This window comes from Annulohypoxylon maeteangense, assembly GCF_022496945.1.
Source record: "Annulohypoxylon maeteangense strain CBS 123835 unplaced genomic scaffold GGS22scaffold_25, whole genome shotgun sequence".
Taxonomy (NCBI): Eukaryota; Fungi; Ascomycota; class Sordariomycetes; order Xylariales; family Hypoxylaceae; genus Annulohypoxylon; species Annulohypoxylon maeteangense.
Window position 1 is genome coordinate 1 of NW_025953272.1, and position 134,294 is coordinate 134,294.

Here is a 134,294-nt window from a genome sequence, read left to right on the forward strand (position 1 = left end):
ATAAATTAAATAAATTAAATAAATTAAATAAATTAAATAAATTAAATAAATTAAATAAATTAAATAAAAAATATTATTTAATTAATTTAACTTAAATATATTATAAAAAGAAAAAAAAGTATACGTGTATATATTTATTAATTTAAAAAAAAAAAAACTTTTAAATTTTTTATTTTATAATTATAATTATTAATTAAATTATAATTATTAAATTATAAAACTTTAATAATATTTTTTATTATAATAATAATTAACACTTATTTTTATTTATCGTTTTTAATTCGAATTTAAAAAACGATTATATAAAGTTAAAAACGATTATTTAAGGTTAATAATCGTTTTCTTCTTTTAATAACGGTTATTTCGCGGCAAATAACCGTTATTTGAAACCACCTATTGCCGGTATGGTACACATAGCACATACATTAATACATGTATGTTCCTACCTACCTACTAGGTAGTACTAGTATAATATTGACGTATATAGGTAATTCCGATGTCCGAAGTCGCAAGTGATTCTAAGTTGAAGCTCTTCGTCCTTTCACCCTCATACAGCATTTGAACCATGAGACTTGGGCATTTTCCTCGGCCGAATGGGTGATAGTAGGTACGGCTAAGGCAAGTATCTATGGACGCAAATCAATGATGAATACACTTGTAGTATGAATGTGTACTACCTACCTACCTACCTACCTACCTACCTACTACTCGCAGCTCGACTGAATTATTATCAATCTTTTTCTCTAATTAAACCTCGAAATGGTATCTGATACCGCCGATTTATCAAATGGAGGTGTCTCATTTCAGCGGTCCCCGGACGACTCGGATTCAGATTCGGATTTGAATTCTTTATTCGGGGAGATTTCCGACCTAGTCACGCTTGATGATGAACGTCTGAGGTCTACGACATCAACTTCTAGAGAAGCTGTGCTTGTCCAACAAACTGATCCAGTATATGGTCTTCAATGGACTAACGGAAATGGCAATTTTTCTCTCACACCTCGATGGACCGTCGAGCCAACAATTGGTGCTATCATCCTGACGCTGCGGAATGTCATCGATCTACATAAGAGATATACTGTTGAGCACCTCTGGGACGGAACATTCAATAAGATTTATTCGGTTTCATATGATCAAACGCACCTTATCATGCGTATCTCTCTTCCCGTATGCCCAAGAACCAAGACGGAAAGTGAGGCGGCAACAGTACGTTGGATCTATGACAATACCAACCTACCAGTTCCCAAGATCCAATCTTACGACTCTTCGCGCGACAACCCCATAGGCTTCGAATGGATATTGATGGACCGGATCGACGGAATACCCCTTTCTCAGTGTTGGAGTTCCGTTACTCAGGATGCTAAAGAGCGCATAGTAAAGCAAATCGCTAGATATGCCGCTACCGCCTTTAGGGCGCAATTCAAAGGCGTCGGTAACCTATACCCTCCACGATCGTATTCGTCGGGTTCTCAGCCTCGGGTAGGTGAAATGGTATCACCGGTGCTCTTCTAGGGCGAGCGTGCCGGCCGACGTCATCATACGACCCCTTTCCGCACCGCATTCAAGTGGACGCAATGTCGTCTCCGACTTGTTTTAGCCGACCTTCGCTTAAAGACACTAGAGATATCCGATAAAGGTCATCGCGAAATTGCCACCAGAATGATAATACTCATTAACCATCTTCGAGGCATAGAGGATAAGTTTTTCCCAACCCCCGAGATCGGTTCCAACGAGAACCTCGTTTGTGATGACGATGAGTCGATTGACAAGGACGAGGACGAGGATGATGAGGATGTCGTTGACAAAGGAGAACGGCCTGACGAACCTACTATGCTTTGGCATGATAACATCTCCCTTGATAACATTCTAGTCGATAAGAACGGAATTCTCTGTGGCGTCATTGGCTGGGAATGTGTCTCTTGTCTCCCCCTTTACGAGGCCTGTCAATTTCCTGCATTTCTTCAACAACCACAGGACCGCCCTGTCGAGCCATCAACGCCCTTTAGAGTTACGCGAAAACAGCCAAACAATGATCGGGAGATCGCAAGTTATGACAGGAAATTGCGACAGCATCACATTACCCTACTGCGTCGGTCATTCATCACCGAGATGCTTCACCTATGTCCTGAATGGGTTGCTATTTTTGATGGTAGGAGATACTTGAGGGACTACGAGGCTGCGGTGCAGAATTGCGACAACGAATCTGCTTACGAGATAGTCGAGAAATGGGTAGATGCTGTGGAGAGGGTAGAAAATTCCGATAGGACCCCCTGGCCTCTTCACGAACGTCTGATGGGGTGATGTGAATCTGCAAGGGTTCGGCGTAGAGACATTAGAATATTTCGAAGGCACATCGGTTTGGCAATATCACGCTGTTGATAACTTTATTATTAAATTTCAATCCCAGTCCCTTACTCAAACTATAAGCCACCTATTTATACATACTAAAGCACGACCAGAACCTTTCTACCGCCGTCTTCTTTCTCTCTGGCTCATTGGGCTCGCTAGGCTCACTCTCCTTAGTGGCGATGAGGAAGTCGATAACATCGTCTGTCATCTCCATCTCGCCGAATCTGTCGTGGACGGGGCTAAATGTGCTGCGAAAAGCTTCGACGGCTCCTGTATAAGGGAGAATGCTCATATTACGTTGCTTCTCCTTTTCCGTCGTACAAGTCTCGGTGGTGTATTCTGCTACGTTGGCACTTACCTCTGCGTTGCTCATACTGCCGTGGGTGGTGTGTTGGGTATCTTTTTCGATATTACTCTGCAAGTCGTCTTCGACATTAGCCTTACCTTCGTGCTCTCCATAGCTCTCCAAATTCTTATCAATATCGACGTCTTCGTAAATATCGTAATCATCATCAAGCTCAACATCCACGAACTCATCTCCGTCGTCCTCGTCACCTATTACAAATAGCTCATCCTCTAGAGAGTCGCCCTTGATATCCCCATTGTATTCCTCCTGTTCATCTTGCAGACTAGAACCTACCTTCGTGTCTTCGCTGCTACGGTTAGCTTCATCCCCGACTTTGGAATGCCCCCATAATTCTTGCCCAACCTTCTCGACATCAGCTTCTTCCGTACTGGAATTGATACTAAAAGGGGGTGCTTCTTTCGAAGGAGAGTCATCTGATTCCGCCGCATGCCTTCGTCGATAATGGCTATAAAACTCCCCATCCGGAGTCAGCGACCCAGTCCAGGGTGATACTAAAGCGGTAATGTCTTCCTTGGTACATTCTGGGAGAACCATGAGTTCTTGGAGCTTGTCTGCCGTGTCTACTTCCCTGACAAATTCCTTCTTTGCCTTGTCTTCAACTTTACATGCTTCAGACCGCCCCTGCTGCGATCCACAAGCAAACGGAAGACCCCCAACAACAAGATTTGATGCCTCATGCTGGCAGTTAGGCGTGGTGCAAAAGTAGACCAGATCTTTATTTGACTTGCAGCCGCAAGAATGATAAAACGTGATTGCTTGACAGGCGCTCATCGTATCTCAGAATTTCTTGGAAGTATCACCTGATTGTGACAATGTTGAAAATGGCGCAGTCGATATTTTCTTTCCTCTTTTTTTCTTTTTGGCACTTGGCAAGCCTGCTTGCTCCGTAAATTGTGTTGTATCGAGATGTATATGGCCTGGCCTAAACTATTTCTTCGGTTGCTAGGACTGCTCGGCGACCTAAAATAGCTGGGACGGCTTATTCTTGACTATGACAAGTTGCATCGAACCTGTTGAAATGGACGATGAACACGCATTTTATCCTTCCGAGCGGGCTTGTTTTCAATGAGATTGTTCTGTAATATACACAATGCTGATTGTTAGAAGAACAAAGTTACTATTTGTTAGTTTCCATTGGATTAAAGTCTCCTTTGTTACATCCTTTGACACTGGATTTCTCAATACACCTATTATCCATTATACCTTTCATTTCATTGAACGACGATCTAACCTCGGTGGCATCTATTTCTAACAGCTACCTGGAGGATGAGACTGAGCTTCTGGTTAAGTTGACTGTTCTAATCTAAACAGAGGAACGGATGAGTGCTGGCGTTGGCCTATGAATACTTACCTATATTCGTGGCGCCATCTGCATCTACGTTCATGCAGAGTAGAAACTAAATATGCGTGGATAGAGTGGGCAATAAGAAATATGAAATTATAGCGCTAGACTTCTCGTACTTTACTTCTTAACAGAACGCTACTACATAAGAATAACATGAAAAGCTCGCTAGGCCCGTGATAGTTCCATCAGTTCCCGGATTAGCAATCGAAACCAACTTACAGAGGAGGCTTTCACAATGGTATATCTCCCTAAGTCGTCCTATTTCTCTCTGTAAGTTTGGCAACGTAATCATCCCAGAAGGGAATATCATCTTCTAGGTCCAAGACTAAGAGCATCCATTTCCAACTATCCAGCCAAGGGTCCATTGTTTCTCTTTGGAAAGTTCGGTCTTGTATATGTTCTTTCCATTTGGACTTCATGAGCCGATACTCGACTGCAATTAGATGAAGTTTTTCTCTGTACTCGGATACCGGCCTTGAAGCTGCCCTAACAAAGGCTGCTGAAATTCGAACCCACTTCCAAGCGAGATTCTCGTCCGTTGTACTCTGGAAATGACGAAACTCTATTGTACTTTGATCATTCTCTCGGTTGTAGACAGCTAGAGCCAATCGTCTATTCATGAAGTTTACGTTAGTGCCGGACAACAGTTCTGCAAGTTCACCCATGTCTCTTGTTCCGAAAATGGCTGAGATCCAGGTTTTTTCTTTCGAAGAAAACTCCTTAGGAAGGCCGTCGGAAGTGTCATCCTCTTGAACCGGGAGCGGAACTGTTAGTTCCACCTTGTCCTCTGTAGTACCTGAGCCCTCGCAGGTCGATGTGGATTCCTTCTGGCATGATTCGAGTATCATCTTGTCTTCACTTGGCTGGACGTTCTCGTCATCGAAAATGCTCTTTTCCTCGTGTGTGCCTTGGCTATCCGAAGGTTGCTCGTCTTTCGTGCCACCCTCTCCTTGGCGGATCTTTAAGTCCTGGTCCTTGGAGACTTCTACGTCTTGGTACTTGTGAATCCCTGAGTGGCTTTCCTTGGAGACCCCATTGCCGTCCGGTGTGCCATCTACTACGGATATACCCTCGGATTCTGTAATATCAAACTTGGTTTGGGCTAATCGCGAATATTTCCGGATCGGCGCATTTGATAATGTCATGCCCCTGTCGTGATTGCAAAGAGAGAAGAGACATGGCTCTAGAAGCCATCCTAAGATAGCTGCCTTTTTGGCGGTTTCCAAGTCAAGACCGTCCTCGACGCCGATATGAACGTGTAGCCCTGCGGTCTGGGTGGGCTGGGGCTCAAATCTATCAGCAATCTTAGTGTTTTTCAGGCTGCCGCCGTCTTTGATTGCAGCGAAGGTAGCGCTAAATTCGGAGCAGCCTCGGTCATCGAAGCCCAGAGCTCGGGTGGAAATTTCTAGGCCAACAGCGATTTCCCCCTCGGCATCTCTCTGAGCTTTCTCCTTGGTGCCATCAACGACGGAGCCATCACCAGAGATGCAGTAATAGTTTTTCCATTCCGTCTTATCGAGGGGCATCCCATCTGGGTACCGATAGGCCGTACCCCTATATTTGCTCCATTTTCCATGGACACAGGCACAAGGGAGTGGATTCGCCAAGTTTCGTAAGAAGAGCTCTGCTATAGCTTCGTAGGTTTCTTGATTATTCTCATGTTCCTTGCGGGTAGTGACGAGGAACTCCAGCTCTACGCCAAAGGTCAATGCCGGGTCGGAGGTCATGACGAGAACGAGTGTATAAATTGATAGATAGGTAGGTAGGTATTATAACGTATTGGGGATGAGATGCCGCGCAATATCTGCTTGGAATAGTGCAATATTAAATGGTAGCATAAGAGTGAAAGACTGAAAGTGACTAAACAGAAGATTCTTTTCTTTTCCCCCGATATTTAGAAAGGTTGAAGTTTGCGAAGAACTAGGAAGTCTCATTCATTACCTACTGCATAGGTACCTAGCACCTACTACATGGTTTGACGTTGTAGTTAAATTACGTACATGTATACCTGTGTAGATGGGTTATTCCTGCCCCTGGAGATCATACATATTGAAGGCTATTACCTTTTACGATCGATATATCAATACATTTCTCCCGACGTTCTTTCCTTAGCCGATACACTGTCGAAATTAAGGAAAGATGCCTAGTAGGCAACATTAAAGCTTGAGGAAAGTCAAACTCGGATATATGATAGTTTGATTGCATGCCTACCTACATGTACCTAGGTAGGTTAGTAGGCTTCCCCTATTCACCTCCACTCACCCCTATTCTCCCCTATTCTCCCCCATTGATATATCAACAAACTATCAGACTAGATATAAATTTACTACTTATACATACACTACAACCAAAGGTCTTCTCGTATCTTCCCATCCTGTGATAAGTAGATTGTACAACATTGAAGGACTTCTTCATGGTTACCTACATAGGTACCTAGATAGATGGGTACCTAACCTGTAACATTTACAGTGGTATAACATAGCTCCCATCTTTCTGCTTGTACTCCTTTACGCCAAACCTCTTCGAATCCATGAAGAACTTGAAACATCCGGTTTGGAAAGTTTCAAAGGCTCTGATAAACATTTCAATGTTCCTCTGCACATTTTCATCGTAGTCTAGTCCCTTTTCTCGAAGAGAGGCCGCGGCAATGTCGAATTTCCTAGCTGAGGAATACATCTGCTCTACCAACTCATGTACAATGACGTCTAGCGACCTTCCCGTTTCCGCTACCATGATTGGAACAAGGTTTGTTGGTGTATCTTCTTTCTATTTTTCTCTTACTTAGTTTCCATAAGACGCCGGGGTCTGAACACGTAGACGTCTGCCTACACGGGTAGATACCTAGTAATACCTAGGGAGAGAAAGACACATACCATTTCCTTTTTTAACGAATACAAGTCGTTGCAACTATTCGCAGTGTTTAGAGGAGCAAATAAGCGGAAAATCAAGATACAATAACACTTACAGAAGAGGTTGGAAGCTAGTTTCTAGGCGTAGAACTCTTACTTCTTCACACCAGGCCAGGCCATCGGGTAAGCTTATGTTATTTACATACTGATGCAGCGTACAGTAAGGGAATACGGCGCCGACGCCATGACGGTACGTCCAATACTCCTCGGTGCTGGGAAGAGAGCCCGAGAGCCGGTATGTTTGCTCTAGAGCGTTTGTATCGATGAATTCCTGAATGTCATTGGCAAGTTTGTCAAGGTCGACTTGGCCTGGACAAGCCGCAACCACCCTCGGCGCAAATTCTTCGAAACTCGCAAATTCCTGCGGTGCGTGAAGCGGCTGTGCGTCTGGGATAGGCTTATTGCTGCCTAGAAAGAGTTTGTATCGCATGTAAGCAACGGAGTCTTGCCTAAGTTTCGTGGCGGCATCAAAATCAGAGGCGAAGTCTGGCGTCTCGTCATCGATCTCCTTATCGATCGTATCATCGAAAATGAAGAAGACCATAGACATCAAAGCCATCGTCTTTAGCTGCTCTATCTCCGCACTTGGATAACATCTAGGAATCGCATAATGTTCAATACGCATTATTGGTTAGGTATCTATGGCATGGCCTGACATGACCGGACACGACATGACATGCCATTCTTGAAGGTAACCACTTACAATGATGTAAACCAGCCAAGGTCTATTGCCCTTGTTTTTACTCGTGCTTTCTCATTCTTGACATAAATGTCTATCTTCTCGTCAACAAAAGCCCTTAGCTCCTCGCACTGGGGATTGAGCCCAGATGCCCAGTTCTGGTAAATCGGTCTCAGGTCCGGTACCTGTAGTAGCTTGCCTCGTAGACCCCTGAGTGCGGTTACGCCTTCGCTTTCGAACATTTTTATCCGATACGTTAGTAAGTAGGTGGTTAGTAAATTGGGTACGAAAGAGAGCTAGAAGTCATATCACGATCTTCGACGCGGTTACCTTCAGAGTTGCAAGCCCGTAGGTATCACTGGTGTCTTATACACCTTTTTTTTTTTTGTGAGCGTCTCCGCAAATCCTTCAGCGCAGTGGGCTGCACTAAAATATCCGCTGCGTCCGGGCCGTACTATCTTCGACGAGATTTACCTGACGTTGTTAGAAATTTCGGTGGAGTCCTACCAGCGATGGACTCTCGGCTCGGCGACGTGGCATTGCATAAACCAATTGGATAGGATTGAGATGATATTCCCAACAGCGAACATGGTTTATAAGGCCTGGTACGAAAAGACATCAGATAAGGTATTAATCACCGGCTTTTACGCTCATTAGACATGATTCACCTAACCTACATAGGAACCGAGACAGCTAACACCTACCTAACCTTGTCTGTTGATCCCTGTTACTTATTATGCCCTGCAATGTTACTGTCACTGTCTTCGTATTGTTGGTGCACCTTCAACCGAACCTGACTTTGCCATGTAGTAGCTTGTCTGTAAAGATAAACATACGATGCTAGGTATGATTTAGGTAGTAACCTATGGTTTAGTCTACAAGCCTCTTCGAACTCAGAGTGGAATGTTTTCTTAGCTGGATTTCTTAGATTTCTGGGGAAGGGGGGAGATGATATCTATGGGTTAAACGAATTTGGGGTATCTTACTTTTCTTTCCCGTCGAAGTAAGGGAGGTTTAGGGACTACCTAGAGATAGCATAGGTGAAAATTGACTGGTTGAATTTCCGGTTACGAGGGTTCATCATAGGTACCTAACTTACACCTACTAAACAATTTATTGAATACGGAAACTGAAGCTTGGTCATCTGGAGCGTTATGAACAAGAAACATATAACATATCATATACTTAAAGGTAGGTAGATAAAAGAGCAAACGTAGCTGGTGATGTTTGGGGGGGGGGGGGGGGAACCAAGACAGATACAAAGAGAATTGCGAGTTTGTTCAAAATAAAAGATATTGTCTAGAGTAGACAATCACAGTCTGTTTATCATCTTGGAACAAGTCGAGAGTTCGCGAATAATGTCTTTGATCACGATTGTAAAATTGGACAGTTCGGTAACAAAGTGAAGTACCGAAAGAGAGTCGCAATGGGATCCTCAAAGGATATTTTATGCCTCCATCCGCCCCCCCAATTTTTCAAGATAGCAATTGTCAGTCATCGATCGTCTGTCGTCAACCTTGGCATACAATTAATGATCCAGAAAACGAGAGTCTGACCCGGTCAAATCCCAGCAGTATGTGCGAGTTCAGCGGAACAAGATTCAGCTGCGGTTGTCTCACGTGGAAGGGCAACGAGTACAAATATTGCTACAGGCGAGGTAAAGGGTGTAAGACAAAGACATTCCGGCTTTTCGAATGGCAAACGTTCTGCCCAGGTTCTCGTAAATTTCTCAAGGAGAAGACAAAGTATGACGAAGGTGTTGTCCTTCCGAGATGCTGCAGCCAACTTGAGAAATCGAAGCTAGAAAGTCTATGCTTGAAATGTAACTCGATCCCCGACAAGGAAAATGAGTTGCACCGCTATTGTGCCCAGCACATGGTGTGCGTTTCTGAAATAGTTGATCCAAATGCAGAGAAAGAGTTCGAAAAGTTTGCGCAACTTTGGCCAGGCAACTTACGAGCCAGGTACCTTCGAAGGAAGCAAGATCTAAGGGTAAGAGATGTTGGTTGGTCCCTATGATTTTACTGCGGACTTGACGTGGGCGCGAACGCGAACGCGGACGTGGACGTGGACGTGGACGTAGACGCAGATGCGGATGCAGTATTGTTTAGTGTTTCTTTTCTTTTTCTTTCTTTTTTTTCTGTGTTTAGTATCTTATCTAACTCAGCCAGCTTAATCCAGGTACTTTTAAACATGTAGGTGGTTATGAAATCACGATAGGAAATAGGTAACGTTAATGTCGTCGATGGTGCTTAAAGATTTTAAATGTTTTAATGTTGTAAACTTGTAAAGGTAAACGATGCGGTGCTACCCCACGTGTAGGACGATCCTTAGCTGCCTACATAGTAGGTACATGCATGGATATTACTAATTTACTAGACATGCACTAGCATACTAGGTACACAGCAATATTAAGTAGGTACCTACCCTTAGATTGGAACAAATCGGCGATCGGACCTTTGGATTGCCGTCATCTTATGTTACTAGCACGAGTAGAATCGCGTTATTGGACGAGTACGGAATGTTTTACGTTTTAGGCAAGCTGCTTAAGACCGATTAGACCGATTAGACCGACTGAACCGAGAGCGAGCTGGAGCGACCAGCTTGTGAACCCGCCACGCCGGTTACACATATGTCGTACAATACATTGATAGGCGTAAAGATGAGGTCAACGGACCCACTTTCAGGCCGGAAGTTTATTATACTCCTACGTATAAACTCCGGGCTATCTTACCTACCTAGGGAGATTAATCTACACAGCTACATGGATCTTTATTTTCGTGATCGTGACTTGATCACTCTCAGTCGACCCGATGTTCTGGCCCGATGCTCTAGGTTAGTATCGGGAGAACGGGAAGACGGGAGGATAAGATGACATAAATATCTAGCATTCCATCATAGGACATTCTGACTCGAACCACTATAATATTTCTTTGTTTTAACCTCCCACGATTCTGACATTTGTTCTATATGGATACTTAATACTGTTAATATTCTCATTGTTTACCTAGGTACCTACCTAGTAGTTATCTACATCATTCGCTGAGAAGACCAACGATATACCTACCTCCTACCTAATATCTATGTCTAATATATAATACCAAGACCTAAGAGGAAGGGAGAAAAAACAGAACAAAAACAAAACAACAACAACAACAACAAAAACAAAAACAAACACATATCAGAAGATGTCGCAGCAGCAACATCGAACTGGACCGCCGTACGCTCCCACCACCGCCAGCGTTGGTGGTCTTCCTTCTGTTATACCAGATGTGCCCGTCTCGGCCGTCTTCATCGCCATGTACGTGGCTTTCGCCGCCATCAACATGATCATATATCAAATTAATAGTCGGAGAGGACACAAATTCATCCCTTCCGTCGCCTTGTTTGGTTTCTGTATGGCCCGCATCTTGACCCTCGTCCTCCGGATAGTGTGGTCTACCCGACACACCAACGTCAGTCTTGCTATCGCCGCTAACATATTCGTCAATGCTGGTATTCTCATCGTTTATATCCTGAATCTCATCTTTGCCCAGCGCATCTTGCGAGCTAGGCAACCTGCTCTCGGCTGGCATGTATCGCTCCGTATCATTTACAGGGCCCTCTTCGTCGGAGTCGCCTGTGCCCTCGTCATGGTCATCACAGCATTGGTCCTATCCGTCTACAGCTTGAACTCGTACACCATACGAGCTTGCCGGGACGTTCAACTGACCTCCGGGACGTACCTCCTCGTCTTCACCACTCTACCCGTCTTTCCCATAGCCGCCGCTTACCTGTTACCTCCATCTCCGGCCAAGGAATCATTCGGGGAGGGCAGTATGAGGTCTAAGACTATAATAGTCCTCCTTGTTACTTGTCTCTGTACGATGAATTCGGGTTTTAGGGTTGGGACAGCTTGGTCACCACCACGACCGACGAATGATCCAGCTTGGTATCATGGCAAAGCCCCCTTCTACGTATTTAATTTCACGATCGAGATCATAATCCTACTTATTCTAGTCTCGACCAGGATCGACAAGCGATTCTATATTCCAGATGGAAGTAGTGAGCCGGGTCACTACTCTCGCCGCGTCGACTCGTCCACCGAGAGTGTCAGGGATACTTCTGTCGAGAAGGAAGGGAAAAGCGAGGAGAGAACTCTGTGCGATGTTTGAAAGAACTTATTTGAAGATATATGGAATATTTCAAAATTAGTGGCGAGGTTTATCTTAATGCGAAAGCTAATATAATGATACCCAATAGACGAATATTTCCACACACACCCCCTACCACCCTACCACCTTACCCCCTTACCCCATTACCCCCTTTTCCTTTATTATTATTGTTTTTTCTTTTTTCTTTTTTTATAAATGAAGGAGAAAATTCTTTTCGCTGCGCAGCATTCATCTATGGCCTACTAGACAACATGTTTGTGAACGTCTCACACAAATTTCTCACCTCCCATTGCTCCACGTTAGCCGCTTCCCACTCGGCCTGTAGATATCGTAGAATGGCCCACACTTGGTAAAATTCGGTGTCACTTTCAGAGTCTTGGTCATTATCGGGGTCAAATCTACCATGTGTCCACTCGCCCTCGTTTTCCCAGCTGAAGCGAAGCACACGGACGACGAAGCGTAGTGCATAATCTAATGCCGTCCAGCCCCCCCTGTTAGATACCGCAGAGCTTGCGTACCTGAGCAGAGCGAACGCGTTGGTCGACCTGCACAGCCTGAACAGCTCATCACAATCTATATCCTCGACCTGCGAGGCCACCTCGAGGTGGTCGTGTCGGTACTCCTCAAAGAATGGCTTGATGAAGTCGCCATCTAAGATTTCACGCACCAGGTGTTTTTCGTCGTCGTAAAAGCCGAGATAAAAGCAGAGGGTGTCGTAGACCTGCTGCAAGGCTGTAATCCGTTCTCGCGGAATAGCTTTGTTCGTCTCCATCCCTAGCGTATTACGTATTTATGTTGCTGTCCTAGAGTATACAAGTGAGGAGAAGGAGAACCGAGAATCTAAGAAGCACGAAGCTGAAACCAAGCTGCACGATCGCGAGGGGGGTTAACCTAGTACTCGTACCACGTGGGTGAAGCATGGCGGATCCAATCATCTCCCTTGCCGAGCTGCACGACGAGAACATTGGAATTGCACATCTCTTACTGTGTGTATGTAGGTACCTAAGTGGGCAAATAAAACTGTATAGATATCCATACTAAAATCCTTTGCAACCCCTGATCGACTAGGCGATGTTTCTCAACTTTGATATTTCGTTTATACCTAGTATATGCTACCTATCCTATGATTCCATTTTCACGCTAGACCACCAAAATGTATGATACATGGGTATATATATAAAATCTGACGAGTTTCTATGTTAAGATGTCTTTGTGGCCCGGCGTAGGTGCCTCGTAGTGTTGGCCCTGTGTCTGCTTATAGATAGTCATGGGCATCTCTGGTTTGATATACTGAGCAATAACGTGCGTAAAGCTGGAGGTAGACTCGCGTTTCCTGTCAGGATATTTCTTTTGTGGCATGCCTTGCTGAGACCAGGTTTGTCGCTTCCGCACGTTGCTCCGCTGTAGAGCTACCTTTTCTCCAGGGTCGACGCATCGCGAGTGTTCGAGGCCGGAGTTGATGGCGGACCTGCGCCGCCCTTGCGCTTTATTGCACTCTACAGTCGAAGGATGTCCATTTACTCGAAAGCTCTCCTTGTCGTCTCCTGGGATGGAATTTGGCTTGTGACTCCCCGGTTGGTCATGCCTATTCCAGCTCCTTCCTTTCGATCTCTTGTCCTGCCACCCTGTAGAATGGTCTATGCTAGTGCAGCTCTTAGGCCGCCTATGAATAGGGTTACTGGGTTTTTGAGTTTTGTCGTAGCTGTTCGGACCCGGTCCTTGAACGCTTCTGCTAGTATAATATGCATCTTCCGAGACGGGAAATTTCACAATGTGATCGGGGTCGACTAGCGACGCAGCTCGATTTCCTGAGTCCCCGGTCAAACTCTTCCATATCTGTAGACGAAGTGTTATATCCGTCGTGATTTCCTGTTCGAGGTATCTTAGGAAATCCGAATATTGTTGAGGCTCGATGTGAGGATCGGTAGCTAACTGGTAGGATCGTCTATGCCGTCGTATGGTAGCGGGAGAGCAAGACCGACGTGCTACTGATTTGTCCTTGGATTCAAGTATGCGTAGTGTCCTTTCTCGTTCGTCGGTCTCTTCAGGCTCTTCGTCTATCGCGGAATACTTCAAAGCGGCATCACGAGAAATGGCGATGGTAGGAGTCGGATGTGATTCGTCAGATAGATTTGTTTGTGAGTAGTTAGTCTCAAGTCGATAGAGCCTTCGTTCGTCGGGGGACGATTTAACGGAGGACCTGGGTATCGAATGCGTTCTCTTATTCACCCCCGGTAGAGTTTCTGTGTCATCCAACCCGTTTGCCCTCGTAACTGTATGATAGGCAGAAGGTGGCGATGGAAAATGCGACAAGGAATATGATAACGAACTCTTTCTATCCTGACCGGGATGTCGAGGTTTATCGTCAGGATCTGAGTAGTTCTTATCCACTATATCTGGTTGTTGTGACGCGGTGGCTTTTTTGGAAGGACTCTTCTGGGGCATCGGCCTCGTTGAACCGTTCGATCTCGAAGACGATTCATGGGTTCTGTCAGTTGAAAAATACTGAGGCCTAAGTCTTGACCGAAGGCGATAGAAAAACTCTCGTATACTATCAGGAGATTTTCGCAATGACACTGCACCTTTAGTTCTATCTGATGAAGGAAGACCTTCATTTTCAGACACAGCTGTGCATGGATCGGACATCGTGTCTTGATCTCGTGGTAGATTCAAAGAGGGTTCTCCCAACGAGATTAACAGACTACAGACCACCGATGATGGCATAAGACTAAGGAGAGGAGGATATCCGATATCTACCTAGGTAGGTACCTAGTAAGTCAGAAATACAAGACCAAAATCTAGTGAAGACCTCATCACTTTTCTTCTCCCGTGGATTATTATAAAGGTGGAGGATGGAATGAGACTTATACCCCCTGAAAGGTTCATTGTGGCGACGAGATTCGTGCTATAAAAACGCCAAAGTAAGCAGACTCAATATGGCGCAACTTATTATACGCCACCGAATATTATATTGTATAAATATCTACCTGCGTAGGTAAGAATCTAAAATGTCTAGTTGGAATGTTATTATCATTTTTTACTATTAAAGTATAAGTAAGTTCAATAAAGATGGCACTCGATGAGATGAAACTTCGTAACTAAGTGTTAAACCAAGTGTTAACCTATAACCTACCTCTCCTAGCTTCTCCGTTGGCTGACTGCTTTTCGTAAGCCACCCTCCACAACATATCAGACCTAAGGAGTGGGGTTCGTAATTCTCACCGTAACTCCTCATCTCTATACGTATGCGCTTCTTTTCTTCCTCCGCCTATTCTTCTTATTCTACATCTCCTACATCTCCTACATCTCCTACATCTCCTACATCTCCTACATCTCCTACATCTCCTACATCTCCTACATCTCCTACATCTCCCCCCTCCCCCCTTCTCTGAACTCGTCACTATGCAAGAGCAGGTCGATGAAGAACACCTAGAAAATATATTGTCGGAACTGGAAGACTACCAAATCACCCACGCATCGCTTTTGAAGATCCCACGCGCCTCAGATGACTGCGAATCAACGGTGGCCATTGCTCGTCCGATCGGCGTTAGCATCCTTCCTACGACCTTCCCCCGCCACCTCTTCAATCACGCCTTAAACATTCAAACTCTCTTCAATCAGCTCTATATGAAAATCTCAGAGGATGATGCTTGGCTTCAGAATACTATCCAGAAGCTAGGGGAGGCGGATACATTTGTCGCCAAATTGTGGTCTATATGGGAACGTGTAAGGAATGAAGGAGAGGTCCAACCGTTGAGGTGCGGCATATTTAGGAGCGATTATATGATTCATCACGACAGTTCGAGAACCAGCGGGAGAGAGGCCACCACGAAGGATTATATAAACCAATTCCTGATGGACTCCGAGCTTAAACAGGTCGAATTCAATACCTACTCCTGTGCTGGAGGAGCCCACGCCAACACCGTAGCGAACATGCACCGATATTTAGCAAGCAAATGCATACACAAAGTATCCCACCTACCTATAAACCATGCCGTCAGATCGATGGTGGAAGCTCTCGAGTGCGCACATAGGGAATACGGTTCACCGGTAGACAAGAGCAGAGGGACCGCTATACTCATGACGGTACAGCCGAACAATGTCAACATCTGCGACGAACGACCGGTAGAGTACGCGCTTTCGGAATGTGAGCCGCCTATTGTGCTCTACCGAGTCGAGTTTAGCGACGAGATAGTACGTAAATGCAGTTTAGGGCCAAGTCGTGAACTGCTCTTTCGACCGAATTTCGAGAACGAGGCTGTCGAAATCTCGGTTGTGTACCAGCGAGCCGGATATGACCCACATGAATATGATCAACAAGGAATCCATGCGCGGTACATGCTTGAACGATCACGGGCGATCAAATGCCCGACAATATTATCTCACCTAGCCGGGTTGAAAAAGGTCCAGCAGGAACTCACTTCTCCCGGAATGACAGAGCGATTCATTGCCCCCGACATAGCCAGTGTCCTACGTCGAACTTTCGTGCCTCAGTATCCGTTTGATGTTTCTCAAGAAGGTATACAAGCCAAAGAAATAGCATTAGATAAACATAAAGCCGAGAACCACGTCCTGAAACCCTCGCTTGAGGGTGGAGGGAATAATATTTACGGGAAAGATATATCGGATTTCCTCAAAACCGTACCAGAAAAAGAGTGGAGTAAATATGTTCTGATGGAGAGAATACGTCCTCCACTGACCCACGGCGTACTTATTTCCCCTGTAGATACTCACAAGGGACCGGTCATCTGCGAGTTGGGAATCTTGGGAACATGTCTTTGGAGAGGAGATGGGCAGGGCGGAGAGAAGGTAAGAGTCATCCATAACAATACGGCCGGGTGGACATTCAAGACAAAACCCGAAGACGTTCAGGAGATGAGTGTTGTCAAGGGGTACGGGTGTTTTGACTGCCCGTCCCTTCTTTAGGCGGCTTTTATCATAAGAATATATGTATGGATTCACGTGCGATGGCCTCGGCATCGTGTACATGTTGATGCCAGAGCACAATGCTATATTCTTATGTAGGTATATACCTAGGTAGGTACTAGGGTAAGTATGTGTTTGCACAAGTCGGTTGGCATCCAGGGCAACGCACATGAGAATCGACGGCTACTAGGTAGGTAATCCAGAATCTCGTGCCGGGCTTTGACTCTGGCTGCCGCCGGCATGCATCCCTTTCAACCCTGCACCGTGCTCGTGGTCAGGAAGCTCTGCTGTCTTGTCCGCTCGCGCGACGTGAGAATTCTTATACTTTAGCACAACCTTCGGAGACAGGGGAATGCAAGAGAAGAGAAGAAGAAGAGAAGAAGAAGAGAAGAAGAAGAGAAGAAGAAGAGAAGAAGAAGAGAAGAAGAAGAGAAGAGGGAAGGGAAAATAACTTTGAAGCTCACCTGCGGCTCATTACCAATTCCGTGGATAATATTATGGTTACTCTCGTGAGAGGGGTCTTGGGCGTTATGAGCCCGTCCACTTCCTTCTCGAGGCATTATTTTAAAATGGGATGTTTGTTCTTCTCCTCCTTAAGAAATTAGTTCTGAAATTTTCATTAAATTAAGAGAGAACTGCTTAATGTACTAGTTATACTATATACACCTGCCTCATACTTTTATATCTAGTATCTTATTGACGTCAGTAACCACCATAGGTACTTACCTACTAAGTAATATATATTGTCAAGTCTACGTCATGATGAATCAAACCATGAAATATAAGTTACCTATGTACATATGGTCTTAGGAAGGTTATTTCGGAGATAATTCCCCTACAGTAAGTAGTATAGGTACATGTAGGTATAGTTCTTTTAACTTTAAACATAGTACCTACAAATAGGTACCTAGTATGTAGAGTTTGTTCATGTTCACTACCTATATGTAGGTAGAATTAGAAAGTGGAAATGAGTTTTCTTATATAGATTTGTTCGATAATAAATCTTCCCGATGACAATTGCCCGATTCAAATTACCTACATGGATCATTGATGTGTTCAGGTAATCCCCGGCCCTTACCCCCTTACCCCTTACCTACTGTAGTACCCATACCCATCTACGTACCTACTAGGTACCTACCTACCTATCCGATTGCGCCATTGCCAACCACCAACCACCAAAGCTCGCATCAATTGTTACACAGTTCCGACCCCGCGGATTTATAAGCAGCACACCATAGGTACCTACCTACCAGGTATAAAGAGATAAAGAGATCCGAAAAGAAAGCACCTGGGCACTCTTCCACAACTTCTTCAAATCTTATGCTACCTAGCTACTTCTCTTAAGGGTACTTTCGTAGACTCCCCTCCCTGAGAAGTCCCAGGCTCAGTTTACACATACCTGCTCGATCTCTTTACATAATGTCAGCGCCGAAGGTCAAGCTGTATACGAACCATGGATGTCCCTGTGCGTGAGATCTCAACCCATTGGTTTAGAAAGAGAGCTGATCTTAGATCGTAAGGGGCTCATCGAGCGCATATCTCCCTCGCAGAGCTTAAGCTGCCCTTCGAAGAGGAGATTATCGACTTGTCCACTCCCCGGACTCCGGAATATCTGAAGATCAACCCGCGGGGCCTGGTTCCATCTTTAGAATATAACGGCGAGATTCTCACCGAATCGGCCATCATCTCCAATTTCTTGGCCAATGAATTTCCCTCCCATCTGATTCCGCTGTCAAACGCACCCGGGGGCGCACTATTTCGGGCGAAAGTTGACTTCTTCGTCGACACTTTCATCTCCAAGGTGACTAGTAACTTCTTCAAGGCGCTGCATGCCAAGACGGACGAGGAGGTAGAAGGGTTCGTCAAGGAATACGTCGATGCTGTTGTGAAGGAGATCGAACCGCTCCTGGGTAACGCGGCGCCCTTTTTTAATGGTAGCGACAAACTCACCCAGGCCGAGGTTCTGACGGGCTCATTCGTCGTCCGCCTATTCACCTTGCCCAGGCACGGCCTCTTTCCCGAGCACATACTCGGTGATCTATCCACGAGGGCACCAAACTTCTACCGGTGGGGTCAGGCTGTTTCCAAACATCCTAGTGTTCTAGTGATATATGACGAAGAAGTGATCGCTGCGAGGACGAAAGAGAGGTTGGCTAAATTACGGGCAGCTTGAGCAATTCTAGTAGCTGCTGTATGCGCATAGTTAGGTACCTACCTATTTAATCTACTGGTTTAGGTCACGCCTTTCGAGTTGTAGTGTACCCAATTGACGATGTGGAATAATTCGGAATTAACAATTGATGGAGAATTAGGTCGTCATCGTCGTTGTCGATATCTCGTAATGATCCAAATGTACCTATGTAAGAAAGAAGAAACTTATGTATGTCAAGAGATGATTTACGACACCTGTCTAGGTACCTAGGTACCTACTAGTAAGTATGGGCCGAGCCGCGTCTCCCGCTTGGCACGAATCTTGTCAATGACGAACCAGACTTGTAAAGCTTGGATATTCTGGGGTAACTAGGTAGGTAGGCAGGTAGGGAATGCTCGCGAAGATGAACGTGCACTTTTTTTTTTCCCTTTTTCCCCTTTCTCTTTCGGTAATCTTTCTGTGAGATGTTAATAATACATTCCTCTAGACTGCCAGAGCACATCTCGGATTTAACAAAACGGTCGGAGATTATAGTCGAGGAGAAGCTGTGATTGGCCCATGACATTTATGGCTAACTTTTAGTCCTGGATTGTTGGGATACGTTGCATTTTATGTGTTGACATCACTTATCTAGGCCACAAAGAGATCATATTATGTACCTAATATGTACTATGTAGAAACTTTAGAGCAATCCCTTGTTAACCACGAGGTTCTCCGACTTTTCCGGGAGTTCAAGACTCCAAGTTGCTTTGTATCAGTTCAACCGACATACACTACATAAGGTATCTATCTACCTATCTATGGACTGTATCTCTACTATACATCTAGTACTTTACATATACCTAGTACCTACCTCTACCTAGGTAGTATGTACCTACTCATGTAGGTAGGTAGGTAGGTACAATACATGTATTTTAGTATCCATGGATCTGTTCCGCAAAGGATCCCTGGAGCCCACAGCCCCCTAACTTAACCTTGGAACCCTCTCTAATCACTTACGACCCCTGGACTGACACCTGGAGGCTTAGCAAGATGAAATTAAGCGCGCCAACCCACTCGAAAGTCCCCCTTCCTCCCCACCCTACGCGAATTCTCATCAATCAGACCACTCCACTCCTCTTTTCTCAGACTTACATACCTTCATGCTTTCCAGGCTTTCCAGGCTCTCCAGGCTCTCCAGGCTCTCTCTTATTTACGTAGTACCTACTACCTACACACTCTCACTCAGCGCGCTCAACTCATTCCCGCAGCCCGTAGCCCGCAGCCCGTAACCCGTAACTCGTAGCCCGCGACTCGTAGCCCGCGACTCGTAGCCCGCGGCACATCACGCAGCATACCCAGCACACCCAGTATTGTACACCCAGCACACCCAGCACCCAGACCAGTCGCCCGAACCCAACGCCCGTCATTGCTGCAGTGCAACTCACAGCCTTGGAAAACGAACAATCGCTGAGCCCAGCTCCCCCCCCGACTCGGGATCATGGGCTCCTTGCTTTCCGACCGCGTGTATATCGGCATACGGTGAAGGTTGGGATACCGACCGGAAACCCATGGGCCTGCACGAGGCGCGAGTAGGGAAGTCGGACGCGATGGGCCGCGATCTCGTCCACCTAATTCGGAACCCTCAGCTGTCGCCCGATTCCGTGGACTCAGCATTGAGCCCCGGCGAATACAGACAAGAAGCCTCCCCGGTACCGTTTGAGGCCGCCCGCGACTACCCACCATCATGGGCCGGCGAGCAGCTTGCGCAGACGCCGGACGACGTCGACTCCCCCGGCAGCTCCGTGCAGACGCCGCCGGCTGGTTCTAATAAGCGCAGTCATCGTAAGAGGACGCACAGCCCCGATGTCTGGGAGGCGCACAAGGCGGAGATAGCTCGCCTCTATCTGGACGAGAATAAGCGTCTCAAGGATGTAATGGAAATCATGGAGAGTCAATGGGGGTTTCGCGCATCGTAAGCTCAGTAGTTTCCCTTGCCTTCCTCTTCTTGTGCCCGTTAACTAAGCCGACGTTTTTAAAGCCAAAAAATGTACAAGACGAAACTCACTCAGTGGAAGTTCTTCAAGAATAACCGCCAGGCTGACGTAGCAAACTTGCTTTACTTACAGCGTCACCGGCTGGCTATCGGCAAAGAGAGCACATTTCGTAGGAATGGCAAGCCGATCGACGTGGAGGCTTATATGAGGAGAAGAGGGATTAGTGCCTTCGATCTCGTCGAAGTAGCCGACTCTGGTGATTTACCGCCGACTGTTAGATGTCGCACTCCGCCTTCGGTACCGAAGATACTAGACCCCCCGGACGATCTTCGTCTCAAGGAGAGGTTCTTCCAGTGGACCTCCCAGAAGTTCGTCAAACCTCGGCCGATAGAGTCGGGTTATCTGAAGAGGCTCGACTCTCATCACGCGAGCAAGGCCTTGCATTCCGTCCAGCTGCTGACCCATGGATGTTGGCTATTCTCCACCGGCCGTAATCAAGAGGCCGGGAACTTTTGTCGGGGAGCCTTCGCCCTGCTTCATCACGTCCTCGAGACGTCCGCTTTCCTTTCCTTCTTCGAGATGATGATGGCGATTCGCCGGTATCCCAACGCGGAAATTATAAAGGAGCTTTGGAGTTATCTATCGCGGTACGCTGCCGCGATCGATGGCGTCAACCAGCCGTTGCATCGGGTGTTGGCAGCCTTCTCCAACTTTTCGCAGCAGCACGGCCTGGTTCACAACATCGATATCTTGGACTGGGCGTTGCAGTGGGCCTCGGGCAGATTCAATAGCTCCTTTGACGGAAAGGCGTTTGACTACACTATGCTCAGGCCGTGGGATCTCGTGCCCGTAGGAAACTCATATCATCGATATTATCTGTGTCTGAACCACTGGGAAGTCGAGTCTATACCGACCGTAACTATACCGAGCCTGGATGTGTACGAAGACCCTTCGAACCTGCGAGCTGACCTGCTGCTCATTTTCGGTAACCAGAGTAGCTGGCGTGACGAGAGAATCTCGAAAGTCGCGTTGAAAGTACTGGAGCAGAACCGGTCGTCTCCTAAGCCCTCCGATTATCTCGAGTTTGTCTGCTTGTACTCTACGGCCCAACACAGCAAAGTTCGATCTGCCGACGAAGATCCCACAACAAGCATCGACCATAAGTTAGCTAGGGAATACCTACAGCTGGCCGGGGATCTTCAGAGGCGAGCTTGGCCTCCGGGGAAGAACTATTACGAGACGCTGATGCTCCTCGAAAGCTGGTACCGAGAAGCAGGCGACTACGAGTCCGCAGACGCTACGCGAATGCGATGCGACCAGGATTGCGTGGACGTATTGACAACTTTGTCTAAATGAGAAAAATACCCTAACCTCGGGGCCATACGGTGTTTCTGGGACTATGTCAGTGAGGCGAGTAGCGGTCGTGTTATTGCTTAACGTTTGAGCAGTCGGCTGCAAACAATGGTTAGAATTAAGCCATTGGATAGTAAGGACTTCGTACGAGGTCAACGGTATAACTAGGATGTCTCTACTCATCCTCGATTCAGTACAGTCAAACATAAGCACTGTGATTACCTAGGTAAATAATAAAATATCAATGCTCATGCTGTTTATTCCATAGTCGGGTTATCATCCTGACCCTGTAGCGAGTTGTTGTTTTAGGAATACGGCCTCATATAGGTAGGTAGGTACCTAGGTAGATATACCTATATGTTCTAACACAAGACACTTACCTAGGTACTTACCTAACTAGCTCATAGCTACGATCTAATGGATCCATCATACGTAATAAAAGACCAAATTGTCTTAACATATATCTAACTACTGCCCGTATATAGAGGTAGGCAATCTATGAGACTTACATTAAGCATGCCGCCCTCTCATCCAAACAATTTCGTCAAGTTATCTTCCTCGTCAATACTACTACGTACTAGGTAGGTAGGTAGGTAGGTACCTACTCACCTACTACTTATGATGTCGATTATTTCGAATTTCAATATCTTCGAGGCTAGATTATAGCGAAGCGATAATCTATGCGGGTGTTTGATAATTGAAGTTACCACTGGGGATGACTCAGTTAGTGCCTAGGTACATACTCTTCGCGAATTCCCTTCTATAAGCAGGCAAGTTTGGGGCGATAGTTCGCTCTGACTGTACTTTACATATTATGTAATATTCCCCGGTACTTAGTAGGTACTAGTATACGATGGGTCCTTTCTAACAACATGGTGCAATCCGATTCGTGAGGTCGTAACCTAAAAGCTGAAAACAGAGCTAACAACGGCACATCCTATGTAAGCCCTACTATATATCCAGCTTGGTACCTACCTAATAGTATGAGAGCTGGCAAGGTGGCAGTGAGACCCGGCTGCCGGGAGCTTTTATGGAACTCTCCAAGATCACATACGAGAGATCGTCATAGTGCGTACCGAAATAGAAAACTACCTACTTCCTAGTCAACCAATGCTTTGCTTACCTAGGTACCTACCTAGTCAATCTTTGTATTGATTTAATTAGAAAAAAAGTACATTCTGCTGATGATAAATTGGGGGACGATATGAAAACGCCGTGCAAGCGTCAGCATATTCAATTTTTAGATTATTAGCACCCATCCTTTGTACTTTGATAGGAGAAATATATATTTAAGGGCTAGCAGTCCTCGAGACGTTTGGGATCTATCTAAACTGCGTATGCCTTACTTGATAGTCCACTATGATTTCCTTCCCAGTTACTTGTCTTGCCTTAGTCTCTCTCGTTAGCTCTCTCGAGTTGCCAAAACTTTCTGAGAGAGCTACCGGCTGTGGTAAGACGCCGTCATTCACTCCCGGTGATTTTAAAAATTTTACAACATCAGACGGCCGCGAGTACCGGGCCTGGCTGCCAGCAAGTTACGACTCAAACAAGGCGACCCCTCTTATTCTAAGCTACCACGGCGCGAATAGGGATATATCCCGTCAAGTCGCGTTGGACAAACTAACCCACCCACGCTTCAACAAGGACCATATCGTAGTATATCTACAAGGCCTAGCGGTCAGTATCCCGAAATTTTAGTACCATGCTCTTTGTATTACTCACACGTAGAAGGCCGATGGATCTACGCGAACGAAGTGGGAGGGGGCACCGGACTGCAGCTCAAACGACATCAAATTCACGGGCGAGGTGCTTGATGCCATGACCGAAAGCCTGTGCGTGGACGAGAAGCGCATCTACGCGACGGGGAAGTCCCAAGGTGGTGGCTTCGTAGGGCGCCTCGCATGCGATTCGGGGCTTTCGAGCCGAATTGCGGCCTTCGCCCCTGTTTCCGGAGCGTATTACATTAAAGAGATCAACAAAAAATCGGACTGTCATCCAGAAACAGTCAAAGTGCCTTGCAGCCCCTCCCGTACCAACATCCCGATTTTAGCATTCCACGGAGGCGCCGACCGCACAATAGAATACCACGGCGACTTCAGATCGAATGCTTGTCTGCCAGACGTCAGCTCCTGGGCTCGGCAGTGGGCGCAACGGGATGGCCTGAGCGGAACACCCGTCAATTCGACGGTGGCCGACTCGGAGAACGGAGTGAATATGAGCTATGGGAAGAACGGCTTGGTCACTCTGGTGTATGATGGTGATAATATTGGGCATGACTGGCCGTCTAAAACGAGGAATGCGGACAACAGCGGAGTTAGACTGGCTGCGTTCGATGCCAGTGCGCGCATCATGGATTTCTTCCGAGACCATAAATTGCCTTAACTTCTTCGTATTCTGTATTCGCCAGGAGCATTAAGGATTATATTGATACATCTCCTTCACTCCTATGTACATATAGTTAGTAGCAGTTGTGTTCTGATTACCCTCAGCCCTTCATGGGTTTAACAGATAGTTCAAGTACAGGCAATGACCACATCGTCTTTAGAGAGATTCACGAATAGTTTCAGATCTGAAGTTGGTCGTTAGTAAGACGTAACAGCACTTGAGGTCTCGTATACGCATACGTACGAGGACACACTTGCCTTGATGTGGTATTTCATTTCATATCCATGGACGTAAATATTGGCCATCTTAACTGGCGCAGAGTACCGATTGCTCTTCAACAAACGACTCACGATGTTAGTTGATGAGAAGCCGAGACACTGTGAGGAATGAGATAATATGTCCTCCAGGACTAACCCTAATACCCTATACCTATGATATCATGGAAACGGGGAAATGGGGAAGACGGGAATATGGAGATGGAGTCTTATGAATGTTGAAGAAGGAAAAAAGCGTTTCAATGTTATAGCAAAGCACATGTCACGAAGAGCCTAATGGCGTACATGTAGGTACCTATACTTCAAGTATATATAGGTACCTAGGTACATAGTTATACCTATATATGTATTTCAAACAACGATGCATTAAAAATCGCTTTCACCGCTTTCTTGCCCCTCTCTCAATTCACTTTACATACTACCAAATTCGCATTAGCCGAAGCATTTTAAACACAGTACTTATTACTTAGAAGAGAATAGGTCAAGCACGATAAGCATGAATCATGCAGACTTTAATCGATTTTGAGCCAATCAAAACTACAGGATTGAACATCCCTTGTCCGACTGATATGCTAATAATACTGATTAGCAGCAGCGTTTCAATATCCACTATTAAAAACCTTAGCAACTTGGAAGTACCTACCTCCAGGGCTAGGCCAGATATGTATTAATTACAGTGGAAGAACCCTGTAAATCTGAGCCCCTCCCCCTCGGCAGCCCACCCTATCACTTTTGCCCCTCGTTGGAGGAGAAAAGTCCAAAGGAAAAAAAAAAAAAAATTTCGTGTAGAATTTTTTTCCCCCTAGGATTGTGTATCTCTCCCATAAATTCTCAACCTTAGCCTCCTCTCCCCTCAACACAAATTCTTACCAGATCTTCCTTTTTTTCCCCTTACCCAATAACCTTCTCCCTTCTTTCAATTCTTTTCTTTTCCATTTTCTCTTTTCTCGTGAAGAGTGACTATCTGAGTTTATTCAACTCAGATTTTCCCTCTTCTCGTGATACTCGGAAAGAAACTTCAGCCCTCTGCCTCGGTTCGGGCTTAGACTAAAATAGACAAGACGAGTCGCGATAGAGTAGATTTCTGATCTCATCGTCAGCAAGTCTACGGGCTCCGGAGTGATACAGGACGCGTTTATTTACGTAGATTTCAGCATCTATCCCAACAGCTCTCCAAACCTTCCGATTCATACGATCGAATACACCGACCGACGAGATAACCACGGCCTTTACCTATATACGTGTGACTCGATAAATCTCGATCCACGTATTCCTAATATTTCACTCTTCCTCTACTACAACGAAAATTATTCATCATGTCTACAGCGCAAGAGAATGCCCAATCCATCAAGATCTTGGATGATCTGATGCAAAAGCTCACCCTTTCCAAGGATGCAGCAGCTATTAAGGATGCCTCACATTCTTTGGCTTCTTTTATCAACGGTCGCATCGAAGACCAGGAGGCCCCTACCAGGTCAGTTTTTCTTTCTTTCTTCACTTCTTTTCTCTTTTTTCCCCTTTCACTTTATTCTGGTTTCTTAATTCATTTCTTCTCCTCTGTCCTCAATATTTTTCTCCTCGGTACATTAGGATCTTAGTTTCTTATTTTTTATCAATCCCTTCATTTTGCCCATTGTCGATAATTTATACCTTTTGTGTCCATAACCAGTAATTAGCAATTATCAATTAGCAACTAGCAACCCCATTTTCATTATTACCCCACTTAATACACGTGCTCCCTCCAAAATCTACTCGAATCAACTCTTGATTTGCATGACTAATAGTTGAATAAATTTACAGAACTGTCGAGGCTTTGAAGAAACAGATATCCAACAAGAAGGATGCTGCGGCTCGTGAAAAGGCTGTGAATGCCATCCAAGCAATCGCACAACACTCGGAGATCGCTCCTAACGTCGAGCCTTACCTCGCTCTTTTCTTGCCTTTGACCCTAGCAGCCATCGGTGACAAGATTACCTCTGTCAAGAATGCCGCTATTGCGGCCACAACAGCCATCGTCGAGGCTATCAACCCTAACGCTGTCAAGGCTATTCTACCCGCGATTGTCAAATCTATCTTGGAGGCCCAAAAATGGCCAGAAAAGATCACGGCTCTTGAGTGCATTGACATCTTGGTCAGAATAGCACCTGCCCAACTGGCATTCCGCGTCCCCGAGTTAATCCCTGTCATCTCCGAGTCCATGTGGGATACCAAGAAGGAAGTCAAGGAGCGTGCCTATAAGACAATGGAGAAAATCTGCGAGTTGATTGTCAACAAGGATATCGAGCGATTCATCCCCGAGCTTATCAAGTGTATCGCTAAGCCCGAAAATGTGCCCGAGACCGTTCACTTGTTGGGTGCTACTACCTTCGTTACTGAGGTTCAGGAGCCTACTCTAGCCTTGATGGTACCCTTACTGGATCGTGGTCTCGCTGAACGAGACACCGCAATTAAGCGAAAGGCTGCTGTTATTGTTGATAACATGTGCAAGCTCGTCGACGACCCTAACATCGTTGCTCCTTTCTTGCCTAAGATGATGCCCGGTCTGCAAAAGAATTTTGACAACCTGGCTGATCCCGAGGCTCGAGAGAAGACCAAACAGGCTCTCGATACCCTCTTCCGCGTCGGTAACATCAAGGATGGCAAGATTCCCGAGGTTCGCCACGATGGCGATATGCCTACTGTCCTTGCCCATCTCACGGCCGTTATTCCCAGCAAACACGCCAAGACGGCGGAGAAGCTAACCCCTGTCTTGGAGTACATTTCCGCCATCGGTGGACAGCTTGTCGACGAGAAGGAGACCGAGCCGTCTACCTGGGCTACTTCTGTAAAGCCGTTCGTCACGGTTGTCGTTGGAGATGTCGATGCTGAGAAGGTTGTCGAAGGCCTCCGGAAGCGCTCTTCTCCTGGTGTTGAGGATGAGGCCGAACAAGAAGCCGAGGATGATGATGGCGAAGATCTTTGTGACTGCACCTTCTCCCTTGCGTACGGTGCCAAAATTCTACTCAACCAGACTCATCTCCGACTCAAGCGCGGTCGTCGTTACGGTCTTTGTGGTCCCAACGGATCCGGCAAATCTACGCTCATGCGCGCCATCAACAATGAGCAAGTTGAAGGTTTCCCCAAGCAGAGCGAGGTTAAGACTGTCTTCGTCGAGCACGACCTTGACTCTGCTGACACCGAAATGACTACAATCGACTGGACCATGAAGAAGCTTGCCGAGGCTGGCGTCACTACCAGCCAAGCCGATGTTGAGAAGCGTCTTGAGGAGTTTGGTTTCACCCCGCTAATGACCTCGGGAGAAATCACCGCCCTCTCTGGTGGTTGGAAGATGAAGCTAGCTCTGTGTCGTGCCGTCTTTGAGGCCCCAGATATCCTGCTACTCGATGAACCTACCAACCATTTGGACGTGAAGAACGTCAAGTGGCTTGAAGATTACTTGATCAACTCCCCCTGCACTTCCATCATAGTTTCTCACGATAGCGGGTTCCTCGACAACGTCACCCAATATATCATCCACTACGAGCGATTCAAACTGAAGAAGTACAAGGGTAATCTGAAGGAGTTCGTCCGCAAGAACCCGCATGCTAAGTCGTATTACGAGCTTGGAGAATCCGAGATCGAATTCTCCTTCCCGGAGCCCGGCTTCCTCGAGGGTGTCAAGACGAAAGCCAAGGCCATCTTGCGTGCTACCAAGATGAGCTTCCAGTACCCGGGTACGCCCAAGCCACAGCTCACCGACATCAGCTTCCAGTGCTCCCTCGGCTCCCGTATTGCTGTTATTGGTCCCAACGGTGCCGGCAAGTCTACGCTTATCAACGTCCTCACGGGCGAGCTCATCCCGACCGGTGGTGAAATTTATCAGCATGAGAATATTCGTATCGCCTACATCAAGCAGCACGCTTTCGCCCATATTGATAACCATCTCGACAAGACCCCCTCCGAGTACATCCAATGGCGATTCCAGACCGGCGAGGATCGTGAGACCATGGACCGTGCGAACAAGATTATCACCGAGGAGGACGAGAAGGCTATGGACAAGATCTTCAAGGTCGAAGGCTCCCAACGCCGCGTTATCGGCATAAACAGCCGTAGAAAGTTCAAGAACAGTTACGAGTACGAATGTTCTTTCGCTCTTGGCGAGAATGTGGGCATGAAGAATGAGCGTTGGGTCCCCATGATGACAGCCGACAACGCCTGGCTTCCCCGAACTGAACTTCTGGTCTCCCACCAGAAGATGGTCGCCGAAGTCGATATGAAGGAGGCTCTCGCCTCGGGTCAATTCCGTGCGCTGGTCAGAAAGGAGATCGAGTCTCACTGTGCCAACTTCGGCCTCGATGCCGAGCTCGTCTCCCACTCGCGGATGCGTGGTCTCTCAGGTGGTCAGCGTGTCAAGGTTGTACTTGCCGCTTGCTCGTGGCAGAAGCCTCATTTGATCGTCTTGGACGAACCTACTAACTACCTCGACCGTGACTCTCTCGGTGCCTTATCCAAAGCTCTAAAGAAGTTCGAGGGCGGTGTTATCATTATCACCCACAGCGCAGAGTTCACTAAGGACTTAACCGAGGAAGTCTGGGCCGTCATGGACGGTATGATGACGCCTTCCGGCCACAACTGGGTTCAGGGCCAAGGTTCCGGACCGAGGCTGAAGCAAGAAGATGACGAGGAGGAGAAGTTCGACGCCATGGGAAATAAGATTGTGACCACTAAGAAGAAGGCCAAGTTGACTAGCTCCGAGGCAAGGAAGAAGAAGAAGGGTAAGTGACAACCCCCAAGCGAGCGACGAAGCGCTGTTGAGTAGCTAACATGATCACAGAGCGCATGGCTCGCCGAAAGCGCGGTGAAGAGGTCTTCTCCGACGAAGACGATTAGACAACTCGTTGCTGTCCTTGGCACTGCTGATTCTTACGACTTGATTCTGATGAATGAGAGTCTGCTATTCCCTTTGTTTGATGAGCTGAAAAGTTCGGGCTTCGCAGGTTGGGCATTGTTTCCATGATTCTTGCGCGCCGTAGGTTGCACACGCTCGATGCAACCAATAAGGGAGTTTCATCCTTTGGTCGAGCAGGATGAAGTAGGAAAGGCGTGACCTTTCGGGTTTGGAGGTCCAAGTGGTCGAGCCTTTCGAATTCTTTAGTGAGAGGATACCATTGATAGGTAAATAGGTCGACGAATAGATTTGATATACGACGATGCGCCCGTCATCCCGTAATGTGCATGTGTCATAAGCCTCTACACTACTAACTTACTCTAACGATTGCCCTTCCGTATATGGTGAGATCTTGGTACCTATCCAAAGCTCGATCAAGGACAAATCCTTCTCTCTCTCTCTGTATAATTATCATTTTCAAGTCGCTTCCGGGTTTCTTCCCTTCATTCATTGTATCAGGTTGTCACCTCCATTCATCCAGCTGATCAACATACAATTGAATTCTAGCGTCTTCGAATCCGGTTCAACATTCCAATGTTTCGATGGCTTTGTTGCTTGCGCCCTTGCTTTTCGAGTTCAATTTCCGAGAGCGGAGATGCTCGTGGCCTGACAACAAAGACATCTCACCTCGCATGACGATCTAACCAAACGGATATCATCTTGATCGAAAAAATAAGCTATTATCTATTTGCCATAACCTATACCTAGCAGCTTGAGACTGGTTTCAGATACTCATAATAGACGAAGGGCAGTTAACGGTAGATGATATTACTTCAGTATACCTTTCGAAAAGTGAGAGACAGAAAGAGATAGAGAGAGACAGAGAGATAGAGAGCTGTTCCGTGACTGGTGTCATAAGCAACGATGGATCCCGCAGGAGATGCCGCCGGCGACCAGTTCGATGCGGAGGTGAACGAGTTCATGGCACGGGAACACCATAGGATACCGTTTGTGGCTCAAGGTTATGACTGGACACCATTCTTCAGGGCATTGAGCGAGGGAAATGTGACTATGGGCGGACCTAACAGGATTCGCATAGGTAATAGTCGGGATCATAAGTTTCAACCTCCAAAGATGATACAAAAGGATGATCAACCACCACCGGCAATTCGAGTAATACCTAAGCCACCCAATACCGGCTCGTGGGACTATACGTGGTATATTCCTGAGTGGTCTCACCCCGAATTCGATCCTACCACGGTAATCAACTTTAGAAAAGAGGTCAGGCATCTTTCCAACAGAGATCCCATCCATAGGCTATACCCAGCGCTACGAGCCGCGGATCTTATCAGAGGACCTACACAATGGGCGAAACACTTCGGTATACATCCGGACGAGATAGGCGGTCGAAGCCGGCTCAGCCCCACGCTCTCCGCCACCCGAGACCCGTTTGACCATGTTGCGGCTCAGATCAGCATGCTGTCCGACGACTCGAGGCGCCGTGCCATCGAGGTATCAAGAGAGGCCGCCATCAGGCAGGGCGGCCCGTTACCCACCGACCCTAACTATATCAGCCCGGATGCGTTAGAAGCTTTACTAAACCACCACAATGTGCTGTCGGGTAGGGAATTGAAAGAGAGATTGCAGGGGATATTGGGTAGGCCTGGGGCCTTAGACGACGTCACGAACCTCGAGACGTTAGTTCGAAGCCTGAACGAACAGTCACCGGATACCTTCAAATTCCATGAAAACTTTTTGGAGAATTCCTTGAACGACCAGGACTATCAGCGGTTCCTATTCAACGACTTGACGAGTGACGAGCTCCTATCTTATAACTATCTCAATTTGACACAGGAGTTTTTCTGCGACTTGACTACTGAAATTCACCCGTAAGTGCAAGTGCTGGTGCTGGAAGTCTTCCCGATAGAAAAAGAGTAAAAAAAGAAGAGAAAAAACAAAAAAAAACAAAAAAAAACAAAACTCACACTTTGTGGAGGCTCATAAACTGACTACGTATTATTTACCTGCTTAGTGTATTTCAGAGGCATCACTGGAGCGGCTGTAGCTCGAGGGGGGCCATCCCGCGGGAGCCCCGATACCTGTATTCCTTAGGCGGAGAAAGGCATGAATGGGATCCTGTGAGTTATCTTCCTCCCTCTTCCTCTGATAGCTACGTAGTACCTAGTATATATTGACATCGCTGGGAGTCAACCAACGACGTTCTATGGAACGCACTACGGCCCGCGTTACAACTCGCGTCGAGTATCATCAACATCGAACATCCTATGCTTCGCAAGTTGTCAGATTTGAGAAATAGACAACAGATAGACGCTGCGAGGGACAATCGACGTTCGCCCCAGACAGCACACATGTGGTCGATCCAACAACAAATTGCAGAAAATTTGGAGAGGACGCCTCCGGGAGTTAAAGAACTCGTTGATATGGGGTTCGACTGGATTAAGGAAACGTGGGAAGCCATCTCTCACGCGCTCGTCATCGATCTTAACAGCGGCTACATGCTAATAGACGACGATGAGAAAGACCTTCTTAAAGTAGACGAGGTCGTGACGTTTGGATACGGGACCACAAGAAGCCACCATGCCGGTCAAAATTCTCGCATACATATGACTATGAGCATCGAGTTGCTTTGGCCGTTGTTGGTGCCAGAATACACTGGCAGCGAGAAGTTGACGACGACCTACCAGATAGCCTCAACTTTACTACACGAGTTTGGGGTAAGCTATATTTCAACACACATACACACATACACATACACACACACACACTCTCTCTCTCTCTCTCTCTCTCACTCTCTCTCACATACACACACATACACGCGTATATATATATATATATATACACACACACGCACATATACATATACCTGTGTGCTATATCTTGGATCGGTCCCCCCTTTCCATCTTTGATTAATATCCACTGCGGAGAGGATTAAGCTTACTAATACATGTATCTACATCTATAGCATGTCATCATCCAAGCCCACATGTTGCTGACGTATGACCGAGATTACTGTCAATGGAAGGGCTACAACCAGCGCACGATCGACATACTCATGAAATTGGGTGATGAGCTATTTGACCAGCATAGCGGAGCGGCAGAGCCCTTCTACGACGATCACACGACGAATGAGTGTGGGTACGAACTGGAAAAGTCGATCTGGGGCGAGCCCGTCTTGAATCTATTACATAACGACACCCTGGTCCATAACCGACATATGTCGACCATTCCCTTTGTTGCTGCCCATATGCCGTTCCCCTTCGGCGGAGACCCCGCCGGGGCAGCTTATTCTCCTCTCAAGAATTCCATATACCCAGTAATGGACTACATAATACCGCTCCCTGTCGAGTACATGGCCAAGTTCTTCACACAGAACTTTTGGGACACGGATTTCGTGGCGTACGGGATCGAATCTCTCAAGTTGGTTTCGGGGAGCCACGCTTCCAGGACTGTCATGAGACCAGACAGGCTCGACCCGAGACGCTGCGAGCAAACGTTTGGCTTGTACGAATACTACTTCTTGGATTTCGTATCGGGCCTATTGCGGCACAATGAATTCGTCACGTTGTCGGAATACATAACACGGTCTATGGTGTTGGCTCTGATGCCTGGCGCCTATGTCGATCGCTGGGCTCTGGAGATGGAAAGATGGAAAATTGGATGGATGGCAGACCTCGATAAGAGCGTAAATCATCTCAGGTCTCTCGTCATAGAGGCGAGACAGACCTGCCAGGAGACCAGGGAAACTCAACTGGGCCTGACGAGAAGCTGGCAGGAGTACGTACTGAAAGCCCAAGAGAACGGAGAGGAATATGTGGACCTAGAGCGGTGGACGTTAGATGTCAAGATCCGTCTAGTTGAGACGTTTCGCAACGGAGGCGTCCTGATGGGCTCGTTCCTTGTCGTTTACAGGGCGCTTATGGACGAAGTCAGATACATGCAGCGGTTGGTATTCGATGCCTTTAATCTACACCCCGACGCCATGCGACGTCTGGACGGGTACGGGACCGGCGTCACACGTGGCTGGCAAGCCATCGCGCCCCTGAGGGATGCGCATCAACGGTTGATTACAGATCGCCAGAGGGCGCGCTGGTGTCTTAGTGTGATCGGAGAGATATCCAAGATAAACCACTTGTCCGGGATCAAAGAACAGTGGCAGGAATGGGGGAGCAGATACGAGCTCTGCTGGAAAATGTTTGACGAACTTATCAAGATGCTGGACGAGCCACCCGCGCCCGGCGCCGACGACAGGACCTGGAAGAAGCGCTTCTCCACCGTACCGTCCTCTTATTGGAAGAGGGACGTAGATCGTATCCAAGTCCTAGCGCACAGAGACTATCTTCGAGCAGACCCTCGCATCCGCCAGATCGTAGACGATTGCATGCTAGTTCTTCGTGAAGCGAGCAAAAACAACAACAACAATGATGATAACAATAACAATAATAACAATAACAACAATAATAACAACACGGCGAATCCTGGACAGTTTAAGGCGCCCGACGTTAATTCCTTATCTGAGGCTTTGCAGAAGACGAGTGGCATCCAGCCAGAAGCTGTGCCTCAACCCCCTTCTGACGTGTTTGCTTGGACTGCGCCGTCTGCCGAGCAGCTTCAAAATATTCTCAACCAGGCTCCGCCACCAGGCCGCGGCACCGGCGGTCCCGCGGTCACGGGAGGTCCCGCGAATACGGGGGGTGTCACGTTCGGTCAACCAGGCCAGATTGGCTCGTTGTCCCAATTAGGATCAATCCCTCCCCGTCGGAATGATGGCCCGGCGCCGCGTGATGGAGGTGGTGGTACGGGGTTCGACACTTGGGCTAAGAGGGGAGGGTTCGACCAAGGAGCGGCACAGGTCTCATTCGGCCAGGGAGGGGCTATAGCTGTCCCGCCGACGATGGATGGAGGGTCAAGGTTCACTGGACGCGGACCCGGCACTTTGTTTTCAGCTGCAGGCGCAGCTGTCAGCACGTTGACGTCGGATATAAGGCACTTCAACGAGATTGCGAATGCCGCCGAACCTGGGCAGGCTGCCGGGGGTGCGGCCACAGGATTGTACAATCCGAGTCATCAGGGCTATCGAGATTCAAGGGTAACGTTTGACGAGGATAATGAAGAGCCAGAAGTAAGGGGGCGGTTTTCTAGAAGCCATAGCCTCCCTGGTGGCGAGGCTAATAGTCCCCCGAATGCCAGTGGCCCAACTTCGGCTCCCACTCCTTTTGCCTCACCTCCGGGCCAGCTTTTCGCCGAAGACGCAGACTTCTCAGATCTCCTCCAATATACTGATGGTCCCTTTCAATTCAGTGCGTTGGATAACATGGATTGGGATTCACTTCCGGACGTGAATCTGGATGAGTGGATACGGGATGATCCGGAGTAACTTGCGAAAGACGGGGTCGTACAAGATCATATAGATCTAATGAGTTGAGTTGATTTGGTTCGAGGATTCACGAATGGTTTTATTGCTTCTCCTCTCATTTGCGGGATCAGATGAATTTCATGCCAGTTAAAATGTAAATGTATTCTCACCTTGCCGTCCCATCTACGTGCTGTTCCTCCTCCTCCTTCTCCAAAAAAACTAGGGTTAACTATAAAGGTTATAAAAATTCGAAAAGCTGGTTGATTACTTGATAGGTAGATTGATTGATATACAGTATACTCTGCTGTGGGTATAGATATAGGTAATATATATAAAAGCATGGTCAATGAAACCGGTCCTGCTTCATTGCGAACGCTTCAGCCCCTCGAGAGCCTCTGCCCCTTCCAACGCCTCCTGTTGGGCTAGTTCCCACCGGAGCTGGTCTGACGGACTGGGGGTTTTGTCGTATATTGCCGTGTCTGCTTCCCGGGGAGGCTTTCTGTAATTGGTCGTCTCGTACCGTAGCTTGACAAGTGGATCGCTAAAAAGCATCGGATGGGTGGCTTGACGTATGGCGAAAACCTTCGGCTGTACTATTGGCGGCAAATTAGCTAGGGGACTGCGCGGCGACACATTTAGACTGGGCTCCAGCGGTTTGATCCGAGCCGGGGGTGAACGCTCCCATCCAGGATGGAAAGGGGGCAGAATCGGACCTTTCGAAGGAAGCGTACTATAAATCGGAGGAGGAGCTAATCGATTCTCGGCCTCGACCTCCCTACTAATGCGTCGAGGGGGCGCGGATGGCGGAAATGTAGGCTTCCGTGTTCGCGAGACTGTAATGCCAACCGGGACACCATCGATAAGCTTCCGCTTTCGCTGGCGAGGATGAACTTTAACAGCGGCAGTGATGGAACTAGGCGGCGTATAGGCTGGTGTTGTTTTCTTCTCGTGTAGCGTCGCCGCCTTGTCGAATTCGGCCATCCTAACAGGTGTGGGAGATTTACCAGAACGCGCCAGCTCTTGGGCGGCTTTTGCGTATTGATTCCGACTGTTGCAGGTAGTTAGGAACTTAGCCTTAACGGCGGGCCTGGACTTCATCTCCGAGTCAGTAGGAGCAACAAGAGCCGCTGGTGCAGATTTCCTCGCTTTCCTCGCCTTAGTGATCGCCGCCGGACGAGGCTGTCGAGATGTTGAAGGGGGATGAGGATGAGGGTGAGGATGAGGGGGTGGCGCGGCTGGCGGGGGCTGTTGAGGAGGTTTATATCCAAGATTATCAAAAGGACGATCACCAATCTTGGCTAAAGTTTGGAATATCTCCCAGACCACGTACGCGCCGCATTGGTAATCGTTTCTCATGGAAGAGGGATTCTTAGGTGGCGGCCGAGGTTTGTCCAGTTCGATTGTATGTCGTCTTTTCGCCCCAAGACTCACTCGCTTTTTCTCGGCGATGCTTTCGCGCTTTTTGAACATAATCTCTTTTTTCTTCTCCGCCAAGGCTTCACGTCTTTGCTTTTCGGATTCAAGTACCTCGTCAGGTGATAGCCAAAGATAAGGCTTTCTATTTTTCAGGTCCTCAACCCAGGCGTCACAATCCCACTCGATCCAGTAATCTATGATGTCTCCCCATGCGCTTTCGGATGGTTTTGTCAAATTGATGAACACCACCCTACCCCCCTTTTTATGCACAGCCTTGGCAAATTCCTTGACCATCACTTTGAGCCCGTGAACTCTAAGGCTTGTCCCAAGTATCAGGAGAAGATCCGGTCCGGCAGAAAGGTCATGTTGCACTATGGGGGATATCAGGTCAGACTGAGGGTGTTCCTCTCCATAGAGAACAATATCGGGTCGGAGCTTGCCAACACCTAAGGCTCGCTTTCCTTTCTCCTGGCGTGCAGCCGTTGCCCCCGCGCAATGAGGACACTCAGGTTGTTCGCCCAACATCGTACAGGATTCCCGGCCATCTTCATCCCAGTTGCAGAGCTTTCCACAAACAAAGCACCGCAAGGAATTTAGAGAACCATGGAGGAAAACGCATTCAACACCCCTGTTTGGGGCCAACGCTGATCGGGAATTGGTCCGTCCAGACCCGTCAGTACTCTGTGAGGCCTGTCCAGCATCAGGATGATTAGGATCATCGTTGATCTTCAGCGGCTCCTGGTTCTCTTTGCAGTCTTTCTCGGAATCCACCACTTGCTGCTTAGCAGACTTCCTCCTTCTATTGCCTGCACCATTTTTGAGGTCCGTCGAAAGACCAATCTTCTTTTCAATCTCGTCGATGTTTTGTGTATACACTCTTGCAAGCTTCCCAGCATCGCGGAGCCGGGCAATAAAGTGATGGGTTGTAGTCGGTTCTACTTCCTTTACTTTCTGCCTTAACGTCGTAGCAAACCGGTAGAATACAGATGTCTTGAGCGGATCAGACCATATATTACTGTCGAATAAATCACGACCTTTCATATTTCGCAAGCTCGAGTTGGATGTCTGGGAAGAAAACAGGTCCAGTGAGTTCTGTGTCTCTTCAGAATCAGATGTGTCGGAGTTTTCCGTAGACGAGTTTGCATTTTCGTAAGGGTCAAACAGAATAGGGGGAGGTGAAGAGAGAGGTGAGGAGCTGAATGTTTCGCTCAACATGGCTCGAGGGGTTGCAGCTCTCACTTGGGCGTCGCCGACCTCTTTTGCTTCGTAGGAAGACGACTCTTCGGTCTGAGACGAGGCACTTGAGAATTGTGGTGCCGAGAATGATGAATCTTGACTCGCAGAAGACTGTATAGAGGATTGAGTCATGTTTCTATGTAGAATTGGTCGTAGTCCCGGTCGTGAGTGTGCGAGCCGGCGGAGCGAAGGTTGGGAAGATATTGTTTCCACCTCCGGCTTTACAAGGAGGTCGCCTCCGGTGTAGGAAGACAACCTCTCTGCACTTGTCTCATCTCGGCTCTTGCACTCACTCGGGGCTCGTGTGACCCTTTTGGGCACTTCCTGTTCATTTAGGCATCCAGCTGCATGAAATATTCTTCTTCTTTTTGTAGGGCGCCCGCTTGAGGCGAAGTTGGCAGCCTGTTCATCGATATCATTGGGATGACTAGCTTCTGCTCGTTCGAATTGCGCCTGAATAAGCGAGTATAGCCCATTTTCGGAGCGAAAGTCCTGCTCAGCCGGTTAATATCCGTATACTCGTATATATATTTGAAAGGGATGAAGGGGGCGAAAACATACTGGGATACCAGAATTGGTGCTTATGCCGGCGCCAGTAATGATGACAACTTTCCTTGCCTTCCCGAGCGAGTCTGCCACATGCTGGAGGAGTTCTGAAGATGTAGGTTTGACCTCAAGAATAGGCATCTTGAACGGTAGGAATTAACCGTGAATTAAAAGGGATTGTTGTTCAAGGGCCGTGTTTAAGCATCATCGCGTAATGATAGCGGGTGTTGTACACGTAACGGTAACCGTAGCCGCAGGGGAAGTTCGTATTATAAGCATATATAGCTGTCGACTTCTCCCTCTCTCACTTGTTTAGCTCTCTAAACGCTAACGTCCGGAGTCCAAGCTCAATTGGCTTCAAGGTGGGCGAGGCGACCGCATAGGAGGGGTGGGAAGACTGAGAACAAAGACGCGTCGGTACGCGCCTATTCCGAACCTAGTAATAGTCCTTGCTATCCTCTCGCAACTGACAAGACACAATGGAGCATTGGTGGCTGAGATCGGGGTTTCTGCTGAAATCGAGCGCGTGATGGGATTATTACGGGAAGTGGACGGTCGGGAGGAGATTTATTAGTCGCGTAAAAGCTAGAAACCGGAGGATAGGGTAAAGCAATCGTTAGAGGGTACTCGTTAGTGCTGTAGCTTAATTTAGTTGCAAAGAACCAGGCAGCTTCTCTCATTCATGTCCTAGACAAGTTCGAGATAATAGAAGACGCTGACAGGAAATGTATGATGAAGGAGGAAAGATGAGGATATGGAAATAGGTAGGTACGTAGTTAATTGCTTGCCTCTAAATTACTGGGTACTATGTATGGTGCGATGCAAGGCGCGAATCGGTCTTTAGGTTCTACCTAGTAGGTACCTAGCTGATGTGGAGTCGGTAAACACTGATTGATCTCTGTGATTGACGGCAGCAGCTAACGGACCCGACGCGTGCTAAATTTGGATACCCCACCGATTCCTGTTCTACTTGCCTGGAATGGGTAAGCTGGAAAGGTACCTAGGTACCTTACCGCCTTGGGGGGGGTTATCTTTACCGTTATTATTCCGTTCATTAAATATCCACCGTATGTATATGGCTTAATGCAATGAGCAGTTCCTTATTAGAACGTTCGAAAATTGATTGGCTCAAATTTTAAACCATATATGTACGGCTCTTTCCCAAAACGCTCATGAATTTAATAACGCTAACCTGATTGAACCGCTCTTTCCTGGTTCAGCCAATCGAATCGTATATATACAGCTCAAGTATCGCTCAATTTGGATTGAATTGCTCAATTGATTTGAACTGCTCGAACTTTTCGAGCGCTCGAATTTTGAACCGTTAATGCAATATCATCACGTGCACCGGGCCATTTTAGGTTAAAAGCCCCCGCTTTCTAGGTTGGTCATAGACTAAAACAGAACCTTATTCATCTACGCGTAATATTCGTAAGCCTCCCGTAGTCAAGTGGCAAAGCGACCGTACCTAGTAGCTCATCCAATTAAAATCAGTAAAACCTATGGTTCGAGTGTGACTATTTCCAAAAAACTGTGCAATTGAACTGTGTGATTATATAATAAAATAAGCAATTCTAAGTACTACTTCCATATAAATAATATGGGAGCAGTACTTAGAAATATCTCTTTTTTCTTTTTATTCAAGTAGTGGAGCGATTGAGCCGCTTAAATGCTTAGCGGCTCAAAAATATAAGCCGCTCAATAGATCGAACCGTTCAAAAGGTATTTTGACGGCTCATTCTAATTGGAGCGTTCTGATATTAGATCGTTCAATTATCTTGAGCTAGTCCAATTTAGTAGCGTTTGAGCTTTGCTGAGCCATCTAATTGGCTGGAGCCGAAGCTAAAATTTTGCGCGCAACGTTCCATAAACCTAATTGAACCGCTCATATTTGGAGCCGTATATATACTGTACATATACGGTTAAAATTCCCCGGGAAACCCCCCAAGGTAGGTACCTACCCGGATGCATCATGGATGTATAGGGTAAGTACGAACTACCTAGGTACATACATCGCTTCCATGCCATTCAATTCAATTCAATTTTAAAAACCCAAATGTTATCGACAACTTGGAACACTCAACTTCGCGTTTACATAGGTAGATTCGAACAGCAGATAACCAACACACTTCGGCAGCCAAGTATTTTGAATCCGTCACTCATCCCAATACGTCTATCAGCTTCTGGAAGTCACCAACAGAACCAAGACCCGTCACGCAGTCATAGCCTTTCACGCTTTCCCACCCAGGCTCTTTTTCATCATCAAATAAACAGTTCTGGCTTACGCCTACGGTAACGTCTTGCAAGGCTTCAATCACTGTCGGTGAATATAGGACTGGGTTGAGCCAGCCCGTGCTGTTCTTCCCAGCCTTCAACCTCGAATCGTTGACCAGAGCTATTAGTGCCGCGACCACCGGGGTGCTTGCGCTCGTCCCGAGGACGTCCGTCTCATAACCCCCTACTTGAATGACGTAATTTGTTCCGGTAGCGCTGATGTCCGGAAACGCCCGGCCAGTGTCGTTATATAGTCCTCTATGCGACCCGTTGGCCATCAATGCTGATACGTATCCGTCTACCGCCTCTTTCTGCCACTCTGGTCGAGCGAAATAGTTACTGAATCCTCCGGTGCTAAAGTCAGCACCCTCAAGAGGTAGGGTGTTGCCCGTCGCTCCCACCGCCGTGACGTATGGGCAGCTTGCCGGAAACGTTGGGAGGAACATTCTACGTCTCTGGCCGTCGTTGCTATAGCACCGGTTCTGCCCGATCCCGCTAGCGCCGCCATCTCCCGACCCGGAGAGGATCGTTACTCCGCGCGCTGCCAGAACGGCAAAAAGATCGCACACTCGGATCGCGTAAGAGATCGGCACGGACTGCTCGTCGTCAGCGTACGAAATACTTATTATGTGAGGTATCTCATCGTCGCTGAGATCTAAAAGATATTGTGCGAACTCTAGGTACGGCTCATTGTCACTTCGATTAGACGGGAGCAGGTCGCCGTTTGGATCAACTTTCTCGCCTCGCCCCCCAGTCGAATAGTATATTACGTTCGTCGGATAACCGAGAGCCATGGCGTACTCTACATCTAAGCTGGCCTCTAATCCCGCCCTGGAATCCGGAGTGTTGGGCTGGGGATTCGTGCCGTTGTTCGACGTCGCTACAGTAAACGTGTAATTCAGGGGTCCAAGTTCAGGTGAGTATCTTGCAAGGAACTCCGAGACGTCCTCGTACTTGATCCACTGCTCGAGAAATCCGGCAATGCCAAACCTGACGGGAGATTTGGTGGGCGTTGTGGTGTTAGCGTACGTCACATTATAGAGATCTTTAAGACATGCTGGCTTGACCCCAGCCGGGCAAGGCTGCTCGTCAGTGGAGGCTGAGACTGCAGAGGCCTTCCGAGAAGTCTTGGTCCTGAGCTTAGATTGTGATGGAGACATGAAGTTGGAGATCGGGTATATAAACTCGATAGCCCCGTCAACGGAACGGGGTAGCGAGTACGACTGAGCGCGCAAGACCGGAGAGTGTTCCTTAAACGAATAGTAGCCGAGCGTGGTGTCGAAAATCCTATTAGCTTCCGCCACTGTCGAGGTAATTTTTATCACTGACCCATCGACAATTGTGTCAGTGACCCCGTTCGACACGAGCCACGAATGGACCAGTTCTAGCGCTATCTTGTCTGGCTCCTGGTACGTCTTAGCTTCGTCTCTCGTGAGATGGTGTCCGTACTCGGCACTCATTTTATTGCTAATATGATCGAGCCTAGCTTTTAGTTCATTTATCCGTGGCTGTTTGAGTGCGATCGATAGTTTGATAGGCTCTTCTGCGTTCGCTTCCTTCGCAAATTTCCATCCCATCGGTAGATTATCGACCACTTCACGAGCCTTCAGTGATTCTGCGGCCGTGTAACTTGTCCACGCTCCGGCAAGAGCACTCAGGAGGACCAACCTCATCCTTGCTGGACTCGTCTAAGATCCTAGGACTGTTAAAACCCGAAGGGCAGATGATCCTTCAGTCAGATTACTATAACTTCGATATGCCTTCACTAGGGGTTAGGGCAGTCATTACCATCATACCAAAGGAACATCTACTCAAGCAAGGCGTTTATTTGCCCACAACATCCCATCAAGTAGGGTTTGAAGTACGCGACAGAGCGTAGGGCACAAGCACAAGCTCGCTTAAAAGCGACTACATTGGCATATACAACCGGTTTAGCCGGGGTAGAAGTTGCACAACCGTTACGAATTCGGCGAATGGCCGGGGTTTCTTCATGCTCATTTAGGCTCGTGAAGCAGATGTTCCTGTCTCGTGTAAAGAGGTCAATCAACTCGGCGTGGTGACTGGGCTTAAAAATAGAAATGATTGCACGGAATCAACGTGAGCGGATACTTAATGTCGCAACTATGGCCATAGCTCCCGCAATCGATGGCATCTACAAGGTACCTATCCATATAAACACCCGAAGTTCGCGAATATCGTTCTCGAATAGAATCGAATTCCTTTCATGCTGATCTATCAACTTCACCGCACCGGTGCCGCATGAACCATATCAGCATTAATATACTTATACATACCTACATACCTACATACCTACATACCTAACAGCACACAGGTACCTATTTACTCAAGATTAAACTTCTCCCCAATTAGCTCTTCGCTTAAGCGCCACAGGCGCTCAGCTATTGCCGGATCTGTGGTGTAATCTGCGCTAGGAAAGAATTGACAGTCGGCCAAGTATATATCGGTAGGGACTGGTTCTTAGCGGTTAGCGGGAATCATCAGGTAGAGGAGGAGAGCGCATACCGTCGAGGGCCGGATCCAATGCCGCCACGAGAGTCGTCGATGCACCTTGGTCGACGTTCTTCCAAAATTTAGAGGTTTTCGCGATAGCGTCAGCCATCTCCTCGTCATGCTCTCGGCCAAGGTTACTGCTCACGCCTAAACAGGCTTAAGCAAGTTTCTCATTCACATAGGTAGGTACTAGGTAGGTAGGTAGGTAGGTAGGTAGGTGATTATTGGTACTGGGCAATGGATAGGTAGACAGTATATTTCTTACCTCCTGGATGTACAGCATACGATGTGATTCCCTTCTTCTGTAGATGATCTTGTAGATAAAGAGTAAACAAGATGTTGGCCGTCTTGCTCTGTGCATATGCAATGGTAGGCATATATCCATCGTCCTGGACCCTTGCGAATGTAGGAGGGAGAGGAGAGAACGGTTTCTCTTCTGGAGGTACTTCTTTGTTTTCAATATTGTAGTCGTGGAAGCGTATCGTAGATAGTCGGTGGCCATGGCTAGAAAGATTCACCACGCGAGTTGCTCCCGCGGGAGACTGTTTGGTAGCTGCTTCTAAAAGGGGGAATAGCAATTTCGTAAACAAGAACGGGCCAATATGATTTGCACCGAATTGAATCTCGATTCGCTCCACTGTCCATCGACGGGAGTTGTAAGTCGCCCCGGCGTTATTGACCAAAATATCCAGCTTCGTGATCATCCCATCGACTTCGGTAGCTGCCCTACGAATAGATGCCTGAGACGCCAGATCTATCGTAACCGTCCGTATATCGACACCGGGGTACAAGTTACGAATGGATTTCGCCACTTTATCGAGTTTTTCTTTTGTTCTCGAAGCAAGAATCAAAATCTTTGGTTTCTGCGAGGCGAATGCAACAGCCGTTCCCTCGCCAACACCCTCAGGCGAAACACCTGTAATCAGAACTATTTCTTACGAAAAGAATAAATTAAAATCAGAGCCTCCAAGGGAAATAAAGGAGGACTATAAGACAAGGTTCTCACCATTTCTACCTCTAATTCTCTGTGTATAGACTTTAGCCACTTCTAGCCCGGACGTTTTCTCCCCCCATTCTGAGTGCGATGTCATTTTGGAAATTTGACTCTTTATAGCATGATGATTATCTAGGTAGAAAATAGATGTGACTATGGTTCAGTTGAAATTCCGCCTACAATATATGATAGAGGTACGAGGTACTACCCGAAGCTAGCTGGCACTGCCATAATTTGGGGTCGTCGAGGGGTTCGGGCGGCATGGCTTTTGGTATGGGCGATCGGTCGTTCTAGGCCGAGGATTAACGACAGATTATAGCCTAAGATCAGGAAACAGAAGAAAGGTATTATGTAGAGAGTTCTCAGGAGGCTAACATGGCTCCTACCCAATAGTCGACCACGATGCCCGGGCAAACTATCCAACGGTCTCGAGCCGATATTCCCTCCTTCGTCACCTTTGCCCAGGCTAGGGGACAGCGGCTGGAAAGGGTCAGCCCTTTACCAACTTGGGTCAATATTGGAGGGGGGCTCCCATGTAATCTGTCCCCGCCCCCGCATCGCGTGTTGGAGGGATGGAGTTGTCTCCCTAGTAGTCTTGGATGCAACCGGCATATTTAAACGTCGATTGAGTCAAGACCCTATTGGTCATCACTATTCTCCTAAGTAGTTTGATCATCCAGTCGCAACTTGGGGGAATTCCTAAGCTTCCTGTAGCGAGGGGACTCTCCATACAATCTTGACACGCCTCGGGAAATTCTTTGCATTGTATCATCAAGATGTCAACTCATGGTCACACCAATGGTGCAACAGGGCGAACTAAGACGGGCGTGAAAGTTCTAGTGGTTGGAGCCGGTACGTACGCCATACATATTACAGAGAGCTTCTAAAGCTACCTTGTAAGGGGTTGATAAGTCTGACATTATTTCCCCTTTTTCCCCTATTATTAGGATTCGGCGGGTTAGGAGCAGCGATAGAATGCCACCGCCAAGGACACGATGTCGAGATACACGAAGCCTTCCCAGAACTCAAGACCCTAGGTGATATCATCTCGTTTGGACCGAATGCGGGAAGAATATTCTATCGCTGGTCGGATGGCGAGGTCGTCCGACGAATGCGACCCCTGAGTATCGACTTGAGAAAGTATGGCTTCAATATCCACAAGTATGACACTGGCGAGATTGTCATTAATCAGAAAACGCCCGAATACGCGGTGGATGCCCCGAATTTCAATGGACACCGAGGAGAGCTGCACGAAGTAGTTTTCAACTACGCCAAAGACGACCTGGCCATACCGATTCATCTGGGAAATAAGATTGAGAAATACTTCGAGAACGACAAAGAAGCTGGAATAGTGCTGGAAAGTGGTGAAAAGGTCTGTCATATTATTGTCGTCGATTCTAATCGCTGTTGTTAGCTTACCACGCCAGAAGATTGCCGCCGATGTGGTGATCGCGTCGGACGGCGTACGTTCCAAAGCTCGGAAAGTCGTACTGGGATATGAAGATAGACCAAAGAGTAGTGGGTACGCTGTTTGGAGGGCATGGTATTACATAGTTCTGCCTTTTATGATTGAATGCGCCGACAGCTAAAATTCGATGTTCAGGTTCCCAAACAAGGACATGCTCGCAGACCCGAAGACCGCGCAATTCTGCAACAACGGCGATACTTTTAACGGCTGGATAGGGCCAGATATGCACTTTTTGTTTAGCACCATCAAGAATGGCTCCGATTGCTGCTGGGTCTTGACGCACCCCGACGAACATGACATCGACGAGTCTTGGAGTTTTCCGGGCAAGCTCTCGGAAGTGAAAGAGGCAATAAAGGATTGGGATCCGCTATGCACTCAGATCATTTCCAAGACACCCGAAGAAATGCTCGTCGACTGGAAACTGGTTTATAGAGATCCGTTGCCTACCTGGGTCAGCCCGTCAGGGAGGATTGTCCTTCTTGGTGACTCGGCACATCCGTTCCTACCTACAAGTGCGCAAGGTGCTACACAGGCACTCGAGGACGGTGTGGTCATTGCTGTATGTCTGCGCCGCGGTGGAAAGGATAATGTTCCTGTCTCGGTCAGGGCACACGAGAAGATTAGATACGATCGTGTGCGCGAAACCCAGAAGACCGGCGAAAGCACACGAGATATGTGGCATAAAACCGATTGGGAAAAGGTCAAGAAGAACCCTGAGAGTATTCAGTTCCCTCGTCAGGATTGGATCTTCGATTTTGATGCGGAGAAAAACGCGGAGGAGTCATACGAAGACATCGTAAAGGAACTTCTCAAGGCATAGGTCACTTCTCTTTCCATGTTGCCCTATTTTCATATAGATTTTATCGACCTTGAGCAGTATATGACTAGGTAGCTAGCTATTTTGAGTAGATCCGATGTACGTCAGATATACAGCGACCTTTCATAAAAAAAAATAAAAAAAAAAAATAAATAAATTGTAAAAGAATAGTTGCGTCAATTTGCTTCACCTGGACTGGGGTGGATAGGTCATGAATCAGACCAAGAGAAATCGAAATCCCAGCCCCTCTTTTCAAATCCATCATACTAGACAACAACGTCTTTTCTTCATAGTTTTATTTCTCTTCCCTTAGCACTTCCAGCCCTCTCTTCGATACATTCTGTCTGAGCTTTCTCCTCGAGGACAGCATGGCTTCCTGTGCAATGATATTTGCGGAATTTTCGAGCAGGGATCCGAGCCTCGAACTATGTTCCCGGTGGTTAGCGAATTCAGCTATCTTTACAGCATCTTGGAACCTCACCATTTCGTCGATCTCCTCAAGAGTACGGTCCTTCACTTCTGGCAGGAAGAAATAGATCCAGGTACCTGCGACAAGGGATGAACCGGTCCATATATACCCATACTTTGGCCCCCAATTGAGCGCGTCGGGATTGATGAAATACGGCGCCGTGAACGCTAGGTTGACTTTATGTTAGTCATCCTAGGAGTTCCAAGGTTAGCTCTGAGGGTTGAAACGTACTGGTAAGCCACTACGAATCATTAGCTCTACGTTCTAGAGGACTATGTACAAAAAGAACTTACAGCGAAGAAGAATCCCACTCCTGTCGCTAGCCCGAAAGTGTGCGAGCGAAGACGCTGTGACGAAAGCTCACCTCCAGACAACCATGCATAAGGTGCGACCATGGCATTATAACTAAGAAATGAGAGTTAGCGATGATTCTGAAATAACAGTTCATGTGTTTTTTAAAAAGCAAATCATGTAGTTAGGTTATGGTTCGATGATTACTAGGTACTGAGGTAGTCTTGGTAAAGTGAAAAAAAAATTGAGTGAGGGCACAACGAAGCGCTCAGTATCACTTACGCGAATATGTAGAGGACACTCATCCCAATGAGGGCTTTGCCCGAATTTTGAGTGTTGGGATGTATTGTGTATACCACGGCTATGATCAGCTGAGATATCCCGCAGAGAGAGAACCCCACAAGCATCATTAGTCGTCGACGCCCAAATTTTGTGATCAAAAGGGCGGTCGCGAGAAGCGCAGCCACACCAACACCGGTAAGGATGCACGAATTCTCGAAAGCGTTTCCTACATTTGCCATCTCAAAGAAGTAAGTTCCGTATGCTAACATACCAGTATCAGCGAATTAAACGGGACCAGTATAAAACGAGGAGTACGCACATATAACATACATAGAACCAGACGCTGCTTGGCTCGTCAATGCGCACACAGCAATCGTGGTTCTACGACGATCGATGGGATTCTTGAAAAGGTCCAGATATCCGATTCCTGCCTGGAGTTGGGCTTCAGCTTCAAGTGTCGTCCGCATTTCCTCTATTTCCTGCCCAACTGCCCATCCTTGAGGTCTAAGTCGTCGTAAAGCCTGCTCAGCCTTTTCGAAATCCCCCCTCGCCGCGAGCCAACGAGGCGATTCGGGAATAAAGAAGAGCCCGATAGCTAAAATACCAGGCACGACATGTACAATTCCCAAGGGGGTTATATAGGCGTCTCGGGTTGGGATTTTTGCTGCGAAATTATCGACAATGGTACCAATTAAGGACCCTAGAAGCGAGTTAGAGGGGTAATCGGTTCATATTATAGTGTAGATAAGAATAAAAAATCTTACCGAATGATATCCAATACGAGAAAAAAGAAATGCCCAATCCTCTGTAACGGCTTGGAACACTTTCCTATAGCGAGAAATAAGTTACCTGTGGTGTTAATAAAGCTTCACTGTATGCCCATACCTGAATCTATAACATTTTAGTATCTTGAGAGTCAAAAAGAGTTCTGCGGAATGGTCTGCATCAAACTATGTCTCGTTTCCCTTCATTTCTATAGTTTATTCCGTCGTCGTTCTTTCATCCGTTCTAACTCGATTTTTGTAGCTTTTGGGGATATAATAGACTACTTACTATTATCGAGTCAGTGCTTGCATGTGGAAGTCGAAAGGCGAAATATGAAACGATCTCACAAGGAAGATAAATAGATTAAGATCCGGAGGGGGCTTTTCACATACCGTAAAGTTGGGAATGTGTCATTAACAGCCCGTTAGCAAGACCTATTATAAGTCTTCCAGTGTACAGACCCCCTATATTCGTAGTAGCTTGCATGAGTGCAGTGGATACAAAAACACCAATGCAAGCAATCCACTTCAGCGACAAGAGTCAGCGATTAATTATTTGGCGGGGGTTTTTAGAACTCTCCAACATATCTCGAAAGCAAAAGCTCGTCGACCTGCTGGATTAAGATGTTGTCACCCCCGAGACGCACCAAAAGGGAGGCATACCAGAGATAACTTTCGACCAATGTACTTGGCCGTGAAACCTGTAGAAGATGAAGAGACAAAGGCGCCGAGGACCATCAAAGATGCGATTAGCTGTTGCCTGTCGGCTTGGATGTTATATCCAAGGGGGATCGATGGATCTTTTTTCCCGAAGACCTTGAAGTTGATGTTTGAGCAAAGTGCTAGACAGATTGGCCATGGAAACAACAACTATAACTACACACCTGAAGGAATGGAACCATGGCCTGAAGACCACCAATTATCCCGAAATCAAGACCATATTGGAAAGAGCTTAGGGATACCAGAGTCATGGCAATCATCGCTTTCCAATGGTCCCTTACCCCCCAGGTTTTCTCTTGATCTGATGCCATCTTGATTGCGAGTGAAGGGCTTCTAAGTTGGAAAGATAGAAAGTAGAATGTGCTGGAGGTCTCCCTCGCTCGCATAAGTGCTACCCACCTTCACTTAAGACTTGAGCTCCGTGCTACGCATAGTGGCGACCCTGCTCACAGCTACAGGGAGCCTGTATTATTCGGCCCTTGGTTTGGATGTGCCGTCGTGAGCGTGCAGGTTTTCGTAAACGTAGCCATAAATGCCAAATGATTCCGTATATGAAATCCCTGCTGCTCTATTGTTCAGCAGACCTCTCCAGGCTTGATCGACTACCCTTTCCCCCATGCATTCGCTATAGCTATAGCTAACGTAGCATTGCCGGCTAATCTGCTGCAACCTCACCTTGGAGAATTCGACCCCATTCCCCGCCATGTGACGGATGAGGGGGACCGAGATCATATTGGGTGTTATAGTTGCTTCTGGTAGATCTGTGCCAAGGTCTTGTCCTATTTGATTCGTCGTATTTTAGGCTTCATTTCCCTGAAGTCGCTGTGTGTTTTCTTCCCATAAATAGTATGCACCTAGGTAGGTAGGTATAGGTATCCATGCTGTTTGTGTGCCATTATATTTATTATTGTAATAATAAATATAAAAGGACAATGATTTCGGCGTCTGTGTGCCTGGAAGGTTAATAGAGGTGGCTAGGAATGGGGAAGATTGATCTTAAAGATGGAACGCAATGTCTCAATTGTTCTCACGAACTTCTAGTGAGCCAAAAGGATCGTCTCCTTGTGATTGAAGATATAATTGGTATATTAAAACCTTCATACCTTTTGCATATTAAATTTGAATGTTTTCGTGATAGATAGGGATGACAGGAAAGAGGAGATGATTGATTGATTGATCGTGGTTGTTGTATTGTATAACATTGAGGCTGCCAGTGCTTTATGAGGCCAGGTGGACGGGTAGTTCCTGGTTTTAGTGAGTACCTAGGTACCTACTGATGCAATTATAGTGAGTGAATAAAGCCAAAACCTGCAGGTGGTAGTGATCAATCCGCTAAATTCAAGTAGCTGCTATCCATTAACTTCCAGAAGCTTAAGCTCTACTTAAGCCTATTTCAGGCTGAAGAACCCACCACACGGTAAGAAGACATTCTCTGGCCAAATTTTTAGCCCGAACCTTCGCAGGCTGAACAGCCCCGCTTAGTCCCTCGTCTTTATAGGGGGTTTAGCGGGGAATACAGTGTACCTGTCAGGTACAATTTTGTTTTAAAGTTAGCCCCTCGTGATTGCCCAGGTTTCATGATTGATGTACCCAAACCTTCTTATCGATAAAGTGAAGCTGGAGCTTCCTTTTATTGTTCGACGTCACTTTCCTCGCATGCTTCCTCCTAAGTACCAGGCTGGTACACAACAGCTTTAGCAGTTTCGGATCGATTTATTCTTTGACTTTTCAACTTTTACCTTTGAAAATATATCTCTATGTTTCGTACTGCCATCAAAATGGCACCCACCTCTGCATCTGACATCCCCTCTCTGAATCTTCTTTATAAGCTTAACAAGCTAAAGGTCTCAGAGCTCGGCCCTCTCAAAGGCGCATCCCCGGTGCATAATGATCGCATCGGCTTATTCCATGGCGACATCACCACCTTATCCGTCGATGCCATCGTAAATGCTGCAAATACTTCTCTGCTCGGTGGCGGTGGTGTTGATGGAGCAATCCACCGCGCTGCTGGACCAGGGTTGCTTGCTGAATGTCGCACCTTAGGTGGTTGTCCCACCGGCTCATCCAAGATCACGAGCGGATATAATCTTCCTTGTAACAAAGTCATACACACTGTTGGTCCCATCTACGACTATACCCAGGCCACCGAAAGCGAAAAGGACCTGAGAAACTGCTATCTATCAAGTTTGGAGCTTGCTACACAGAACGGTGTGAAGACTATCGCTTTTAGCGCTATCAGCACTGGCGTCTACGACTACCCGAGCGAAGATGCCGCTCACGTCGCTTGCGACACTGTGAGAAAGTACATGGATGGCGATGATACTAAAAGCCTGGATAAAGTTATATTTGTGACTTTTGAGAAGAAAGACTATATGGCCTATAGCAGCCTCCTTCCGTATGTATTTTCTTAACCCCCCCAAATCCCATAACCTAATTCGCTAACCAAGGCTATGTCATACAGTCATCACTTTCCCCCATCTGTTCCAGCCTCGCAGGACCAAGATAATATCACTAGGGGACAGGCGGTCGAGGCTGAAGTCAAGGCTAGCCATTTGCCCAACGTACCTACGACAGATCCAGCTGACTCCGGACACGTACCGAAGAAACGGAGCCAGGTTAGTGGAGAGTGACATTTCTCGCCTGGAATAAACATGAAGTTACGACGATACGAGAAAGAATTATGCGGCTGGTTAGGACAATGGCGTTATGGGAATAGTAAATGTGCAGTACGAACAAGTAGCCTGACACGTCGCAGCTCATTTCACTGACGACATGATCATGGTAGTCCGCCGAGTCTCATCTCACTATAAGGGACATTTTATAAGATTAGGTTGACTTTTCGTCGAGCCACACGATTACCCTCAACGTTAACTCGACATGATATGGTGGCTTAGAGTGGGCTTCTCTTAAATAGACCTACGCCAATTAAAACATGCAGTTTTTCACATGAGTGGTTTGATAAACACCAGATTCTAATTTATCACTGGAAGATCGATGATAGACCTCGTATTCACCAATTGCTCTCCCGTCCGAACAGGACGTCTTTGGTATCGTATGTGTACACCATCGGGAGTTGCCAATATTCCTCCATGTCTCCTTTAGACAGCTGCCAGGCCTTTTCTAACTCCTCGAGCGTCTCTTTGTCTAGGGGCCCCCTCTCGAGGTAGTCTAGGTTATCTTTAAGCTGTTGCAAGTTGGAGAACCCGATCACAATCCCGTCTTGACCACTGATGACCTGTAACTTTGAATGATGCACTAACCAGCGCATGGCCAGCTCGAGTGGACTCAGGCTTCGTGCTTCAGCAGCTTCGCGAATTAGGCGTGCGCCCTCGATGATACCGTCGCGGAAGTACCGTCCCCGCGTCAGATGCTGAAATGGACCAGCGGCATACCTTCCTTCCTTCGGGTCATCGTCCTTGGAGGTTATCTTACCTAAGAGGAAACCACCTCCTGTCGGGCTGTAGACATCGACAGCTATGCCGTATCGGCGGCACGTTGGAATCAACTCGGCTTCAATCGTCCTAAATAAACAGTTGTAGATTGCTTGGTAGATGGTGGGTCGTACCCAACCGTTGTGCTGGCATGTCATGACGATTTCGGCAACCTCGAAAGAGGTGTAGTTGCTTAAACCAAGTCTCGAGAACTTTCCAGCCTTGTGGAGCTCGTCAATGGCAGCGAGCGTGGTAGAGAATGGGACTGAGCGGTCCTAGGTAAAAGGGTTGTCTAGTTAGTGCGCCACCCGTGCTTTGCAGTCTATACCATATTAAGGGTTTCTCGTTACCGGAGAGTGAAGGTAAAGGATCTATACTCGCATCAGTCTCGCCATTCGCGTGTCTTCCAGTTACGGGAGTAACTCCTCCCCTTAATCGGATACGTACGTCTACCGAGTCCGTCCCGAGCTCCTTCAAACTGGTCTCGAAAGTCTTTTTCAATGTCTCTGGCCGGTGAGATCCTGCGGGGAGCGGCCATATTTTCGTCCCTATAGATAAACCTCTTTCCCTCCAACCAGCTTGTCTCGTGAATGACTCCTGCTCGCCACCGATATAAACACGCGCTGTATCCAGCTCATTGTACCCGCGGTCTTGGAAGATCTCGAGGGCTTGTTTGAAATCATCGAGACTTGTCATGCGTGCCCCTGGGCTCCCCTCAGGTCCAATGACCATGAGACCTAAGATTATTCGCGGTTTTGCTTGCTCCATCATTGTGCACGAATTAGTTCAGCGATCCCCAAATTCTTATCTGGTACACGACGAAGTGTGAATTGTAGGATTCGGGGTAATCATGGCTAATATACCCAGCACTATTACACTGTCTCCCCGCATAGTACGTACCTACCTACATTAAATCAAGACTCAAGACACCAATCGCCAGCAGCAGTGCCGAGCGGGGAAGACCCGCTAACCTGTTGATGCAAAAGGGGTTGGAAAGGGGGGTAAGATGATTCAGGGGTAACGATAACCTCTTATTGAACTCGTCAACACAAAACCGTGAAAGAAAGAAAGAAAAGAAGAAAAATAGGAAACAAAAAAAAAGATGTTCAATTATACTTACAAAAATAAAATCCTTTTTACCGATTGGATAGGTACTCTATTATTTACCAATAGAGAGGTCGGTGGTCTTGCTTACCTAGGTAGGTACCTACCTCTCTAGGTATATTAGTGTAGCCAGCACTAGTATACTGATACTTCCTAGGAGGTATATACTACATATGTAGGCAGGCACTATGTAAGTATGTAGGTATTAGGTACCTATCTACATACCTAGTACCTAAGGCGACGGAAGCTCTTCGCTGAATCCGAAATTTTATATACGCCTAGATGCTTTGAAGTGCTATGTACCGGGGTAATAATCCGTGACCGGAGTGGTATTATTCGATATCGGAATATGATATGGCATATAGGATCGTTTTCGCGCCCTTCCGTCCTTGTTGGTGTGGGGCCTTCTGTAGTCCGATATGACTAACAGACACGAACCTCCAGGGCTGTAGCTACGTTGAAAGCTTGATAGTGGCTGATAGCGCTAATTACATACCTAGGTAGGTAAGTATATAAGGACAACTGGTAGGTACATACCAGGTTAAGTACCTACCTAACTATAATTCCTCATCCATGATATGGATATTTGTTATTTTTCAGAGTTGTAATTGCTAGAAATGCCGACCCAGTAGGTGCTTTTTCATAAGAAAAACACTTACCGTTCGTCATATTTATACAACTTCGGAATGGGGTCCTACAATCAGAGCTCTAACCCACCCAACACAAGGGGCGATGTGTTGGGAAAGAGCGGCATTTCGGCAGCATTTGGTCAGAGAGCGCTTCAACATTTTGACTTTGATCCGGAATATCGCAATTTAAATCATGGTAAGAGAGGTATCCATCTTATACCTACATAGTTGGCACATTTCTAATAAGTAACTGATAGCCTCTTTCGGGGCAAGCCCCAGTGCGATCAGAAAGAAGCTCTGCCAGTTTCAGGATCTGGCTGAAGCAATGCCTGATCAGTTCATCCGCTATCAAGCTCCCGATTTTCTGAACGAATCTCGGGAAGCCGTGGCGGAACTACTCAACGCCCCTACGGACACGGTAGTGCTTGTTCCAAACGCTTCTGTTGGAGTGAACACCGTTTTACGGAATATTACCTGGAACGAGGATTCGAAGGATGAGATCCTATACTTCAGCACCATATACGGAGCATGCGGTAAAACTATCGACTATATGGTAGATTCGAGTCAGAACCGCGTCTCGGCGCGGGAAATACGGTTAAGGTACCCGCTCGAGGACGACGAAGTCATTGCCGCCCTCAGGGATGCGATAGAGGCTTCTGCTAAATCTATGAAACGCACGAGAGTTTGCTTATTCGACACGGTATCGAGCCTCCCTTCTGTGCGCCTACCCTTCGAACGGATTACGGAAATCTGCAGAGAAGCCGGGATACTGAGTCTAATCGACGGGGCGCAGGGGGTCGGGATGATCGATATCGATCTGAAAGCACTTGATCCTGATTTCTTCGTCTCAAATTGTCATAAGTGGCTTTACGTACCTAGGAGTTGCGCCGTCCTCTACGTCCCGTTGCGAAATCAGGCGATAATAACGTCGTCGCTACCGACTTCTCATGGGTACATCCCCAAATCAGAAACGGGCAGGAGGTTTAACCCAATGCCGAAGCAAAATAAGAGTGCCTTTATCAACAATTTTCAATTTGTCGGCACACTGGACACGAGCGCCTATCTTTGCGTAAAGGATGCAATCGAATGGCGACGGCGGATCCTCGGCGGCGAGCCCAGGATAATAGAATATACCCAAACACTAGCAAGGGAAGGGGGTAAGAAGGTAGCATCTATTCTCGGAACAGATGTTCTAGATAATAAGTCCGCATCAATGTCGAGATGCGCGACCACGAACGTTGCTTTGCCTTTGAGACCCGGAGAGGCAGCGAGGGCCCCGGAATGGATGATGGAGACGATGATATCCGATTACAAGACATTCATCCCTTTGTTCTCACACAGCGGCCGTTTGTGGGCTAGGATAAGCGCACAGGTTTATCTTGATATTCAAGATTTTGAATGGGCAGGCCGGATGCTCCTCGAGCTCTGTGAGAGAGTAGGGAAGGGTGAGGATATTGGATGGGAGCATGAACAGTGAGTCAATATTTATTTATGGGTATGTGATTGTGACCCTAGCATGAATTTCCAGGGCTAATATGAACCAGTCTGCGAAAATGGATCCCGATTATGGGGCAGATTCCACTATAATTTAAACCAATCAACGCATTCATAGGTACCGAGTACTTATAGATATTTACATTTTGGAAGTTAATCACAAGTTAATAAGTCGCTGTCGAATATTTGAAGTTATTAGCAATTTTTTATTTTTATTTTTAATTAGTTAAAATCGTGAATAATTTTATAAATAATTTAATTATTTAATTAAAATAATTTAAGTTAATTAAAAGTTTATATAAATATTAAATATTAAGTATTTAATTAACGATTTAAAAAGTTAAGTTTATTAAAATTAATAAAATAATAAAAACGCATTATAATTCCCGGGGGGGTAAAGGTTATTTAATAATTTAACGCGTTACATTTTAACTTTAAGGTATTTATAAACATTAAAGTTATAATATTATAATATTAAATAAATCGCGTTTCGTTATTAAAAAACTTAAGCTTTTTTAAATATAATTTATAAAATTAAAAACGATTTTAAAAATTAAAATATACATTTTAATATATATTTATAAAATTTTAATAAATATATATAATAATTAATATATAAAAATAAGCTTTTTTATTTTTTATTTAAAACACGTAAAAAGTAAAATAAAAGTAATTATTTTTATTAATTACGTCGAGAATTTTAATTTTTTTTTTAATATACGTTTTATCGTAATTAATTTATTTATATTTTTAATAATAATACGCGAAATATTTTAAACCGTTAAAATATTAAATATATTAAACTTTTTTAATTAATTAATTACGTATTTTTTTATATTAATATTTTATAATAAATAACTTAAAAATTTATAATTATTATTATACGTTTTTCCGTAATTATTATAATTAATAAATATTTTTAAATTTTTAAATAATAATATTATTATTAAAAAAGTTTATTACCGGAAATTAATAAATTAATAAACGGCGAAAAAAAAGGAAATTTAAAAAAATTTTATAATATTTAATTTATTAATATTAAATATTAATTTTTCTTTAAATTAATAATTAAAAGTTTATAAAATTAAAATTCGGTTCGTTAAGTTTTTAAAAGTTTTATTAACCGTTAATTTTAAAAATAAAATAAATAAAAAATTTTACTTATATATATACCGTGTTTTTTATAACGAAAATGTTAAAAACTTTTCGCGTAATAACGTTATTATTTTTTAATTTTTTAATTTCGTTTCGTAATAATTAAAGTTAAATCGTTAAAAAACTTAAATGTAAATATAATTTAATTAATTAAAAACGTAAATATAAATAAATTAAAGCTTTTAATTTATTATAAAAATGTTAAATTACGGCGTAATATATCGTATATTTTTTTAATTATTTATTTATTTATTTTATAAGTATTAAAAGTTTTATTTAATTTTAATTTTATATTTATATATTTATTAAATTTTATATTTTTTATTTTTATATATATTATTTTATATATTTATTTTAAGTTTATTTTTAAGGTTAATTTTTTTAAATAACTTATTAAATATTCGGTTTTCTTTTAAGTTAATAATTAAAAGTTTATAAAATTAAAATTTAACTCGTTAAGTTTTTAAAAATTTTATTAACCGTTAATTTTAAAAATAAAATAAATAAAAAGTTTTATTTATATATATATTATATTTTTTATAACGAAAATAATTAAAACTTAAAAGCTTTTTACGTAATAACGTCGTTATTTCCCGGGTTTTTTAAAACGTAAAATTAAACGAATTTTTTATTAATATTAAACGGATTTTTTATTAATATTAAATATATTTTCACTTAAATATATTTATTTAAGTTAATTATTTAAGTATATATTTTAAAGTATAACTTTTTATATAAATTTATATATTTTTTAAACGTTTTATAATCGAAGTTTTTTATTATTATAAACTTCGTTATTATTTTTAAAATTTTCTTTCGAAGGTTTAAATAAAACCGTTAAAAAGTTTTAAAAAAGAAATAATAAAATTATTAAGTTTAATATTAAATATATTTATTTAAATTAACGTTATCGTTAATAATAAACGGCGTTACGTATTTAAGTAAATAATTTTATTTTAATATAATAATTTATAAATAATTATTACGTTTTAATTTTAAATTTTTATTAAAATTAATTATCGATTATATTTTTTTTTTATATTTTTACTTTTATATAAACGTAATAAAGTTTAATTAATATATATATATTATATAAATATAATATTAACGAAAGTAAATATTACTTTAATAATAATAAATTTAAAAAATACTTTATTTTATATAAGTAATTATATTTAAAGTATATATTAACGCGACTTTTTTCGATTAAATATAATTATATAAAAATTCGTTTAATTTTACGAACCGTTATTTTTTAATTTTTTAATTTCGCTTTATAACTTAACTTTTAATAAAATAAAATTATTTAATTTTAATTTAATATAATAATTTTTTAATATTAAAATAAATATAAGTTATAAATATTATATTAAATATATACTTAAATAATTAATTAATTAAATTATTAGTTTTAAATAATAATTCGTAAATAATATATATATATTTTTTAAGTATAAAACGTAAATTTTTAATTATTTAATATTTTAATATTTAAGGTCGTAAGATTCGTAATTTTTTTTTTCTTTTTTCGAAAAGATTTTTATATTTTTATTTAATAATAATTTATTTAATGAACGTTAAAGTTATATTAAATTTTAAATGCCCGATAATATCGTATTAATTTTTATGTATGATTTTTTTATGTATTAATATGTTTTTTTAATTAATTATATTTTTAATAATATAATATATAACCATTTAATAATATTTAAGTATTTTAATATTAATAATATTTAATATTAATCTTCGTATAATAAATATTTAAAAATATTATATAATATTATTATTATTAAAAAAGTTTACGTTTTTATAAATTACTTTTTTTATTATTAATAATTATTTTTATTTTTTATTACGAAACGAAACTTAAAAATTAAAAAATAATAACATTATTACGTAAGGAGTTTTTAAATATTTTCGTTATAAAAAATACGATATATATATAAATAAAACTTTTTATTTATTTTACTTTTATTAATATATAAATTATATTATTTATTATGTTTATTTTTAAGCTTTAATTATTTTCGAAATTAAAACCCCGTTTATTTTTAATGCGTTTTTACTTTTTTTATTTATAATGTTTTTTTTATTTATAATGTTTTTTTTATTTATAATACTTTTTTTATTTATAATATTTTTTTTATTTATAATGCTTTTTTTATTTATAATGCTTTTTTTATTTATAATACTTTTTTTATTTAACTTTTTAATAAACATTAATAATAAAATATTATTATAATAAATCATTAATTAAGTGGTTATAAGTTAAAAATAAAAATAAAAAATATATATAATAAATAGTTTAAGTATATAAAAATAAACGAATGGCTTTTAAAGTTCGAATTAATTATATTAATTATATTAAAACGATATATTAAGTAAATTAATTTTAATATATTAAACTTTTTCGTGGAATAAATTATAATATACATTAAAAGCTTTTATTAAATATTAATTAATAAGTATATATTAAAGTAAATATGGATTTATTTTTTTAATTTATTTAATAAAATTATTTTTAAATACGTTATCGAATATTTTAAAGTTACGCGTTAATTTAATGTATATAATTTATAAATAAAATATTATTCGTTTTATTCGTTTCGTTTTAATAAATAAATATCGTAATTATTTTATAAAGATTTAATTTATTAAAATTTAAATTCCGTTAAAACGTTATATTATATATAAATATAATAAAATTAATTAATTATATATTCGAATATTTTATTATTTAATAATTATTAATTATTTTTTAATTATATACGAATATAATTTTTTATTTATAAATTAAATAATATAATTATTATATTTAAATATAACTTTTTATTTAAAGATTTTAATAAAATTAATTACATTAAATTTAAAGCTTTTTTTATGAAATTATAATAATAAAAATAAATTGCTTAATTTTTGCGAATTATTTAATACGTTTTAATAATCATAAATTAAAAATACATTTTATAAATTAAAAACATTTTTAAATACTTTTTTATAATAAAATTTTAAAAAAATATAACTTAATTTATTAAAAAACGTATAACGTAATTAATTAAAATAGATTAAATTTTTAAAAATTAATAAAAGTTTAATAAAGTTATTTAATATAAAAATATTTAATTAAAAAAAACCGGGACCATGACGTTATTATTATATTAATTCGAATTTAAAATTGCGTTTTAATAAAATTTAAGTTTTAATAAAACGAATTTATTTCAATTATATAAAAGTGTAAATATTAAAAAATAAAAATGAAAAAAAATAAAAAGTTATTATTTAAGTAAATACGTATTTAATAATTTAAGGTATTATTTTTATTAAATATTTAATATATAATAAAAAAACGTTTTCGTAATATAAGCTTATAAGGTTAATAAAGTTAATAAAGTTAAATATAATAATAATTTTAATTTTTTATTATTACGATACGAATATAATGTTTAATATAAAATAATTTTTACGAAAAAATTAATCTTTTTAAAAGCTTTATTTTAATGTAAATATTATTAAGTATACGATTATATTTATTATTCGAAACTTTAAAATTTAATTTATTTTAATGTTTACATTTAAAAATATATAAAATAAATATATATTTTTTTTAATTATATTCGATATTAATAAAAACGTTTTCATTAATTATTATATATATTAAAATAATAAGAAAATTATAATTATTATAATAGTATATTTTAATTAATTTTAAATATTTAATTAAATGCGTAGTCGTAATATTCGTCGTTTTTAAATAAATATTTTCATTAACGCCACATATATTATTCGTTATAACTTTCGTTATATCGTTATTTTATTAATGTTATTATTAAATTTATTAATAAATATTAATAACGGGGTAACATTTTAACCATGTTTATAATTAATTAATTATATTAATTTATTAATTTAACCCACGATAATTTTAATGGAATTAAATTAAATTAAATTTTTTAATAATTAATGTAAATTAATAAATTAATATTAAGTTAATTAAAGTTTTAACCGTTATTTTATTATTTAAAATTTAAAAAAAATATATTAACGTAATTTAAATTTTACATTTATAAAAATATATATTTTAAACGATTAATTTATTCGTGTTATATAAAAATAAAGTTAATATAATTTATAACTTTTAATTTTAATAATATATAAAATATTTTTAATTATTTTCGTAAAATATTTAAGTTTTACATTTAATAAAACATTTTTAATTTACTTAATGTTATAAAATTAAAACTTCGTAACCGTAAATAAGTCACGTGATTTAATCTTTATACGATTTATATCGATTAATAACTTACGGTTATTAATTATTTACTTTTTATAATTTTAAGTAAATTATCGTTTACGAATATTTTTATTTAATTATTTAATTTAAAATTATATAATTAATATAATTTTTTATAATATAAACTTTTTATTTAATTTAAACGACGTTATCGTTTAAAATATAATTTTATTAATATTAAAACTTTATTTCGTTATATCGTTTAAGTAATTATTTACCGAAATAAAAATGAATTTTAAAAAGAAAACTTTAAAAAAATAATAAAAATAATAAATTTAAAAGTTAAATAAAATAAAAAGTTATTTTCGTTTATATTATTATTAATAATTAATTAAAATACATTTCGTTAATAATATGTTTTTTCGTTTAATAATTTTTAAATAAATATTAATAAAAGTTCGGCGTTAATACCCGTATAATATTCTTTTTAAGTAATTTTTTTTTATAATATTATAATAATTTTAAGTTAATTTTTTTTTTAAACATATTATAAAATTACACTTAAAAATTAACGAAACTTTTTAATTAAATAAATTTTAATAATTATTATAAAGTTTAATTTAATTTAAGTTTATTATTAAATTTAAAATTTAAAAGTAAAAATTAATAATTATTAATTAAAATATATTAATTTTTAATAATTACGTGGTTACTTTTAATATTAAAACTTTATTTAAATATTAAATAAAAAGTTAATAAAAATATTATTATAATAAATTAAATATAAAAAAAGTAATATATATAAATTTTTATATATTAATTAATAATAATAAAATTTATTAATAAATTAATTTAAATTTATATATTTTAAATATGTTTTAATAAATTTACGTTTTTTAAAAGTTTTTTTTACTTTATTTTATTTTTTATTTTCTTTACGTAATAATTAATGTTTTTTTATATTACCGTAATTTTTTTTAAAACTATTTAATATTATCCCGAGGTATTTTATTAAAAGTTAATTCGGGTTTTTTTTTTTTTTTTATATGTTGTTAAAAAAATTCCTTTAATTTTATATATCGAGTATGGTACGGACGTGCCGAATTATTAATATTTAAAAGCGGATTTTATTTTAATTATTCATCGTATAATTATTATATTTTTAAAGTTAAAAAATTATTAAAATCGTAATCGCTTAATAACTTAAATAACCGATTCGTAAATGTTATAATATTAAGATTCGTTTTTATATTTATACTTTAATTTTATATATCGGGATTATTAAAATTTAATTATAATTAATTAATATAGTTAAATATTATATGATTTTTTTTAAGTTAATATTTAATGCGATAATTATTTTATTATTTTACGAATTTATTAACGTTTCGTGTAATAATAAATATATAAATAGTATATAAAGTAATTAAATTAATAATTTAATTTTTATTAAAAAAATGAACTTTTTATATTTATAAAAAGTATTTTTAAGTTATATTAATAAACGTTCACGAATTTTTAAAACTTTTTACACGTATTATTTAATAATTTATTACATTTTTTCGTAATTCTTTTTATATTTATTTAATTTTTTAATTTTTACTTAACTTTTAATAGTAAAAATCGTTAATTTTATAACTTTATTTATAAATTTTTAAAAGGTTATTATTTAAATTAAGTTTATATATTTTAAATTAAGTAAAGTTTATTAATTTATGTTAAATTAAAATTAAAAAAAAAATTTCGCTGCCATGGTTAAATCGAGTAAATTAAAAATAAAGCTTTAATGTTATAATAATATTAAAATATATAATTATAACGATATTTAAAAATAAAATGCTTTTATAAATTTTATATTATAATAATTTACGAAAATATACGTTAATAACGTTATAAATTTTTATCCCGGTAAAATAAAACTTTAAATAATTATTTATACTTTATATATAATTAAAATTAAAAATAATGTTTTTCCGTGGTTTTAATAAAAATACATTGGTTTTTAAACGTTATTATATAACTTTTAAATAATGTTAATAATATACATTTTAAATTATTTTTTTAAAAAACGGAAACGTAAATTACTTACGAATAAACGAATAAAAGTGTTATTTACCGTAATTACTTAAAACATTTAAATAACGTTAATATTCGTCGAAAAAGTTTTTTAATATTTTTATTAAATGTTACCGTTTATTTTCATTAATAATTTTCTTTTTTATATTATTTTTAATTTAAAAACGAATTAAAATAATATAAAATATATAAATATTATAAAAATATATTAAGTTTATAAAAATCTCGTAATTTTTATTATTTTAAATAAAAAAATAATATTATACATATTATATTATTTTTAAAATATACGTAACACGTTTACGACGGGTAATTTCTCATTTCTTAAATTATCATTATAAAGTTTATAATAATATTTAAATATTAAATTATTTATTTTAAATTCGTATTAAAATTTATTCGTATATTAAGTTTATTTTAAATAATTTATATAAATTATTTTATAAGTAATTAATATTTATATCATTTTTTTAAATATCTTAAACTTTTAAGTTTTATTAAAACGTTAATCGATTAATATTTAATCCATGTTTATCGTAAAAATTTTTAAAAATTTATTTTTAAGTAACATTTAATTTTAAAAATTAATACGTAATTTACTTTTTATATAAGTTTAAATTAATTTATTATCGTGTTATATTAAAATAAAAATTAATATTAAAACTTTTATATAAAATTTAAAAATTTAATTAAAACTTTTAACATGAAAATATAAAAAATTTAAATATATTTATTTATATTAAAAATAAATAATCGTTAAATATTATATTAAGTTAAGTTAAAACTTAAACTTAATAATAATTTATCCGTTTATAAACTCATTAAAATATAACGAACATTTATTAAACTTTAAAAGTTAAATTATTAAAAAAAAACATTATACGGTACGAAAACGTTTAAAATTACACGGTTATAACTTTTATAAAAATCTTAATTATAAAAATGATTTTTAAGGGTAAATATAAGTAATATTTAAGTAATTATTAATTAATAATCATTAATTCGATTAATTATTATTATAAATAATATCATTTTTAAAAATAATCGTAATTTTCGAAATATCGAAACGTTTATTATAATTATATTTAATATATTTAACCTTTTTTAATTTTATAATATATAAATAAACTTAATCGGGTAAAACATTTATACACGTTTTAATAAATACCGTATTTAATAAAACGGGAAAATATTATTCGAATATAATTATAAAATTTAAATTAATTTTAATTACGATTAAACCTCGAATATTATATAAAACACGAATAATACATTTTTTTACATTTATTTTTTTTTATATTAATAATACCGAATAATATTATTTATTTAAATATAATTTAATTTTTAATTAATGTTATTTTAAGTATTTAAATACTTAAATAAATAAATAAATAAATAAACGTGTTATGTTTTTTAATTTTTAATTAAAAACGATAATTCGTTTATAAAATAATAAACATTATTTTCGCATTTTTTTTAATAATAACTTTATATTCGAAAAAATTATAAAAATATAGTTAAATAATTAATTTAACTTTTTTTTAATATTTTTAAACGTTATTTTTAAAATTCGCAATTATTATAAGTAATAATAAATGCTTTTTATTATTAAATTCTTTTTTTTCCTGAAAAAAACCTTTTTTAAACGTAAAAAACATTAAATATATAAATAAACGAGTTAAATTAACTATCGAAAACATGTTCGATAATTATTACGTTATTTTAATATTTATATTTTAATAAATTAAAAACGCTAAAAATTTAAACGAAGATTTAAAAAAATACGTTAAACGTGTTAATTTAATATTATTTAAAGAATAATTAAAAAATTAAAATTTTTAAAACTAATTAAAATATATAAATAATATTCGATAAAAGTTTAAATAAATTTCTTAAAAATTTTCCACTTTATTAAATATTTTAAAAAACGTTTTTTTTTCGATTTATGCGATTAATAATATTTACGATAATTTCGTTCGTTTAAAATTATTATCGAACTTTTAATATAATAAAATTATTAAACTCCGCCGTAAAATTACGATTCCGAAATGCTTAAAATGACTTATTAATTTTCTAAAAAAATATTAAATTTTTAATAAAAATTATATTAAACATTTTTATCGTTTACCTTTTAAAATATAACGTAAATTTCTTAAATATTTACTAAAAAAAATTAAATTTTATAGTTTAAAAAAAGTAAACGAAATTACGGAAAATACTTTCGATTTTAAAATTTTCCATTATTACACCGGGTACGACATTAAGTCCGTTTTTAAGTAATTAAAAAAAAGTTTTATATTTTAAAAATAAAAATCTTCGTTAATAACGAATAACGGGTAATTTAAGGTAAAATTTAATGTTAATTCCGCTTTAAAATAATTTACGAATATATATATATAAAATATTTCTTTCGGTTTTTAATTTATATAATAATATTAACCATATAATAAATACGTTTTAATAAATATATAAGTAAAACGGTCGTTATTTCGTTATTAATATATAAAATAATGTATAATTTATATTATAAAATTAAATATTTATATAATTAAGTTAAATTTTATTTACTTAAATATATATATACTTATATATTTAAATATTTTAACGCCGAAATTATATTAAGTAAATATTTAAATATTTAAGTACTTAAATAATTATTATAAAATTAAATTAAAAACTTTTATAAATATATATATTACGATTTATTACATATTATATAATAAGTTACATTTTAAGTAACGTTATGTAAATTCATTTCGAAAAAAATAAAACGGCGGTAAAATAAAATAAAACTATTATTTAATTTAAAAAAAAAATAATATAAAAAAATAAATAATTATAATAAAATCGTTTAAATTATATATTAGTTTAATTATAAAGTTTTTAATAATTAATTATTTTATAAATTTTCACGTTTTTATATTAATAATTAAAGTTTATTTTATATTTTTACTTATTATTATTTATATTAACTTAAATTATTTTTTTAATTTATTACATTAATTATAAATCGTTAAAATTAATATAAAGAAAATTTTATTTATATATTACTTAATAAATGTTCGAAGTTTTTTAAAATTAATTATTAATATATTTTTAATATTAACCTCGAATTTAATAAAAAATAATATTATAATTATAATTTTCCATTTTATTTATTAATTATTATGAAAAAGTTTATAAACTTAAACTAAAAAATTACTTTTAAAAAGAATTTTATTATTAATAATAATATTATAATTTATATTATAAAAGCCGAATTAATAAATACGAGTAAACGTTATAAATTTATTAATTTTTTATAAAGAAAAAAAATTATAATTAATGGAAAATAATAACATTTACGTTTAAATAATTTTAATTATAATAATTATTAATATAACTTAGATTTATTTAAAAATAATAAACGTTTTTTTAAATTTAATAATATTATAATTAATAATATTTAAAATAAGTTTAACGTAATTAAAAAAAAGTATAAATAAAAGATAAATTTAATTATCTTTATAATAAATCGAATAAAACGGGATATTATTTTAAAAATAACGGTATACATTTATTAATATTTTATCGATAATTTCGTAAGCTTTTTAATTTTTACATTAATTTATTTAAAAAAATAACGTAAGTATTTTATAAAATTTTTATTTAAAATGAAATTAATATATGTAAAATAATTAATCGAATTAATATTATTTTTAAATAAAATATAAGTTTTAATAATATATTTTTTTAAAATTTTTTAATAGAAAATATATATTTTACTTTTTCATTTATTATACGGGATATTTTTTATAGGAAAAAAATGCGATTCGTAAAATATATTTAATTAAAGTTATCGTTAAGCTTAAAAATGACGGTAACGAAATTTATCGAATATAATATTATAATATTATTTATAATTATAAACGAAAATATTATATTATAAAAAAAAAATAATAATTATATTAAAAAATTATTATATATTATTTATATATTAATATTTTTAAAAGAAATACCATTACCGAATATCCCTTGAAAACGCATATTATTTATGTTAAATTAATTTTCCTTAATTTTATTTACATTAACGTTTTAATAAACGATTAAAGGTAAATTACGAAGAAAATTTTTTAAATTAAAAACTTTATTATTAAAAACTTAAATAAAAAAACGAATAATAAGTTAATTATTTTTTTAATAAAATTTACTTAAATATTAATTAATATATAAATTATAATTTAATAAAATAATAAAAAAATAAAAATATTATATTTTAACGATATTAAAATTATAAAAAATAAAACGAGTAATAAATTAATTAATTTTTAAATAAATTTTATTTAATTATAAATTAATTAAATATACGATAATATAACGAAATAATAATAAAATAAAAGCCGATCGATTTAATTCCCCGTTAATTATAATATAACGTTTTATTTATAAAACTTAATTTATTTAATTTATTTAATTTGTTATTTAATGTAAAATCGATTATATAAAAAGCATGAATTTATCGAAAATTAACCGTATAAAATGGTTATAAAATAACGAGCTAAATATTTAATAACGAACTTATTATAATATATAACGTTAAAAATAAAATTATAATTAATTTTAAACTTTAAAGTTTAATAAAAATTAACACTTAAAAGCGAAAAGTTAATTAATTTTTAATGGATATTTTTAATAAATATAATTTTAATAAATTAATAACTCGTTTAAATCCTCGAAAAAATAAACGTTTAAATGTTTATAAAAATTAAAATTTAAATTAACGTAAAAAAACTTAAATTCGAGTTAAATATTAATATTTATTTAATACGTTATATATGTAATTTTATTATTAAATTTAAAATAAAGAAATTATTCGAATAAAAAAGAAATAATTACATTATATTAATATTTTAATATTAATTAATAAATGGTTATTATTTTTATATTTATTTATTATAGTATTATAATTAATTAATTAATTATTTTTTTAATTATTTACTTAAAAAAACGCGTTTAACGTTTAAATAATTAAATAATATTTTTTAATTTATTTAATAATATTTAAATCGTGTTAAATTTAATTAATATGGTTTTACATTTACATGTTTTCGAATTCCGTTAAAATAACGTTATTTTCCGTGCATTTTATTATCGTAAACTTAAACTTTTATAATAATTATTAAATCTTTTAATCGTTTTAATATTATATATATATATACGAAACGTAATTATATTAACGAAACGTAAATATAAAACCGTAAAACTTTTTAAAAGTAAAATACGTAAAGTTTTTTTAAAACGTGTTAATATTTATTACCCGGGTTATTTTAAATTTAAATTATTACTTAACTTATATATTTTTAATAATAACGACGTCGATTATTTTATAATATATTATTTTTATTATATTATAATTAAAAATTATTAAACGTTAAATAAAAAAAAAACTAAAATTACGAACGAATTTTTTTTATTTAAATTTTTTTAATTAATTTTTATTAATATATTTTTTAATGGTATATTATACGAAAATCGTTATTATTTTCATGTTTTAAGTTATACGAATAATAAGTATTTTTATTTATTTTTAATCGAAATAAGTTTTTTATATATATGTAAATTTATATTTTATTATATTATTTTTCGAATATTAAATATTTTTTAATTAAATGTTATTATTTTAACGTAACATAAAGTTTAAATACGAAAAAAACAATAACGATAAAAATATTAATAACGACGAAAATAACGAAAAAAATTTTCTTATTATTTTTTATTATAACGAGTTTTATCGTATTATTAACGTTTTAATTAAACTCGATTTTACTTATATTATCCTTTTTATAATAACGGTTTAATTTAATTTTAATTTTATAAAAAAATATTTTTTTTTTAATACGTAATATAATAATTCGTTTAACGATATTTTAAACTTAATATTTTTTCGTACGAATTTACATCGCGATTTTAATTGAAATAATATTATTTTCGTTATAAAATTTAATATCCCGGCTTTTTATTATTAAATTATCGGCCGTCGTTAAGTTTTCGATTATTATTAAATTATTAAAAATAAAACTATCGAGCGAATTTTTCGCTATTAAACGGTGGAGTTATAAAAAATTAACCGTTATTAAAATTAACGGGTAATTAATCGTTAATCCCGTTATTAAACCGCGGAGTTTTAAATGTTTTCGCTTTAAATCGAATAATTTTAAATATTAATACTCGAATCGTATTTATTATTAATTTATGTAATTTATTTTCCGGAAAAATCGAACGAAAATAACTTTTAAATAATCGTTTAATTTTAAAATATTAAATATAATTTTTTTTATAAAGTTTTCGTTAAATATATTTTCGTTTATTTTACATGGTTTTTTTTTAATAACGTTATTATATTATTTTTTAATATTAATAATATAAATCGTTAAATTATTACACTTTTACTTTTTAATAATAATGGTATTAATAAATTAAAATAATATAAATAAAAATTTCGTGGTAATTTTCTTAATAAACCGCGGACCGGGATTCGTGCGAACCGAAAAAATATAAAACGTTTTCGGTTTAATAATAATGTTAACAATATCGACGATAACGACGATAATAATAATAATAATAATGTTTTTATTAATTTTTTTAATTCTAAATTTTACGACGTAATATTCGATAATATTTATAATTAATATAATTTAAATAATAAACTTTTAAAAAAACGAATTAAACCGTTAAATTTAAAACGCGAATATAATAATAATAATAAAATTTTTAATTAATTTCGAAAGTTTTATTTTATTAAAATAAACGTGGAAATTAAATTAAAGTTAATTTCGTTATATAAAAGTTAAAATAATGGTAAAAGTTTAATTACGAATATAATAAACCGTAATAATTTTATAAATAAAAATTTTACGAATAAAAATTTAATAAAACGAAAAATTTTATAACTTATATAATAATTAAATAAAAAATTACGATTATTATAATTTTATTTAAATGGTAAATAACGTGTTTAATATAAAATAATGCGTTTTATTAATTAATAAAATATAATTATTTCTTTACGAACCATTTTTTTAAATATAAACTTAATATATTTTTTCTTAATTTTTTAATTAATTAAAACTTTTTATTAATTTAAAAGTTTTTTTTTCATTAATTAAATCGTTTATTTTAATTAATTTAATTTTAATAATTAATGAAAAAAATTAAGTTAATTAAAATTAAACTTAATTCGAATAAATGTTATATATAATTTAAAAAAAAATTAATTTTAATTAAATTTAATAACGGAACTTAATTAACTTATTTTAAAAAAAATAATAATTAAAAACTTTTTAATTAATTAAAACTTAATAATTCGTTTTTAAACTTTTTAATATACCGCGTTATACTTAAATTAATTAAATTATATTTAAAATAATTAAACTTTTAAACCATAAAGCGAAAACTTAAAAAAGCGAAAACTTTTAAATTAAACTTATTAATCGGCAAATAATATTATTAAATAATTAAAATTATATAATATTATTAAATTTTTTTAATCGTTTATATAAAAAAAACAAAAAAATAAAGAAAAAATAATGCATAAATAATAAAAAAAACACGAAAAATTACATAACAATTATTAATTTAACGAATAAATTTTTAAAATAACTTTAATTTTTTATTATAAAAATATATAACGATATATATTTAATTAAAAATTTTATTACCCATTTACCGGTTATTAACCCATGAAGTATTATATTAAGTTAAATATTTAATAAAAAATTTATAATATATTAATTAATTTAATATAATTTAAAATCGGTTAATATATTTTTAATACGCGCGTTACTTAATATAAATGAAAAATATTAATATATATAATTAAATTAAAGTTAATTTAATGAATTTATTTTAAAAAAAAACTTATTATACGTATTATTATAATATATAAACACGTTATTTTTTACATTATTATTTAAAAAAAAATCGATTTTTAATATCGTTAATATTATCGTTATTTTTACTTTTACTTTTAATTTTATTATCGGCATTATCGTTATTATTATCGCTATAATATAACTTTAATTATTTATAAAATTATTCGTCGTTTAAAAAGTAATTATTTTATCGATTATTAAGTTTATATTCGTTAAATATTAATTCCATTTAACTTATTTAAAATAAATATAATAAATTCGTGGAAATATCGTAAATTATTTCGTTAAAACTTTTTTTTTTACTTCGTGTACCGGTCGTTTTAAAAAATAATAATGGTATTTTATATATAAATAATTACTTAATAATTTACTTATTTAATATTTTAAAATTAATAAAATATATTCCCTCGTTATCGTCGTTATTAAAAAACATAATCACGAAATTAATAAAAATAAATTAAATAAAACGAACGAAAAAAAACTTTATAAAAACTTTACGAAAAAATAAACATAATATATTTTAATATAAAATAAAAATTTTCATATTAGAATCGGCGGATTTATTAAGTAAATAAAATATATAAATAATTAATTAATATTTAAAAATATTAAAATTTAAATTAAATTTAAATAATATGGTTAAATGGTTTTAATCCTAAAAAAAATAAATATTTTTACGAATAAATATTTTATTATTAAAAACATTATAAACAACTTTAACTTTTTATATATTTAAAAAACGACGCATATTATTAATTTTTAATTATCGTTTTATGTTTAAAAATATAATATAACATTTTTTAAATAACGTTAAGCTTATTATAATATAATAAAGTTATAAATCCGAATCGTATATAAAATAAAAGTTAATTTAATTAATAAATAAATTAATATTAATTCGTAATTTTTCTTAAAGTAACGGTAAATTATAAGGAAATTTTTAATTATCGAAATTATAATAAATTAAAAACGGTGGGTTTATTAATTTAATATAATTAATACGTTATAAATAAACGAATGTATATTATAATTTAATTATTAATATATTTAAAAATATAAAAATAATATTTTTTAATAAATAATATTTCGGTTCGTAATAATAAATTACTTAACGAAAATAACGTAAATAAGTAAAAATTAATTATTTCGCCGTTCTTTTTAAACTTTTTATCATTTTCTTAAACATTGCTTACAACGATATAATAAACTTAATATATTAATAAATAATATAATTTACTTAAATTTAATGCATTAAATAATATTAAATAAATTAATTATAAATATTTAAAATAATATATTTTAATTTTAAACATTAATTTTATACGAATAACATTAATAAAAAGTAACATAAACGATAAAAAAAACTTTAATTACATTCTTTTAATTATAAAAAGTTATAATATATAAAATAAATAATAATAAAATTAATGTTTTAAAATAATATATAAATATAATATATAATTAAATAAAATATATTAAAAATAAATTATTATATAAACGGTTAATGTAAATAAAATAATTATTTTCGAAGTAATAATATTTTTATTTTTATAATTTATTTTAATTATATATTATTTTTTATTTTAAAATTAGCTTTTTCTTTTATTAAAATATACATTTTAATTTTAACTTTTCATAAAACGATTAATTTTAATTAAATAAAAATAAATTAAATTTTATTAAAAAACCCGTTCGAAACCGAATCGATTAATATAAGTTACATTTAAATAAACTTTATAATTCGTTATTTAAATAAACTTAAAATTTATTATATATTTTTATAAAAGATTTAAAAACTTTAAATTAAAAAATTATTATATAATTTTATTAATAAGTTAATACAATTAGCGTAAATATAACATTTTATATATAAAATAATCGTAAAATAATATATTATTTTTTCTTATAATATTTTTTATTTTAAATTTAAATAACATCGCGAATAAATATTTTACGTTAAAATAATTTACGTAAAATGTTTATTAAATAATTTACGATTAATTAAAATTAAATGCATGAAATTTAACTTAAAATTAATCGAATTATAAAAAAAGCCGTTTTAATTTAACGATATTTTGGATTAAAAAAATCTTAAAATTACATAATAACTTTATATTTACTTTTTTAATATATGTAATAGTTTCGGAATTTATATTTTAAATTAAAAAATTAAAAACTTTAAATGTAAAATCATTATACGATTATATTATATTTTAAATAAATGTTATTTAAATAAAAAATATTAATATATTTTTTAACTTTTTAACTTTTATAAATTATTATTAAATTATAATATTAATTTTTTAATTAATAAAATTATTATAATTTTTCTTTATTTAATTTATTTAATTTCATTAATTCGTTATTTTTTCTTCGTTTAATAATTAAAGTTTATTAAACTTTTTTAACTTTAAGTTTTATAACTTTAATTTTTATATTCACTTTATTAATTAAAACGGAATATTTATCTTATTTAAATTATTCGTATAATATCATTAATTACGGCTTATTAATTACATTATTTTAAATATTTTTAACTTATTTATTTAATATTATAAATAATTTTTAACGATATTAAATTATTTTAACAGGTTTAATTATTAAAATAAAACTACGATTAAGGTTTAAAAAATAATTATATTTTATAATAAAATTTTTTATATTATCTTTAAAATGTTTAATAATAAAACTTCATTTAAATTTATTTCCTTTTATTTTAAAAAAGTCATTTTCGGGTGGTTTTAAGTTATTTAATTTTAATAATAATTCATTAATTTATGTAATATACGACCGGGGAACTTTTATTAAAATTCCGAAAAATTATTAATAATTTTTTTTTAAAAATTTTTAAATCGTTAAGAAACGTTTTTTCGAAAATATTATTATTCTTACGTAATTAAAAATAATCTTCATGAATATATTTAAAGTATCCTTTTAATTAATATTATTTTTTTAAATTATTTTAAAAAACGTTTTCGATTTTTTAAAAAATAAATATAAAATATAAATAATTTAATAATTATAAGTTTATAAAATATTTTAAAATAACGTTTTAATTCGATATAAAGTTTTCGAAAGTTTTAACATTTATTTAACGTTTTATTTATTATAAATTTTATTAAAATTTACTTTCGTTCGTTTAACTTTATTTTTAACTTTATTATTTTTTAAAATATTAAAAATATACATTTTTTACTTTTTCGTATTAATTAAAACCGTGAAAAAGTAAGGAATTATATATTTTTTTCTTAATTCCCCCGGATTATTTAAATCGTAATAAATCGATAATAAAATAAATTTAAATTTAAATTTTTTAATTAATATAATGGTTTTACCATTAAATTTTTAAATTAAAGAATTTTTAAACGTTTATAATATTTTAACTTCGTAAATTAATTTCGATTAAAGAATGTTTTTAATAATTAAAAATTATAAAACTTTTATTAAAAATAATAAAATCATGTTTTTAATTAAGTAATTTATAAATATTATAACGATTTTAAGAATTATTTTATTATATTAATTATCCGGTAAAACGTTTAATAACGTAACGGTAACTTTTATAAGTTTCGTAGTTTTTTTAAAAAAAGCTAATAATTTTATTAATTTTTTACTAATTTTTATATATTTTATTATTAAAATTATATACTTATTTTAATTAATATAATCGTTTAATTTATATATATTTTTAAATAATTTCAATACGTGATTTTAAACGTTTAATACCGTACTTTTTATTAATATTATTTTATATTTACTTTATAAAAATTTAAAATATATTTTAATCGTATTATGTTAATAAACGTTAAAGTTATTTTTATAATTTTATCGGCTTTTTTATTATTTCGTATATAAGATTTTTTCTTTTTTTTTAATTTTTCATAATAAATTATATTTTTTTTATATACGTATTTAATATTTTACTTACATTATAATAAAAATTTTATTAACGTTATAATTTTACTTTTTTAATTTTATTAATTATATTAATTTTAAACCGGTTATTTAAAAGTTAAAAAAAAAATAACTTTTATTCGTTTTTTATAATAATAACCGAGTTATTCGAAAAAACTCGCCGTGATATTTTAACAATTAATTCATTTTTCGAATTTACTAATAACTTTAACGATTTAAATTTTTCGAAACGAAATATAAATATTATAATAAAATATATTAATAATATAAAAAATAAAAAATAAATATAAAAAAATTTTATAATTAAATTTAAAACGTTAATAAAATATTATAAAAATTTTATTTTTAAAAAACGGCTTAAATTAAAACCTTTAATTAACGATAAAAAGTTAATTTCCGGTAAAATGTACCGTGTTTAATTTATAATTATTTTAAATTCGTTTTTAAAGTTTAAATTATTAAATTAAACGTTAAATATTATTAATAATCCGTTTTAACCGTAAATATTAAGTTTTAAAAAATTTAAAAAAACTATTAAATTAATTACTTTAAATCGGGTAATTTTTAATATCGAAAATCCGTTAATTTTTAATATTTCACTTCGTTTTACTTTTTTCGTTTAAATAAAAATATCGCATTTATTTTTTCTTTTTTATATTAATAACATTTTAATAATAAAATTATAATTAAACTTTAATATAAATAACTTATTTATATTATAATTTAAAAATATAATAATAAATAATAAATTTCGTATAATTAATAAATATAAATAAATAAATAATTTCATTATTTTTAATTTTATTATTTTTTAATTATTTAACCGATTATAAATAATTTAATACGTTAATTTTTATATTATGAAAAATATAATTAATTAACGATATATTTTTTAAGTTATAACGTATAAAACGTTTTAATAAATAATTAAAATGCCGAAAAATTATTAATTACGCGTTAATCGCATGTTATTAAATCGAGGTAATTCGGTTTTTATTAATATTAAAAATAACGAATTAATTAACTCGTTTTTTTATTAATTAATTAATAATAATCGTCGCGTTACCGGTTTATTTATTTAAATATACGGGTTTTTTTTAACGAAATGGCTTATCGTTATTATATAAAACGTTTTTAAAGTTTTAATTTAAAGTAAAATGCCGATATATAACCATTTTTTAAATATAAATTTTTATTAAAAGTTTTATTAAAATTTTATAAAATATACGTTTTTTTAATTAAAATACATCGTTACGAATTTCGTAACGATAAGTTTAATAACCTTTAAATTAAAAAGCATAAAAAGCCTTCGATTATAAAGAATTTAATAATCGAAAATTTTCCAATTTTAAAAAAGTGAAAAAGTAAAAATATGTTTTAATAAATTAAAAAACGGGTAAAACTTTTTTATTAATCGTTATTAAATTATATATTTTTACTTAATAAATTATAATAATTAAAATAAATAAATTATAATTAAATATTTTATTATAAAAATAATAATTTAATCGTTTTAATTTTTAACCCGCGAATCGTATATTCCGAAAATAAAACGTAGTTAAACTTAAAAAATTCCGCGGTTTTTTTAAAATTATTAAATAATATATTTATTTACATAAGTAATTAATAATTATTATTATTTTATTAAAGTTTAATGGTATATTAAAATTTACATTTCGAATTTTAATATAAAATAAATTATTTTAACTTAATTTAAATTATTAACGATATAAATTAAAAAGAAAATAATAAATATATAAAAAATTAAATAAAAATAAAATAAAAGAATGTATTCTTTAACGAAATTAAATTAAAAACGAATTTTAAATATATTAGGTTTTTAATAATATCATTTGAAATTATATAATTTTTTAAATAAAAAAATACATTAATTAAATTATAAAAAAACTAATTTTAATTATAATTATTATTTAAAGTTATTATTTATACGTATTTATTAAATTAATTTAAAAGTTATAAAATTATAATTAAATACATTTAACGAAGTTATTATATTAATTTTTAAAATTAACTTAAATTATTACGGTTTTTCGAATTTATTATTTAATTTATTATTTTTTATTTACATTTTAATTATTATATTAAATTAAAACGTGGTAATTTTATATTATAAAAATATTATATATAAATAATAAGATTTTTAAATGCGTTTTTATAAACTTTTATAAATAAAACATTATTATAATAAATTATTAATTATTAATAAATAAAGGTATAAAAAATATATAAAAATAATCGTGTAAATATTTAAAGGAAAATATTTAATTTAAAGTAAAAAACCATGTTAAATTTTTACATAAAATTCATTTATAAGTAATTAATTAATATAATAATATAAAGTTTATATTATAAAAAACGAAACATTTTATTACGATTTAATATTTTAAAGTAATTAAATACGTACTTACCGTATTATTTAAATACGTAAATAACTTAAGTAAAAAAATAATTAAAAACGACCGGTGTTATTACGCATTATTAACATTAAAATTATATATTTTACACTTAAAAAAAATTAATATAATATAATAATTATTCATTTCATATATTTATTACATTAATATTAATTAAGTTATTTTAAAATAAATATAAGTAAAAAAAAATGTTTTTTTTATTAAATTTAATTTTTAATAATATTTAATTATTAAATGTTTTATATTTAAAAATTATTATAAAACTCGATTAAAAATTAATTAATTACATGTTATTTTATTTTACGTTATAATTAATATTATTATAAATTATACGATTTTTAAAACCGATTAAGGGATAATTAAATTATTAAAAAGTAATATTAACGATTAAAAAAAATGCGATTAACGTAAATTAAAATTTTAATTATAAATTAAATAATAAAACGTAATAAAAAATGCGGGTTTAAATGAAAAAATATGTAATTATATATATTTATATTTAAAAAGCGTTTATTATAAGTACATTTTAATAATATATAATTACTTATTAATAATAATTTCTTTATAAATAAATATTATAAAAATTCCTTAAATTAAATAAATTATTCCGTATTATATTAATATTTTTTTAATTAACGGAAATTTCTAATCGTGAATATATAAAATATATTTTTAAAATAAAAAATATATATTTTATTAAGTTTATTATTATAATAATATCTTTTAACCACGTAATTATAAGTTAAATATTTTATCTTTTAATTTATTATAATATCGTTTTTTATTTTAAAAATATTATTTTATTACTTTATTTTTTTTATTTTATTTCGATTAATCGAACTTTTTCTTTTAATTATAATTTAATATATTTAAAACGTTAATAATAAATATAAACCATTTTATATTTTATTATAAATATTTATAAAAAACTTCTTTCATTTTAACATTTTTTCTCGAAATTTTATTCTATTATTAATTTTAATTAATTTTAAAACATAATTAAATCACGATAAAATATTAATATTTTAAAAATTTATCGTTTATAATTTTTTTCTTTTTTTTAATAAAAATTTATAAATATTATTTAATAATAATTTAATTATATAAATTTAAAATTTCATTAAATAATAAATATTTAATAATTATATATATATATTAATTTTACTTTTATTACTTTTTTTTTAATTACTATTTAATTTAACTTTTTAAAAAATGTTTTTATTAATATTTAAATTTATAATTAAACTTAATTATAATATATTTTAAGTTAAATTATAATTTTTATTTATTTTGTTTATTAAAACGTAATATTCCTTTCGAAAATACGGGTAAATGTTTATATAATTAATATTAATATATATATATTTTATAACTTTAAAATAATAACATTAAAATTTATCGTCGTTTTATTTTATCGTTTTAAAATATAACATCGTTTATTTTAAACTAAACCTTTTTAATATAATAATATTTATAATATAAAAATTTATTATTTTAATAATATTTTATAAAGTAATTAAATTTATTAATATAATATTTAATATAATAAAATAAAACTTTAATTTTAATAATAATTATTTTAATTATAAAAAATTAAAATTTAAAATATAAACGCATTAATTAAATAATTATTAATTAAGAAAAATTTAATATATTTAATAAGTAATTAACCATTAAAAGCTCGAATGTAATTACGAAATTTTTGCTTATTATATATGTATAAATCGATCGTAATAAAAGTTAAAATATTTAATTATTATACACGTAATACGTTATATAATTAATATACGAAATTTCGTTTTTAAACATTTTTTAAATAATTTATAACTTCATTATTATAAAAAAAGTTTTAAAAATAAAATTATTTATTAAAAATAAATTATTATTACGTATATTAATAATTATATAATAAATAAATAATAATTTAATAATAATTAAATAATAATTTAATAATAATTAAATAATAATTTAATAATAATTAAATAATAATTTTACGATAATTAATTAATGTTTATTTCGTTTTAATTTAACGAAATAATTTAACCGTTTAAATTTATTCGAAGTGTATTATTTACATAAATAATAATATATTTTATTATAAATAAAGTATTAAAAAAATAACTTATAAACTTTTTTTTTTTAATATTACATTTTATTATAAAATAATTTACGTTTATATTATAAAATAAAAACGATTTTTAATATATTCATTTTAACATTTAATATATAAAATTTAAATTAATAAATTAAAACATTAAATGCGATTTTAAACGCGTAAAATTCACATTCGATTTTTAAATAATTTTACGATAAATATTATAAACTTATTATTTAATCGAAGTTTAATTATTATTCGATTAAAGTTTAATTATTATTTAATTAAAATTTAATTATTATTCGATTAAAGTTTAATTATTATTTAATTAATAATTATATTATATTAATTTATTAATAAAACTTATTTTAAACTTAAATATAATTAATTAAAAACCACCGGGTATTAATATTAATATTATTTTTTTAATTTTTATTAATATATATATTAAAATAAAAATCGCGTTTTTTTGCCGGTTTTAAATTACGTTCGATTACGAAAGTTTAAAACTTAAATAATTAAAAAAAAACAATCATTTTTTAAATAACTTTTATAAAAAAAACTAACATAAATATATATATAATTTTTTTAAACTTTCGCGTTTTAATTAAGAAATATTATAATAAAATATAAATATAACTTTTATATTTATTATTATTTATTTATTTTATTATTTATTTAACGTTTAATAATAATTAATTAATATTAAATATATAATCGAAATAAATTTAAGTTTTAATATTATATATAACGTTATATTTAAAAATAAATTTATTATATATATTAATTTATTATATTTATTTTATATATTAATAATAATAAATTTAACGATATTAACGTAATTTTCATATTAAAATTAATACGTATAATTTATATAAATATTTTAATTTTAATATAATTAACATAAAAAACCGATTTACCATTATTAAAAATGTTTACTTCGAAAAAAAAGTTAACGGGTAATTTATAAATAAAATTATTATTTAATTTTTATTTAATTTTTATTTAATCTTTATTTAATTTTTATTTAATCGTTATTTAATCGTTATTTAATCGTTATTTAATCGTTATTTAATTGTTATTTAAACTTTATTAACTTTTTAATTAAATGTTTTTCGTAAATTTATTTTTATAAAAAAATAACGTGATTTTATTTTCCTTTATAAACTCGGGTTAATAATTATATAATTAATAAATATTATATTAATTAATACTTAATAATTATAACCCGTTAAATAATAATATATTTCGATAAATCGTTAATAATTTAAAAGAAATTACGTAAATTAATATTTAAATACGTATAATATTAATTAAATTATTATTAATAATAATTAATAAATAAAATTTAAACTTTATCGTTAAATAAAGTAATATATTTTATTATTTTATATATTATATTATTTTTAATTATATTATATTATAAAAATTAATATATTAATATTAAAAATAATCGTAAAATAATAATTTTAAAAAATAATTTTATTAAACTTAATATATTAAATTTAAATAAAAATAATAATATAAATAAAAAACTTATTTAATTAATTATATTTTTTATTAAATAATTTTTAATTAATTTATCGTTAAGTTAATTTTTTAAAAAATAAATAAATAATTTTAATTTTTTTAATAAATTTTTTTAAAATTTATTCGAAATAATTAAAAATGTTAAAAAATATAATATTTTATTAAAAACTTTATTAAATTTATTTTTTCTTTTATTATTTAACGTAAAAAAAAACCCCGATAATTATAATTATAAAAATAAATAAAACGTTTATAATAATAATTAATATAAAAATAAAATTAATATTATAATATCGCCGGAATTAATAACGATTAACTTTATTATAAAAAAGCACCATTTATTTATTTCGAGTAATAAAAAAAACAAAGCAAAGTTTAAGCTAAATAATAATATTATCCCGTCGGGAAAGTATTAATTAAAATTAAAACGGTAAAAATTATCATAATTCCTTCCTTTCTAAAAGCTTTATATTTAAATTTCCACTATTTTTTAAGTTGAAATAAATTTTTTTTTAATAAAATGAATTAATTCGTTGATTTGATTACGTAAGAAAAACTTAAAATGCGGAAACGTTTTAATGCTTTGGCGGTTTAAGGGATTTGGCCCGCCGTCCCAGTCGACGGCGGCTTGGTTACCAGGACCCTTCCAATTACCCTCCGTACTCGCAAGTGCTTTCTCGCCGTTGGGCTTTTTCTCGACTGCCGCAGCCGGTGCGCCTTTGACAATGTCTTTCACGAATCCGTTTGATACGTTGGAGCCATCTGTCGAGGCAACGGTAGCTGCACCGTCGCATCCTTGCTCCAGCGAGATATCGCCATGCGCACCTCCATCGTTGGACGCCTTGACCTGGAACTCGCCCCACGTAGCTGGCTGCTGGTCTCCGCGCTGAACGCGGCCTTTGAAACCAAGTTCCAGCGCCACATGAACGGTCTGGTTAGGGCCGACATCGACATGCTTTAGCGGGTGGTCGAAGTTAGCACCCGCCTCTCCATTGCCGTTCCAATAGTTGTCGTAAAAAAAGTACGTGTTCTTCCGGGACGATTTGTTAGTTAGCTGAATACCGGGGCCAAGTGCAGAGGCGGAGGCAGAGGCAGAGGCAGAAGCAGTGGCAGAAGTAGCGGCAGCCATCATCTTGATGCCGCTGGCGGGCGCTTCATTATTGGTCACCGAGGCGGCTACCAATGTGGCCTCTTGACCGGTGAACGGCTTGGAAGGATCAGGTGCAGCGTTCCCGTCCTGGAAGATGTTAGTTCTCGAGAGATGGAAATACCATTTCTTCACCATTAAGCTGTATCTTACGCTGTAAATAATAAGAATGTCCTTGCTACCGTTGCCGGCCTTGCTCTGTGCGTTATCCGCGGGATTGCCACCATTCGGTCCCCTTGACTAAATGTTAACAGTAGCTCAGGATTTAGGCAATGCATACTACTACGTAGGTACGATAGGCACCTAGTATGTAAAGGACGGCTCACCAAGCGCCCACACCAATGTACGTTCGACCATTCGCGAAGGTCCTCACGAACTCCTCTAAGGGCCGAAACTCTTTCGGGGCTCCGATACGCTTAACGTTTCCCTTGCCGTCAAGGAACACATGGCCATTAAGCTGGTTCTTCTTATCCTGAGGAAGTTTATGCCAAGCTTGATTACAAGCCTGCATGAAGTTCTCGAGGCCCTTGTATTTTCCAGCAGGGTCGCCGACCTGCTGGCAAGTCATGTTACCGCCAGCACCACAGATGTTGCTAATGTCGATGACATCGTTTCCCATGTAGCCGTGCTTAGTGATCTCGCATTGCTCGCCAATGACGCCCTCATGGACGGCGATTATGGCGCCTGAGGTGCCATCGGCGGCTTGGACACTAGATTGGCCATTGGCATTGATAGTCAGGTCCTTGTTACCATTGTAACCATGGCATTGGAAGGTCTGAGGGTGGTTGGATCTGTTATGAATCTTAAGATAATGCATGTTGGCTCGAATTTCTCGTATGCGTAGGTAGGTAGGTAGGTATACTTGATGTCTCGATGATATGAATGTGTGGTTGCTAAACTAGAAGGAAATTCAGGATATCTTATACTTCGACGGCTACGGACGCTTCTGCATACTAGTCTCTACCTATATCTACCTACGCCTTAAGTAATTCTAGAGGAAAGAATAACACGTGCAATATACAATAGCTACCTACTTCTCTTCAGAAACCACGATTTCAAGTGAAAACTTACTGTATGATGGTATCCGCACGTTGAGCTGAACGAACTTAGCCACCACCAATATTCAGAGAACATCATTATAAAGTCCTATTTTTTAGAATTAAACCATCACGGGAATCTTCGCCATAGTCATGAGATCCAATAATGCGGCAAAAAGATCAGAAATGCAATACTTTGCCGCAAAGGATCATTAGTGAGAACTAGGCTCTGATGTCATAGTAAACTAACAACGCCCTCTGGTAGACAATCCGACGAGGTGACAGGGAGATGGCTTACTACGCACACCTATGTCTCCTTAGAGAATAGTCTGGGGAGAGAGATAAAAAGAAGAAAAAGACCCCCCGAGCTAAATGCCGTTAGGGAATAACCCAGTGTCAGATATTAGATTCGAACTTAGCGATTACATACCTCCTAGGTAGGTAGGTAGGTAGGTAAGAATACCTAGTACCTAGTATTGACCAGCGACTCTGCCTTATATTGTATTGAATTTTCGTTGTTAGTTCATGGACTGGCGATATTTACGAGCTGACCCCAAGGAACTACCTAGTCAACGATAGATAAGCTCCTAAAATAACTAGTTTTATATCTCTTCTAGTCCTCATGATTGGGAATAAGCCACCACTGAGTCCTATCGAGCCCTGTTAAGTCAGCAATTGCCGTATTTCAATGACGACTACCTAGATACCGACGAATAGAGAGCTGAACTAAAGCGAAAGAAAAAGGTCGAGACCATGCATAGCCCGAAATTATTTCATATCATCTGATATACAGAATGCTAGGGAAGCTTGCTTAACATAACCGGTAGAATAATGTAATCATTCACCCAGGTAAAGCCGGTCTATCACTGTTGTCAGCGTGAGCCGTTCCTCCGCCTCACTTCAGCCCGACCTTGGAGCTTCTATCGATGTGTGTTGAGGTTATTTTATCTCCGGTCCAATATGTATATAAGAGTTCCTCCATTCCTTCTATCGGCACTATATCATTCATCAACATTCATAAAGTCAAACCCCATCATTATTGTAACCTCATTGCTTAATAAAAAGTTATATATCAACATTCACAATGGTTATCAAGAAGCGTCAGATTCTTTGGGACTGGACAAACTCGGCTGGCCCAGGAAACCCAGGTGTGCCTGACAAGATAAACCAAGTTCCGTTCGGTAGTAACAGCCCAGTGGCCTCCGTCGTGAACTGGAACGCATGGGTCCCTCCAGAGCTAAAGGACCGGGCTCCATTCAGGCCTATGGTCCGCGTTCTTCAGAGTACATCTGGAAACGATTGGGCTGTGATAGAAAGTTCCAAGTACCCGATCATACTCTTTTTCAACGAGCCTGAGCGTGCTGGTATAACCCCAGAGCAGGCAAAGGATATCTGGTATAAGCAGATGTTGCCCCTGAGAAAGAATAAGGGGAAGAGACTTGGATCCCCAGCGGTTGCTTCTGTAAGTTTAGCTTACTAGCCTATGTTAACAATAATGAAACTGACTACTCTACAGGACGATAATGGTCGTAAGTGGATCGAGAAGTTTATGTCGCTCGTGTCAAATGACCCTCCCGATTTCCTCTGCTTGCACTACTACTCTACCAACGCAAATGATGCCATCAAGTATATCCAAGACATGCATAACAAGTGGCCCAAACATAAAGTTGTGAGTAGACGTGATTAGATAATGCGGGCATTCGTTTGCAACTGACACATTCGAAGATGGTAACCGAAATTGCATCTATCGACCGTAACTACCAGGCCGTCCTAGCCTTCACTGTCAAGGTCTGCAATTGGATGGACAGTCAGGAATGGATCTTCGAATATGGTCTGTTCGACTTCCAGCGCAAGGTAGCCGATAATTTCGTCAGCCCGGCCGCGCAGCTCATGGACGGAAACGGCAATTTCACGGAACTGGGCAAAATATATGTCAACCAGCAGCCTATGAAGGTACCTGGAAAAGCTGATGTCTCCGAAAAAGAATTTTCCGCGGCATCTATTGCGGAAGAGGATGGGAGAACTGGAGAACCCGCGTCCCACGAGGCCAGTGATGCAGTGTTCCAAGCCGCCGAGGCCGCTGTGGAAGATAATAATGAGTTCAGCGCGTCTGCAGCTTTAGGCGGCGACCAGCAAAAAGCCCTAGACCTTCACAACAATAAAAGAAAGTCTAAGGGGCTTCATCCCCTCTCGTGGGATAACCAGCTGGCCAAGAACGCTGAGGACTACGCGAAGCATCTCGCCAAGATCGGTAAATTGGAACACTCCTCGGGTGACCAGCGCCCCAACCAGGGCGAAAATCTTGCATGGTAAGACTACAGTCCATTGATCAACACGCGTAGTAAAGATGCGAGAGTGTTTCTAACATTACTTACACATACCTAGGGCTTCTAGTTCGAACACACCCCTGGCTATGGCCGCAAAGATGTGGCTAGACGAAGAGAAGAACTACCACGGTGAGCCGATTGGGCAGGGTAACTTCGGATCTTATGGCCATTACAGTATGTCGTCTTTCAGCTATGTTTCTCCAAGGTCATACATACCTAGTGTCTACCTACCCATCTAACATATTTGTCCTCTTTAGCGCAATGCATGTGGAAGTCGACTACCAAGTTGGGCATGGGCTCGGCCAAGGATGCAAAGGGTGGTGTTTACACCGTTGGGAGATATTCCCCACCCGGAAACATCGTCGGTCAGAAGCCATACTGATCTGATATAGAGAGACTTATGGTATGAATAGGTACTTTTAGAAGAATATTGCCTACCTTGGATGGTCTATTCAGTTTCGAAATGTCTTGTATCGCCTCAGTCTGTATTTAGGTAACCGTAGTACGATCGGCTTGGCAATGGCAAGCACACGCTCTTTTAGCAAGTTATGGATGTTTAATGAAGTGCCTAGTAGTCTTGGTACAATATTTGGTTCTTATAAGTTGAAAGAATGTGGAATAGGATGATGTTGATACGTAGATACCTACATACCTAGTAGTACCTAGTCTGACTCGTAGGAACGTACAATACATGTACCGAGGATCTATGATGCATTACCCCTTTTCGTATCCACCTCGAGGTACTAGGTACATACATGTAGATACCTACTGACATTGATTGAATTACACCCAATCTCGAATACCCTCAATTATTAACACTCGCAACTTCCAGTGCGGCTAATTCCTTCTTCCCCCGTGTCTTGCTCGTTACGTCAGATGTACGCTGTTAGGTTCAAGGTTTGGTGCAAGGTTTCACAGTACCTTACCCCTATCAATACAAATACATACATACCTAAACTACCTGGGTAGTTCCAAGTTTAGTATTCTATTTTGTTTATTTCATCTTCAGGAACTCATCTATACCTACCTCCTAGGCAGAGACCATTCCAAGACCATTCAACTTATCCAACAAAGTCTACTAGGTATCTAGGTTCACCACACTCAACAATATTATCGACCATTGCAACCCAATCGGTCAATTAAAATGTGGCCGGTATCTATTGCCAGCGTAGCCGCTACGCTGTTCATCACCGGTAGGTAAACTTCTGGAAACAAAACGGGCTGTTAGCCATTATATCCGCCCCTGACGCACTAGGCATCACAGTAGGCGGATTTACTATTCCGTCATCGTGCCCAGATATCCCATCCTCCCGGTACCCCTTTGAACTTGCCAAGGGTTGGGCCGGAGTCAAAGTGGCAGATGGGTTGCATTCTCCTCGCGGATTGGTCATAGATGGGGAGGGTCGCCTCCTAGTAGTCGAGGAAGGCTTGGGAATCAGCCAGCATACAGTCGACACCAATGGCTGTATCAAGTCATCGCGAGTTCTTATATCTATGTCCGCCTTAAACCATGGCATCTATCTTGGAAAGGATGATGACACGTTATATGCAAGTTCAGCGTCTGCCGTGTTCAAATGGGCCTATGATCCAAAGAGTGGTAATACGACCGGATCACCTGTTACCATAATCTCTGGAATGTCCAGCGAGGACCACGTCTCGAGAACGTTGATCATCTCACCTAATCACCCAAACTTGCTTGTTGTCTCTCGTGGATCAAATAGCAACTTAGACTATGCAACGGTTGATCCGTCGACGGCCCGGTCTATTGTCAAGGTATTTGACATCATGAAAGTACCTAATGGAGGATATGACTACGTTAAAGACGGCTGGAACGCGGGATATGGCCTCCGAAACGAGGTTGGTCTAGTTTTCGATGGCAATAACATGTATGTCGAATCCTTCCTTGCCATTTCTCCTTTAACATATCTGTTTCCATACCTACTACACGAAATCATGGGCCCGGCTGATCCCACGTGTACCTAGGCTCTGGGGTGTAGAAAACAGCGCCGACCAACTCACGCGTGAAGAAAATGGCACATCTACGGACATCCATACGGACAACCCTGCCGAAAAACTCAACTTTCTTGGAGATATCGCAACGCCTAACAATGCCTGGTACGGTTATCCCACATGTTTCGCAATTTGGCGCCCCGATCCGGCTATCGTCGACAGCACTACCATGCAGGAGGTTGGCGTGGGTCAGCAGTTCGTCTTAGCGCCGAATAAGACATTTAATGATACAACCTGCGCCAAAGTGGCAAGGCCGCCGCGTCTCGTATTTGAGGCGCATACAGCACCGCTCGATGCCAAGTTCGATATGCCCAAGTATGAGAACATGTTTGTAACGATGCACGGTAGCTGGGATCGCAACCCGCCTGTAGGGTACAAGCTTGTCGCGGTACCATTTACGCATGCCTCTCAAGGTGGCTATGATCCCGTCGCGCCGGCTAACAGCAATACCGGATATGTTGACATCTTCTATCCACCCAACGAAGGGAATTGTTCGTCATCCACCTGTATACGACCGGTCGGTTTGGTTTTTGATGCGGCTGGACGGTTGTACATGACGAGTGATACATCCGGTGAGGTGTTCATGCTTGGTCGCAGCAATTAACGAGCTCCTAAAGGACATGGGTGAGGGCAAAAGTTGCTCATCGATAATTTATACCTTATCGTGAATCTGAAGTCGAAGCGAAATGCTTAGTTACGATTCATGTATTTGCCGGAATATGTAATATGATAGAATGGGCTCTGTTGGGATTCAATTCTAATCTCTTGGCATTATTCCAGAGCAATTATCACGTTACCGGATTTTGATGGGATTAAAATATGCTGTCGACTTCATTAACTACTACCTGTTAAGAGTCAAGTTTCATCATACAGGCGACCTAATCCCCAAGCTACCTACGTCTCTGAGCAGGTCAAGGTAAGAGGTATCCAGGAAGTCTCAAACACGAGTGTCCCCCTTTGATCTTTGCTCGTCAACTACATCGACGTGATCTACGTCAATCGCTGCCTCTTCTTTCTCATTGTAAACTACGTCCTTGAGATCGGCATCTTCGTTCCCGCGTCTCCCAATAGCATACCACGGTAATTCGAACAGGCGGTCCATGGATTCCAGGGATCGGCCGGCGGTCTCGGGCACGAAAAACCAGACCCAGAGACCGCCTAGCACGGTGACGGCCCCAAAGCACCAGAATGTTCCCATTGGAGAGATACCGCCCTGGCTTGTGGGAAGTAACATATTAGGAACGGCGCGCGAATTGCCATACTGATTCGCAAAGTGAAGCGTCATTACGATCGAGGTGGAAAGAGCGCGGATCCGCAAGGGGAAGAGCTCGGCCGTGAGTAGGTATTGCATTGAATTCCAACCCAGAGCCCAACCGAAACCGGAGACTGATTTGATTAGTCGAATGAATTGACACGAAAGTAATAGTAGTTGCTGATTATGTAGTCAGAGATAATTAAAAACTTACTATAGATCATGGCGATGGCGCCGCGGCTGGCGCTTTTCTCAGCCTCCGGAAGCACGTAGCGATCGTCAACCCCCAGCTCTGGCACGGCAGTCAGGAAGCCCGCCACATAGACCATGGAGACGGCCTGTAGCGTGATGCCGAGAAGTAAGGCACGCTTGCGGCCGATGACGTCGACGAGGAAGAGGGCACAGATAAGGGCGGCAACGAACTTCACGATGCCGAATATACCGGTGACGAGCAGGGACTCGTTCTGGCCTGTTATGCCAAGAATCTCGAAGAAGTCGACTGCGTACAATGTAATCGAACCTGCCCCCGACCATTGAGACATGAACTGCACCGTAGCACTAAGGTAGAGCCGGTAAAGGTTGCTAGGAATCAGAAACATTTCCTTTAGGATGCCGTACCAACTCGTGCCCATGGTAGCTTCTAGTTCTTCCTCGTGCGCGTGTCGAATAGCGCTAATCTCCGCAACAACGTACGAGTCGTCAATCGACAAGTGACGGATGCGAGCCATGTTCTCGGCCGCTTCCTGGTACTTGCCTTGCTTGACGAGGAAGCGCGGCGACTCATACTGGAAGAAGGTCAAGATGAAGATCAGACCGGCAAAGATGATATGCAGACTCGTCGGCGCAAGCTAGGACCCGATCGTTGTTAGTTGCCCAGGCTTCACGATATAAATTTAGTCAAGATATACTTACCCATCGGATGTGGGTGGTATCACCGAGGTTCACCTGAGCACCATAGTTGGTAAAGTACGCGAGGACAATGCCGACGTAGACAAAACCGGTGAAAATACAGGTACAGAGACCTCGGATAGAGGCTGGAGCAATCTCGGCGATCTATTCTATGTCAGCAGCCCGCACGAAATCCGAGATATTGGTACAATATCCGTTTATTGACATACTACAGATGTGTTAGCTCGTAATCATATTCGTACTCATATTCGTACTCATACTCGTACTTCTACTTTCGGCATAATGTAATGAATAAGACAACATACCATAGACAGGGCCGACGACAGGGGTTTGGCCTACACCGAGGCCGGCGATAAAACGGCCGGCGTATACAGCTCCGAGGTTACCACCGTTTCCCATGAAGATGGCAATTCCTAAGATCCAAAGGACACATAATTGTCGAGTAGCCCAGATTCTGCCGATGCGATCGCAAATGACGAAGGCGAACAGAGCGCCGGCAACGGAACCTATCTGGACCATGGCTGACACGTTCGCCTTGATGTTCGTCTGCTCGACCTTGGTATAGGAAGAATAGTTGATGTAATTTTGGAAGTCTTTAGAATTGAAAGACCCCGAGATGAGACCTTCATCTACACCACGAGCAGCGCCTAGGAGGCCGAAGGAGATGACAGCGAACCATAATCGCCAATTGAAGATGTTCTTAGACTCTCCTAGTTTTTTCAACATAAAAATGTTGACCGGTTTCTTGACGCCGCCAGCCATTGTCGGATCTCCTGAGATAGCTTGAGCCTCGAGTCTTGAAATGAGAATATACGACAGAAGCCGAAAGAGACCGATAGTGGGAAGCCGTCGTGCTATATATATATATACTACCTACATAGTACATACCTAGTAGGCAGATGAAGGCATGATACTAGGTAGGTATGGGATAGAGCCGTATAATTTAATAGATTTACACACTGTTACGACTTTCTCTGGCGGGAAAGGGGCGGCGGGGAGGGGCGGAGTGAAGGGGGGGTTGATAGCAGGTAAGCGCCTTGAAATACGGCGGATATCTACTAAAAACTAGCGGATAGGTCACTGCTAAATACAGTACTAAGTACCTAGGTATGTATCTAGTAGACTAGTAGGTAGGTAGGTAATTACCTACCTATCCATTTGGTTTCGTCGCTAAGCTCTGGAGATAATTACCTAGGTACTAATAGGCACTGGGTAAGCGCACCGAAGGATGTGCGAGATGATTGGCTGATACCGAGGCGTATGCTAATGTCTGCTCATGTCATTGTTTACTGATCTACTGATCCTAGCAGATAGCTACGCTGACCTGATCGATTCTGCGTGAAGCAGCCAACCAGAGAAGGATTTCTTTAGCCTGACTAACAAAGAAAGCGACCTATCTATAGGATGCGTAGCCAATGGGTCCGGAATCCTTGTCGGGTACACGCGGGGACCCCGCGTCATCTCCTCATTCCCGGTGCGAAGGATCATGGGAAGTCATGGGAGGTCTTGGAAGTCTTGGAAGTCTTGGTAGTCTTGGGAGGTAAGGGGGCTAGCTGGCGAGGGTCGTGATATTTTGTCTTGGCTCTCCAAACAACTGGTGCCGGACTAACTATAATAGTAAGGAGGTAAAAGAAATGGGTGGACAGTGACCAGGTAGGTGTTTTCTACATTCGTCATCTTGAGCTTACTTACATAATATAGCCTGCGTAGAGGCTCTTGGCATATAAAGGTGATCAACTCATTTCCTAGCGGTGAATATTCCGAATCTTACATGCCACCCAGGTAGGTATTACATCCGGGCTTGAGACGATGGGTACCCACCTATCGTCAGAATCGCCGAAGAGGCTGAGGTCTTGTTGTTGAACTTCGGCATCGATTCTCGGGTATGGTAAATCAAGAAAAAATAAATACCTACCTAGTAGGTAGGTAGGTAGGTAGGTAGGTAAGTGAGTAAAGATAGGTAATAGGGGGATTAATTAGAGTGAAACCCGAATCAAAGTACTGACATATAGGTATACCTAACATTTTTAGGTGGCGTGTTCGATGTGCACTCCCGGGATGGACCGACACAAATGCGACGATATCCCGATACGCAGAGACGAGAATCTTCCTGTAGGTTGGAGACTTCTTGGATTTATCCTCATTCTCGTTCTCATTCTCATCCACAACCACATCCACAATCATCTAGACCTCTTCTTTATGGATATCTACTAGATTAAGGAAGCGCTTCCGAATGGATCCAGATTCTGCATGTGCTGAGATAAGTGACGCGTAAAGGTCGTATTTCGCCGCATGCGATGTTGGCGAACTCATCAACCAACTGAGACCTGCTTCTGATGTGACTTTTGATGCGATTATTTGATATCCATAATCTCGAGGAATGTAGAAGAAGTTATGGATGTGAAATCACTCATTGTCTTAGGTTTGCGGTCCAGACCATAATTCTCAGGACTTTAAGACTAAAAAATTCAGCTAATCTTTTTCTATTTTTTTTTTTCGTATACAGTTACATCCGACTTACATACCTATTAATATATGCTTAATGCACCTGTCAATCCGAGCACCTCGCATAGTTGTACAGCGCGATGTTGTATTGCTGTTTCGTGACAGGGGCGGATGTTGAATTCCACGATAGCTTCGAATATTGTCGACCAACGAGTCTTAGACCCGATGAACAGAATCAATGCTAATTGAGGTAGTTACCTAAATGTTTCTCCAAACCAAATATTTTCACACTAATCAAGACATTTAGATTGCTCAATGTTAGGTAGGTACCTACCTATGGTTATGACTCTACCCGATTTGTACCGAGCCGTCTAGGGGTACCTAAGTTAGTCAAACCCGCCGGTATATCCCTTATTTTCGGAATAGCTACTTCCTGATCCTTCGGCTTAAGAAACCAAAGCTTATATCAAAGTGCCGAGTTATTTGCGACTTTAGTGCACATAATAGAATACCAAGCAACGGGACGTCGGCTGCTAGTAATGAGGTAAAGCTTGCTCGTGATAAGGCTTCTTGGCAGGTTTAAATTATTTAGGTTTATCTAGGTAGTTTTATCTTGTTTTATCTTAGCACACTAAGCATATTAGTATATAATCTTTTTCTTCCTCTCAGGTGATGTTGAAAGTTTCGTGAGATTAGGTACCTAAGTAGGTAGGGAATTGGATTAGTCTGACGGGGTTCTTTAAGGGTGCTTTATTTTTATTATGTTCAACTCGGGTATAGGACTTATTAATACCTCTAGACCAATCCCACCCCATTCTTGCTATCACAACCCGGATATTTCCTATGATGGAAGATACCAACAGTCAAGTCTTAGCATCTTACCTAACAACCTAGCAGCCTACTAGGTAGCTGTTCACTTTCCAGCGTGGGGAAATGAGGGGAGAGGGGGAGAGGATTCGGAGGGGAGAGAGGGGCGAGGGACGAGGGGAGATGGGGGAGATGGCGCCAGTTTCCAGTGTTTTCCAAGCGTTCCAAGCGTTCTAGATGACGCTGTCTCTACGCTGTATTCTAGACTTTGATAATTAACCCGACAACCTAGTCCGTTTTCTATATGTTCCTTAAAAGCGCCCCAGGGTTTCCTTGCCCCGCTAAGCCGCTAAAAATTCATGGTGCGGCTGACCTTCGGCTTTGGCTTATTTCGGTATGGTTCTAAATGATGTAACTGCATGATAACGCGCAGCCCTAGGCGATTAAAAGCACGAGGTAGAGGTGTCAATAGGTACTGATACTGGTTGCATAGACATTCACCCGTATCCCCGAAGGGGATACTGCGCTTTAACTAGCAAAATGGGCAAGAATTGCAATTTAGCCCGAGGTACTTCCGATATAGTAAGGTTTACATATATATTTTATGTACTCTCTCTTAAATACGTATCCTTTGTAATTACATTTATTACTAGTCTTATTTTAATAAGCGTAAAGATGTAACTAAAGCTTAAGGCTTTATGCAAATATAACCTATCGGGTAATATTCGGATCGTCTTGCAATTCTTGCCCATTTTGCTAGTCAAAGCGCAGTATCCCCTTCGGGGATACGGGTGAATGTCTATGCAACCAGTATCAGTACCGAGGAGAAAGGTAACATTGCTAAGTAATAAACTATAGTACATATGCGGTACTTCGCAAGGACATGTAAGCCATCTAAGTTCAAACCCTTACACAACATATTGTCTGTAGATCCGCTTAAGAATTGGAGAAATTGAGTTGACAATTAATTATATGTAGTTAGTGTATGTATGTAACAGAAACATAGAAACACAGAAACATAACCCCAGATTTGTGGATGGGGCAACTGGGGCAACTGCTGGGGCTGCTGGGATTATAATGATGTTGGCGGTTCGTGGGGAATCCGACTTTATTTAATATTTGATAGGTTCACCGATACCCCTTGCTTCCTCCTCTTTGAACGTAACGTTTATATCATAGCTTCATGGGTTGTTCTTGGAAGTCGAGTTTTTACTACCTACCTAACAACCTACAGTATTGTGCAGTAGGTAGTAAGTAGGTATGTTCTCGGAAGGGAGCCGATATTCGGTTCGCTTGGTGAGAGTTAACCGAAGTTATACGATACATTATAGTAATAGTCTTTGTTCTCTTTGCTGACTACTAGGTACATCCCTAGGTAGGTACTAGGTAAGAAAGAACCTTGAATTCATGGCCAGAGAAAATAGAGTGGCGGCCGCAATCACCGAGCTAAGCCAGCTAAGCTCGTATGGCATCCGTGCCCGATGGTCCCTTCCATTCTCACGACACCATAACGTTAAACATCAAGGTATCTTGGGTATCCAATCATCATCCTCAGAACTTACATACATAATCCCGGCTACTCCCAGGGATACAATTCCTTTCCCCCGCACCCGCATATTCGAGAGATAGTTACATACATGTATCCTGTCTCTTGAAGTTTTTTGGGGGGTTAAGGCCAAAGTATCGTTCTTGTACTGTTATCGTCATTAGCTCGGTCACCACATTATAATAAAATAACCTTGGAACCTGTTGGCCGCTTTCCCGTCCTTCCAGTTATTATCGTTGTTGTGTTTTATTCTACCGTATTCCTTTCACCCATCCTCATTCATCTCTATCCGTCCCCTCCTCTCCCCTGGACTCGTTTAAATACGACCAGGTCCCTCGCGGCTCTGTTCTTTGTGCGTTTCCTTCGGTTATCTTGGATAAACGAAAACATCAATAGCAGACAGAAGTCTGACATAGCCAACCAGTACCTAGCTAAAGCAGCAGCAGCAGCAGCAGCAGCAGCTACGCAGTAGCAATAGCAGTAGCAATGGCAATGACAGCATTCGAAGATGACTCCAATTTCTATCCTCCGCATCATGGCATGTCGGTCAGAGAGTATCTCGCTACGCGAATCTCTACGCTGAAGCCTCCGATGACGAAAGCACCCAACCCCATTCGCCTGGTTAGGATGTTGACTCGTCGTCAATGGGCTTTCTTTTTTGTCGCATTCTGGGCTTGGGTATGTTTTCTTCATAATGATAATGATAATTCTATACCTATTGTAGGTATTTGTTGCTGACAATATATCCGACATAGACTTGGGACGCTTTCGATTTCTTCACCGTCTCTCTGACAGTGGACGAATTAGGCAAGACCTTCAACAAGTCCAACACGGACATTACCTGGGGAATCACGCTCGTTCTAATGTTCCGGTCCCTGGGTTCCATTCTTTTCGGTGTCGCGGCAGATCGGTATGGTCGAAAATGGCCATTCATCGTTAACAATATTCTCTTCATTGCGCTTGAATTGGTAAGTCATACAAAATACGTCGGGTCACACATCAAGTCATACATCACCTGCATTGATCGGAGATCCAATCCAAGACCAATGAAGCCTATGAAGCCAATGAAGCAACCTCGTCGCGTGGTGTTTCTCCCTCCCACATCTTGGCAGAACTTGGCGCAGTGTTAGCAAAAAGCTTCGCGAATCCCCATCTTCTGTTACCCGTCCCATTCTTTTTGCTCGCTTAACGTCCGGACGTGGACCGTTTAGGTATCGATCGCTGACCTGTTACATTTTTCAGGGAACCGGATTCTGTCAAACGTACGGCGAATTTCTCGCCTGTCGCGCCCTCTTCGGAATCGCCATGGGCGGTCTTTACGGAAACGCCGCCGCAACGGCTCTCGAAGATCTGCCCGACGAAGCGAGAGGTTTGATGAGTGGTATTCTTCAGCAGGGCTATGCATTTGGTTACCTACTCGCTACCGCCTTCGCGCGTGGTTTAGTCGATACCACATCTCATGGCTGGCGTCCGCTGTTCTGGTTCGGCGCCTGTCCTCCTGTCCTCTTCATTCTCTGGCGTCTCATTCTGCCTGAGACCGACACGTACGAGCAACACCAGGAAATGCGGCGCGCCAACGGAAGCGTCGGGAAGACGTTCATACAGGAAGGAAAGGTCGCTCTCAAACATCATTGGATGCTTTTGACGTACCTGGTCCTCCTCATGGCTGGCTTCAATTTCATGTCGCATGGCTCCCAAGATCTATACCCGACTATGCTGAAGAACCAGTTCAACTTCAACTCCAACCAAGTCACCGTCACCCAAGTAGTCGCAAATCTTGGCGCCATGTCCGGAGGTGCTGTCGTCGGTTTCTGTTCGCAGATTTTCGGTCGACGTCTTAGCATTTTGGTCATGTGCGTTATCGGCGGCGCCTTGCTCTACCCGTACGGCTTCGTGTCTAACGAGAGAATTATCGCCGCCGCCTTTTTCGAGCAGTTCTGTGTTCAGGGAGCCTGGGGTGTTATCCCCGTGCATCTGATGGAACTGTCGCCTGGCGCGTTCCGAACCTTCGTCGTCGGTACTAGTTACCAACTCGGAAATCTCGTGTCGTCTGCTAGCTCAACCATCGAAGCCACTATCGGAGAGCGTTTCCCCCTCCCACCCAAGGGCACCACGAAGCGATACAACTACGGCATCGTAATCTCTATCTTTATGGGCTGCGTGTACGTCTACGTGATCGTCCTGACTATCCTAGGCCCCGAGCATCTGAATAGGAAGATGGACGTCGGCCACGACGCTGACGCAGTCGAGGCAGCAGGACAGGAGAACGTCAGCAAGGCTCTAGCGCATGGGCGCGACGCCTCTGCCAGCGAGGACGGTGACCCGGAGAAAGGGACAGCTAGCCACCACTCTCCTTAGAATTTGATCAGCATTAGCTAAATCGTATCCAACAAGGCGCAAGCTGACGCCGAGCAAGCCGCTAAGACCATTATGCCTGGTCCAAGATAGGGATAGCCCCTCCTGGCGGCGACCCACGGATGATGAAAGATAACGACTCCTTTCTGTGCTCCCTTTAAAAGTTCTTTTTTGAAATAAGTTTTTTGATTACCCGGTATCATACATTGGCATAAATATTGTATCGGCGGTGGATTTTAGGATGGGGACTCGTTTGATACCACAGGCAACCGGATGATATGGGATAGCGATAGCGATAGCAGAGGAGTCTTTTTTTATTTTTATTTTATTTTAGAGGCTATGGCTTGGCACGATGATGATTATCGATCTAAATGATTTGAATAGAGAAATATTGGTCAAGCTATAGATATGAGAGTCACTTGCCTTTGACTGCTTCTTTCTATGCTTTCTTCCAATGTCACAGAATGAACACCAGAATCGTCCGATGACTTACACGACGCAAGACTAAAGATAGGGTTGCATACAGGTACAGTAGGTATGTGATATGTGACCGATCCTTTTTCGTCATCGGTACGACGGCTTGGACTTCGGCGAGTGGCATCCGAGTGTGATCGTATAACTGACGATCTCTCGGCCTCGAGTGCCGGGACGTTCTATCATCATATGGCGGGCTTGGCTTTTCGGCCGAATAAGGCTCGAACATGGCGTGACTGGTCCGGTTGGGCAAGGCGCCGAGCAAACGGAATTGTGCTTAGTTCGTCTTGGCTGTCTTGGGTTGGAATATGATGCCCAGAAGGTGGTCCGTCTCCGTGGTCTGGGTCCCACTCGCAAGCCGACGTGTTACGTGATGTATTCAAAGGGATGGGGATGTAGACGTCACATGAGATGTGTTGTTCAATTACGAATTCTGGTTATACAATTGCCGGCACTTTGCTAGTATGTACCTAGTTAGATCCAAACCAACTTTGGGACTCGTATAGTTAGGTATTTAGTAGGTATTACGTTCATGTGGTAACGTTTTCACCGAAGTCCATATAAGGCAGTCTCAACAGTAGAAGCTCGCCAAGTAGCATCCCTTGCATTGGATACCATATAATATCAATTACTACTAGATATATGAGATGGACTAAGTCTTGAGATTATCATACCTACACACTTACCGGTACTTAAGCTGTACTCGAGCTTTTATCAAGGATTGTTACGAATGTTTACCTATTAATATTACCTGCGGTAGGTAGACTTGGCCTATTTTACCCAGGCACTCATTATCAGTATTTGTAAATGCCCGTGATCCTTAGCCCGACCTGTTAGATCTTTCTAACTTCTTTCCCATTCCAGGTTTGTATGTTGACTGGTCGCCGAGGCAATTTCCTCTTCTATAATTCCAAACAGAGCTCTCCAGGATACCTGATTCATGGCATGGGATATTTCTATACTCACATTTTTCCAATGAGGTAATATACCTGTTTTCCCATTGGATTCCTTCCATCGCCTTATCGGTCTCTTTCATGGGCATCATCATAAATTACCCTCTCTCATTTTCTCGTTTTAGGAGCTTCTTTGGACGTTCCTCATAAAGTCGCAGGGTCGGTGGCTTTGAATCGACAGGTCTGGTCTTAGGAAGAGAGTTTTCGACTTCATCCACCATGCGATAGCAGATTGGGTGCTGCTATTCATACCACGGCCAGACTGGGCAAGAAGTAAACCGATATAGCAGCATCACCGGCGAGGACAGCTAAGAAGGCTGAGCGACATTCCCTCGGACTCTCACCCCTAACTAGTACATATCTCCTCGGGACTCAACTGCGTCCCTCACTCTACGAACAGAAATTAGGACTCGGACGATACCATTTATGTTTCTTTTTGTCAGTCCATACTATTAATTCGTCTCGTACCAAGCACTTGATACTTGTAGGCGGAGAAAGCATCTGCCCCTCGTTAAAGTGATCCGCTGAGAGAGTCCAGCATTGCATATTGTGTACCTAGTCTCCCAAATTCACAATACGAGCCATCAACAGGCAGAGTCTGGTATCTTCAGCTCGGTTAAGTAGGTGTGAATGTTGGCTGAGTTGGGATATGTGGAATAGATTTCTTCATAATTCGTCTAAGAACCCGTTAGCGAGCACATTCCCGAAAGTATCTGCTGATAATAGAAATAGGTTAGGATTTCTATAGTACGCTTATAATAACCTTTTGTGATTGGCTCCCCATGTTGGCGAATATTGGTCAGGTGTGTTGCACATAAGCAAGCAACGAGGCGAAAGAAGGCAGAAGGGGGCAAGAAGACAGGTTTTTGGTATTTTATAGGATTATTGTTGACGTCATATCGAGTCAACCTCCCATCATAAAAAATTGATCGTGCCTTCTTTTTTTCTTCCCAACTTGATTGGTCATAGTTGCCTATTAATTAACAAATGTACCTAGGTAGGTAAGGATTGAATGATAAAAAAGTCCAGTAAGGAATAATATAATTAAAATTCAAACAATTCTCAATCGCTCCTGTTCAAAGATGGAAATCAACCTTCCTCGCATCATCGACGCCACAATGCCGAATCGTGGCGATCGGAACATTGGAATTATCTCATCTAGCAACGGCTTTAACCATAATGATCCTGGATTCTTATCTAACGACTTCCCTCATTCGCCTCCCAAGTTATACATTACAGCAGAGAGTGACGATTTTGATGTACTTACAGTTAACGAATGGAAGGATGAAGGCTTCAATGTCGAGTATATTTCCATGGGAGATGGGGGCAACGAGTATCGGACGAAGTTGGAATCGCTGAGTAGGACTGACTTGGGACCCTGTGAAACATTCGGGATAGTTGGTATGTTCGTGATCTCGACCACGACGTGTGGTACTTACCTACTAGGTATCATGTGCTAACTTGGATCTTAGCCTATGGCGATGCTGCTAGTTTTTGCCTCGAGCACTTTCATGTGCTTGACAATAATTCCGAGTTTAGGCTCAGCTGTCTCGTCGCCTATTATCCTACTCGCATACCAGATCCACGTACCAGGTTTCCCGGCGGCGTTCATGTCCTCGTGCATCTCGCTAGTGGCGAGGCTGTTGGCATCGTGAAGCAGACGCAGATGATAGGAATCCAGGGGAAGAAACGGGTCGTCAAAAGGACAATAGATCGAGGCAAAGGCGCTGGTGGTGTATTGCAGATGTCTTATCCGGGTTACACCTATGATGCTACGCCCGGCTTCGCGGAACATGATCTAGACGAATTCGATAGGGTGAGCGCAGAACTTAGCTGGAGCAGAAGTTTGGCTACAGTACGAAGGGCATTTCGTAAAGACGTAGACCTAGAGAAGACGGTTGAGCAGAACGTCGAAGGTAAGCGGCCAAGCCATCATCCAATCACGCAGTGTTTGGTCGCACTAACAACCCATAGGTAAATTCTACGCACGCGATCTGCAGCAGACGTTGTCCACCTACTCAACTCATAAGAGTCCTCACGTAACTTATGTTCCAACGTTAACAGGGGGCATCGGTTCCGAAGAGCTCCAGAGGTTTTACTCTGAGTTTTTCCTTGATCGGAACCCCCCATCTGTGAAACTGAGTCTACTCTCACGTACAATCGGTGCCGACCGTGTTGTGGATGAGTTACACGTCGCGTTTAAACACACCCAAGAGATGCCGTGGATTCTTCCAGGAGTGCCGCCCACCAATAAGAGAGTCGAGATTCTAGTAGTGAGCATCGTAACCCTGCGTGGAGGGCAGCTGTGCCATGAACACGTCTACTGGGACCAAGCGAGTGTGCTAGTACAGATTGGTCTATTAGACCCAAAGGTTGTGCCAGTGAAAGCAAGAGAAAAGGGGCTCAAGAGACTGCCGGTTGTCGGAAAGGAGGCGGCTAGGCGCGTACAGCGAGGTTATGACGAAGGCGACGAGGGCGAAGCTACGAATGAGCTGATAGCCGAGTGGAATGACGATATTGATGACGACGACGCTTATAATGATGGAAACAATAATACTAGCAAGAATGAAAAGAGCGAAGAGAAGGAGAGGAAGGATGAGAAGCCGGAACATTCGCGGGAGCGCGAGTTTGAGAAAGAGAGTCCAAGTCAGCCACCTATCGAAGGCGAGAAGTCCGAAGCCAGTTAGCAGGAAACAAGCCCACGGCATGAAACTAGGTACACAATTTCCTTCGCTCATTTCCAGTAGGTATTGTACCTACCTGTCGCGCCGCCCACTGAGATCTACCTACTAAGCCCACTAAGCCCTACGGATTATCCAGTAAGGAAATTAATAACCGTTGGTGGCTTAAAGACACGACACGATCGGCGTGTGAACGACTCCGACAGCCGATCAACCAATCTGGATACGTCTAAGGATAAGACGCCAAGTTCTAGGGACGGCTGGGACGGCTGGGACGGCTACCTGCCAGTCTGCGAACCTATGAAGATGAATATTTAACTGGATATGATTTTCGTCGAGGAAACAAAGATCAAGGAGCGCATTGATATGTGAAACATCTATCAACTAATCCAAACCTACCATCCAGCCATTCAGCCATCGTAAGCGCCACCTACTAGGTATATCTGATCATCACGGACTTATATGGGACCCCATATTTCAATGCTTAAGGTGAAGCCCTTACCAGTCATACATAGGTAACTACCTACTTACTCTGCTACTTCAAGTACGCAAGCACGCAAGGTACTAGGTATTCTAGAACGCCAAGATATATATGTGACTTTGGGGCTGTCGTCGTGGGGTAAGGGAAGAATAGGCGAAACAAAAGCGACAATGCCATGATGCCATAGCAGAAACTACGGGGGCAGGTTATCCCTGCTACTTTCTGTAGATCAAATCTGCCTACGACATAACAGATCCATGGATGTAGTACAGCTGCACAGTTACTACCTGTAGGTACCACTTAGGCCGCGTTTCATGAAGTGGAATGTCAATCCATTCACGTCGTATTGCGACGTCCATCTACCGAGGTGGAGTATTTGATTTAGTCTTTGCTTGCAGTAGCGTATTATACCAGGGGGTTAATACAGAATACTCTGTATGAGATATGGGTCCGGCATATGAGGTTTGGTTTAACCAATCGGGATTTATGTACAGCGTACAAGCCTCACCACCATCGCAGCGAGGGTCCCAGATACCTAATTATCATTAGATCATTAGATCATTATCTACTATGTAGGACCTACATAGGTCTATCGTTAGGTAGGTATCTGTCGTTTCAGCCTCGCCGAATCTACAGACGAATCTACAGACGAATCTACAGATGAATCTACGACGACGAGGTAAATGTTTCCGGCTCGCTTGCGCATCACGAATCTTTCGTCAATCTTGAAATCGAAACACCGCGAAGTCGAAGACGGAATTTATACCTACCTAGGTACCTAGGTATTTACCTATTTACCTATTTATCTATTTGCCTATTTACCTACTAGGTAGGTATCTACCTATCTACCTAATAGTAGGCAACTCGTCGTTCGTAGGTAAGCAAACAAGAAGTGATACACAAGAGACGAGGTGCTTCGTTACATCAAAACACAAAATGTTCAAAGAAACTCGGCAGTGAAGTTCTCCATCATAGCCTATCTAGAGACAGTTATCCCGATTGAGGCGTTTATCGAACGAATCTAGACTCAGAACGAGTTAGACCTTCATCGAAGAAGGCTAGTGAACCAGGTTGCCGTGATAAATCGAGCCGGATCGACAGGGTCTTGGCAGTTTCCGACCGACTTGTCAATGTGGGATGTCGTTTTACCATCCCAGCGATCCACGGTCAAGTCCCGCCCGCGCGCTTGAGACGACTACTGTGGTGCTATGTATGTAAGACGACGGAACACTCAAGATGAAGATCAATCGCAATAAACCTACTAGCATCGTGGAATTGTGGAGTTGTGGAATTGTGCGCGCAGTTCTCCATATCCCATGGACCCATCCTTGTCCTCTTTTTTGACAGGCAGACAGGTAGACAAGTAAATTACATACCTACTAAACAGAATGGACGACAGGTTCATCATGGCTGCCCATGCTGCCCATGCTGCCCATGGTTCTCGATGAGCGAACCGGCACGGTACTACCCCTTGTCCTGCGACATCTTCATGCTTTTGTCCATCTGATGATCAACAGCTCGACCGCAGGGAGTCAGGTATAGCCACTGTCGATTATCCCATCGAGCCCGCGATAGTCATTACTAATTACACTCCATGCTAGTCGATCTCCTCAAGGTTGCCCAAGAAGAAAATCAGTTTAAGTATGCTTCGATATCACCAATTTTGATATACGAGTTTCTTTTCTCGTCATCCCTTTCCTTCTCTTCTCCTTTTTTCTCTTCCACCATCCGACTGGATACTGCCGGCAGTATCTATTTTCATTCTCTTTAATTCAACTTCTCTTCGTTTCATTTGAGCGTGTTTAATTAATAGATCCTCACTTTATTTTTCTTTATTTTTCTTTTTTCATCCATCTTTTTTTTTCCTCTACTTTAGAACATCTGTATCTTTTTTTCCCTTATTCTCGTCAAGATGGGTATGTGGGTGCTAGAAGATCGTTACCTGGACAGGCCTCCAGGAACGTCCAAGCTGGGTGAAGCCCAGGATGTCTCCCTCGACTCAGGTGAGTTGCGAGAAGTATATACCATCTACCATCGTCTCGCAGGCTAACCGCCTCTCTAGCAAGCACCAGTGAATTGAAAAAACAAGGCGACATCATCCTCGTTCCGCAGCCGAGTGACTCGCCAAACGACCCGCTAAACGTGAGTAACCTATCCTCAATGAGCGAGGAAAAGGACGTGAGGACGAGACGGGGCTAACGCAAGGACGCAGTGGTCGAAAACATGGAAGAATGCGATCATGTTCACTCTCGCGTTCAGTTCTGGTGTCACAACCTCGTAAGTGAACTTAATAGGAGACATAAGCTGAGATGTACAAACGCCCTAACACACTCACAGATTGGGTCCTATGATCTCGCCAGGTTTGGTTATCATCAGCCAGCAGTATAATATCGATCCAGATACAGTCGCTACTTACATGGTCGGCGCCATCCTTCTCTTTACCGGCGCAATCACCTTTTTCACCGCTTCCGGGGCGAACGTTTGGGGAAAGAGACCGTTTTTCGTGATTTCCACCCTCCTGCTACTAATCTCTAATGTCTGGGGTACCTTTGCGGATGTAAGTCGACTGATATCTACCTACCTACCTAGGTAGGTAACCTGTCTCTATCGCCTGTGATACTAATCGACATACTAGTCTTTCCCTTCGTTAGCTGCTATGCGAATCTTCCAGGGTATTGCATCGGCCCCATTAGAGACATTGGTCACGTCCTCGGTTTCTGATTTGTACTTCGTTCATGAAAGAGGATTGCCTCTCTCGATTTGGGGTGTGATGACGGCGACGGGCGTCCTGCTAGGTCAGATTATCTCTGGTTTCATCATCGAATCTATGGGAATCTCTGGAGCTTTTGCCATAAGCGCTCTCATCTTCTGTCTGGTCCTGCCGCTAATGTATTTCGTCGTCCTCGAGACCTCATATACGAAGCCGCGAACCCCTGGTACCACCGTCGATCAGCGTCCGGATTCTCGGTCATCGTCGATAGACATTAAAAGGGATCTTAAAGGTGACTTGGCCACCGAGCCCAAAGAGAGTTACAAAAGCCAACTTCGCCTCTTCCGTGGCCGAGTATCTGACGAGTCCTTCTGGAAGGGCGTGTTCAGGCCATTCCCTCTGATTTTGTTCCCCGCCGTCGTCTTCTCTACTCTCGTCTACGGAGCTTTCTTCTGTTGGTTATTGATGATTGGCGTGCTGTCCGTCACTATCTTCTCTGTGCCTCCATACAACCTCAACCCGGCTCAGATCGGACTTACCAACATTCCCCTCGCTATTGGCGCTCTTATCTTCTCGCCCATATCCGGGTGGATGGCCGATGCTCTTCCCGTTTGGATGGCAAAGCGTAATAATGGTATTTTCGAACCCGAGTTCCGCCTTATCCTTATGGTTATTGCCATACCTCTTTCTACCGCAGGTTTCATCGGATTCGGATTAGCAGCCTCGAGGGGATTGTCTCTCACCTGGTGCCTCGTGTGGATCACTCTGCACTCGATCGCTGTCCCCTTTGCTTCTCAGGCCTCGATCAGCTATGTCATCGATTGTCACACCAAAGATGCCAATCAGGCTTTCGTAACCATCAACTTCATCAAGGCAGTCTTGAGCTTCGTCGCTTCGAGCATCGGAAACGGTCTGCTTGCCAAATATGGCGCCGAGTCCCTTTTCACGGGGATCGCGATAATGAACCTGACAATTAGCCTCCTTACTATTCCTAGCTATATTTATGGCAAGAGAATGAGGAGCTGGATGGAGAGGAGCGGTTGGACATCAAAGTTCTAAATCTTTGGACGAGGATTGGGAAATAGTTGGGGTGCCTGCCTACCTACTTAAGGTGCCTAGTAATAGCTGCTCACATTTCTGTTTTAGATCAGTATCACGAGAAGTTTCCCCACGATGAAGGATTCCAGACCCTGTACTTAGAAGGTCAAAAGAAGGTCAAAAGAAGGATCTATGGTCACCTGCTCTGGTTCAGCGTGCCTTTTCTTATGTTATATAGATGACGGACCCGCATATAAATGGACATCTGCTATAACAACCCCTTAGAGCGAATGAGATATAACCTGTGGTTTCATTTTTGGAGAGTCCCTGAGCCAGGATTGCATTCTATTGTGAAAATTTGAGCCATCAAAGTCGACGGCAGTTTTTCTCTTTACATAGGTAAGTTCACCTTCCTCACCGGCGGGCATCGGTTACTGGATCCGTGTTTACCCCGTTAGTGATTGCATCTGATGAGATCGGTGGGCTTGTCTAGGTAGGTATTTCACCCCACATTCAGTATTTGGGTAGTTGAAAAGGGGGGCTGGAGGGGAGCATTTCGTCCAGTTACCTACTAGATAGATATATTAACAACAGTATCCGTACATATAATACCTCGTAACTACAAATCCAGTATATCTAAGCCCCCTCAACCTTTCTCCTACTCTCGCCATGCGGTCTATGTCGTCGCGGGTTCAACCTATTCTGTTCGCCACAGTCACCGCAAAGCGTCGAACCGTTCTCTCGCTCCAGTTTGCACTTGCACGTACAGTTACAGCCGCGATACGTCGGGTCGTTTTTACCCCAGAGCTCGACGCGCTCGCAGACAAGACAGAGTGTCGGTGTCAAGGCTCGCGAGCTTGGTTTTAGTTCGGAATTGTAATAATGGTCGGGCTCTTGGGCGTGGCTGCGACACTGGCAATGTTTGCAGGCACAGGGGCGGCGATGAGCCATTATTGGTGATCTAGGTAGGTGTGAATTTGATATGGTCTCGCGATTTTGAGCAGTAGGTTTTTTATATTCGCTTTGTTAATAGCTTAGATGACAGGGTAAAGCCCCTCGAATGCCCAGGCAGCCAGGATATCAGAGTATAAGTAGGTACACAATAAATACGATAGAGAGGGGGATATAATAGTAGCAAATCGTCATTATTGTAGCATCTCATCCGAGTTCCCTACACCCATGCCTAGAAATCTTTGTTCTATTAGTCTTCAAAGACCCCAAGTGCCATCCATATATAGTGCATTCTTTCACGTTCTTTTGTGTAGGAGTTGATAGCAAGAAGCCACATATACAAAGAAGTGCTCTGAAAAGCGCACCTCGAGTTGAGGTCGTTGAACCTGATACCATCAAAATGCTAGTTTTGTTTTTGACATGCTTCATTTACTATGAAATCTGATGTTATGCAAACGCAGCCAAGCCACTCACCATGCCATACAAGGTACCAGGTACGCACGCATATGCGTTCGTCCCTTCGTCCAACCATAACTCCGATACGACCCAAGGGCCAAGTATATGCTGATGCAAGACTCTAATCCCTAATGAATGTGATTATTCAAAGGAGGTTAAAAGATAAAACCCCTTTGTCGACGATGTCTAACCTCACTCCATTTCAAAGTAGACTCTCACTTTCTGTCTTGGCGTTGAAACTCTTGGTGAGATTCTCAATCAGTGCTTTGAGTTGCTCTACTTCATCTCTCAATTTCTTGACCTCGATTACGGCTGGATCGTCCTCGATGTTGGCTTTACTCTCGGCGACCTTTTTCGACCAACCTTCGCCTTCGAAGTCGACATTACCCGCCATCTGTTCCCATTCTTCTTCGGTATCGTCGTCTTCTTCGCCCCTTATCCTGTTACGTCGAATTTCCCTAGCCATCCTAACTTCAAACAAAGCAGAACAGAAAAGCAGTGGCGAGTAGATGATACCCATCACAATATCATTGAGGCGCTCATACTGTTTCTTAGCCATCCACCATTCGAAGGGGATGACCAAAAGAAAAATTTCGACTAGGTTGAATGGTGCAATAAAAACGTTCTCATCGGGAGCTCGCACAAACTGCATGGTCTTTTGGGAGAATAGCGCAAGGAACTCATCGTCAGCATTGTCGTAGATATCTCCGTAGGCGCTATTGTAAAGTGCGATGAGCACGTTTAAGAGAATCACCATGACAACAAAGGTGAAGAGATAGTAGAGGATGATTCCAAATGGCGGACTAAAGCGCTCAAATCCGCTGAAATCGGGACTCTGCATAATGGCATTAGCCATGGCTTGAAGGATAAAAAGCGTGTCCTCTCCAGCCATATCGTCCGCGTAGTCCATCCCTATGAACGCCTGGAGAAAGCCGATTATAACGACGACCAACAAGGCAAAGAATATGATGCTCTCTTTCATCATCACCTTGACCACAACAAGCATTGCGCCGAAGAAGCGAAAGGAGTCCAGGTAGAGTAGCAAGCGAGCCCAGAACATGGGCGCTGTAAATGCGAGAAAGTTGTACGATAGTTGGTTGAACTTCTGACGGGAATCACCATCCGACGAATGAGAGAATGCGACTAGGCGCATAGCAAGCGACACCATTAGAAGAGAGTATAGGGCATTATTGAATGCGTTCCAGAAACTAAGAATATGGTAACCGGCTTTATACAGCTTGGTGAGCTCGTCGAATATAAAACCGAAGGTGAAAATGTAGAGAAGAATCTCGACAAAGTCAAGGTCACCACCAGGGTTAATGGTGTTAATAGCGCCAGTGTATAGAGCGAGGTAGACGATGGACGTGATCAGTTGGAAGGCATTCTGGTACATGGGGGCTCGCATTCGGTCGGGATCAAGGTGTGGGAGGAAAAGAGTATTATCACGATCCTTGTAATCGACGAAGCTCGAAGGGTCGTTCTCGTCCTGCACAAGCCATCCTTTCCAAAGATAGTTGATGCATTTCTGATAACCGGAAGAGCCTATCACACGTAGAGCGTGTAAGTCGACAGCCTTCTCGATGACATTGACAGGTGGCGTGGCCTCGCCGTCGACAACGATCGAATAGCGCTTAAGCAAGACGGACTGTAGCAGATACGGTATATCATCTTCAGCCTCTATGATCTGCTTCGCAATGACCTCACAGGCGACCGCGCGGACTTGATGTAGCTGAGCATCCCAGAGCTCGACTAAAGCTTGGTGTTTAAACCAACGATTGACTATCAGCAGACAGAAAACCACACACGAACGATTCTCTAGACCGCCGGCTTCTTTCGCAGCCTTAACAACTTTGGGAGTGATTACTCTACTGTGAGACTGGGTAACGCGCTCTTCTTCTAGTTCGCATGGCACGCATTGCTCGATGAGGTATCGTAGACGGAGGGCAATCTTGGTAACTTCGGGGGGAGGAATGGCGGACTCGATCGAGTCTTCACGATGAGTAGGGAGGACTTCATAGCGGATAGTCCGACGTCTGTTAGCTAAGAAGTTCATTCTTGAACAATTAGAGTATTACGATAGTTCCCAAAATCAAGAAGCAAAAATCGAGAAACTCCAGACATTGAAGATAATAGGGTAGCAGTAAACAAGAGCCGGATTCATTAACTACTAGTTAAGTACTTACGTCTACGGCGAGATTCATGGACAGACCAGTCGTGATGATTTTGCGAAGGGTGACGATCCCATCCTAGAAGCTTCCTCCAATTGAACCTTCCCATACTTATTCAGAAAAAGAAATGACGATGGATTTAAAAGTATTGTTCTCGCAACAACCAACGCCAATTTCGGAGGAAGTATATGTCGATGGCATCGATTGCATCGATTGTAAAGAAGTTGTAAACTCGCAGAGAATCTGAAGAGGGCAATCGTACCTAGGTGGGTTTCGAATCGAGGTTGTGATGGACAAAGACGAGAAAGGAAGGGTCAATTGGCGTTAGAGGATGTACCGGTATGCGATTTCCTTGATTTCGCAAATTCGCGATGCGATCTGGTTGGAGAATTGGAAACTCAAAAGCAACATGACGTTTACAGTGGGGGGGAACTGTGAAACATTGACATCTCGTAAAAGCTAAAACCTCGATACCGGAATATTTTGTTCTTGATATAAGCAAAATATGCAGTTATTAGTTAAGATCTTACCTTTCATGTGAATCCAACCTTGAATTACTAGGTATGTTTTAGTTTTCTGATTTTCACCTTCCACTCCTTAAGTTGTCTAGGTAGGAATTGGAAGTCAGGTCCTACGAAATCCAGATTCCAAGAGTCACACAAACTCAATGATACATCGAATCCCTGGGTTTCCAATTTAGGAAGTGGGAAACGGGAAACGGGAAATGATTTTGCGCGACAACAGATCTTCAACCTGATGGCGAAAAAAAAACAATATCGGAGAAAACGATCGATACCCAGGTGCAGGTGTTTCCATAAATTGGCGCCACGGCAAACTCCATCGAAAAAAAATAGGGCGTATGTGAAGCTCCAACTTCTCCGATTCGTCGATTCATCATCATGAATACAGACATGCAAAGAAAGATATGATTACATTATTCATATCTTGTCTTGATCGCTGATCCTTGGTATCTTGTTCCGGATTTGTTCATGTCCCTATTTGCGTCGCCTATGTCGGTATAATAGGCAAGGGATATAATAGAAATTTGTTGCTCCATAAGCTCATTCCGTACGGCACAGATGCTTTTTTTTTTTTTTTTTTTTGTGTAGCGTTGGGTTCCATGGCCGCGGAATCCTGCTTGCTCGCAAATGAACTCTCCGTCTCCCCGTCTCGCCGAATGACGAGTGGGTTTCTATCGTCGGATTGCGACTCTTCGATGATGCACTTAGCTGTCGGGCGACAAGTTGCACCGTTTGAATCTTAACGCTCATCTAACCTTAGCCGATGGCGTTGTCTTCCTTCCTGCAAACTCCCGGTACGACGACGGGATAGTTCGCCAATATTGAAAAAAAAAAAATCAAAACGAAGAGAAATACCTCGGATCCCAGTCGTCTAAGACGAAATGTACATTCCGAAGGTATTCATTCTGTGTACCTTTCCGATGATTTAGAGGGTTACAAACATGCCGCAAATCTAAGCCTGTCAAGTGCGAGTAGATTCTTGCATGTGTAGGTATTACCTTTCCACCGGCTTGGGTCGATTTTTGTTGAGGTGAGGCTTCATGGGAGCGCCTAATTGATTGGACAAGCAATGTCGGTGTAGCGCTGCAGATATTTGATGAACGGTCAGCCAGAGCCGTTGGTTCTCCGACGCTGCATCGCATATGACCCTCGAGATTGCTGGTTCGGCAAAAAGAAAGAAAAAACGAGATATAACCAGGAGGAATTTATTCCTCCGTCCAAAGGTCCCCTCTAGAGAGGAGTACGAAGGCCAACTTCGGTGAAGAGTGCTTTGGGAAGATCTCGGATGTGAGAGTAACATTCTCTCCAAAGCCTGCCTGCTTGATTGAGTCACAGCACCAGTTCCATCAAGAGGCTGTATAGGCCGTGCGCCTTTCGAGAATTTCGGTGTTGCCGCGACTTATATGCCTGGAGCGGTTCTGCTCTAAGTTATACGCCGCCGGTCGGTTCTATTTCTAGGTAGATAAAATGGGCTTCAGCCTTGCCTTTGCTTTTTTTTCTTCCGTACGAGCACAGGGGCCAACGTCAGTTGCCTATCTGAAGGCGTACCAAGAGGTAGGTACCTAGGCTGATAGGCACCTAAGCAGCTAAGTAGGCAAAGCGATGGGGAACATCACCACTACATACAGCTTGTCGATCGACATGACTAACACATTATGCTCGCTAGCTAGGCAACCGGCGGCGCAGCAAATCGAAAAATTTATTTGCATCGCATATGTACGCGGCAGTTAACTACTTATGTAGGTATATCTTATCTACCGGTCGATCATATCATATCAGAATGTATTTGCATGTCTTCTGTTGGCGTGCCATGTCCGTAAAAATGACACCATTGGCTCTGCCAGCTTTTTGGGCTTGGTCAGGTGGCAGTGCTGCAGGTAAGAGAAGGCGACTCGGACTACAGTAGCATTATGGAACGAGCCGCTTAAGACACTCAGCGACCGGCATAATAGGGCGAACAAGTTTACTGGAGTATTCTAAAGGCGCGTGAGGCAACCACGCAGCCATCAATGGTCGCCTTCTATTCAACCCGCTCTATCTCTATCTACGGACATGTACTACGGTTACATCTGGAAGAGCGAGTGTGCATTACTACCTCAAAGTGACTCTAAATGCTTACATACCTTTGTACCTCGTCTTAGTCTTAATGGCCTCTACATAGGTAGTTCTGGCATTGATGCTAGTTCGAACGTATCTTACTTGTATCGAGAAGGATTTACGATGACCAAGCCCCTTTTGTTAAGGCAAACGTCCAGATGTCCTGTAAGTGAATGTGGATGTAGTGGGGTTGATCCGGGGGTCTAGACTACAGTACCTACTAGGTAGTTTCTTCGATTTATCTTGGGCGCTAACATAACACAAATAGATTCGTACATACGGTAATATTGATTACTTACATATGGATAGCATAGGACTACCTACCTATTAGTCTGCCAGTATTAGTTTCTAATAGATAATAGGTAGCCAATATACGAGCTGTACAACATAGATGAGTAGCTCGAGCTACTAAGTATTCTATTAGCCAAACTCACACCCTTGTCAACTTTGTTAACCAACCACAATACTAGGTAGGTATTCTACTACCTACCTAGTACTGCCCAGGTGTTTTAATCAGATGCTGTCATCTGAAGAACAGCCTAGAGGTGGAACAGGTTGCAGCAACGCTACAGTTGTGTATCCAACTATCAATACATGCCAGGTGCTAGGCTAGGTACCTAGCTAGGTAGGTAGACAGCCCGGTATGTGGGTACGTTTATCAATTGATACCTATACCTACATGTATGTATGTATGTATGTATGTATGTATGTATGTATGTATGTATGTAGTAGGCATTAATGTGAGCAGGCGCAGGCGCCAGACAGAGTACCTAGTAGGTAGGTACATGCACATGTATATATGAATTCAAGATGTAGCTCCTGCACGTATTATACTCCTACCAATAAATGTAGAGTATCATGCAGTTATGATATAGCTACTAGGTAGGCTAGTTGATCGGCGCCACTGCCTTGTCACTCCCTTCGGTACCTATAGCGACTTCTTGTTAGGATGCGAAGGCAGGAAGGTAAGCAAGTTTAATGGGTGTCATCGCTGCCGTCTTTTCTTTGGTTTGTTTAAATCCAAGCCCTAGAAGTGAAGTCGGTAGTACAATACAAGGTTCTCAGTGTTATTAGACCATTAGACCGCTGTTCAAGATTTGCATATATCCATCCATAGCATAGATCTTTACTATTTCCACGCAGTGCACAAAGAGATTCTTATTATCATCTTAACGTAAACATCTGAAGTTATTATTTCGTTACCGCTCAAAGCTAGTCTGCTTGTTAGATCTCCGCCGCAACCTTGCATCCTTAAAACTGACCCTCGTTAATTCACGGATATTCATAGGTTGCCGCCGATTACCTGGCAGCCTGGCAGCCTGGGTAGCCATCTCGTTCACCATTCCCAAGAGGCCTCTTCTTACTACCTAGTATTTATCAATCCACGCCTTCTTTGATTCGCTCTCTTTTGTATCCCCTCCGCCCGGCTGTTCCCGAAGCCTTGCAACCCTCGCGGCTTTAATGAATGGATGGATTCATACATAAACCCTCAAGTTGCCAGCAATTCTTATCAGCCGTCTGCTTACACACTTGACTCCTTTACCTACTCGCTTCTCTAGACCATCGGGGCCATCTATCTACCCCCTACTTGATAGGTAATGTCATTTCACCGAACTTTTAAGTGTTGACATTAATTCTAACCGATTCATAGGTGCGTGGTGTATTTTAATCAATCCTCTTTCCGCTCTCCTCTCTACTCTCTCCTAAAGGTGCCAGCATTACTATATGTGTAGAATGGAGACTTGTACTGCCGTGTACAGCGTGGCGACCGCATTTGGACTCGATGCTAGAGGAGAATGACCGTCCAAAGAGAGACCGACATTTGGCGCTTTTAAATTACACAACTGATTTTCCCACCCTTTAATTCCCATTTTATTATTTCCCGTTCTCTATACTAACACGGTGTGTTTCGGTAACAGGAAGTAAGCCAGTCATGAGCAACCACGAGGCTTGAAAGTGTTTGATTGTGTCCACAACCAGCGAGGACAGAAAAGTATTTCCCCGCCTTTCGACTCTCAAGTCGGCATTCAATGCTGTCGTATACAAACTTTTTCGCCATCATTGTTTGCCTGCGCGCAGTTTCTAAGCGCACCTCTACCTTCGGTGCCATATTTTACTCGTCCCACTGTTGGGAGTAAAGCGCCTTTTCAACCACAATTGTGTAACTAATATGGCCTCAAACATCGATCTGAAAATGGAATCCCAGGAAGTTAAGACTGGCCCTTCTGCTGACCGCCGCGAGGGAAATATTCCCAGTGGAAACGAAGCAAAGACCCATCTAGCCGAGGATGTGCAGGCGACTACACCCCCTGATTCGGGTAAGAAGACTAAGGGATCTAAAACCGACAAGAAGTCGAGTGGTAAACCTGGCAAGAAAGACAAAAAGGCCAAGTCTAGTAAGCCGAAGAAGGTGGCCCCTGATAGCAGTGGGAACTCTTCTAGTGACAGCGAGGACGGGTTTACAAACTCATCCTCAGATGACCATACCGAGACCGAGTCGGAGGTTGAAGCCGAGGCGGTCTTGAAGAAAAAACGAATTCAGAAAAAACGTCAGGATCCTCGAAAGTCTAAGAAGAAGTCGTCCAAATCGTCCAAGTCATCCAAGGCAGTTACGAAACAGGCTAAATCGCATACAAAAGCTTCTGAAGTTAATACTAGCGACTCCGAAGCCGAGTTTGAAGATGACTCAGACCCTGACGAGAAGGAGAACACCAGTAAAGCCTCCCTAGAACAAGAGGTTGCTCAGATGCGACTTCAGGTACAACAGATGCAGCGCCAGATTGCCTCATTCGCCATTGCAAGCGGCTCTCCCGGAATTAATGGTCCTAATTCTCTTAACCAGGGAGCTTTCGGGACAAACGGCCTTAATGCTAGTTTGGGAGGATCTGCAGGCTTCGGTTTGGGAGGTTTGAATTCAGCCAACTTCGGTAACGCCGGATTTAATGGAAACTACGGCGCTACGCTTAACATGCTTAATGATCCATTGTCGAATATCTCGAAAGCTGTTCGCGGCAATCGTGGAAACGGCCCGCCGCTATCTGGCCGTGGAAGACGACCTCCCCCTGACGACTTACTAGAAGAGTTCACGGGAGGCGGGGGCCAAAATAAGCCTACCAAGCCTAAAAATGCCCGCAATGGAAAGCCGGTTATACAGCGCCTTGAATTTAAACGTGTAGATCAGGTCTGGGATTCCCAGATCCATAACTACAAGCTTCAGGACACGGCTGAGAATGCCAGTAACTCTCAATACGATGAGTACCTATTCCATGTTCGGAGAACTTTTGACTGGGAAGGCAAATATAAGACGACGATAGTTGACATTAAGAGTAAGCAACTTCGGGAAGCCCTTCAGGACGTTATAGGTAGCGTGAAAGGTGTAAGTCTGGTCGAAGAGACCCCTAAGGTGGATCCCAAAATGTTGTTCTTGTGAGTCATCTCTATGTTCCTGTCCCTCTAATTCACCCCGCCTGAAACTAATTTGGAGATAGATATCTCGAAGACATGCGAGAATATATGAATAATCTTAAGGAACTCGAACCCGAGGGGGACTCTAGAAAGGAACGTAAGAAGGTCCAAAAGTGGATTGATGAGAAGCGACGGCACCTGCGAATACTCATCAAATATCTAGACGCGGATCATGCAGAAACCAAGAAAAGGTAAGTTCTTTCTCCAGACCTTTTGATAAAGATATGGAAGTGGTGGGACTCACACGTGAATTAGTTTATATCCGATGCTAGAGAACGGTCTCATCACATTTGATCTCCTATGGGCCCTGTGGAAGCCGAATACACTCGCGTACACTACGACATACGGCTCCGTCGACGAACCTCGCATCTTTAAGGTAGAGGTTGCAGAGAAACATTATAGTATTGTTAGGGGTGAATTTTACTATGTTGAGGGCAAGGTACGCTCCTAAGCATAACAGCCCATGTCCAAATTTAAGTCCAATTACTAACGCGACGAGTATAGTACTTCGAGTATGACGGCAAGCAATTTGGATACGGAAGTATGTCAGAGGAGATACAAGAGTTTCGTGGAGCCCGTAAAATTACGAGCTTGGGTTGCTATCCCCTTAAGTACCATAAGAACGAAGTTCAATTACGCAAGGACCTTATCGAGCGTGGCAAGAAATTCGTAGGACTCGGTGGCGTGCACTATAAGAGCCATCACGGTATGGCCTACCATAAGAAAAAGAAGGCCGTTATTAAGGTCAATATTAACGGCCGAATAATGGTCGATCCGGCAATCCACCGTCGAATCAACCCGAATTATCCCGTTTCTTTGGTCCGACCCAAAGACCATGATGTTCTAAGCGATGAAGAAGATAGTGACGAAGAGGAAGGTGGCTGTGGTTGTGAATCAGAAGACGACGACGGGGGTGCCGATGGTATCGGTCTCGAGCATATTCTAGGAGATAACGAGGAAGGAGGCAAGGTCAAGTATGTGACTAAAGTGTATAAGGACAATAAGGGCGCCGTACGCACTGCGCGCATCCCTAAGGATCTTGTTGACCCGGAAACTCCTAAGGAGAAGCTAGACCAAGTACCTAGCAAAGGCGAAGAGGAAAAGGATGCTACTACTAAAGATAACGAGGATGGTGCTGCAGAAGATGGCAATGATAGCGCCCCACCGGTATTTACTGACGAGGAATACCTGATTGCCTCACCAGTTGTTTTGGGGTTTGCCTTCGCCGAGAAGCTTTGGCTCGAGTTCACGGTCTCGGGTATTAAAGAGATTTCATGGAACGAGCATGCTTATGATTCTTTAGTTCTCCAACCTAACACGAAAGAGATTGTCAGGGTAAGCGCTCAACTACTTTTTCTAATGACCCTCCTAGCTTCTTCGTCCATATCCCCTTACCTGACTATTGAGTTTCTACTGACATGTAACCTCAAGGCCCTCGTCGAGTCCCACAAATACCATCCAGCTGAGAGCATCGACGATGTCATCCAGGGCAAAGGCAAGGGACTTGTTGCCGTTCTTCATGGACCACCCGGTACCGGCAAAACTCTAACAGCAGAGGGCATAAGCGAACTTCTCAAATGCCCGCTCTACATGGTATCAGCTGGTGACCTTGGAACGGATTCTCGCTACCTCGAGGCAGAGCTGCAGAAGATTCTCGACATCTGTCACGCCTGGGGCGCCATCTTACTACTTGATGAGGCAGATGTCTTCCTCGAGAAGCGGAATATGCAGGATATCCATCGGAATGCTCTCGTCAGCATTTTCTTGCGTCAGCTAGAGTACTTCCAAGGAATACTGTTTTTGACCACGAACCGTGTTCAGGTACGTTCTATCTCGCTATAGCGCAAATTTCCTTTTGTCGCCTAAGAAAAATAAAAATAAACTAACACGCAAATTTCTTAGACATTTGATGACGCGTTCCAATCGCGAATCCACATTGCGCTACGGTACGACGACTTGGATACGAAAGCGAAGAAAGCTATCTTCAAGATATTCGTTGAGCGTGCGCGAGCCGTGACAGGGACTGACTCGACACCATTTGAAGATGAAGACTATACCAGTCTGGCAAGGCACAATTTGAATGGACGTCAAATTAAGAACACGATCGGTACTGCGCAGGCGCTTGCGGTCAATAAGGGCGAGTCGCTCAGCATGCGCCATATCCGCGAGGTTCTTAATGTCCAGCAAAACTTTGAGCAAGATCTCAAGGGTGGCACCGGATATCAGGATGCCATGCGTAGCTACTTTTAATGGAAATTCTTCTTATATTCTTTAAGGATCGTTTGTACGTTTTCGGGATGCCGCACGAAAGATATGAAAAGATGCTTCTCAATCGATAGTATTTATAAAGTAGACCCAGGGAGAGAAGGTTGGAGTACGGATCAGGATGGGTTTTTCTGACTGTGGTTTCTTAATCCCATCTTTTCGTGTCCCTTCTTTCAATATCGCAAATGCTTTGTAGGGATTGGGGTGGTAACAAAAAAGCGGTGCTTTCATTAACTTAACTTTTTGCTGCGGTTGTGACTAGGCATCGTTCCATATCCATATTAAGCTACGTGGTAAAGGTAACCTTTGGAAAGTAGTGATAACTACTGGGTACCTAGGCCTAAACTGTATTATATTATCTTGCGTTTGATCCTGTTTTCTAGAATAATAGAAGGTTTAAATTTATGAAATATAGATCTTGGTATTCATCGTCTCTAGAGAATCGTCTTGGTCTTGTAGTCACATAATCAGTCTCGAGACATAAAAGCTCGAAAAACTCCTCCAAAAACGCCGATCCCAATGCAGCCGACAAGAGTGATATTTCCGGTCGATGCGTATCCATCGAATTTAGTACCCGTCCGCTAAAAGTCCATTGCGCTTTCTCCAACACCTTCATCTTCCCCAAAGTCGTCGGCGTCTCCGCCGTCGAAATATTGCTCTGCGTCGTAGTCTCCGCCCTCGTCATCGTCGTAATCATCGTCTTCCTGGGACATATGCTCCTCTTCCTCATCAATATCGATGTCCTCTTTATTGTCAACCTCCTCCGTCTCATTCTCCTTGAGGGAAGCATCGATGCGTTTCTTGCGCTCCTCCTCCGTCTCGTCCTCACGCTTCCTGCGCCGAGATGAACCTTCTCCGTCGTCGTCACTAGCGAACGTATCGTTATCCAGCACCACGGCCTTGCGCTTCGTTCCCTTCTTCTCCTTCTCCTTCACCCCGTTGGTCGCAAGGTACCCGCCCTTCGGGCCACCGGCGTCTCGACCGTGCAGGGTGGCCCACAGCTCCTCGGGGAAGAAGGCGTTGACGTACCTATCGGCGCACCGGCGCAGCTCGGGCAGCACGCGCACCTCATCGACAAACTTATGACTATACAGCGGCACAGCGCGAAAGGGGTCCGCGCTCGCCCGACTCTTCACGCCAAACCGCGCGTTCAGCTGCGCCTGCCCGTACGTCCGCCGCACTGGATCGCTCGGCTTAGAGGTTCCCGCGTCGCTCATGTTGTTGTTGCTCGTTAGGTGTCGGTGCGTGTACAGCGGCGTATTCTGGAAGGCGCGCCGGAAGGCGACAAAGGCGGCGACGGAGCGGTCTTCGGTTGGGGAGAGGGGGGGTGCGATTGGGGGTTTGTAGGTTTTCTGTTAGTGAAGAGGTACCTAGTTAGTATCTTATCCCTTATACATATAGTAGGTACATATATAAGTGAAGGTGCGTACGGGATATGTATCTTGCGGCTTCTCGTTGAACTGCAGACTTGGGTCGTCAGCGCCGGGCATTCCTTGTGGTCCTGCTTTGCGAGCTGCACCGAAACCACCGCGGCCGCCACGACCGCCCCTTCCTCCTCTACCGCGACCAGACATTTTGATGCATGAAGTTATTCTACTTCAGGTGTATTGCTTTGAAATATAGAGTTTATTGGAGGAGTTTCAAATACGACTAACAAAGTAGGTTGCTAGAAATAGAGATTGAAATGTCGAAAAAAAAAAAAAGAGAGAATCGAATTCGACTTGCTTAAAATTTTAGCGGAGACTTGGTGGGGTTGGGCTAGAGACGGCAGGGACCTGCCTTCCTTAAAATTACCCCGCATAAAGTTTTACAGAAGCTTTAGCCCCGCCAACCCACTAGACAAGACCCACTACAGCTTCCCGGGACCTTCTACTCTGTAAGTTGGGGTCCATTCTAACTTCCTACGTTCCAGCAAGCGGCAACTTTATCAAAACTACGCGGCCGTTTACCTGCCTAGACTCAATCTTGAAGCCTATAACTTACAACTTACAATTTACAACTTACAACTTACAACTTACAACTTACTTACAACTTACAACTCACTTTAATTCATTCTTCGCTGTTCAATCTTCGCTGTTCAATCTTCGTTATTCGCTCTATCCTCGCTCAGTCGTCTACCTTTTACCCACTGTTTAACCAGACTGCCTACAATGAATCGAATTGCAGTCAAGGTGGACACGGATGTCATTCCCGTCACCGGGATCGAAGAACTGGGAAAGCATTTAGACGAATTAATCGCAGATCCGAGTCTATTGCCAATCCCTAAGTTATTTGACGATGTCGAACTTCAACTTACGGGTACATATACTCATCTGGATAGGACTTTACTACCTAGATATATATCTAGAGTATGAGAAAATACTAATATAGTGAATAGACGCGAACATACTACCTCTGATCCCACGGCTTCTTCCAAAGATCACTGAAATCCTCAAACAGTATCAGCAGGATCCCGCAGTTTTATGTAGCTTAGCGATCAAGCTTCTTGGTCCTTTAAGCTTCACTCAAATACTGTCTCTAGCTCCAGAAGAAGCTCTGATACAAGCCTTGCGATCTCCTGCCCCGTCGGCAAATATCCTTGGTATGGTTGTTATCGAAAAAGCTGCCAAATCTCCAAGCGACGCTGCTATCTTGGGCATGATGAAAAACTTGGTTACCAACTTCTTAACTCAGTGGCTGAGTGCCCCGCAGGTGGAAGTAGGGGAGAAAGGTACCAAAGTTTTAGGTGACGTTCTGGATGTCGACTGCGATACCCGTCCACCCGACGACTTATCTGTGAACGGGATGGAGATTGTCGTTAGAAAACAACCTGGCCAGGGGCTTGTGTGGAGACGAATTTTCCAAGATCACGACATATACGATCTAATATTATCACTTTGCGTCAGTGGCCAACTTGGTTCCCAACAACAGTCGCTTGCTCAAGGTCGCCTACTTCGGGTCTTACCACGCCTGGCAGCCCTAAACTTCCGAGCGGTTACTTGGACGGACTTTTCCGATCTGAATCAGCGATACTCTAACATCAATGGCAATGGCGGATTGCTACATTTTGCTGCCTTGCACATGGTAGACAAGGGGGACATGTTGGTCCATCTTAACCTTGTCGACTTCTTCGAGGCTTTCCTGAGTATTCAGAGAATTACGCCATTCTCTACCTACAAGATGGACACTCTTACTAAGCTATTAAAGGATGCTACTGCACAAGATAATGTCTTGAAGGCATCGATTTTCACTTTGCCTGAGCGTACCATACCTGAAGAAGCCGAAGATCTGGGCCGGTTCATAAGAGAAGTCTTGAATTCTCAGTAAAAATACAGAAAGACACCTCCTATTCGTATTGTTTTCAACATTCGGAGGCCATAATACAATGAGTTCCGGGTATATTCTATGAGACCAGACTACCACGTGAGCTTCCATATTCTACCAATCACATTGCAAACTCCCAATCCTAATATAACGCCTTGTGCCCTCTGTCGGGGTCAATGAACATTGCCTATCATTTGTAATCCCCCTTGGGATATTCCTACTTCCAGTTAGCAACGGCAACCTAACCCACAAAGCTCGATAGTAATATCTTGTTCCTTAATGAAAGGCATGCGGCCGGTGTATCCCTTCACGTTAGCCATGATGGTCGCATCTATCCACCTTCCTATTGGGGGTGGCCTCCTGAAATATTCCATATCATCCAAACTTCTGATACAAAATTCTCGTTCCTCTTCATTCGCAGATTCATAAGAAAACGCCAGTGCAGCTGTGTACTCAATCGCGAGCGGCCTCTGCGTCCTCATCCAAGGATAGGCCATCCATATCCGCTTACTGAATTCTCGGCATTTCTTCATCACACTCGAGATATAGTGGTCTAAAACCAGATTTGCTTCCTGCATGGTTCGGTGTATTATGATGCTGTACATCGCGTGGGTGTAAAAGAATTTTGCGGTATCGATGTCGCAGAATTGGTAACATGTCGGGAACAGGTCAGCATCTAAGAGGTTCTCCACCTCAATTATATCGCCCAACTCTCTCAGTGAGGCTAAGGTAGCTTCGCTCTCCTGTTCCAGGTACTCTATGACGGGCGAAGCTCTAAATAAAAGCTCAGCTGCAGTCATCGTATCCGAGGGATCCTGGGCGAGAACGCGGACTAGTCTTACTAAAGTTGGCCAGACAGTCATCTCGATCCAGAGGCGATACATGGCCTTAACGACAGGACGGAGCATACTGCCATCCACGGCTTGTCTAAAAGCTGTTATCCACTCATAATTCATAAATACGCTGTCTCTTCCTTGGCGGACGTCTTCTTGAAGCTAATACAAATATCATTAGCGATTCCAAGACAACGACTTCTAAAGGATCATAGTTATACATGATGAACTTACCATGTTGAAAAAACTATCAAACGTGGCGTAGAGTCCCAAGTCTTGAAACCCTTGCCACGGACCTCCTCTGCTAATAACGGCGGTCAGTCCCGCTGCATGATTCTCTCGGTTCGCTCCCCGCTCAAAGTCGTATGTGAGCTAGTTATCGCGCAACAGCTGTCAGTCCGTCCGTCTCTTTATATCAAATATTTCGGTCTAGATATGGGGTCAAACTCACCTCGAGTTTCTGCAGCAGCCACTGTGCTGTAATCGTATCTATCACCAACCCCTGAGAAGGCTCTGCCAGTGCTTTCCGTAGGCTCCCTAAAGCTTGCATATGAAGCTGCAAATCTAGCCATGTCTCCGGCGACATTACATCCCGTTGGCTGTTCGACCATGAGGCGACGACTAATTCAACGGTGTGTCGTAATACCGGACTTTCCGAGCCCAGCCGTTGCGGTATCATCTTTATCGAAGGGCCCCATATCAGCAAATCGTGGCCTGTTCCCGATGCAGCCTCTATACAGGAAATGAATTGGGAGGCTAGTCGATCCGATGGGCTCATAACCGGGGATGGGGTTGGCGACGGTGTCGATGTCGATGTCGGCCTGCCGCGCTTAACACTCCTGGGACGATGCGGGCGTGTTAGACGCATTCGGTGGAAGGTCCCGGGACCTAGACTGGCCGTATACTCCTTCATATCAACGATGATCGTACCACCGGGGCTGCTCCGTCGCGACAGTGGGTCCGTAATCTGACTGCCATCGCAAGATGATATGCTAGCGTCATCCGAGTCACTAGACTTCGGGGTTGGCTCCTCGTTGTGGCACCCGTTCACCACAAACTTGTAATTATTCCTCGCTCCAGAACAGACTTTCCCGGCCCGAGCACATGCACCACATGTCGGCCAGTTTTCATCACACTATTTGGAACATCGTCAGCGTACCTTGGTCACGGATGGTGCGCGGGATAGAGCCGCTTACCTTGGTCTTCCGCAACTTGCAAAACGTGCAACGATTGCTCTTTGGTATTCCGACCATGATCAATGAGACGAATATCGATCGTCTTCAGTTATACTGATATATCAATTATGATCATCAGTTTCGATGGTCCGTGTATCTTATTCGGCCACGTCGAGGCTTGCTGCAGGTACGATGTATTTGAGGAGAGATGTCACATCAATACTCCTAACATGGTGAGGCCAGCGGTTTATTAATCACATCAAGGCGTCTGTATGGTCTCGAGGGAGAGTCACATTCAAAACCGCGTCGCGTAGCTATTCCGATCGTCTTTCCCTTGCTAGTGGAGCCAGCAGGTAATAGACTAGGACTTATGAGCCTGACGAGCCACAATGTATGGATACGAGGCCTGTCTTCCGGGAGGGATGCAACAAGGTACAGCCCATTAAGGTTGGGGCTCTGTAAAGGTGTCTCCAGATAGCGGTCAGGATCAGGGTCCGGACTCCTTCGCCCCCACGTTCATGGGAGCACAGATTAACTTTAGTCGATTCAGCTGAGTCGGGGGGTGGAATGAATGGAGAGGTCTGCCGACGATGTAAAGGATGTGAAAGGGGGTCATTTAATCAATCAATCCAAGACTGGATAGGCCCCCTCCTGATATGGTGGTGTTCGAGTGTCGACAATACTTCATCCTATCGCCTAGATGATTATGATTAGGGCTGAGTAATATAATGATTCGGATGAGCGACAGTCTACGTTGCGTACTCCAATCCGGTTCCCGCTTATCGAGAAGAGAGAGCTGAGCTCCAGTGAAAGAAGAGCTGCAGGGCTTGACTCTAAGTCAGGTGTGTGCCACTCGCTTCGGCTGGGATCTGCACCACAACCCAACCTTGGAAACCTCTCTCACGTAATCACTTAAAGAATTATACGCAGCAGATACGCAACTCAACACATCTACATAGTACACTACCTCGGGCGATATCATACTGTGCCGCTGTAAGGCTGATTATCGTCCCAGGTTGCCGGCTTCGTTCAGGGGTTCTAAAAAAGAGGCTTTGAGCTGTGAATAAGGACCCCTCGGACAAGACCGGATGTTTTTTTTGTGTGTTGAAACGTTCGGAATTACGACACGAAGGGAATATGTTTTAAGTTACGGAATCCCATTGAAGGCGCAATACACACCTTGAGTAGCTTAATTCGTCCATGCCCTTGCGAAGGCCTGGTCGAAACTTTCTAGAAAACTGACGAGTCCACGTCCCCGCTCGTCCATGAATTCCTATTTAGGGAACGACCTACAGAACTACCGACAATTTACAGGTGTCGATTGGCTTCGAATTGGCGAATCAGGAGTCGAGCGCAACATGAACCCCAAAGAGGAAATCTACACTACTCACATGTATCGGTGAACCTGGTTCGACCCCTAGAACTTATAGAACTTATCCCTACGCTCATTTTTCGTGAAGAGCCTATCAAATTCCTTGGAGAGGGTGAACTTAAGCTCTGCTTTGACAGGTTGCATAACACGTATGACAAGATGCCGTGGAAGGCAGGGAAGCCGGATGGCATCTATGGGTGTGACATCACAAGCCGCTCAGTTGTGCAGAATAGAGTATGTGGGCTGTTTAGCGATGAACATGCCGCAATAACGTAATAAATAGTGCTCACACGATTCCATCCCGATGTTGGCTCTCTTCCCGCTTTAGGGAACTAAGCGCGGCTGCGGAGATAGCTACGCCACTCGCCTTGTCTTCTCAGCTATGTTTAGGGCTGAGGGGAGATAGGGAAGGGAAGGGGGCAGGGGGAGTTCAAACAACGATAGACACCCTATACATTAGGCTATTGGTTCTGTGTGTCTGTCACTCTATTTCCCTACCTACTTAGGTACTTACATAGTAGTTGTCCACTGTTAAGGAGGTTTAATGATTATATGTCTCGATTATAGCATCATCTAGGTACCGTAACACAGCATATCTCACCTAAATAAAATGGCATAATAGCGGCATATCATTTAGAATTAAAGCAGTCAGATTGATAACTACGTCCCCGCCGTTTCAGCACATATCGGTACCTAAATGTTCTAAATGCACAGCATGACTCGCGTAAATGGGACCCATCAAGAGATAGGCAAGTATGATGGGATTAAATGGGTCGATTCTAAACGACATACGGTAATTTATACATCCGTCTCTTGTTTATCATTTCGTCCCGTGTACGTGTATGCTGTATCACATATCAGACGCACAGGTCATTTCCATTTCTTCATAATACGTAGGTACCTAGAATACAGGGGCGGGGGGGTGTAATACGGCATCCTGATCCAATCACGGTCTCTCTTGTGTAAGTATGCCTAACCATCCCCTGGGTAGCGTGGGGAATGATGACCTCCGATTGCTCGGTGTCCCCAGGTCTAGATACGTGCCGGGGCTCCTAAATGACCGATCTTCCTGCCCCATCATCTCCGAATACTTGGATAGGCGCGTTCCTTCGGGTGCCGTTATCTGTACTACTAAGCTCTAGTACGACTACGGTAAACTTCCAGAATAGAAGAAAGTGCCTCAGCCCTAGACAATGGAATATGATTCGTCTAAGCAAGATTGGATACGTTATGCTGTGTTACAAGCCCTGCCGTATATGAGTGAATAGCGGTTGAGGTTGCGAAGTATGCGGAACTTACATAATATCAGACCTCCTCTGGCAGCACTTTATCTTTCTTTCGGCTTCGCTCATCCCCTATATTTCTCTGCGCGTATATCGATTATCACGATGTCAGGTAGCCAAGTACGTATATCGCAATCTCTTGCAAGCCCATGCTGTCATTCCACCTAGTATTCACCCACCCTTGCCCCCTTTACGTTACCCCCCTTACCCTTACCTCAACTACCAGCACCTCGATCGGAATCGTGTAATTGTAAGCAGATCCGTAAGAGCGAGTGTCCGAAGACGAGTCTATAGAAAGGCAGATTCAACAATAATTGTCCACTGACATTAGAATATGGCTGAATGAATAATGTAAGCATAATGTAAGCATAAAATACCGAGTGGCACATCACATAACCCGAAAGAGCGTTCGGCCGATTTTGACAGCGATACATCCGTCCACAAGGCGTATTGATTATCTCGTACCTAGCAAATATCGAATAGGCGGACCGCCGACTCCGACTCATCTTAACCGCGCGGAAGAGTAACCCTGGATATGCATATTACCTACTAGGTACCCAGTAGTAGATAGTGGCATGACACTCTCGTGTAACCATCGTCACCCACACCTACTTCCTAAAAGGATATGTCTGCTTTACGAACCAATCGTTCCTTTATGACGTGCTTGATGCGATACAATACAACAGAATTCTATGAAAAGAAACAATATACCTAGGGGGAAGTCAAAGCCCCAAACACTCAAATTCCTTACCTGGTAGACATGGGACTTTAGCGAGATAGGGTAGATTAGGTACCTAGGCAAGTGTCTAGGTAGGTAAGTTTAAGGGATGGAAAGGACTAAAGTGTTTATATATAAACATCGTACGGTTAAAATAAGGCGCGATTAGCAATGTTTACATTTGGATAATACACACATTATACTTTACCGTTAAATCCACTGTAAAAATAAAGGACTTAACGTTATTTAACTTACTCGTTTTAACTAAAATGGTTTAACATTAATTTAATAACGATTATAAATTTAAATTTAAAATAAATAAAAGTTATATTTAATTTATTATTCGAAACATTTTAATTTAATTTAAATTAATTATATATATACTTATTAATTATATTATAAATATAAAGAAATTTTTCATTACGAATATACGTTTTAATTTTTTTAAAATTATAAAATTAAACGTTAAATTTTTTATTTTTATAAAAAGCTTTTAAATAAAATATAATACGAATATAATAAATTAATTAATTAATTAATTTATTTAATGTTTAAATAAACGAGCGTGGGCTTTTTTTTATAATTTTTTTAAAAGTATAAAACGTAGTAAATTTTATTATTTATTTATAAAATATTAATAATTTTAATAATATTATAATGTTAAATTTTATTTCGAAAATTTAATATTTTTTAATTAACGATTATTACTTATCGATTAATTTAATTTTAAACTTTTTTAAAAAAAAACTTTATAAGTTTTAAATTAAAAAATTAATTTAATAATTAATTATAAAGTTTTATTATTTATAATTTTTTTTATAAAATTTCGTTATTTTATTTTAAAATTAATTCGTATTTTTTTATAAAAGTTAATATTATTTTTATGTTTTTATTATTTTTTTTTTTTTATTTTTTAAAACGTTTATATAAAAGAAATTTATAAATAATTATTAAATTAACTTTATAAAAGTTATAAGTTTTATTTTTTTTTTATTTTTATTTTTTATTTTTAACTTTTTTTATTTTTTTATATTTTTTTACGTGTAATATTATTTTTTTTTTCTTTAAAAACCGGGTATATTTTATCGTAAAAATTAATAATTTTATAAAATTTCTTAAATTTTAAAAAATATTTTATTAATTACGTTTAATATTTTAATTTATTCGATAAGTTTTATAAATTTAATTTATAAAGTTTTATTAATTAATTATTTTCGTTTTATTTTTTCTCGTTAAGTTTTTTTTTTAATTTTAAAAATTTCGGTTAATTTTTTTAAAAAACTTTTATTTTTTTATAATAAATTATATATTATAGCTTTTTTTTTATTTTACTTTTTAAATATAACGTATAAATATAATATATTTTAACGTTATTATAATTAAACTTAACGTAATATTATAAATAATTTTTATATATCGAAATAATATTAAAATATTAATTTAATATTTTCTTTAATAATTATAAAGTTTTAAATTTTCTTCCGGGTTTATAATTAATTTTTACCGTTAAAAATTCGCTTAATATATTTACTTTTTTTTATTATTTAATTATTAAAGTTTATATATTAACTTTTTTTAATATTTAATTTTTATTATAATTAATTTTAAAGTTAAATTTATTAAGCTTTTTTTCGTTTTTTTTTAATTAAATAATTCGTTATTTCGTTATTTTTAATTTTATAATATTTAAAATATTATTTTAAGTTTATATTTAATGTATTTATTAATTTATAAATCGTTATAAATATATTTTATAAAATCGTTAAAACGTTTTTTTAAATGTTTTAAATAGCGATTATATTATTTACGTATAACGTTATTATTATTTTTAAAAATAAAATAATAATTTTTTTTAATTTTTTTAAAATATTTAATGTTTTAACGTTAAATATTACTTTATTTAAGTTTATTCCTTTTTTTTTTTAACGACTTTAATTTATTTTTTATATATTATAAAATTATATTTTAAAAATTTATTAAATTATAATTCGTTTAAAAATATTATAATATTTTAAAAAGTTTAATTTTTAAATTATTTTTTAAATTTTTTAATTATCGTTTTTTTATTTTTCTTTTTTATAAAGTTTTTTTTTAATTTTTTTTTAAAATAAGGTATGTAAAATATTTATTTTTTAATTTTAAATAATAGTTTTATTATAAGTTATAAATTTATATATATAATTTATAATTATTTTATTTTTTTATTTTTAAATATTTTTTTAAAAATTATTTTAATTATTAACGAGTATTTTTCGTATATTATTTTAAGCTTATAAACGTAACGGCGTTTCGTTATTTCGAATATTATTTTCGTTATAATTATTTTAATTACGGTAAATAACGCGTTTTTCGAGAAAATTTTTTATATTAATAATATATTTTTAATGATTTTATAAATTATTTTTTATATTATAATTATATATTTTTTTAAGTAAATGTTTATTAAAATTATACGGTTTTTCGTTATTTTTTTCGATAATTTTTTACATTTTTTATATTATATTTCGTAATTAAAAAATAATATTAAAAATAAAATTATATATATTATTTTATATAATTTTATCGTTAAAAATCTTTTAAAAGCCGTAAATAATTTTTTTATATAATTTATTATTTTTATAACTTTAATTATTTTAATTTTTACGTATTATTTAAACTTTAATTTTTTATTTAAGTGGATTTTTAATTAACGAAAAATTAAAAAAGTGTTAATAATTTTCGAATTTAATAAAAGAATTAATTTTATTTTTAACTTTTTTCGTAATTTAATTACGAGATTTTTTTTACTTTTTTTCCGGGTAAAATATATTATTTTTATTTTTTTAAAAGTAAACGTTATTTTATTTTTTTTATTATATTTTAATATTTTATTTATTTTTTTTCGAACGGTTTTAATATTTTTTTTTAACGTTTTATTAAAAATTAATATCGTTATATTATTTACGTAATTTTATTTATATTTATTATTTTTTAATAATTTATTAAAATATAATATATATAATATTAATAATAATAAAAAGTTTTATAAAATGCCGTATTTTACGTTTTTAATTATTATAATAATTTTTTTTAAATAAATAATTATTTTTTTATTTAAAAAAAAGTTTTTTATAAATTTAAATGTAAATTTTAATTATTTTTAAGTTATTATTTAATTTAATAACCGGTTTTTTAAAATTATATCGAAAGTTTTTTATACGTTTAAAATAATTAATATTATTTTTTTATCGTTTATTATCGTTAATTTAATATTATAAATAAAATTAATTATTAAATTTATTATTAATTTTTTAAGTATAATTTTCGTATATTATAAATTAATTAATTTATTTTATAATGTAATTTAAATTATTTTTTAATTATAATTTTTTTTAAACTTTTATTTAAATATAATAATAATATTATTAAACGTTATATTTTATAAATCGAAAAATTTATTTTCTTTATTTTAAACATTATTATTATTTCGGTTTTTTTTTATAAATTTAAAAAAACTTTTATTTTAAAGTATTTTTTTAATAATTTTATATAATATTTTATAAAAATTAATTATATTATTTTAAAATATTTCATTATAATTACGTTAATTTTTAAAAAAATAAAAAATACTTTTATTATATATTTTTTTATTTTTTTTTTTATAATTTTCGTATTTTAAAAAAATAATTTTTTTTATTTATTATAATTTTTTTTACTTAAATTATTTTTAAAATTAAATTTAAATAAAATAACTTTCGTTAAATATTCGGCTTTTTTAATAACGTTTTTAATTATTTATTTTTTTATTATTAAAAAAAAAACCTTTATTTTTTATTTTAATTTATATTAATTAATAATTTTTATAAAAAATTTATTATTTATATAATTATTTTTAAATTTTTTTTAATATTTATTTTATATTTTATAATATATTATAAAAAAGTTTTTTTTAATAAAGCTTATAAAGTTTAATTTATTCGTTATTTTTCATTTTTTTTAAATTATTTAATATTTTTCGTTTTATTATAATATAAATTTATTTTTAATATGGTATATTTTATTTATTATTTTAATATATTTATTAATTATTTTTAAAAAGTTAATTATTATATAATTAATTTTTATTATAATATTTATTATTTTAATATTAAAAAAGTTATAAGCTTTTATTTTTATAAAATTAATTAAACGTTTTAATTCGTTTTTTAATATTTTTTAAATTTTAACTTTTTCGAGGAAAAGTTTTATTTTTTTACTTTAAAAAGTAATTTTTATAAATAAATGGTTAAAATCGTATTTAATTTCTTTTACGATTTAATTTTTTACGAAAAAAATATTAAAAAAAAAAGATTTAATATATAATTATTTTTATACGTAATTATTTTTAATTTTTTTATAAAAGTTATATTTAATTTAATAAATTATTTCATTAATTTTTAAAATTCGTTTTTTATATTAATTCCCGATTTTTAATTTAAATAATAAAAATTAACGTTTTTTATTATTAAATAGTTTTTTAAAAATTTAAAAAAAGTTAAATAATTAAATATTAATTTAGTTTCGAAATATTTATAATAATTTAAATAAAAGTAATCGTTTACGTTTAATTATATAAAATTTTTATAATAAATTTTTTAACGATATTTTATTAATAATCGGGAATTTTTTTTAATATACGTTATAATTTTAAGTTTATTTTTTTTAATAATGTTTTAAACGTTTATTAAAAAATATTTATTATATTTAAAATATTTTATAATAATATTATTTTTAATTATTAATATTTATAGTTTAATAAATAAAATTATGTTAATATTTTTATATTAATATTATTATAAGAATATTTTTTATATATTTTTATTTTTATTTACGTTATAAGTTATAATATTAATTATTTTAAGTTTTAAAAGTTTATAATAATATTATTTTTTAATTATTTAAATTTATTTTTATTAATTTTTAAAGTTTACGTTTCGACGTTTAAAGCGTTTTTTTATTAATTATTTTATTATTAAGCGTATTTTATTTCGTTTAATAATTTTTATAAAACGGGTTTTTTAATTTTATTTATTATTTTAATTAAAGTTTTTATATTTAATATTAATACGAAAGTAATTATTATGGTTTTTATTACGAAATTAACCGATTTTTTAATTAATAATTTTATTTAAAGTTTTATTAACGTTTTTTTTATTTTTTTATCTTTTTTTATAAAAGTTTTTATAAAATTAATAATATTAATTATTTTTTCGTTTTATATTTTTTTTACGGGAAATAACGAGGTTTTTCGTTTATTAATAATATTTATTTATTTATATTTTTTTAAAAAGTTTTTATTAAAAAATAACGTTTATTTAATTATTTTTATAAAGAAATTTTTCGCCACGTATTTTTAATTGTTAATTTTTTTAATGGTTTTTAATTTTACTTAATTTAAAGGAATAATTTAACCGTTTATTCGCCGAAGTTTATATAAATAATTATTATATTTTACCGGGTAAAAATTATAATAATTAACGCATTAAAATAATTATTCGTAAATATTTTATATTATTAATTTATATTTATTTAAACGTTTATTATAATTTTTATAAAAAAGTTTTTTATTATAATATTTTATTATATAATATTTTTAACATTTTAAATTATAACGGATAATATAAATTTATTTTTTAATTTTTTTAAAAAAATTATTAACGAAAAAAAGTTTAAAACGTTTAACTTTTTTTTTAAAAATTATAATTTAAATAATTTCGTTAATAATAAAGTTTACTTCGTTTTTCGAAATATATACATTAATTAAAATAAAGTTTATTTAAACTTTTATTTTTTTCGTAATTATTTTTTTAATAATATTTATAAAATTTTTAATAATAAAGTTTATAATATTAATAAATATTTTAAATATTATATATATTAATTATTTTTCGAATATTTTTATTATTATAACGTATAAAATGTTTTTTATTATAACTTTTTTTTTTTTTTTAAAAATAAATTTTTAATATTTAAGTTTATTATTTATATAATTTATTTTATATTTATAAGTTAAATATTTTTAATAATTTTTATTAAAAGTTTTAAAGTTTTTATTAAGGTTATTTTAATAACGTATAAAAGTAATTAAATTTTTAATTATTTTTTAAAAAATCGAATTAATATATAAATATTTAATTTTTAAATTAAAAAGGTTTTCGCGTTTTTTAAAATTATTAAAATTTTATTAAAAATTATTAAAAGCATTATTATTAAAATTTTTATAATTAATTTATAAAATATTTTAATATTTTATTTAATTATATTTACGTATAATATTAAATTAATTAAATAAAGTTTAAGTTTTATTATTTTTATTTTAATTTAAATATTTATAAATTTTAATAATATTATAAAGTTTTTTTTAAAATTTACGTAAATTAAAACGTTTAAATATTATTTTAAAATTTTTATATATTTATAAGCGATTTTTTAATAACCGGTTTAATTATTTTTTTTAAAAAAATATATAAAATTATTAAAAATAATTATAAACTTTATAATAACTTTTTTTTATATTTTAATTTTTTTTTTAATTTTAACGTATTATTTATTAATAATATTTTATAATAAAAATTTAATATTATTTATAACGGGTTTTTTTTTAATTATTATAATTAATTTTAAAAAAAATATAACGTTAAATAACTTAACTTTTTTACGTTAATATAAATTAATTATAAAAAATATATTAAATATTAATAATATTATATATTAAAAATTAATTACCACGATAAAACGTAACGATATAAAAAGTTCTAATATAAGTAAATAAAAATCATCGCTTACCCGCCTTTTTAATATTTTATTATTTTAGCGTTATTTTTAACGCGCGTTAATACTTATAATAATACATTCGTAAAACTACTAACAGTAACTTACGCACGGATGATAAATACAAGGAAAGGTCGCAAGCACAGTAGAAGCGCCACTAATCATCCATTTCTCATAGTACTACCCATTCTACTACCTGGTATCAACCTAAAAGTAAGGAGAGTAAACCAACCAATCGATAAATTTGGAACATACGAAAACCCGAATGCAAGTAAGTTCTGTCGAGACCGGAACCAGCTTACTAAATAAGGAAGAAAGCTTGTTTAATGTCACAGATAAATGGCCATGGTACAAGAATGTAAAGGACCACGACAGCCTCATCGGGATAGTCCCAGCTCGGCAAGTCGAGTCTCGCCCGTTCCATTCGATCTTACATTCACACCCACAAAGATCACATTCCTACACATTCCTTCTTCTTTTCTTTTTTTTGGTTCTATTTTTTTGCAAGTGAAATGATTCAATTGTACAAATACGCCTACAGCTAAACCGTGTGCATAAGAACATACACGATACAACAATAATGAAGTGTATCGTACAACAGCTTATGGCAATGAACCCCTAAACACCAAATTTGACCTTAGTCTCTATTGATCGCGTCCATTTTTGTTCCAATGCCCCTTTGAAAATAAATCACTACCTGTTGTAGCTTTGCTCGTGCCCTGGTCCTGTTCCGAGTCGGCTTGAGGCCATGGAAAATGAGTTCGCCATCTCATGCTCTCAGACCGCCCATACCAACCTCGCCTACCTCCAGCTCTACCGTCGGTGTCTCCGCGCTGATGTTTACACTGGTGATACTCTCGCGTCGCCCACCAGTCATGCCCTCGATCCCAAGTCCAACTTCACCAACCTTCCTTAGGACGGCGAGCAAGGCCCCCCTCAGGTCGGCGCTAAGCTCTTTACCGAGCAGCTCGACGACTAGCGGGTAGAACGCGCGGATGTGTTCCCCAAATTCCTTTTCCGGCCACGTGGAGTACCCTTCCAACACGTCGACGACGACCGGTCGCCATGCCACGATGTTCCGCTGTTGCGACTCCTCTTCGAGCGCGAGGTAGCCTTTGATCACATCCTTGCAGAGGGGGACGAGAGCTTTCTCCACTTCGGGCCGGCTCTCTGCGCGCGAGGGAGACGTATCCGCAAACATACGGAACAAGATCTGGATGTAGGTCGCCGCCGAACCGCTCTCCTGCTTGAGAAGGTTGGGTGGCTGTTTCATGAAACCCTCTCGCCAGAGGCGCATACGGAGGTCCTTATCCTCGTTGAAACGTCTAGCAAAAAGGAATGACTTCTTGAGCAGCGCCATTAGACGTAGTAGCTCTCTAGACGGGATTTGTGTGTAGACCGTGTCGTTGGAGAAGAGCTCGTTGACGGTTTCTATCATTAGAAGTTGTAGGACGCAACGCGAGATGATGCGATTGAAGAAACGCCTCCGAGCTGCCGTTACTACTACGGGTTGCTGCTGAAGAGATGAAGCAGGTTTGTAATCCTCGAGGCGGGCGGAGGCGACACCGTTTGCCGGGCGTAGGGGATCTTCCATGATGGAGGTTTGAGCATTGGCACCCGAAGCAGCGTCGGTTCCGGAGGAAATGCTGCCCTTGTCAGTGCCATTAATCTTCAACGATTTTTCATCTGCGTGCGTGTCGCTTGTGGGGGTAAGAGGCACTTCGAATCCTAAACCATTGGGTGGCGGCGATAGAGCGGCTGGAGCGTTGATAGTAGCAGCCGAGAAAAGCTGGTAAGCTGTCGTCCTTTCAAACAACTCACA

At 38.4% G+C, this 134,294-nt stretch overlaps 35 protein-coding genes across 35 annotated transcripts in view; 19 read left to right on the forward strand and 16 right to left on the reverse strand.

Moving 5' to 3' along the window:
- Positions 1 to 593: 593 nt before the first annotated feature.
- Positions 594 to 2,301, forward strand: GGS22DRAFT_182213 (kinase-like protein; the record flags this gene model as incomplete). The annotated part of the gene is made up of 4 exons (XM_047963941.1): positions 594 to 603; positions 794 to 1,206; positions 1,249 to 1,483; positions 1,598 to 2,301. 4 exons carry the CDS (start codon positions 594 to 596, stop codon positions 2,299 to 2,301), a joined length of 1,362 nt encoding a protein of 453 aa, XP_047814349.1.
- On the reverse strand, positions 2,167 to 3,503 carry GGS22DRAFT_197445 (uncharacterized protein). Its single transcript, XM_047965976.1, has one exon. The coding sequence runs from the start codon at positions 3,485 to 3,487 to the stop codon at positions 2,432 to 2,434; it is 1,056 nt and encodes a 351-aa protein (XP_047814350.1). The 5' UTR covers positions 3,488 to 3,503; the 3' UTR covers positions 2,167 to 2,431.
- An 806-nt stretch (positions 3,504 to 4,309) lies between these two features.
- GGS22DRAFT_193095 (uncharacterized protein) lies at positions 4,310 to 5,788 on the reverse strand (the record flags this gene model as incomplete). Its single annotated transcript, XM_047965344.1, has 1 exon — positions 4,310 to 5,788. The coding sequence occupies one exon, from the start codon at positions 5,786 to 5,788 to the stop codon at positions 4,310 to 4,312; it is 1,479 nt and encodes a 492-aa protein (XP_047814351.1).
- Positions 5,789 to 6,416: 628 nt separating this feature from the next.
- Positions 6,417 to 7,962, reverse strand: GGS22DRAFT_197453 (terpenoid synthase). The gene is made up of 4 exons (XM_047965977.1): positions 7,674 to 7,962; positions 7,027 to 7,566; positions 6,935 to 6,968; positions 6,417 to 6,827 (listed from the first exon to the last, which is right to left on the reverse strand). Exons 1-4 carry the CDS (start codon positions 7,889 to 7,891, stop codon positions 6,525 to 6,527), a joined length of 1,095 nt encoding a protein of 364 aa, XP_047814352.1. The 5' UTR covers positions 7,892 to 7,962; the 3' UTR covers positions 6,417 to 6,524.
- Positions 7,963 to 9,011: 1,049 nt separating this feature from the next.
- GGS22DRAFT_174596 (uncharacterized protein) lies at positions 9,012 to 9,928 on the forward strand. The gene has a single exon (XM_047963121.1). The coding sequence runs from the start codon at positions 9,099 to 9,101 to the stop codon at positions 9,666 to 9,668; it is 570 nt and encodes a 189-aa protein (XP_047814353.1). The 5' UTR covers positions 9,012 to 9,098; the 3' UTR covers positions 9,669 to 9,928.
- Positions 9,929 to 10,681: 753 nt separating this feature from the next.
- GGS22DRAFT_82392 (uncharacterized protein) lies at positions 10,682 to 11,919 on the forward strand. Its single transcript, XM_047968199.1, has one exon. The coding sequence runs from the start codon at positions 10,838 to 10,840 to the stop codon at positions 11,801 to 11,803; it is 966 nt and encodes a 321-aa protein (XP_047814354.1). The 5' UTR covers positions 10,682 to 10,837; the 3' UTR covers positions 11,804 to 11,919.
- GGS22DRAFT_82393 (uncharacterized protein) lies at positions 11,920 to 12,612 on the reverse strand. Its single transcript, XM_047968200.1, has one exon. It carries the CDS (start codon positions 12,573 to 12,575, stop codon positions 12,036 to 12,038), a length of 540 nt encoding a protein of 179 aa, XP_047814355.1. The 5' UTR covers positions 12,576 to 12,612; the 3' UTR covers positions 11,920 to 12,035.
- A 309-nt stretch (positions 12,613 to 12,921) lies between these two features.
- Positions 12,922 to 14,449, reverse strand: GGS22DRAFT_197455 (uncharacterized protein; the record flags this gene model as incomplete). The annotated part of the gene is made up of 1 exon (XM_047965978.1): positions 12,922 to 14,449. The coding sequence occupies one exon, from the start codon at positions 14,447 to 14,449 to the stop codon at positions 12,998 to 13,000; it is 1,452 nt and encodes a 483-aa protein (XP_047814356.1). The 3' UTR covers positions 12,922 to 12,997.
- Positions 14,450 to 15,152: 703 nt separating this feature from the next.
- Positions 15,153 to 17,144, forward strand: GGS22DRAFT_174598 (glutathione synthase). The gene has a single exon (XM_047963122.1). It carries the CDS (start codon positions 15,206 to 15,208, stop codon positions 16,727 to 16,729), a length of 1,524 nt encoding a protein of 507 aa, XP_047814357.1. The 5' UTR covers positions 15,153 to 15,205; the 3' UTR covers positions 16,730 to 17,144.
- Positions 17,145 to 17,759: 615 nt separating this feature from the next.
- Positions 17,760 to 19,042, forward strand: GGS22DRAFT_82405 (glutathione S-transferase domain-containing protein). The gene is made up of 2 exons (XM_047968201.1): positions 17,760 to 18,194; positions 18,250 to 19,042. The coding sequence occupies exons 1-2, from the start codon at positions 18,149 to 18,151 to the stop codon at positions 18,900 to 18,902; spliced, it is 699 nt and encodes a 232-aa protein (XP_047814358.1). The 5' UTR covers positions 17,760 to 18,148; the 3' UTR covers positions 18,903 to 19,042.
- Positions 19,043 to 19,848: 806 nt separating this feature from the next.
- GGS22DRAFT_174603 (uncharacterized protein) lies at positions 19,849 to 22,595 on the forward strand. The gene is made up of 2 exons (XM_047963123.1): positions 19,849 to 20,835; positions 20,902 to 22,595. The coding sequence occupies exons 1-2, from the start codon at positions 20,432 to 20,434 to the stop codon at positions 22,211 to 22,213; spliced, it is 1,716 nt and encodes a 571-aa protein (XP_047814359.1). The 5' UTR covers positions 19,849 to 20,431; the 3' UTR covers positions 22,214 to 22,595.
- An 869-nt stretch (positions 22,596 to 23,464) lies between these two features.
- On the forward strand, positions 23,465 to 25,156 carry GGS22DRAFT_174604 (carbohydrate esterase family 1 protein). Its single transcript, XM_047963124.1, has 3 exons — positions 23,465 to 23,886; positions 23,941 to 24,779; positions 24,853 to 25,156. Exons 1-2 carry the CDS (start codon positions 23,570 to 23,572, stop codon positions 24,590 to 24,592), a joined length of 969 nt encoding a protein of 322 aa, XP_047814360.1. The 5' UTR covers positions 23,465 to 23,569; the 3' UTR covers positions 24,593 to 24,779; positions 24,853 to 25,156.
- Positions 25,157 to 25,595: 439 nt separating this feature from the next.
- Positions 25,596 to 30,100, forward strand: GGS22DRAFT_174606 (armadillo-type protein). The gene is made up of 3 exons (XM_047963125.1): positions 25,596 to 26,344; positions 26,671 to 29,624; positions 29,684 to 30,100. Exons 1-3 carry the CDS (start codon positions 26,187 to 26,189, stop codon positions 29,737 to 29,739), a joined length of 3,168 nt encoding a protein of 1,055 aa, XP_047814361.1. The 5' UTR covers positions 25,596 to 26,186; the 3' UTR covers positions 29,740 to 30,100.
- A 561-nt stretch (positions 30,101 to 30,661) lies between these two features.
- GGS22DRAFT_197457 (uncharacterized protein) lies at positions 30,662 to 35,132 on the forward strand (the record flags this gene model as incomplete). The annotated part of the gene is made up of 4 exons (XM_047965979.1): positions 30,662 to 31,626; positions 31,770 to 31,875; positions 31,945 to 32,472; positions 32,721 to 35,132. The coding sequence occupies 4 exons, from the start codon at positions 30,662 to 30,664 to the stop codon at positions 35,130 to 35,132; spliced, it is 4,011 nt and encodes a 1,336-aa protein (XP_047814362.1).
- Positions 35,133 to 35,474: 342 nt separating this feature from the next.
- Positions 35,475 to 38,450, reverse strand: GGS22DRAFT_193106 (DHS-like NAD/FAD-binding domain-containing protein; the record flags this gene model as incomplete). Its single annotated transcript, XM_047965345.1, has 2 exons — positions 35,475 to 38,255; positions 38,325 to 38,450. 2 exons carry the CDS (start codon positions 38,448 to 38,450, stop codon positions 35,475 to 35,477), a joined length of 2,907 nt encoding a protein of 968 aa, XP_047814363.1.
- Positions 38,451 to 40,412: 1,962 nt separating this feature from the next.
- On the reverse strand, positions 40,413 to 42,589 carry GGS22DRAFT_82484 (subtilisin-like protein). Its single transcript, XM_047968203.1, has one exon. It carries the CDS (start codon positions 42,254 to 42,256, stop codon positions 40,469 to 40,471), a length of 1,788 nt encoding a protein of 595 aa, XP_047814364.1. The 5' UTR covers positions 42,257 to 42,589; the 3' UTR covers positions 40,413 to 40,468.
- On the reverse strand, positions 42,590 to 44,317 carry GGS22DRAFT_82483 (retinol dehydrogenase 13). The gene is made up of 4 exons (XM_047968202.1): positions 44,101 to 44,317; positions 43,360 to 44,022; positions 43,107 to 43,241; positions 42,590 to 43,054 (listed from the first exon to the last, which is right to left on the reverse strand). Exons 1-4 carry the CDS (start codon positions 44,183 to 44,185, stop codon positions 42,924 to 42,926), a joined length of 1,014 nt encoding a protein of 337 aa, XP_047814365.1. The 5' UTR covers positions 44,186 to 44,317; the 3' UTR covers positions 42,590 to 42,923.
- A 444-nt stretch (positions 44,318 to 44,761) lies between these two features.
- On the forward strand, positions 44,762 to 46,580 carry GGS22DRAFT_174614 (FAD/NAD(P)-binding domain-containing protein). Its single transcript, XM_047963126.1, has 4 exons — positions 44,762 to 44,940; positions 45,036 to 45,460; positions 45,519 to 45,631; positions 45,692 to 46,580. The coding sequence occupies exons 1-4, from the start codon at positions 44,865 to 44,867 to the stop codon at positions 46,374 to 46,376; spliced, it is 1,299 nt and encodes a 432-aa protein (XP_047814366.1). The 5' UTR covers positions 44,762 to 44,864; the 3' UTR covers positions 46,377 to 46,580.
- GGS22DRAFT_174627 (putative maltose permease) lies at positions 46,439 to 49,908 on the reverse strand. The gene is made up of 11 exons (XM_047963127.1): positions 49,064 to 49,908; positions 48,843 to 48,995; positions 48,575 to 48,705; positions 48,349 to 48,353; positions 48,180 to 48,245; positions 47,735 to 48,115; positions 47,416 to 47,677; positions 47,136 to 47,247; positions 47,074 to 47,083; positions 46,855 to 47,009; positions 46,439 to 46,798 (listed from the first exon to the last, which is right to left on the reverse strand). The coding sequence occupies exons 1-11, from the start codon at positions 49,283 to 49,285 to the stop codon at positions 46,661 to 46,663; spliced, it is 1,635 nt and encodes a 544-aa protein (XP_047814367.1). The 5' UTR covers positions 49,286 to 49,908; the 3' UTR covers positions 46,439 to 46,660.
- A 590-nt stretch (positions 49,909 to 50,498) lies between these two features.
- On the forward strand, positions 50,499 to 51,719 carry GGS22DRAFT_82590 (MACRO domain-containing protein). Its single transcript, XM_047968204.1, has 2 exons — positions 50,499 to 51,294; positions 51,361 to 51,719. The coding sequence occupies exons 1-2, from the start codon at positions 50,657 to 50,659 to the stop codon at positions 51,527 to 51,529; spliced, it is 807 nt and encodes a 268-aa protein (XP_047814368.1). The 5' UTR covers positions 50,499 to 50,656; the 3' UTR covers positions 51,530 to 51,719.
- A 139-nt stretch (positions 51,720 to 51,858) lies between these two features.
- GGS22DRAFT_82594 (Aldo/keto reductase) lies at positions 51,859 to 53,146 on the reverse strand. Its single transcript, XM_047968205.1, has 3 exons — positions 52,778 to 53,146; positions 52,681 to 52,701; positions 51,859 to 52,605 (listed from the first exon to the last, which is right to left on the reverse strand). Exons 1-3 carry the CDS (start codon positions 53,099 to 53,101, stop codon positions 51,910 to 51,912), a joined length of 1,041 nt encoding a protein of 346 aa, XP_047814369.1. The 5' UTR covers positions 53,102 to 53,146; the 3' UTR covers positions 51,859 to 51,909.
- An 804-nt stretch (positions 53,147 to 53,950) lies between these two features.
- On the forward strand, positions 53,951 to 55,733 carry GGS22DRAFT_174632 (PLP-dependent transferase). Its single transcript, XM_047963128.1, has 3 exons — positions 53,951 to 54,259; positions 54,321 to 55,536; positions 55,608 to 55,733. Exons 1-3 carry the CDS (start codon positions 54,121 to 54,123, stop codon positions 55,648 to 55,650), a joined length of 1,398 nt encoding a protein of 465 aa, XP_047814370.1. The 5' UTR covers positions 53,951 to 54,120; the 3' UTR covers positions 55,651 to 55,733.
- A 28,439-nt stretch (positions 55,734 to 84,172) lies between these two features.
- On the forward strand, positions 84,173 to 85,797 carry GGS22DRAFT_182230 (glycoside hydrolase family 128 protein; the record flags this gene model as incomplete). The annotated part of the gene is made up of 5 exons (XM_047963942.1): positions 84,173 to 84,550; positions 84,605 to 84,757; positions 84,814 to 85,397; positions 85,474 to 85,589; positions 85,673 to 85,797. The coding sequence occupies 5 exons, from the start codon at positions 84,173 to 84,175 to the stop codon at positions 85,795 to 85,797; spliced, it is 1,356 nt and encodes a 451-aa protein (XP_047814371.1).
- A 762-nt stretch (positions 85,798 to 86,559) lies between these two features.
- On the forward strand, positions 86,560 to 88,029 carry GGS22DRAFT_193116 (uncharacterized protein; the record flags this gene model as incomplete). Its single annotated transcript, XM_047965346.1, has 3 exons — positions 86,560 to 86,608; positions 86,671 to 87,301; positions 87,399 to 88,029. 3 exons carry the CDS (start codon positions 86,560 to 86,562, stop codon positions 88,027 to 88,029), a joined length of 1,311 nt encoding a protein of 436 aa, XP_047814372.1.
- Positions 88,030 to 88,362: 333 nt separating this feature from the next.
- On the reverse strand, positions 88,363 to 90,732 carry GGS22DRAFT_197468 (putative MFS quinate transporter; the record flags this gene model as incomplete). The annotated part of the gene is made up of 4 exons (XM_047965980.1): positions 89,899 to 90,732; positions 89,590 to 89,730; positions 88,892 to 89,525; positions 88,363 to 88,811 (listed from the first exon to the last, which is right to left on the reverse strand). Exons 1-4 carry the CDS (start codon positions 90,346 to 90,348, stop codon positions 88,363 to 88,365), a joined length of 1,674 nt encoding a protein of 557 aa, XP_047814373.1. The 5' UTR covers positions 90,349 to 90,732.
- A 3,950-nt stretch (positions 90,733 to 94,682) lies between these two features.
- Positions 94,683 to 96,751, forward strand: GGS22DRAFT_82652 (MFS general substrate transporter). The gene is made up of 3 exons (XM_047968206.1): positions 94,683 to 95,062; positions 95,140 to 95,352; positions 95,627 to 96,751. The coding sequence occupies exons 1-3, from the start codon at positions 94,871 to 94,873 to the stop codon at positions 96,740 to 96,742; spliced, it is 1,521 nt and encodes a 506-aa protein (XP_047814374.1). The 5' UTR covers positions 94,683 to 94,870; the 3' UTR covers positions 96,743 to 96,751.
- A 2,265-nt stretch (positions 96,752 to 99,016) lies between these two features.
- On the forward strand, positions 99,017 to 101,115 carry GGS22DRAFT_82681 (NTF2-like protein). The gene is made up of 3 exons (XM_047968207.1): positions 99,017 to 99,567; positions 99,639 to 100,082; positions 100,141 to 101,115. Exons 1-3 carry the CDS (start codon positions 99,249 to 99,251, stop codon positions 100,851 to 100,853), a joined length of 1,476 nt encoding a protein of 491 aa, XP_047814375.1. The 5' UTR covers positions 99,017 to 99,248; the 3' UTR covers positions 100,854 to 101,115.
- Positions 101,116 to 102,616: 1,501 nt separating this feature from the next.
- GGS22DRAFT_82731 (MFS general substrate transporter) lies at positions 102,617 to 105,373 on the forward strand. The gene is made up of 5 exons (XM_047968209.1): positions 102,617 to 103,331; positions 103,391 to 103,470; positions 103,541 to 103,605; positions 103,666 to 103,885; positions 103,964 to 105,373. Exons 1-5 carry the CDS (start codon positions 103,241 to 103,243, stop codon positions 105,095 to 105,097), a joined length of 1,590 nt encoding a protein of 529 aa, XP_047814376.1. The 5' UTR covers positions 102,617 to 103,240; the 3' UTR covers positions 105,098 to 105,373.
- A 339-nt stretch (positions 105,374 to 105,712) lies between these two features.
- GGS22DRAFT_193121 (uncharacterized protein) lies at positions 105,713 to 106,027 on the reverse strand (the record flags this gene model as incomplete). The annotated part of the gene is made up of 1 exon (XM_047965347.1): positions 105,713 to 106,027. The coding sequence occupies one exon, from the start codon at positions 106,025 to 106,027 to the stop codon at positions 105,713 to 105,715; it is 315 nt and encodes a 104-aa protein (XP_047814377.1).
- A 301-nt stretch (positions 106,028 to 106,328) lies between these two features.
- GGS22DRAFT_174657 (uncharacterized protein) lies at positions 106,329 to 109,200 on the reverse strand. Its single transcript, XM_047963129.1, has 2 exons — positions 108,667 to 109,200; positions 106,329 to 108,493 (listed from the first exon to the last, which is right to left on the reverse strand). The coding sequence occupies exons 1-2, from the start codon at positions 108,758 to 108,760 to the stop codon at positions 106,686 to 106,688; spliced, it is 1,902 nt and encodes a 633-aa protein (XP_047814378.1). The 5' UTR covers positions 108,761 to 109,200; the 3' UTR covers positions 106,329 to 106,685.
- A 3,741-nt stretch (positions 109,201 to 112,941) lies between these two features.
- On the forward strand, positions 112,942 to 117,023 carry GGS22DRAFT_82777 (uncharacterized protein). Its single transcript, XM_047968210.1, has 6 exons — positions 112,942 to 114,695; positions 114,758 to 114,925; positions 114,990 to 115,173; positions 115,239 to 116,069; positions 116,166 to 116,555; positions 116,637 to 117,023. The coding sequence occupies exons 1-6, from the start codon at positions 113,440 to 113,442 to the stop codon at positions 116,982 to 116,984; spliced, it is 3,177 nt and encodes a 1,058-aa protein (XP_047814379.1). The 5' UTR covers positions 112,942 to 113,439; the 3' UTR covers positions 116,985 to 117,023.
- Positions 117,024 to 117,410: 387 nt separating this feature from the next.
- Positions 117,411 to 118,702, reverse strand: GGS22DRAFT_174665 (DNA-directed RNA polymerase III, subunit Rpc31). The gene is made up of 2 exons (XM_047963130.1): positions 118,430 to 118,702; positions 117,411 to 118,351 (listed from the first exon to the last, which is right to left on the reverse strand). The coding sequence occupies exons 1-2, from the start codon at positions 118,571 to 118,573 to the stop codon at positions 117,581 to 117,583; spliced, it is 915 nt and encodes a 304-aa protein (XP_047814380.1). The 5' UTR covers positions 118,574 to 118,702; the 3' UTR covers positions 117,411 to 117,580.
- Positions 118,703 to 119,149: 447 nt separating this feature from the next.
- Positions 119,150 to 120,305, forward strand: GGS22DRAFT_182239 (uncharacterized protein; the record flags this gene model as incomplete). The annotated part of the gene is made up of 2 exons (XM_047963943.1): positions 119,150 to 119,297; positions 119,377 to 120,305. The coding sequence occupies 2 exons, from the start codon at positions 119,150 to 119,152 to the stop codon at positions 120,303 to 120,305; spliced, it is 1,077 nt and encodes a 358-aa protein (XP_047814381.1).
- A 112-nt stretch (positions 120,306 to 120,417) lies between these two features.
- GGS22DRAFT_82809 (uncharacterized protein) lies at positions 120,418 to 123,040 on the reverse strand. The gene is made up of 4 exons (XM_047968211.1): positions 122,332 to 123,040; positions 121,587 to 122,270; positions 121,370 to 121,507; positions 120,418 to 121,297 (listed from the first exon to the last, which is right to left on the reverse strand). Exons 1-4 carry the CDS (start codon positions 122,386 to 122,388, stop codon positions 120,530 to 120,532), a joined length of 1,647 nt encoding a protein of 548 aa, XP_047814382.1. The 5' UTR covers positions 122,389 to 123,040; the 3' UTR covers positions 120,418 to 120,529.
- A 9,914-nt stretch (positions 123,041 to 132,954) lies between these two features.
- GGS22DRAFT_174668 (Sec7-domain-containing protein) overlaps positions 132,955 to 134,294 on the reverse strand; it is a 6,336-nt gene continuing 4,996 nt past the window's right edge. The window contains exon 2 of the mRNA XM_047963131.1: positions 132,955 to 134,294. This exon is cut by the window's right edge and continues 3,237 nt beyond it. Coding sequence (XP_047814383.1) covers positions 133,242 to 134,294 — 1,053 coding nt within the window. The 3' untranslated portion in view covers positions 132,955 to 133,241.

What these genes read in the sequence shown, in the direction of transcription:
- GGS22DRAFT_174603 (XM_047963123.1), top strand. Translation starts at nt 20,432, where the DNA reads ATGGGCCTGCACGAGGCGCGAGTAGGGAAGTCGGACGCGATGGGCCGC. An exon ending in CAATGGGGGTTTCGCGCATC is followed by an intron (nt 20,836 to 20,901) that starts GTAAGCTCAGTA and finishes ACGTTTTTAAAG; the next exon opens with CCAAAAAATGTACAAGACGA.
- GGS22DRAFT_174596 (XM_047963121.1), top strand. Translation starts at nt 9,099, where the DNA reads ATGCCTCCATCCGCCCCCCCAATTTTTCAAGATAGCAATTGTCAGTCA.
- GGS22DRAFT_174657 (XM_047963129.1), bottom strand. Translation starts at nt 108,760, where the DNA reads ATGGGAAGGTTCAATTGGAGGAAGCTTCTAGGATGGGATCGTCACCCT. An exon ending in CCATGAATCTCGCCGTAGAC is followed by an intron (nt 108,494 to 108,666) that starts GTAAGTACTTAA and finishes TCCGCTATGAAG; the next exon opens with TCCTCCCTACTCATCGTGAA.
- GGS22DRAFT_82731 (XM_047968209.1), top strand. Translation starts at nt 103,241, where the DNA reads ATGGGTATGTGGGTGCTAGAAGATCGTTACCTGGACAGGCCTCCAGGA. An exon ending in GGATGTCTCCCTCGACTCAG is followed by an intron (nt 103,332 to 103,390) that starts GTGAGTTGCGAG and finishes CCGCCTCTCTAG; the next exon opens with CAAGCACCAGTGAATTGAAA. An exon ending in AGTTCTGGTGTCACAACCTC is followed by an intron (nt 103,606 to 103,665) that starts GTAAGTGAACTT and finishes ACACACTCACAG; the next exon opens with ATTGGGTCCTATGATCTCGC.
- GGS22DRAFT_197445 (XM_047965976.1), bottom strand. Translation starts at nt 3,487, where the DNA reads ATGAGCGCCTGTCAAGCAATCACGTTTTATCATTCTTGCGGCTGCAAG.
- GGS22DRAFT_82483 (XM_047968202.1), bottom strand. Translation starts at nt 44,185, where the DNA reads ATGACATCGCACTCAGAATGGGGGGAGAAAACGTCCGGGCTAGAAGTG. An exon ending in GAGAATTAGAGGTAGAAATG is followed by an intron (nt 44,023 to 44,100) that starts GTGAGAACCTTG and finishes CGTAAGAAATAG; the next exon opens with TTCTGATTACAGGTGTTTCG. An exon ending in GTATGCTGTACATCCAGGAG is followed by an intron (nt 43,242 to 43,359) that starts GTAAGAAATATA and finishes AAGCCTGTTTAG; the next exon opens with GCGTGAGCAGTAACCTTGGC.
- GGS22DRAFT_82392 (XM_047968199.1), top strand. Translation starts at nt 10,838, where the DNA reads ATGTCGCAGCAGCAACATCGAACTGGACCGCCGTACGCTCCCACCACC.
- GGS22DRAFT_82484 (XM_047968203.1), bottom strand. Translation starts at nt 42,256, where the DNA reads ATGAGGTTGGTCCTCCTGAGTGCTCTTGCCGGAGCGTGGACAAGTTAC.
- GGS22DRAFT_82681 (XM_047968207.1), top strand. Translation starts at nt 99,249, where the DNA reads ATGGAAATCAACCTTCCTCGCATCATCGACGCCACAATGCCGAATCGT. An exon ending in TGAAACATTCGGGATAGTTG is followed by an intron (nt 99,568 to 99,638) that starts GTATGTTCGTGA and finishes CTTGGATCTTAG; the next exon opens with CCTATGGCGATGCTGCTAGT. An exon ending in GGTTGAGCAGAACGTCGAAG is followed by an intron (nt 100,083 to 100,140) that starts GTAAGCGGCCAA and finishes AACAACCCATAG; the next exon opens with GTAAATTCTACGCACGCGAT.
- GGS22DRAFT_82393 (XM_047968200.1), bottom strand. Translation starts at nt 12,575, where the DNA reads ATGGAGACGAACAAAGCTATTCCGCGAGAACGGATTACAGCCTTGCAG.
- GGS22DRAFT_174606 (XM_047963125.1), top strand. Translation starts at nt 26,187, where the DNA reads ATGTCTACAGCGCAAGAGAATGCCCAATCCATCAAGATCTTGGATGAT. An exon ending in GACCAGGAGGCCCCTACCAG is followed by an intron (nt 26,345 to 26,670) that starts GTCAGTTTTTCT and finishes ATAAATTTACAG; the next exon opens with AACTGTCGAGGCTTTGAAGA. An exon ending in GGCAAGGAAGAAGAAGAAGG is followed by an intron (nt 29,625 to 29,683) that starts GTAAGTGACAAC and finishes ACATGATCACAG; the next exon opens with AGCGCATGGCTCGCCGAAAG.
- GGS22DRAFT_82809 (XM_047968211.1), bottom strand. Translation starts at nt 122,388, where the DNA reads ATGGTCGGAATACCAAAGAGCAATCGTTGCACGTTTTGCAAGTTGCGG. An exon ending in GCAAGTTGCGGAAGACCAAG is followed by an intron (nt 122,271 to 122,331) that starts GTAAGCGGCTCT and finishes TGTTCCAAATAG; the next exon opens with TGTGATGAAAACTGGCCGAC. An exon ending in GGCTGCTGCAGAAACTCGAG is followed by an intron (nt 121,508 to 121,586) that starts GTGAGTTTGACC and finishes CGCGATAACTAG; the next exon opens with CTCACATACGACTTTGAGCG.
- GGS22DRAFT_197453 (XM_047965977.1), bottom strand. Translation starts at nt 7,891, where the DNA reads ATGTTCGAAAGCGAAGGCGTAACCGCACTCAGGGGTCTACGAGGCAAG. An exon ending in CTTGGCTGGTTTACATCATT is followed by an intron (nt 7,567 to 7,673) that starts GTAAGTGGTTAC and finishes TGCGATTCCTAG; the next exon opens with ATGTTATCCAAGTGCGGAGA. An exon ending in ACTAGCTTCCAACCTCTTCT is followed by an intron (nt 6,969 to 7,026) that starts GTAAGTGTTATT and finishes CACTGCGAATAG; the next exon opens with TTGCAACGACTTGTATTCGT.
- GGS22DRAFT_174604 (XM_047963124.1), top strand. Translation starts at nt 23,570, where the DNA reads ATGATTTCCTTCCCAGTTACTTGTCTTGCCTTAGTCTCTCTCGTTAGC. An exon ending in GTATATCTACAAGGCCTAGC is followed by an intron (nt 23,887 to 23,940) that starts GGTCAGTATCCC and finishes TCACACGTAGAA; the next exon opens with GGCCGATGGATCTACGCGAA.
- GGS22DRAFT_82777 (XM_047968210.1), top strand. Translation starts at nt 113,440, where the DNA reads ATGGCCTCAAACATCGATCTGAAAATGGAATCCCAGGAAGTTAAGACT. An exon ending in CATGCAGAAACCAAGAAAAG is followed by an intron (nt 114,926 to 114,989) that starts GTAAGTTCTTTC and finishes CACGTGAATTAG; the next exon opens with TTTATATCCGATGCTAGAGA. An exon ending in TTTACTATGTTGAGGGCAAG is followed by an intron (nt 115,174 to 115,238) that starts GTACGCTCCTAA and finishes CGACGAGTATAG; the next exon opens with TACTTCGAGTATGACGGCAA.
- GGS22DRAFT_174665 (XM_047963130.1), bottom strand. Translation starts at nt 118,573, where the DNA reads ATGTCTGGTCGCGGTAGAGGAGGAAGGGGCGGTCGTGGCGGCCGCGGT. An exon ending in AGCCGCAAGATACATATCCC is followed by an intron (nt 118,352 to 118,429) that starts GTACGCACCTTC and finishes CTTCACTAACAG; the next exon opens with AAAACCTACAAACCCCCAAT.
- GGS22DRAFT_174632 (XM_047963128.1), top strand. Translation starts at nt 54,121, where the DNA reads ATGGGGTCCTACAATCAGAGCTCTAACCCACCCAACACAAGGGGCGAT. An exon ending in ATATCGCAATTTAAATCATG is followed by an intron (nt 54,260 to 54,320) that starts GTAAGAGAGGTA and finishes AGTAACTGATAG; the next exon opens with CCTCTTTCGGGGCAAGCCCC. An exon ending in ATTGGATGGGAGCATGAACA is followed by an intron (nt 55,537 to 55,607) that starts GTGAGTCAATAT and finishes AATATGAACCAG; the next exon opens with TCTGCGAAAATGGATCCCGA.
- GGS22DRAFT_82594 (XM_047968205.1), bottom strand. Translation starts at nt 53,101, where the DNA reads ATGATGGAGCAAGCAAAACCGCGAATAATCTTAGGTCTCATGGTCATT. An exon ending in TCGGGACGGACTCGGTAGAC is followed by an intron (nt 52,702 to 52,777) that starts GTACGTATCCGA and finishes ATGCGAGTATAG; the next exon opens with ATCCTTTACCTTCACTCTCC. An exon ending in TCCTTTACCTTCACTCTCCG is followed by an intron (nt 52,606 to 52,680) that starts GTAACGAGAAAC and finishes CCTTTTACCTAG; the next exon opens with GACCGCTCAGTCCCATTCTC.
- GGS22DRAFT_82652 (XM_047968206.1), top strand. Translation starts at nt 94,871, where the DNA reads ATGGCAATGACAGCATTCGAAGATGACTCCAATTTCTATCCTCCGCAT. An exon ending in TTGTCGCATTCTGGGCTTGG is followed by an intron (nt 95,063 to 95,139) that starts GTATGTTTTCTT and finishes TATCCGACATAG; the next exon opens with ACTTGGGACGCTTTCGATTT. An exon ending in TCTTCATTGCGCTTGAATTG is followed by an intron (nt 95,353 to 95,626) that starts GTAAGTCATACA and finishes TACATTTTTCAG; the next exon opens with GGAACCGGATTCTGTCAAAC.
- GGS22DRAFT_82590 (XM_047968204.1), top strand. Translation starts at nt 50,657, where the DNA reads ATGTTTCGTACTGCCATCAAAATGGCACCCACCTCTGCATCTGACATC. An exon ending in GCCTATAGCAGCCTCCTTCC is followed by an intron (nt 51,295 to 51,360) that starts GTATGTATTTTC and finishes TATGTCATACAG; the next exon opens with TCATCACTTTCCCCCATCTG.
- GGS22DRAFT_174614 (XM_047963126.1), top strand. Translation starts at nt 44,865, where the DNA reads ATGTCAACTCATGGTCACACCAATGGTGCAACAGGGCGAACTAAGACG. An exon ending in AGTTCTAGTGGTTGGAGCCG is followed by an intron (nt 44,941 to 45,035) that starts GTACGTACGCCA and finishes CCCTATTATTAG; the next exon opens with GATTCGGCGGGTTAGGAGCA. An exon ending in TACGCTGTTTGGAGGGCATG is followed by an intron (nt 45,632 to 45,691) that starts GTATTACATAGT and finishes TTCGATGTTCAG; the next exon opens with GTTCCCAAACAAGGACATGC.
- GGS22DRAFT_174627 (XM_047963127.1), bottom strand. Translation starts at nt 49,285, where the DNA reads ATGCGAGCGAGGGAGACCTCCAGCACATTCTACTTTCTATCTTTCCAA. An exon ending in TGGTTCTATGTATGTTATAT is followed by an intron (nt 47,678 to 47,734) that starts GTGCGTACTCCT and finishes CTGGTATGTTAG; the next exon opens with CATACGGAACTTACTTCTTT. An exon ending in AGTGTCCTCTACATATTCGC is followed by an intron (nt 47,248 to 47,415) that starts GTAAGTGATACT and finishes CTCATTTCTTAG; the next exon opens with TTATAATGCCATGGTCGCAC.
- GGS22DRAFT_82405 (XM_047968201.1), top strand. Translation starts at nt 18,149, where the DNA reads ATGTCAGCGCCGAAGGTCAAGCTGTATACGAACCATGGATGTCCCT. An exon ending in TACGAACCATGGATGTCCCT is followed by an intron (nt 18,195 to 18,249) that starts GTGCGTGAGATC and finishes TTAGATCGTAAG; the next exon opens with GGGCTCATCGAGCGCATATC.
- GGS22DRAFT_174598 (XM_047963122.1), top strand. Translation starts at nt 15,206, where the DNA reads ATGCAAGAGCAGGTCGATGAAGAACACCTAGAAAATATATTGTCGGAA.